The sequence below is a fragment of the Arachis ipaensis genome, chromosome B10, assembly GCF_059453495.1.
Source record: "Arachis ipaensis isolate K30076 ecotype BB chromosome B10, ASM5945349v1, whole genome shotgun sequence".
Taxonomy (NCBI): Eukaryota; Viridiplantae; Streptophyta; class Magnoliopsida; order Fabales; family Fabaceae; genus Arachis; species Arachis ipaensis.
In genome coordinates this window covers 148,165,012-148,305,944 of record NC_142435.1, presented here as the reverse complement: position 1 = coordinate 148,305,944, position 140,933 = coordinate 148,165,012, and the positions used below count along the sequence as shown (strand labels likewise).

The 140,933-nt window shown below is 33.1% G+C and overlaps 14 protein-coding genes, 2 long non-coding RNA genes, 1 other non-coding gene and 1 pseudogene across 35 annotated transcripts in view; 8 read left to right on the top strand and 10 right to left on the bottom strand.

Moving 5' to 3' along the window:
• LOC110268310 (DNA-directed RNA polymerase III subunit) overlaps nt 1-2,064 on the top strand; it is a 3,523-nt gene extending 1,459 nt beyond the window's left edge. For all 3 annotated transcript variants that reach the window (XM_088486362.1, XM_088486372.1, XM_088486367.1), the window contains 6 exons: nt 1-58; nt 188-244; nt 564-610; nt 1,124-1,252; nt 1,601-1,655; nt 1,762-2,064. The exon at nt 1-58 is cut by the window's left edge and continues 56 nt beyond it. In XM_088486362.1, the coding sequence (XP_088342488.1) occupies nt 1-58; nt 188-244; nt 564-610; nt 1,124-1,252; nt 1,601-1,655; nt 1,762-1,778 (363 nt within the window). In that variant the 3' untranslated portion in view covers nt 1,779-2,064. The remainder of the gene's footprint in view (nt 59-187; nt 245-563; nt 611-1,123; nt 1,253-1,600; nt 1,656-1,761) is intronic.
• Nucleotides 2,065-3,297: 1,233 nt separating this feature from the next.
• On the top strand, nt 3,298-7,573 carry PRMT3 (protein arginine methyltransferase 3). Its single transcript, XM_088486346.1, has 7 exons — nt 3,298-3,696; nt 4,145-4,684; nt 4,816-4,913; nt 5,331-5,409; nt 5,526-5,786; nt 5,883-6,050; nt 6,747-7,573. The coding sequence occupies exons 1-7, from the start codon at nt 3,391-3,393 to the stop codon at nt 7,206-7,208; spliced, it is 1,914 nt and encodes a 637-aa protein (XP_088342472.1). The 5' UTR covers nt 3,298-3,390; the 3' UTR covers nt 7,209-7,573.
• Nucleotides 7,574-8,077: 504 nt separating this feature from the next.
• LOC107624366 (putative disease resistance RPP13-like protein 1 pseudogene) lies at nt 8,078-12,610 on the bottom strand (annotated as a pseudogene). Its single transcript, XR_015883231.1, has 2 exons — nt 8,901-12,610; nt 8,078-8,454 (listed from the first exon to the last, which is right to left on the bottom strand). The product of XR_015883231.1 is annotated as a putative disease resistance RPP13-like protein 1 pseudogene (transcript).
• Nucleotides 12,611-14,671: 2,061 nt separating this feature from the next.
• Nucleotides 14,672-23,365, bottom strand: CTC1 (conserved telomere maintenance component 1). Its single transcript, XM_016323261.3, has 16 exons — nt 22,242-23,365; nt 22,014-22,132; nt 21,604-21,678; nt 21,425-21,503; nt 21,264-21,326; nt 21,102-21,179; nt 20,699-20,896; nt 20,378-20,482; nt 19,932-20,216; nt 18,741-19,220; nt 17,691-18,290; nt 17,509-17,600; nt 17,153-17,354; nt 16,999-17,074; nt 15,651-15,916; nt 14,672-15,114 (listed from the first exon to the last, which is right to left on the bottom strand). Exons 1-16 carry the CDS (start codon nt 23,292-23,294, stop codon nt 14,935-14,937), a joined length of 3,951 nt encoding a protein of 1,316 aa, XP_016178747.2. The 5' UTR covers nt 23,295-23,365; the 3' UTR covers nt 14,672-14,934.
• A 294-nt stretch (nt 23,366-23,659) lies between these two features.
• Nucleotides 23,660-32,887, bottom strand: LOC107624492 (uncharacterized). 3 transcript variants are annotated; one of them, XM_088486330.1, is made up of 3 exons: nt 32,566-32,887; nt 26,097-28,385; nt 23,660-24,134 (listed from the first exon to the last, which is right to left on the bottom strand). In XM_088486330.1, exons 1-3 carry the CDS (start codon nt 32,822-32,824, stop codon nt 23,824-23,826), a joined length of 2,859 nt encoding a protein of 952 aa, XP_088342456.1. In that variant the 5' UTR covers nt 32,825-32,887; the 3' UTR covers nt 23,660-23,823. The 3 variants fall into 3 exon arrangements, with proteins under 3 accessions (XP_088342456.1, XP_088342464.1, XP_088342459.1); XM_088486338.1 differs by having other exon boundaries at nt 23,929-24,088; XM_088486333.1 differs by lacking the exon at nt 23,660-24,134 and adding an exon at nt 25,002-25,177.
• Nucleotides 32,888-48,132: 15,245 nt separating this feature from the next.
• On the top strand, nt 48,133-50,362 carry LOC148582052 (uncharacterized). The gene is made up of 4 exons (XR_015900079.1): nt 48,133-48,290; nt 48,382-48,436; nt 48,525-48,653; nt 50,076-50,362. It is a non-coding gene; the product is annotated as an uncharacterized LOC148582052 (long non-coding RNA).
• Nucleotides 50,363-73,444: 23,082 nt separating this feature from the next.
• Nucleotides 73,445-75,263, top strand: LOC107622078 (uncharacterized). Its single transcript, XR_001616061.3, has 3 exons — nt 73,445-73,631; nt 74,796-74,872; nt 75,055-75,263. It is a non-coding gene; the product is annotated as an uncharacterized LOC107622078 (long non-coding RNA).
• A 1,011-nt stretch (nt 75,264-76,274) lies between these two features.
• LOC107622033 (cytochrome P450 714A1-like) lies at nt 76,275-82,722 on the bottom strand. Of its 2 annotated transcripts, none has more exons than XM_016323968.3 (5): nt 82,351-82,722; nt 79,957-80,183; nt 79,207-79,481; nt 77,942-78,335; nt 76,275-76,902 (listed from the first exon to the last, which is right to left on the bottom strand). In XM_016323968.3, exons 1-5 carry the CDS (start codon nt 82,628-82,630, stop codon nt 76,477-76,479), a joined length of 1,602 nt encoding a protein of 533 aa, XP_016179454.1. In that variant the 5' UTR covers nt 82,631-82,722; the 3' UTR covers nt 76,275-76,476. The 2 variants fall into 2 exon arrangements, with proteins under 2 accessions (XP_016179454.1, XP_088356432.1); XM_088500306.1 differs by having other exon boundaries at nt 79,963-80,183; nt 82,351-82,688.
• Nucleotides 82,723-87,255: 4,533 nt separating this feature from the next.
• LOC107623997 (putative pre-mRNA-splicing factor ATP-dependent RNA helicase DEAH4) lies at nt 87,256-90,543 on the bottom strand. 8 transcript variants are annotated; one of them, XR_015883209.1, is made up of 10 exons: nt 90,213-90,543; nt 90,073-90,101; nt 89,845-89,920; nt 89,421-89,593; nt 88,918-89,010; nt 88,606-88,729; nt 88,362-88,452; nt 87,902-87,963; nt 87,668-87,772; nt 87,256-87,508 (listed from the first exon to the last, which is right to left on the bottom strand). XR_015883209.1 is itself a non-coding variant. In XM_088486288.1 (8 exons), exons 4-7 carry the CDS (start codon nt 89,521-89,523, stop codon nt 88,371-88,373), a joined length of 402 nt encoding a protein of 133 aa, XP_088342414.1. In that variant the 5' UTR covers nt 89,524-89,593; nt 89,845-89,920; nt 90,073-90,101; nt 90,213-90,543; the 3' UTR covers nt 87,256-87,963; nt 88,362-88,370. The 8 variants fall into 8 exon arrangements, 4 of the variants coding, with proteins under 4 accessions (XP_088342414.1, XP_088342443.1, XP_088342423.1 ...); XR_015883202.1 differs by having other exon boundaries at nt 87,668-87,963; XR_015883201.1 differs by having other exon boundaries at nt 87,256-87,772.
• A 3,715-nt stretch (nt 90,544-94,258) lies between these two features.
• LOC148582051 (signal recognition particle RNA) lies at nt 94,259-94,562 on the bottom strand. Its single transcript, XR_015899415.1, has one exon.
• A 1,816-nt stretch (nt 94,563-96,378) lies between these two features.
• Nucleotides 96,379-99,892, top strand: LOC107623635 (THO complex subunit 7A). Its single transcript, XM_016325974.3, has 2 exons — nt 96,379-96,998; nt 99,510-99,892. Exons 1-2 carry the CDS (start codon nt 96,405-96,407, stop codon nt 99,642-99,644), a joined length of 729 nt encoding a protein of 242 aa, XP_016181460.1. The 5' UTR covers nt 96,379-96,404; the 3' UTR covers nt 99,645-99,892.
• A 1,239-nt stretch (nt 99,893-101,131) lies between these two features.
• Nucleotides 101,132-102,315, top strand: LOC107622513 (signaling peptide TAXIMIN 1). The gene is made up of 2 exons (XM_016324442.3): nt 101,132-101,370; nt 101,879-102,315. The coding sequence occupies exons 1-2, from the start codon at nt 101,249-101,251 to the stop codon at nt 102,000-102,002; spliced, it is 246 nt and encodes an 81-aa protein (XP_016179928.1). The 5' UTR covers nt 101,132-101,248; the 3' UTR covers nt 102,003-102,315.
• Nucleotides 102,316-104,016: 1,701 nt separating this feature from the next.
• Nucleotides 104,017-107,883, top strand: LOC107622510 (GPI mannosyltransferase 1). 3 transcript variants are annotated; one of them, XM_016324436.3, is made up of 5 exons: nt 104,017-104,284; nt 105,013-105,285; nt 105,839-106,021; nt 106,701-107,233; nt 107,513-107,883. In XM_016324436.3, the coding sequence occupies exons 2-5, from the start codon at nt 105,015-105,017 to the stop codon at nt 107,825-107,827; spliced, it is 1,302 nt and encodes a 433-aa protein (XP_016179922.1). In that variant the 5' UTR covers nt 104,017-104,284; nt 105,013-105,014; the 3' UTR covers nt 107,828-107,883. The 3 variants fall into 3 exon arrangements, with proteins under 3 accessions (XP_016179922.1, XP_016179920.1, XP_016179924.1); XM_016324434.2 differs by having other exon boundaries at nt 104,020-104,284; nt 104,996-105,285; XM_016324438.3 differs by having other exon boundaries at nt 104,038-104,284; nt 105,139-105,285.
• Nucleotides 107,884-108,139: 256 nt separating this feature from the next.
• On the bottom strand, nt 108,140-111,223 carry LOC107622509 (putative pentatricopeptide repeat-containing protein At1g56570). The gene is made up of 2 exons (XM_016324433.3): nt 110,397-111,223; nt 108,140-109,992 (listed from the first exon to the last, which is right to left on the bottom strand). Exons 1-2 carry the CDS (start codon nt 111,009-111,011, stop codon nt 108,781-108,783), a joined length of 1,827 nt encoding a protein of 608 aa, XP_016179919.1. The 5' UTR covers nt 111,012-111,223; the 3' UTR covers nt 108,140-108,780.
• A 1,410-nt stretch (nt 111,224-112,633) lies between these two features.
• Nucleotides 112,634-116,420, bottom strand: BUG22 (cilia/flagella-associated protein). Its single transcript, XM_016324439.2, has 6 exons — nt 116,294-116,420; nt 115,594-115,649; nt 115,464-115,495; nt 114,209-114,450; nt 112,985-113,221; nt 112,634-112,893 (listed from the first exon to the last, which is right to left on the bottom strand). Exons 2-6 carry the CDS (start codon nt 115,644-115,646, stop codon nt 112,885-112,887), a joined length of 573 nt encoding a protein of 190 aa, XP_016179925.1. The 5' UTR covers nt 115,647-115,649; nt 116,294-116,420; the 3' UTR covers nt 112,634-112,884.
• Nucleotides 116,421-119,236: 2,816 nt separating this feature from the next.
• Nucleotides 119,237-124,035, bottom strand: LOC107622512 (protein LNK4). Of its 4 annotated transcripts, none has more exons than XM_088486237.1 (7): nt 123,758-124,035; nt 122,493-122,900; nt 122,038-122,123; nt 121,896-121,948; nt 120,855-120,971; nt 120,624-120,769; nt 119,237-119,871 (listed from the first exon to the last, which is right to left on the bottom strand). In XM_088486237.1, the coding sequence occupies exons 2-7, from the start codon at nt 122,888-122,890 to the stop codon at nt 119,535-119,537; spliced, it is 1,137 nt and encodes a 378-aa protein (XP_088342363.1). In that variant the 5' UTR covers nt 122,891-122,900; nt 123,758-124,035; the 3' UTR covers nt 119,237-119,534. The 4 variants fall into 4 exon arrangements, with proteins under 4 accessions (XP_088342363.1, XP_088342367.1, XP_088342370.1 ...); XM_088486241.1 differs by having other exon boundaries at nt 123,936-124,034; XM_088486244.1 differs by having other exon boundaries at nt 123,927-123,971.
• An 8,726-nt stretch (nt 124,036-132,761) lies between these two features.
• LOC107623335 (AICARFT/IMPCHase bienzyme family protein) lies at nt 132,762-138,174 on the top strand. Its single transcript, XM_016325548.3, has 13 exons — nt 132,762-133,046; nt 133,393-133,512; nt 133,630-133,732; nt 133,949-134,024; nt 134,384-134,480; nt 135,285-135,387; nt 135,521-135,651; nt 135,836-136,013; nt 136,103-136,257; nt 136,436-136,645; nt 136,901-137,248; nt 137,335-137,461; nt 137,737-138,174. Exons 2-13 carry the CDS (start codon nt 133,408-133,410, stop codon nt 137,886-137,888), a joined length of 1,785 nt encoding a protein of 594 aa, XP_016181034.1. The 5' UTR covers nt 132,762-133,046; nt 133,393-133,407; the 3' UTR covers nt 137,889-138,174.
• A 483-nt stretch (nt 138,175-138,657) lies between these two features.
• Nucleotides 138,658-140,580, bottom strand: LOC107624474 (uncharacterized). Its single transcript, XM_016326964.3, has one exon. It carries the CDS (start codon nt 140,474-140,476, stop codon nt 139,118-139,120), a length of 1,359 nt encoding a protein of 452 aa, XP_016182450.1. The 5' UTR covers nt 140,477-140,580; the 3' UTR covers nt 138,658-139,117.
• Between the last annotated feature and the right edge of the window lie 353 nt (nt 140,581-140,933).

Here is a 140,933-nt window from a genome sequence, read left to right as displayed (position 1 = left end):
CGTGATTCTTTATCGCAGATTTTAGTGTTCAAGGAATTCCCTAAGGAGTTGGTTCGAGGTATGAAATCATTGGAATTTTCTTTCACTGCAGCGGTTGCATCCTGTATCAGAAAATGTTTTGATGTTTATTATGCATTTTAGGTTCTTGTTAATTAATCTTTTTTAACCATAATATGGTGTTTTTCAGGTACAGCTACAGCTAGGCGTCCAAGCCGTAAAAGATTTCGGTGGAACCCAGAGTCAGGTTTGATGATTTTAAATGACCTGTCTCTTTTGTTTATTAGTAAATTGATTTGTGAGTAAGCTACTCACATTTAATTTTACCCCCCCCCCCCCCCCTCTTTTTCTTCTTCCCGCCACCCAATGAAGAAAAAGGATTTTGGATTTTAACAGTTAGGTCAGGAATAAGGTTCATCTTCCTAAATAAATCCTGCAATCTTTGAAGAACTTATTGAACTTTTTACTACTTTAAGTTGCTATATGCTGCACTGTTGAGCAGTATGTATACTTATGTTTTTTCTTGGAGATTTTTCTTCTTACTGATGACTATGGTTGTGTGGCAGGTATTAAGCGAATTGATTTCTTCGAACAGCTAGAGAAAAAGAACCAGGTAGAGCACCTATGCTTACAGTTAGTGCCTATATGTTTTCGATATTTACAATTGATTTATGGATTCATCTTAATATCGATAGGGATTCCTATGCATCTTTAGTCTTCACCTATGCTTACAGTTGCAAGTTTCCGAATTCAATATATATTATATTGTTAGGACTGGTGGGGGGATGGCTGTTGTGGAATTGGTACCTTGGGGGTTCCATTATTGTTGTTATCACTGTTGCCACCAGCGTTGTTTCCTCCACTTTCATCATAGCTTCCGCTCCATTATCATTGCCTCTTCTACCTCCAACATAGCCGTTGCTGCAAATCTCCTCCAGCTCCAAGCCATCATCACTTGATCATCTGTAAAACTCATGGAGCTTTGAGCCTTGTATATTAGTTTTGGGAAGAAAATTGCCTTTTGCTGAACAGAATACTAAATTTTCCTTTTTTATTCATTCTGTTGGGGGATTTTAACCCACTTGTCCAATGGAAAATTTTATTGACCTTTTCTTTTCACTTGCAGGTCAAAGAGGGTAAAGATGAAAAGGAAAATAAAGGAGGAGAAAATGAAGAAGAAAAAGAGGAAGAAGAAAATGTAGATGATGAAGAGGTTGAGGAGGAAGAAGAATTTGGTGATGATGATTATCATCAGGTACGATTGTCACCTCTACTTTTATGTTCAATTTTGGCATTCTTGAACTCAGTTGGTTCTCTCCATGATGTTTTTCTTGTTTTGCTTTTTGTGAGGTTTCTTTAAAATATTCTTTGGTGTAGCTCTATTTGAAAAATTTTATAAGAGGCAGATTCTATATGACAATTGACGTGTTCAAATTGACATCTCTTTGAGAAGTTATTTTTTCTATGATTACTCTGCCGAATGGTATGATTTTTTCTTCTAATGAGGCACAATAGCATAGAGCTGTAAAGCATTGGGATTTGATTTTCATGTTAAACAGAGAAAGTACAACGATAAGTTTCTAACACAGTTAAAATGTTGCAGAATGAATATTTTGATGATGATGAAGATGATTATAATGATGCAGATGAAGGGGACGGTAATGCCACTTTAGAGTTCCAATGCATTTCTTACTTTAATTTCATTTTAATGATCTTACATTGTCTGCAGATGAAGTTACTAATAAGACATGTCTTCAATTGCAGATGAGGGTACCTATTAAGATATCTCTTTGTATAATAATGATTGTCTTTTCATCCGGTGAACGCTTCTGCAATGCTTTGGAATCTCGCTTCCACATTGTTACAACTTCTACATACCTTAATCCTTCACTTGCTTTTCATCTATTTCTTCTTAGCCGCTATTATTTTTGTTTAGTCAGTTGCATATGAATGTGTAGTTTCTTAAAGTTGTTTAAGATAGATTGCTGCTCGAACAGAAAAGAATATCGTTTACAGTTCAGATTTCCACCTTGAAGTGAGAGAATGATTAGTTGTTCATTTTACAAATCTTGCTTTAGAGGATTCAAATTCCCTTCTTGGATATCATGGGATTTTTTTTATAGGATAACAGTCAAATAAACAATTTGGTGTGTTAAATGGCGCTTTTTAATTTGATTATGGAGGCAAAGCTGGTGCTGGACTTGAATATGGGGAGGAGTGGTGCTTAACATTGGTGTGGTGTCAGGCACAACTCGGACCCAACGATTTCTTGAACTTAATTCAAAAAGCAAATTAACAGAGAAAACGGACCATCCGATTTCATGTAAATCGTCAAAAAAAATTTTGATTAGAGAAATCGCAGGGTCTGATTTATTTTATGTGAATTTCAGATCCTCTCTCCATGCAAAATGGACCCTCCGATTTGCTTTCAAAAACTTAAAAACAAAGAACTCGGAGGGTCCGATTTCTTAACACCAAATCTGAGCAAAAAACTGTCCCACAAATTGGTGTAGCACCTCCATCATCCATAACCCAGCACAACATCTTCACCTCTTCCATAACCAAAAAAATCAACCGTTAAATGGTAACAATTTTTATTAGTCTTTGTATTGTTTTGGATTTATTTATTTATTTTTAAGGTCTACCCAAAATCAACTATACAACCAGAAATGAACAAATTATAGACAAAGCAAAACGGTGGTGGTAGTGGTGTTGATGCTGGAGGTAATAGTGTGGTGGAGTTGGGAATGTAGTACACATATTTTCTCAAGGATATAATTATAAAATTTGGAGATCAAATTGAGTATGTTAAATTTAAGATACTAAAATTAATTATGGTTCAAATTGAGCAAAGTAATTAAAGATTATGTTTGAGTTAATAATGTATTTAAGTAACTAATAAAAAGAGCTTTCCAAATTAAAAAAAAATATATATTGAGGAATTTTAATTTTTAAAGTAAGAAATTCCAATTTCCTTCAATATAGAGGAAATTCTTACAAAATATTTTAAAAGTATAACTAAGGTAACTATCTTGTCCAACTAAAATATTTTATAAAAAAAAATAATTTTTATACAGTATAAAAATATTTTATACAAACGTATATTGTCAAAAGTAATTAATTTTTGAACCTACTTTTTTAAAAGTCATTTAAATATATAAATTTAGTTAAAAAATTGTGTAAATTTTTACACTATTAATTCATTAAAATTAATAATTTTATTTTTTGTTAAAAATATTTTATTCCAAAATATTCCAAACAATTTTATTTCTAGTCTAGTGTATAGAGTAGAGTATTACTGTTACAGTTCAGTTTATACCCCATAATGTGTAGTCGCCGCTTTTTCATAATCGATTTTTAGGGTTTTAAGGGTTTAAGCTTTTTACAACACTCATGGCTTCCAACGGTAAGCATCACGAACAAGAAGAAGAGCTTTTCAAACGAATCGAAGACGAAGAAGAAGAAGAAGATTATGAAGAAGAAGAAGACGGCGAAGAAGGATGGGACGACTGGGAAGGAGACGACGGTGATCCACAATCGGAATTGCTCTGCCTCTTCTGTGATTCTCGCTACGCTTCTTGCGATTCCCTTTTTGCACATTGCGCTTCCATTCACCACTTCGATTTCCATGCCACTCGAAAAGCTCTTACCTTGGATTTCTATTCCTCCTTCAAGCTTATTAACTATATCCGCTCTCAGGTTACTTTCCTTTTTCTCTTTTTAGATGTTAATCTAAGGTTCTGTGTAAAAATGGCGTCAAAGTAAGAAAATATTAACTGAACTCAATTTATGAATTCCATCTATCCAATCATTGAATAACATTATATTATCTTGATAATAAAAAATTTAGAAGATTCGAACAGCAATAGATATGTAATTTATGTAATTTAATTGATCTATGAAGTGAAATGTTTCATCAGTGGTTGCATAGCATTTGTGAAATTGGTAATTTATATAAATTTATTTGTCATAAGTATGACAAGACTTACACTTGGTGTAAGTGGATCCCCACCGAAATATTTTGTGTATCTGTTTGAATGTTCCTTTAAGTTTGGATTTTGAGGTTCAGAGCATGGAGTTTCAATAAATTTACTTCTACATTTTGCTAAATTTTGGTTTCTTTTGTTTTTTTTTTTTTTTTAACCAGGTGGCAGATAACAAATGTTGGAGCTGTGGATCGACATGTCAGTCCAACCAAGACTTGCTGAATCATCTGCATGATGCAATTGACTTAAGTGATATAAAGATTAAGTGGGATGACGATAGATATTTAAAACCTTTTATGCAAGATGATTCACTGTTGTACAGTTTTGTTGATTATGAAGATGGGGAAGATGAGCAAATTCCACCAATGGATGAAGATCTTATGATGGATTTGAAGAACTCTATAGACTCTCTTGATTTGAAAAATGTGGTAGTTACTGATGGTGTACATGATACGAGTAGCAGCCAGAAGGTTGCTTCTGTTCCTAATGATCATTTGAACCAGGCTAGTTCTTCAGACAAGGAACTTGTTAATGGCAAGAACTCTAGAGCATATGTGCCTTCAATTGATGAGGCTAGAGAAGAAGGGCTCTTGTTGGCCAAATCTCAAAATCACTTTGAAAAGCAGATTAAGATGGTTAATGAAAGTTATTTTGGGTCTTATAGCTCATACGGCATCCACCGTGAGATGTTAAGTGATAAGGTATGAATTGTATTTGCATTTATTTGCTTCAGGTTTAAGAAAATCCTTGTGTTTCTTTAGAAAATCCATCGTGAGATGTTTCACTCTACTGTTATCATCATTTTATAGATGTCCTAGCTTTCTTTATGTAGGTGAGAATGGATGCTTATGGCCAAGCAATTTTGAAAAATCCCTCTCTCCTAAATGGTGCTGTGGTTATGGATGTAGGTTGTGGAACTGGCATCCTGAGGTGAGAAATATCGATTATAGGCAAACAATATCTACTCTTTAGTCATTGAACGCGGCATAATTTTTATCCAAAAGAAAAATAAAAAATGGAATGCTGAATTATTTTATTCAATTTTCAAACTAACAATACAAACTGCTGGGGTAATTAATCTTTCATATTATTTATGTCTGTAATGATATTACATATTTCTTTCTATTGTACAAGATTTCATACTTAATGTGTCCTGCTAGGTTACTGGGTGGACTGCTTTTGTTTGCACATATTTGGTGGCATTACAATGCCCAGGGTGATTATCTGGTTGATATTCCTAATGCTAGTGTGATAATATAAATTATGCTTTGGGGTCTATGTGTTTGTATACCTTATTTGATAACTCAATCATTTTTTTGTGACATATTCTACTTGTATATTCTTCAGCCTATTTGCAGCTCAAGCAGGGGCATCACGGGTCATAGCAGTTGAGGCTAGTACCAAGATGGCAGCAGTAGCATCTCAGGTATGCATTTTCTGTACATTACTTCTCACATATCTCCATAACTATGCATTTAGTGCTATAATCAATATCTTGTTGGTTTTTTCACCTTCAATATATTTTTTTAAAAAAAAATTAAGGTTGCAAAAGACAACGGTCTCTTGCTGGATAAAAGCCAGTGTGGTGTGAATGGCCATCAAAAGGGAGTGGTAGAAGTGATTCATGGTATGGTTGAAGAAATTGACAAAAATGTTGGAATTAAACCTCACAGTGTTGATATATTGTTAAGTGAATGGATGGGATATTGCCTGCTATACGAATCCATGCTTGATTCTGTGCTCTATGCACGCGACCGGTGGTTGAAGACTGGAGGTGCCATTCTTCCTGACACAGCAACTATTGTGAGTTTCACCCGTCACTCATCACTATATTTTATTTAGGGGTTATCTATTATCAGTCAATGTATTAACAATTAGTTATTCCAATTTCCCTTTCAGTTTGTCGCAGGATTCGGAAAAGGTGGCACAAGTCTTCCATTTTGGGAAAACGTGTGTGAATTTGACATGTCTTTCATTGGGAAGGAACTTGTCAAAGATGCTGCCCAAATTCCTATAGTCGATGTTGTGGACTCTCAAGATTTAGTTACCACTTCTGCGGTTCTTCAGGTTGGTGCTTTGCTTTGCTGCTTTTGCGTATGTGGTTGTTTAATGAGACATAACATTGTTGAATTCTTTACTTCTTTCGTTTTATTTAGGTGTATTTATATAATTTTTCAATCACCTTATGGATCTTGCTAGTTTATCATCTATGATTTGTTTCAACTAATTTTCTTTAGCGTAATACCAAGTTCAACTTTTATGAATTGCATGTATTTGTAACAACATAAAAGAATCACTGTTTGGTATCCTTATGGTGATTTCTTCTCGATGGTAATGGTCAAAAGCCTTCTATTATTTTATTTAATAGGAAATATTACTTGGGTCTTTTGGAAAGCAAAATCCTCTACACAAGTTTTCCTCTTTAAGCCCATTTCTGACCGTGCCAGCTTCTGTAAAGAATGCCAAATTTACTTTAGGTAACTATATACATGCATATTTTCAAGTTAAAAACAGGATTCTAAAGCTATTAGTTGCATTTCCAGATATGTTGCATATCTTTTAATCATCCTCTGTAAATGTATAATCATTGCGTGTGCTATTTAACCACATTACATCCTAGCATTTCAGTCTTGTTATTTCTGTCTAGATTTAGATAAATCATAATGTCTCTAGGAGGAAAGGTATAGTTTTACAGGGCATATTCTTTAGTAAGTTCCCGGTCTATAATTGATTATTGAAGTACACTCTTGTTTCTTTGTCCAGACCTTTGATTTGGCAACCATGAAGCCTAATGATGTTAATTTCACTGCAACTGCTACTTTGGAACCAAAATCAAGAGTTTTGGAATATGGAGAAATGCGTGTAGATTCTGAAACATGCTGCCGGTGTTATGGAGTTGTATTGTGGTTTGAAACCAGATTTACAAGCAGATTCTGCCGTGAAGCGCCAACTGTGTTATCAACATCTCCTTACACACCAAAAACACATTGGTCACAAACAATCTTAACCTTTAAGGAACCCATTGAGATTGGATTTCAGAAAGGAAACAATGGTGATCTGGCAGCAATCGGCACTGAGGACTTTCCTGCTGCAAAGGTTGATGTGCGTGTCAGCATTGTACGTTCCACAGAGCATCGCAGTATTGATATTTCATTAGAAGTTGTCGGTGTTAGTCCTGATGGCCGGAGACGCAGTTGGCCGGCTCAATTTTTTTCTTTGCAGTAGAGTTCATACGCCACAATAGCAAAGATCTTCATACTGGCATCTTGTTGGCAGCCAGTTACAAAAATGTTTTAGAATGTTGTAACCCTTTTCATAGGTTTCCATTTTTGTCGAGGAAATAGGTCCTTTTCTTAATTATTTTTCTTTGAAAGGAAGACCGGCGCCAGGTCCTGCTACGTTAATTGGTAAAATTTTGAATCGTGATAAAATATAAAAAAGACTAGAATATAGACTGGGTACTAGTTTCTTAGCTGCTGTATGATAGTTGAGAGAACAAAAATATGAATAGAGCCAAAAATGTGTTTTGAGATAGACATAAAGGCAAGATAGTCTATTTTAAAATACTATTGTTGCACATATTTGTGTCAGAATTATCCTTGTATGTTCTCAATTTTGTTTTTAATTTAAACGTTAGGAGTATTTTTAAAGAAAATCACAAACATTAGAAATAAGAAGCATACTTTACTCCTTATGTTATGTGTGAGTACTACTTTGATTTAAGGGTGATTATTAATTAGACTCTTGGCTTTTCACTTGACCAACTTTATCATTGGAACAATCATATTCATGCAAGGTTAACGAGCATTTATACCAATGACCTCGAAAAGTTGCAAACATGATTCAAGATTTATAGATGTGTTATTTACAAATTTGGTTCCTGTTAAGTGAGAAAGTGAGGAATTAATTATCCGTGGATTGGTAACTCTTATTGTGAATTTGGTTTCGCTAAATAGAAGTTACTAATCCAAGGCCGATTAATTCCCATTTTCTCACTTCACAAACTAACTCAATTCAAGAGGATCTTTTCCGGCTTTTCTGTTCATTCTCTTGAATACACACATGCATACACGAAGTTTGGCAATAATAGAATTGAATGAAAGAATTCATAGCAGAATCTTGGTTTTCATTAGCACTGTCTATTTGGAAAGCTTTAAAAGTAACTTTTTTGACCTTTTGACTTATGAAAAGTAGTAATATTAATGTCTGGTACAATTTTCAAAATCAAATTGCAACTTTCTAAGAAGCTATTTAGGAGCTTATAGAGAAGTTAAAAAAAAATGACTTCTCTCATAATACTATTATTTTTTATCACATTTCTATAAAATAAGTACTTTTAGAACTAAAAATCCAAACACAAAATAACTTATTTACAAGCCTTATGAATTAACTTGCTGTTGCCAATTACTAAGTTGTGCAGATCATGAAGTATTTATGTTGAATTGCAGTGTATAAATTCTGTGAACACCACCTGAATAAAAGCAAAATGAACATTTTAGTAGGGGTCCAGGCAAATACTGTTGACTGAAAAGAGCAAAGTATCAAAATTATCCATGAAAGACAAAAAATCATACTTGGAAAGGAAAAATATCACAAAAGATCATACCACTAACAAAATTAACCACTTTTTTAGGTAGATTTATCAAACAAAGAAGTCTTTACTCTTTAGGTACACTAGGTGAATTTTAGTTCTATGATTAATTTGGTTGAATTGAGTCTTGGAGAAATAGTTGAATTATCTCCATGTGACTTCAAGATCATGGAGTCAAGTTGTGGAATCAGCCATTGATGCTTACATTACACTCTTTAGGTGCGGCCAGTTATTCCCATGGCTAGTTTGGTTAATGACATGATCTTTCGTCGGTAATTGTTATACTTCAGTTTGAGTAAAAAGTATGAAGAAAGCAAGATACTCACATGGGAATTGGGATCAGTATCTACAAATCATGCTGCTCATCCACTTCAATGTATTGGTCACAGATCCAAATGCCATGGTTGCCAGAAATGTTGGGCTTGTTCTCTCTCTGCCACTGCTCTTTCAGTAAAGGACACTTCCAAATATCAAGATCAACTGCAGATAAAGGCAATGTTCCTCCTTCTCCTAGTGACTCAAGCTTACAACAATCAAGGATCTGAATTTTCTTGAGAGAAGTGAGGTTTTGAAGCCCTTTCATATCCAAAGTTTTAAGGTTTGATAAACCTTGAATCTCCAGTTGTGTTAGTGTGGAAGGAAGCAAACCTTCCTCTGGAAAGGACTCAACATCTTCACATTTTCCCTCAACTGAAAAGTGCTCGAGCGAGGCCAAGCACGACATATTCCAGTCCAGCCGGCGAGCAAAGAGGTTGTCACAATCTCTAATCTTGAATGACTTCAAATTAATTGGCAAACCTCCATTTGGAAGTGACTTGATTTCTGGACAACTCCAAACTTGGAGTTCCTTTAAACTTGGGAGAAGAGTATGCATTTGTTTAGGAAGTGAACTTAACTTGCTGCAGTAGCGAACTTTCAAAGAAGCAAGGTTGGGTGTAGGCAATCCTGCATGAGGAAAGTTCACAAAGTTGTGACATCTCCATATGCACAATGAATTTAGAGATGCTAGAAGCTCGAGTGTTCCCTCCGTCTGTGGCGCTGAAGTAGTTAGAGATTCTAGATTTTCACACCCCCAGATTACCAAGGACTTAAGATAGGGGAAGAAATCTAGTGGGAAAGACTTCAGAGAGTGGCAGCTATTGTATATCTCTAATGATTCAAGTGATTCCCGGCACCCCATTAGTTCTTCTAGGATTTCTACTTTCCAACAGTTATCAACATGTAATGATCGCATAGCCGGAGCTCTTGGGAGTGAAGTTGAAATCTGATTACAGTATCTCATGGTAAGATTTGTAAGAGAAGGAAGAAAAGTAGGCAAATCACCAGATAGTTGTGGACATTCCTCCAAATGAAGCTCTCTGAGACAAGGGAAAACTTTGCAGCCTTCACTTTCACCTGCATGAATCCATTTCTCCCACGCCGGCATGCCATAAAATGTTAGAATTTCAAGAGAAGGAAAATGTTGATTCCCTGTGCAACCACTGACTCCATAAAATTCAGGTCCAATGCTAACTAGCTCCTTAAACTTTGAAATATGTAGTTCTTTAAGATATGGAAGCTGTCCAAGTGATGGCAATATGTGGCAATATTTACAATGATTAAGTGACAGAGAAACTAGGTGGAAGAATGAAGGATCTCCCAACCAAGTTGGAAACTGAGTACCTGTGTAGTGCACAATTTCAAGGGCTTCCAAATTTGTATTCGGCTGCAGCTTTTCGAGTATGTTCTTTTCATGCTGGGAATTTTCTGTATCAGCAGACCTTCCCCAATCAAAAGTCAACTTATCAAGATTCCTCTTGTCCTTCAAACTTGCTTTCATTGCATCTTTAGGATCAACCACATTCTTTATGTTTTGAATCATCAAAGAACCTCTTAGATGTGATAGTTCGCCTAATTCACCAATCGAGGAAGCAGATTCCTTGCTCACGAAGAAATTGCTCAACTTTTGCAGGCTTTTTAGTTTACTCATGTGCAATGGCATCCGTTCTAGCCGAGAAAACGAGATGTCAAGGTATCTTAAATTGACTAGACAATGCATATTCCTTGGCAATTCTGTGAGATGAGGACATCTTGCAGCCTTGAGTGTTTGTAAGTTGTATAAAGTACAGATGGAACCAGGCAACTTCTTTATTTGAGTTTGTGACACATCCAAGTATCTCAGATGTCTGAGTTTGGCAATGAAATGGAGCAATTCGTTAAGACTACCACGCGCACCAACCAAAGATAACACTCGCAAGCGCCTTAGCTTCATAAACAGATCCTTTGGCACCTTGTTGAAAAGGCATATTGGTGGATCCACCAAGCTTAATTGCAAAAAAGTGTGTAGACCACTTGCCTTTTGGAAAGCATCAAAGTTTATAGATGGATACCTATTTGCAATAATTTGTGACAAGTGACGAGTCCTTTCCCCGGCATCTTCATCCAAGTTGTTTTCCAATCTGATGCAGAATTTTCCAGATACGTATTTAGCAAGGTCATTGATAAGATCATGCATCACAAAGAGTGATCCATTATGTCTTGATTGTTGGAAAAATGACCTTGCTACCAATTCATGAAAGTACTCATCTCCAACTTCTTCAAGTCTTCTGTTTCTTTTTGGTTCTTTCAGTAGATTCTCTGCCATCCATAACAATATCAACTCCTCTCTGTCGAATTCGTACCCTTTAGGAAAGATTGAGCAGTAAGCAAAACATCGCTTTAAATGTGAAGGGAGATAATAATAACTCAATCTCAAAGCTGGAAGAATATTGCTCTTTCTATCTGACAACTCCCATATCTCATTCTTCAATATGTTGTCCCATTCTTTCACATCTGTTTTAGAGCGCAATAGACCTCCTAATGTTTTCGCAGCCAGAGGCAACCCCTTACACTTCTTAGCAATGCTTTTACCAATTCCTTCCAAGATTTTATAGGTATCAGAGCTTCTATAATCAAACGCATGCTTTGCGAACAACATCCAACAATCTTCATCTGATAAATATCCCAAGTGATATGATGGAATGGTTTGCATGATTGATGCTACTCGCTCGCTTCTTGTAGTCACAATGATCTTACTCCCATGAGCACCATATTGAAGAAGACTTCTCAACATGTCCCAATCATCATAGTTTTCATTCCACATATCATCCAAAACGAACAAATACTTCTTCCCTTTCAACCTCCTCTTCAGTTCAACTTGAAGCGAATCTAGATCTCTAATAGCATGATTGCACATGGTGAGAATCTCCAAAAGTGTTTCAGTAATCTTGAATATGTCAAAATCCTCAGAAACACAGACCCAAGCTCTGAGATCAAAGTGTTCCTTCACTCTAACATCATTGTAAACAAGTTGAGCCAAGGTTGTTTTTCCAATTCCGGCCATGCCAACAATAGGAACCACTCCTATCTTGTTATCACCATTTTCAACATCAAATAGTAGCTTGATCATGAACTCCTTATCATCATCTCTTCCATATACATTAGACCCTTCAACTATAGATGTTGTGGGAGTCTTCTGTGGGATCTTGACTCCTATATCCCCAGTTAGACCGAGGAAATCTTTCTGCTTCGCGATAAATTCTAACTTCTCAATGATCTCCTCCATTTTTTCTTCAACTTCATTCTCAAATGAGCTCCAAGAATTAAAGTCAAAGTTGCATACCTCAGCAGCACCATATTTAGATCTTGTGTATATCTCATCCAACAAATCATCAGCTTCATATGCAGCATCTTTAAGCTCATCTAGCCATTCTTTCACTGCTGGATTTGTAATCTGCTTTCCCTCTGCATCATCAAGAACTCCATGAACTGACAGCAAAATCAGCTTCAACTTCTTCAGCAACCTGTTGTTCATTTTCTTCCCCTTCAAGAAGCTGAGTACTTCAGGGGAAGCTATTCTTTCAAGCAGTACATTAAACACAGCTCCTAGAAAAGCTCCACCAACGAGTTCCAAAACCATGGTGTCTCAAGTATGCTCAAAAGTCAAATAAGATTGGAGGAAAAGTTTTGCTGCCTGTAATGGTGAATTGTGAACAAAATGGACCAATATTCGTTTACTCTAACCTGTTTACTATTACAAGATTTAATAATACAATAATTGATGGGAAGCAATGAAGCACGGATATTTCGTTGAGTTGTCGTGTTTACATGTCAATACATTATGGACATCACCAATCGTTGACACTCCCTTGATATATATTCTTAAAATGAGTTTAGTACTAATATGAAATTATGTTTTCTTGATTATTAACACAAAAATTATCTAAAGTGCTTTATGTAATTAAAAAGAGACAATTACAGTATTAAAAGTTCTTTGTTGTCATGTAATATCAACATATTATATGACGCCTAACAAAAATTTAAAATTAGTATGTTCGTATTGTATCGTATTCTGTATCCGTATCCATGTCCATATTGAGAAAAGAAGCATTTACGATGCTTTAACACATGTTGGGGGCATGTTAGGTGGTATAGACATGTTTTGGAGAAGGGCAATATTCACATACAGAATGAATATATACGTAGAATACAGAGAGTGTTGGTATATTCGATAATGAAATTACATTTTATTTAATAAAAATAATGGAACCAATACAACTGATTTTATTCTGACTCTCCTGTATTTCATGCAAATTTTATTATGTATGAGAATAAGCACCTTTAGAAAAAGCACTTTAGTGGAACGGATCAGATAGAGCACAATTCTATTGCTAGAGAACTTTTTATTTGTTCTAAGACTATTGGTAGAGAACTTCTAAATAATTGAAACTGCTTTGACATAAACCCGACCGGTTGAGGATTATCCACCACAGATCTTAGTTTTATTTAAGAGTCTGCCGCTGGCCAATGGGTTGCTGCATGTACAAAGTGAGATTTGAATTCTTAACACTTGTTTAAACGGACGAGTGAACTGACTACTTAGCCAACCCAAGTTGGTTGGTTTATTTATGTATTTAATCCATCCAACTTAATGGGATAATTGCTTGTCTTGTGCGGGTATCAAATACTCCAACAATGCTTGGGAGCATTATAGTGAGGCCCAAGATGAGGAAAAATGATGTGATTTTATTTATGAATTATGAAGACTTGACCAAGGATAAGCATTCAAAGAAAAAGAAAGATTATATTTTTTAGGACAGACAGAAAGTTCAAAGAAAGAACAAGTATCTTTCTTTACCATTCTTCATTTGATGGTGCCATCAAAGCAAACGCGTTGCAGCAATAATGCAAAATAGTTTAACCTTGGTGACTTTTCTGAAGAGTTAGCAGCCGATTCAAGTATAAATGAAACTTCTAAAATATTGGTGGAGAAACTGAGAGAAAAATAGTTGAACTATAGTTTAGTAGTTTTCTATCGAATCCTGTGTTTCAGTTTGAGATCCACCGCTTGAAGTGGGGCGGTAAGAAACACCAAGACATATTCCTTCTGCCCTCTGAACTCAAATATTTATTTATTTTAAAAATTTTACTGTCGAAAAATAAGTATTATTAAACCACTTTTCCATTAATAATCCTATTAAATAATAAAAGAGTATTTATAATAATTAAGTTGTTGATCATATTGACTCTCGTCCATTTTCTTCGCCACTAAACCTTGTCTTGATACAATTTACTGCTGGATTTGAAAGATATCTAACTGATACCAAGTTTTCATGTGCAAAAGATACTTTTAGTAATGCATGCTATTTTATGTGGAAAAAATATCCACTAATATATTATATAAAGTTGACATAGACAGGAAATTCAATTATATTGATAAAGAAAGTTAAAATTTTCTTATTACAATTATATTCTATCTCAATTAGGTTCATTTTGAGTATGAAATTATTATTGCACATTTTAAATCAATTTCAATCAGTTTATTAATTATTTGGTGAGCCAAATTTAAGTCTTAAAAATAGACTCAATTATCAAGCAAATTAAGCTTGAGCTATGCCAAACTTAAACTCTGACTTAGCTCCTCTCCTTTTAGAGGAGCTAAATTCAGTTTATTATATGTAGTTATCTCTTTGTTTTCTTTACATATATAAAATAAGACTAGATATCAGCAAGAGAAATAATAAATAAAACCAAGGGTGTTTTTAGAGAAATAAACAAAGCAATAATTGAGCCGGCTCAATATAAAAATAACTCAATAATTGACAGGGTAATTGATGGCGTACATCATACATTAATAGAACTAACCACATGACAATTACTGCCTCTGTGTCTCAACAGTGCGTTAGTTATCAAAGTCTTGAAACTCTGCATTTTCTATAACTATATATTATAGCTACATAGATTTGTTAGGAACAACCACATACAACCTACCAGTTTCCAATTTGTGTGAAATTTGTAAGGGTAATATTCACGAATGCATGCAAAATCTTGTATTCACCTTAATTATGAGCACGAACTTCTCCGAAGTTCCTGAAGCATGTTCTTTGCCTCAGCCAGCATGCGGGGGCAAGAAACTTCGTTGGCCCATATATTCCGTAAGCTTCGCAGATTCGTTGTTTCGGTGAGGTATTCATTGTCCAACTGTCTAACTTCCTCTGCATCCATCAGACTAGCAACTACATTCTGACAACATCAGGTCAAAATCCATATTCAGCCAAATATTTAAGAGGAACAAAAGCAAATCAAAAGTTCAAAACAATAGGAAGCAAGATGGAAAGTACTATGAATTGGATAATCCAATACTGTCAGGACAGACAGACACAAAGAAAAAGGGGGATGCAATGTATCAGTGTCAGTATATCAGTTTCTCATCCCAAATAAGATACAAAGACAGTTTGTGTTTTGATCCCTATATTTCCGTCTCGTCTCTCAAACCAAACATTGCCCATAATGGACCACTAACAAGGGATAGCAGTAGCTATGAATAGGATGCTATAACAAATTGCAATAGCAAGTGTAATCAATATTTCCTTATTAAAATATGATGGATTTTCTTTTAGTTTTCCCCGTGAAGAATGAATTTGGCTTAATCAGAATGTTAGTGTTATACGAATTTATCAGTGTCAAGTTCCAATTCAAGTTATCTACACTCAATAAAATTTATGATAAACTAATATCACTGCAGCTGCTCCAGATCTGTATGATATATGAAAACTCACCCATACTCTACCAGCACACGCGTTGAAGATCATGAATTTGAGGGTGTTTTCGTCATATTGGTAAACGGCGTTGCCAGAAGTAACAGATACAGCAAGATCTTGAAAAGGTGACTCAATAAATAACCCTTGGTTTTTCACAGTAATTTTCTGATAATTCTTCAAAATTCTCCCTAGATTACAAGATGTGGTGGGTTCTTCATGTAGTCTCAACAAGGCTGCCGCCCTTTCAGCATTGGCCCAGCAACAACATGACGATGATCCATCATCTGTATGACACATGAAATGCCGGGTAAAAAACATTAAACAAAATTCTTCACAGATCAGCTGGCAAAAAATGTAGACCCAGAAAATATCATATATAAAAGGGAATCTTGACTCAGATGCTAACAAGCCGTCCTAGAGGTTTTGCAATTCTATGGGGCAATACATGCTTGAATTTGTCAGTGTATCAGTCGATTGTCTATAATCAGGTTCTTGACTCACCTTATTGTGCATTTGTTACTCCAATCTTGTTTTACTAGTTTTGGAAATTTCTTTTCTACTTGTTTTCTGAAAGAGGACATCCTAACCAAGAGTCTTTATAATTCTCTTCTTTTTTGAACTTCTTTTTCTATCAAACATTATTTTCAACCAAGTAATTGAATTAGGCATAAATTGCCAGCCCTGAAAAAGATCACTCATTTGATTCTTAGCAAGATATTTAAAATATTATCCAAGTCTCTGATTGAAAAAGCATTGTCAATGCAGAAATCAAGTTATAAGAAAAAATTATTGGCTCCTGGAAGAAATTCATGAAATGAACAATCAGCGGCAAACCCCATGTTTATCTGAGAGATAATCACACAATTTTATGCTAAGTGAATAAATATGGGCATAAGCATTATTACCAAAGAAAAAAAACCTCATAAGTGTGCACAGAAACTAGGACAGTATCAACTAAAGTGAACATTTCGTTTGTACAATTGAAAGTTGTCTATATCAAACAACTTTTAGTTGATAACTCTTACAGATAGTTTGTATCTTTAGATTAAAAAAATTATAACTTCTGAAAAAGAGGTAATAAAAGCAAAATATGAGAAAGAGAATGTGTGAGACCAACACACCTTTGTTGTTCTCAATCAAAGCTGTTAGAAAACGTTGATTTGTACAAATAGCACAGCCGAAAATAAAATTAGATGGCAGAAAACAGATACTCAACTAAGCAAAAGAGAGAATCAGGAATAGTTTCGAAAATGCACCAAGTTTCACCAGCACGCTTGATAAAATAAACTGCCAGATCGAAAATGATTCATTTGCTCTTAGCTGACTTTTCCAAAGGAAACCTTAACTGATTTTGATCTTAACTTACCCAACAGAAAACCAGCAAGTGGAATGTCAAAAGCAGTAGTGTTCCTCTCAAGAACTAAAATAAAGACTGCGACAACCTGTTACAAGAAGCAGTAATGAATATAATCTCATCTTTGAGTGCACAGATATTAATAGATAAATGCAAAGGAATTTACCCTGCACCGAAGCATTATTTGCTTGTTACTGGAGCACTGATGCAACTGAGAGATCAAACAAGAGACAGAATCTGGAGATGGATTGTATGCATCTTTAAGAAGGCTTAAATTGAAGGACCAGTCAGTGCACTGTTTATCATGTACTTTAATTGACTTTATCACAATAAATGATACAGGCAGTAACATGAATTTATTCTCGGACCTGCAGAACCAACAATCAGAAATCAAATTTGTTAACAAGATTGGCATGCAAGTATACGTTGTCCTTGTCACTGAGATTTCATTTTTAAAATGGTTTGCAACTGCCACATTTTATTGGAGCCCAGTTATTTCAGGCTATGACCTCAATTCCATACCTCGCATCAAGGATTCGATGAAATGTTGCGGTTACACCAGGTCCAAAACCAATTGGATAAGCATGCTTGCTTATAGAACCAAATATCTTCACCTAATAAGAAATGAAATACCATGACTAAGTTGTAAAAACAAGCACAGCATATATAAATATATAAATTGGGTAAGATGGAATTGCACTTACCATATGTTTATGCACTAATACATGAATGCAGAGACTTTTTCTATTTTGAATAAGGCCTTTCAACTGAAGAGAGTCAAGGCTTGCAGCACTTGAACATGCATTGCTTAAACTAGAGCCAATATCATGAATGTCAACCACATCACCCTCAAGAGAAATCAAATTTCCCTCGGGAAACATGAAGTTTGAATTTTGAGAACCACAACAAAGATTAGTCCTTCCTGCTACAATCCCAGGGCCCACAGAAACATTAGCACTCTCTTCTGATACTGCATATTTATGCATTTCACTGTACTCTGATTCGATAATGTTAACATCCAGGAGATCTGTGAGGTTGACAGGGAGATACAGACAAACATCTGAAGAGACATCTGGTGAATCAACATTGGATCTTAGCAAAAATCCTTCAATTTGCTCTTTAGTCAAAATCCCATCAGCGCTAGGAGAAACAGAATCTTTTCCAGATATGAATGAAATGCTGAAGATTAGTGTCCCAGAACCAACACGAAATTTAGCACGGCTACCAAAGCCAGCATCTTTCATATTGCAAAAGCAGTCTTTTGTACAATGCTCTATGATGTAACAATCACCAATCTTCAATGACTGAAATGCAGTATAAAAAGGGAATCAATACACCGGTTCACATAGCAAAGGGAAGTGCTATACAGAATTAGTTAATGCCTTCTTTCCTTGTCGCATTCACAGATAATCTTATACATGATAATAAACTAATACAATACATTGCAAATTTAATGTAAGCGGTCTCTTTTGCACTTTGATTTTGTTATGTTATATTAAAAGAAAAATAAGTGTTAAGAAATAAAAAAGTTATATAAATATATATTCTAATAAATATATTTAGCATCAAATAATATTTAATGTAAATTGTAGGAATATCATATACAATAAAAGATAAACTATAGAACATGTTAAAAAATACATATTTATTAATAGCATTGCAAACAGTATATCCGGTCTTATATTATCATATCAAATTATCAATAGATAAAAAGAGGGGCTATATAAACACATTCAAAAGAGTACATAAAATACCTGATACGTGAAAAATCTATCTAATGAGAACTCTAGCAAAACTTTCCTTGCATTTGATTTCGAGTCAAAACTCTTTGTAGATGATTTAGAGCGCACAACAGCAGTACAAATCACATTCTCATGTTGTAGCCTTCTAAAATTGGCTAGACACGATATGTCATCAGAACTCAAATCAAAACTTCTTTTGTTCTCTTTTGATATATTCAACAAATTGGAACAAGCTCTCAGCTCATTAATGGAAGTGAAAAAGTCATCCTTCGATGCACATGCTGATTCCTTATCAAGTTTCTGCCTCTTATTGGACCATACTTGCTCCTCATTATTACCATTAATTAAATAATCGGAGACTTCCTTGGTCTTATCCCTTGAAACATTATATGAATGCAAAATTTCTCTCTTCTCAGAAAGCAACAAATCAAATGGCAAAACTTTCGCTTCAACAAAAGTATTTGACTTGTCTGATTTCATGATATTAGAATACTGCAACAACAAGTAGTGCAAAATTGTTCAATTATATGTATTATATAATAAAAAAAAACATAACATTCGCAAACTATACTACAACAACAACAACAACAAAGTCTTGTCTCACTAGGTGAAATAAACACAACTATATAACAATAAAACAATTTCAAATGGGTAAAGCTACATGGAAGAAGAAAGAAAAAAACACAACTCTTTTTTAATACAAAACAGTAACAAAGTTTACGGAACATTGAAGTGAGGAGAGGAGCGTGGCTCAAGTGGTTCAGCATCTGTTTTCCTTAAGAAAATTATGGTTTTTGAGTCTCCTGTGGATGGGAAAAAACAGTGCCGGAAATACTTTATCACCAGAGTAAGCAACCCAACTCAAACAAAATTAGTTTAAGTCGAAGGGCTCCAAATTTGATAGTTCAGACCAATAAATAATATTCAGAGGCACCTAATAGACTCTTACAAGACCTATTAGGTGTAGCTTATAATCATAGATTCATTTATAGAGAACAGCTATGAGAAAACAGTAGTCAAAGGATTTAAAATCCGAAAAACAAAGGAACTGACAATTTAAACTTACAAAAGCAAGTAAAGTCAACTTGCACATTCTATGATAAAACAACTAATAATCCTATGCTACTTCACAATGAATATTTAATCATAGCTTGCAAAGCAATTAATGACTGCAAGTTCCTATTAAATATATGGTTAACATACCTTCCCTTGCAGGGGAAATTTGTGAGATACCCTAAGCAAATGGTAGCATCCAGGCTTGGGCACCAGACTTTCATTTTTCTTATCTCTACAAGGGTAATGGGGAAATTTTCGGCATTTTGCATTGCTCCAATGAAAGTAAACAAAAATTGAGCTGCTTAACTCCCTCTCTCTGGCTGGTTGAACGTAATTAAAGATCGTTCTGCATGATAATGACTCAATCTCAAGCAATTCCAAGCTATCCCCAAGTTCACCTATGCCGTCCACAAAAATATCATACTCTGACACCTATGAACCCAAAATAGAAAAATCACATAATACTTCAACAATAGGGGGGGGGGGATTAGACAGAATATATATATATATATATATATATATCTTAATTCTTAAGAATTCACAGGGAAAAATTAGGGAAGAGGAGAACTTGAATTGTTACGAGCATTGATGACCTCGTATATTTCTTCAGCATTCCAAATTAAGGGAAGGTCTGGAATAAGAACATCAATGCCACCAGTCGCATCAACCAGCTGCAGTCTGGTAGTCAACGGATTAATCTAAATATTCAAACCAAAATCATGAAAAACCTAATATCAGCAGAATGCCAATAAAATCAAAAGATCTGTGTCAAAACAAAGGTGCGGTTTTCATCATTAATCGACTAAAGAAAATTAAACTGCAATATAAATTTGAATAAGAGAGAATTAACACAGCTACTGCAAAAATGCAGCTTGATTTCAAATATTGAAGTTGAAGTTAAATTGAATAATAACCTTTAGATGTCCAAGCAAAGTAACGCCTACATCTTTGCCAGGAATAATCTTCCTCCCTGGTCTGCTACTATATCTTGCTAGATGAGGTAAAACTCTGGAATGGTTGCCAGCAGGCAATAATTTACAGCGGTTTTCTGATTTTAGAGTTCTCTCTATGGTATCTATACAGTGATGGATGAACACAGATGCTGGTATTACCTGCAACAAAGTATTAACAAAAAAGATACAGTAATATCAAATTTCTAATTGTCAATAACAAATACCTTCCGCTAATAAGAAAAATTAAGTATTCCTTTTCCTTTGGGGTCAAATAGTGGCCACATTTTGTGGAGCACATCTTGTCCAAAATTGATAAACTACCATAAGAAAATTTAACAAAAACAGAAAAGATAAAATAAAATACCAGTTTCAGGATATTGCAATGCAGATCTCCACTACAGCAGTTCAAATCATGTTTACGGATCCCAATGAAAGAACCATGCTGCCAAAGGAAAAAATTACAACCAGATTAATGCAGGAAATTTGGTTTCAGTTAAGTTTTCTAACCATCAGTTTGTTAGTATACCTCTGATTGAAACACTGATGGAGGAAGCAGTGAACTGGCATACATCTGAGCAAGCCCTTCTTCCTGAGAAAACATTGCACTAATAGTTCATCAGAATTGGAACATATATAAATCTCCAGGAAAAAAAAATCAAGAATTCCTTGAACCAAAAGGAAGATTACATGTTTGGATCCCAAAATCTCCTTGTCGCTTAAGCTACCAGCAAACATTTTACGTAAGCTTGAGATAAGAAGTAATAGCCTGCCAACCAACAACAGCAATAATGATAAAGGAATAATATACAGCACTCTTTATGACTATTGCTTATAACCATGCTAAAGGACATCAAAATATTTTATACCAGAGTCTTGCGGAAAATGGTAATGACTGAATGAACTGTCCAAGCATACTCTGAGATTTCAAAACTACATTACACCTGCAACACTGAACTGAATTATCACTTTATCTGCAAAAAATATGTACGGCCAACTATCAAAAAGAAATAAGACAGAAACACTCAAGGAAAAATTAATATTAACATTCATGCAAAACATACAAAAATCAGATAATGGTCGTGTATGACTTTTCAGTTCGAGCAAGTTGTTGACATTGGTCCAGTCTCCCTAATGATAAAGGGAAGGTTGACAATATGCACAAAACAAAAACAAAAGATTTCTCATTGGCGATACATGAGGTCTCAAAACCACCACACTACACACTCTTATCAATCCTATAAACATAAGCAAGATCAATTATGATAGCAGTACATACGCAGTTTCCAATGGGGAGAATGATTCCACAATGATGCTCGTATTGACGCAGGCTCCAAGAATTACAATTTTTGTCCATGAAAACTGTGGATCCACAAAATGCACATTTCTCACAGATACCTACAGAATGAAAAAGAATTAGGGATGCAATTTAAAGCACATAAAAAAACAAAGGCATCATTTAACATCAAGATAAGTGTTCACTAAACAGGAAATTTTCTTCACTCACAACAGCTCCAACTCTCAAACCATGCATCAGAGTATGCAGTTCATCCGTTAAAAGAAGCCAAACATCGTGGTCCAACTCCAAAGCCATTCCTTGCATGTAGACACCTTTGATTACGCCAGTGTACGTGCCACATTCACCCTTCATCTTCATATCACTCTTCAAGCAGGGTAGCCATTTCTTGGAAACTCGACACACATGAAGAACCGAGACATCCACGGTCACATACATAACCCAAGAGTCCTCCTTCGTTATGAAAGCCAACTTCTTCTTTAGCCGCGACACCATAACTCGGTTACCAATTAGCTTAGTCATTGCAGGGTGCCAAGGGGAAGCACCTCCACAAAAATACACTGTCTCCTTTTTAGTAAAAGAATGACCACTCCCACTCTCTAGATCGCTTATTAACTCTTTGGAACCGCATAACCTGCACTCACAACGCATCAATTGAACCACAAACCCTAACATTTTCACTTTAGAACTCGAATTCAAATCCGAATCGGATACACTAGCAACCATTGCACAAGGGACAACGGAAACAGGGCCAACCGACTCCACCACTCCGTAGAGTCGATAACGAGCCTTGGAGTTGTTCCCGTAGCTGCCGCAACTTCGATTCGGCACAAGCGGAATAGAATCCATTTGGTTTGCTTCTTCGTTGGGATCAAGAAAACACCATTTGATGATCTCCAAGAAGCCCGCACGGCTCTTTCCATGGCACTTAAAGGGAACAAAGTTCCAAGCTGTGACGCGGATTTGCTTGCCTAAAGCATAAGGTTGGAATTGGAGGAGGTCGCAGCAGACGGAGGCGGAGTCATCGGAGAATTGGAAGCAGGAGCAAGGGAAAGAGGACGGAGCAGTGTGGTTTGGGAGGGATAGGATTCCAATGATGACGGTTGGGAAGCGCCGGAGAGGGAGAACGCGGTGGGGGTTAGAACCGGGAGGTGGCGGAGGGGGAGAGGAGGAGGTGGAAGGGAAGTGGGAAAAGGCGGTGGCTGTGAAAGGGCGGAGGGAGTGGTGTAGGTCTGCTAGCTTGGCGACTTGTAGGGGTTCCATTTCCCGCGTCTTCGTCTGTTGCTTCAACCATGAGCTTGAGCGGGAACCAGGGTTTTCAACTGCATTTTTTATTTTATTTTTTTATTGTGTTACTTATATATCCCTGGGAATTGTTTGGGTGTCAATTTTTTTTTTTTAAAAAATTAATGATATTTTTTTAAAATTTTTTTATAAAAATAAAAATAATTTTATGTTTGTATCTTATATAAAAAAAATTTTTATTTATTAATTATATTTAGATAAAATAAAATAAAAATATTTTTTATTTTTCTGGTATTCTTATTTTTACTGTTAGAAATTTGTCAAAAACACTAAAAAAATTTTTAATCGATTTAATTGCGCTGAAAGTCTGAAACAAATTTGAATAAACAAAATAAAAAACTATTATTTATTGAATTTATTGTAAACAATGTATCTTAATTAGACTTTCTTCCAAGTGATATCCAAGTCAATACATGCATGATTCTATTTAAACAACTTAATATTGCAAACCCAGATCAAGAGAAAAAGCAAAGAAATAGTTCAATAATCAATAGTTGTCTGCAGCTTCTATTTCAAGCAGTCGAGCAATGCTTCGCATGGATGGCCGAGATTGAGGGCTTGTCTGCAAACACGAAAGACTTACATTTGCAATCGAGGTCAACTCTTTCAGAATATGTTCATTGGTTGGATGTGAGAGGCGTGGGTCTAAAACTTCAATCATGTTTATACTTGATTGACTAGAAGCTTTTATGTGAAGAACAACATCACCGGGGTGCTTTCCTGAAATAACTTCTAAGGCCAAAACGCCAAAGCTGAACACATCCAATTTCTCAGTCACCAACATCGTGTAAGCGAGTTCTGTCACACCCAGTAAAAATGTAAAGAAACTATGGGCTTGTTTGGGTGAGCTTCTAAGAAAAGATCTTTTTTCGAGTTATCTTTTTTTAAAAGATCTTATAGAGAAGTAAAAGTAATTTTATGTTTGGATATCTCATGTAAAAAGGTCTTTTTATCATGTTTGGGCGCCATTATTTTGTTAAAAAAAGATCTTTTTTCAATGAAAAAAGATCTTTTTTTATTTTTTAACGTGTTTGACAAATTTCTAGTAGTAAAAGTAAAAGCACTAGTAAAATCAAAAAAAGATCTTTTTTGAAAAGCTGTAATTTACATCTTTTTTTAAAAGATCTTTTTTCCTTAAAAAAAAGATGTTTTTCATGTAATAAATGAACAAAAAAGTACTTTTATACTGTTATACCCAAACATAATTGATAAATAAAAAGACCTTTTTACATGAGATATCCAAACATAAAATTACTTTTACTTCTCTATAAGATCTTTTAAAAAAAGATAACTCAAAAAAAGATCTTTTTTTAAAAGCTCACCCAAACAAGCCCATAATGTTTGGGTATAACAATATAAAAGTACTTTTTTGTTTATTTATTACATGAAAAACATCTTTTTTTTTTAAGGAAAAAAGATCTTTTAAAAAAAGATGTAAATTACAGCTTCTCAAAAAAGATCTTTTTTTGATTTTACTAGTGCTTTTACTTTTACTACTAGAAATTTGCCAAACACGTTAAAAAATAAAAAAAGATCTTTTTTCATTGAAAAAAGATCTTTTTTTAACAAAATAATGACGCCCAAACATGCACTATATTTTTCAATATTTAAAACTTGTCTTATTTAACATTTATTACAACAATGAATGAATGTTAAATAAAGTAAGTTATGACTATTTTTTGCTAATTTTTTTTTTCTACCAAACATTTCAGTTTTCAAGAATTTGATTCTGAACCAAAAAAGAGGAGTGCTACACATACAAGTCATTTTTGTTTACAAGTCTTATAAGTTGGGCCTAACGTGCGTTATTGAACCATCTTCGCGTGCTTCATCTTCGTTTCCTTTTTTAAGAAGAAAAAGAAGAAGAGACATAGAGAAAGAAGAAAAAGAAGAAAAAGAGGCAAAAAAAAAAAAACGTGAAAACGGCGTGAATATAAATGACTTGTATGATTTGTATAGAAAAGCGTTCTCTATTTGCCTTCGATCTCCTTCTGTTTTTTTTTTATTTTTATGGTTTCTGAAATCAAGTTTTGAAATTGTTTTGAAGATAATGAAACTTCAGAAATACACCCGGACGATTACAAAATTACACCAAATGATTACAGAAATACATCCAAAGGATTATAGAAATACACCCAAACAGTTACAGAAATAAACCAAACGATTACAGAAATACACCCAAATGATTTAAGAAATACACCCAATATAGAGTATATTTCTTTTTGAAATCTTTTAATGTTTTGCTGGTTAAGGATTAGGCACATGACAGAGACAAACTTAAAAAAAATTTAGAAGAACAGTAAAACAGTACCTTAAATAATGTTTCTTCATTTTTTCTGGTGATTTTGATGAAGGAGAAAGAGAAAACGAAAAGAGAAGAAGAAATTTCAATAAAAAAAAGGAGGAAGAGGTGGTCTTGATAACGATGATAACGAGAGAGAAAAATTATGAAAAAAGAAGAAAAAGAAACACGGAAGAAGAGGAAGAGGAAGCACGGAGAAAGAAGAAGAAGAAAAAGAGGCAAAAAAAAACGTGAAACAGCGTGAATATAAATGACTTGTATAACTTGTATTAAAAATCACTTGTATGTAGAGAATTACTCACCAAAAAATATTTGATAACCAAAGAAAATTAGTTAAAAACAGTTATAATTTGTCTTATTTAATATTCATTAATTATGGCGATAATTAATAAATACTAAATAATACAAGTTTCGGCCTTTTTTTTTTTTTTTTTCTATAAAAAAGTGCCAATACGCACCTGGAGCAGCATAGCCATATGTGCCTGCAAACGACGTCCAAATCGATGAATCTGGCTTCAAGAACCTAGCAGTGCCGAAATCGGAGACACGAGCTTCAAGATTGGAGGACAGCAAAATGTTCTTGCTCGATATGTCTCTATGAATCAATGGAGGAGTGTGATCATGATGCATATAGGACAAAGCATGCGCAACGCCTTTGATAATGTTCACCCTCTTAGGCCAATCTAGTTCCAATGCTTTGATATCATTTCCAAGCATCTCAGCTAAGTTCCCTCGATCCAAATACTCATAGATCAAGAATGTGTGTGTCTTGTTAGAGCAGAATCCATAGAGTTTCACAATGTTTCTATGGCGCGTTTCTCTCATGGCTTCCACTTCGCTCTGGAAGGATTTTATACTCTCAACATCTAAGCTTTCTGATTCACATTTCAACTTTTTCACAGCAAATACTTCTTCTTGTTGGCCTCCTTTGATAACTGCCTTGTAAACTCTCCCGATCGCTCCCTCGCCGACGCAGCAACGGCTGTCAAAGTTGTTGGTAGCTTCAATTATATCTCTGTAGACAATTTTGCCATCGAATGACCAAATTGAAAACAGATTTTGATTTTCTCTCATGCTTGCTGAAAAGTTTTGTTTTGAAACTGTTGATTTTGGCTTTTTCTTGAAGCACAAAATCCCAACTAACACCAATGAAAGAAACAAAATACCTCCCAATGTAACAGCAGAAAGTATTACTATTTCATTTCTTTTACTACTTCCATCAACAGGTTCAGTGACTGAGTCTTCACAATGTTGCAAACCTTGGATATTGCCACATAAACCTTTGTTGTTTCTCAAATCCATTGGAAGAAGTGAAGAGTTGAATATGCCATTTCTAGGCACAGGGCCTTCCAGATGATTGTAAGAGAGGTTGATGGTTAACAAGCTCAACATTTCACCAAGGGACTTGGGGATTCGACCGGAGAGATTGTTGTGAGAGAGATTCAAGCTTACCAAATTCACAAGCTTACCAAGATCAGCAGGAATTTCCCCTGAAAATGAATTGTAACTCAGGTCCAAAAATTCTTGCAAGGATGCAAGATTTCCTATTTGGTAAGGGATTGTGCCATTCAAGTGATTGTTGCTCAAATTTAAACTCAGCAACTTGGTGCAATCCCCTATCTGATTTGGGATTGGTCCAAACAACATGTTCTTGGACAAGTCTAAGTTCACCAAATTAGAAAGCTTTCCAATTTCTTCTGGTGTCATACCAGTAAGTTTGTTGCCACCCAACTTCAATTCATACAAGCGACTTGCATTTTCAATTTGTGAAGGAATCTTCCCTGAGATTTGATTATAGGACAGGTCAAGACTTTCTAACTGCTTCAGTTGAAAAATCTCTTCTGGAATAAAGCCTCTTATGGAATTGCCAGCCATTTTAAGTAGTTGCAAGTTCTTGCAGGCACCCCATTTCGCAGATAACCGGCCTCGAATCCTGTTGTAACTGAAATCAATGTAAGTGAGGTTCGGATACACTCCAAAATCTTGATCTGCATAGCCTGTCAACTGATTGTACTCGATTCGAACTCGATGCAATGTTGGGCAGTTTCTAAGGCTTCTTGGGATTGGACCGGTGAAACTATTGTGTGCTGCACTGAAGTTGACAAGCTTTCCACCTTTGCACACTTGAGGTGGCAATTCTCCAACAAAGTTGTTTTCAGCCAGATGAAGTACAACTAATGAAGACAAGTTTCCGAATTCTCGTGGCACCGTGCCGGTTAAGTTGTTGATTTGAAACCGCAAGTCTGTTAGATTTGTTAACTTGCCAATACTAGAAGGTATTGTACCTGAGAAATGGTTTTGATTCACTCTAAGAACACTTAAATGTGTGCAATTTCCTAGAGATGGAGGTATAGGCCCATAAAAGTTGTTATCATCTAAAGCTAGCAATGTCAAGTTTTTTATGTTGCCTATTTCATTTGGAATTTTTCCACCTAAAAGGGTTGTTTCACACAAGAAATTCCTGATGCTAATGAGGCCAGTTCTTGGCTCATTGGTTCCATCAGGAAATAAGCGAGGGTCTAGTGTTCCTGTTATGTTATTTCTTGACACATCAAGCTCATAGACTTTGGTGAGATTTGCAATAGAAAGAGGTAAAGTGCCATTGAGAGAATTGGTGGAAAGGTCAAGGAATTGAAGTTTTGAGAGTATCCCAATGTTTTGGGGTATGGTGCCTCTAAGATTATTTGTTTTGAGATCAAGTCGTAGGAGGTTGGGAAAAGCAGTGAAGTCTAAGTTTTCAAGGGTACCTGCAAGGACAAGAAAGTAGAGATTTTACTTGGGGATTGGAATAGTGAACATAATAAATAAACCAAAATGTTTGGTAACTAAAATAAAGAGTAAATGACAAATAGTTCATTGACCTTTTAATTCGTAAATATTTAAGTTTTTGAAGATTTAAAAATATATTTAAGTTTTTGACTTTTTTAAAATTTAGACATATTAATCCTTCATATTCACTTGGGTCTGTTAGACTTAACAGAAAAATCAAACGTGGCTCCCGTTGTACTGAACTGGTTGATATGAATGCACACTTGAGAGTTTTTTAAAATGGGACAAATTAGACCTAGAGATTGATGTGTCCATGTTTTGGATAGGTCATGGACTTAAATGTATTTTGAAATCTCCATATAAAATTAGCCAAAATAAATTCACGATCGATTTGTCCTTTTCTCCAAAATAAATTAGCCAAAAACAGTCAGAATTTACCTTATAAAATGTAATCAATTATGCTAGGTACATATAGGGCTGGCAATGGGTAGGGTAGGGTAGGGTTTGGACTCTACCCTAACCCTACCTGCGGGTTGAAAACTTTCTTAAAACTCTACCCTATCCTATCCGCGAGTTGAGAATCTCTCAACTCTAACTCTACCCGCACGGCCGCACCCTAAAGTTCTAAACCCTACCCTACCCGTAGAAAAAAAAATTTTCAAGCAAATATAAAATTCAACTATTCCAAATTTTATACATATTAATAAAATAGAAAATAAAAAAATAAATTCAGATTAAAATTAAAAACAATAAAATCTTTAAAAAATCCAACATAAAATTACAAATAATATGATCATCAACTAGTTTAGTAGTTATTTCAAGTTTTTATAAGAGGAAGATTGTGAGTTCAACACTCACTATCTTCACTACATACATAACTTTTATACATATTATATAATATATTAAGGATGCAGGTAGGGTAGGATAGGATATACCCTAAACCCACCCCCTACCCTACCCGCAGGTAAATTCGTACCCTACCCTACCCTACCCGCAGTGGGTAGGATAGACAACCCTATTGGTCCGGATTGGGTACCCGCGGGTAGGGTATATATTGACAGCCCTAGGTATAGGGGTGGCAAACGGGCCTAAACCCGCCGGGCCCGCCCGAATAACTCGCCAAAAAAAGCGGGCCGGGTTGGAAAATTAGGACCGCCAAATAGTAAAAGCCCTCTTAAACCGCAGACTTTGGCGGGACGGGACGGGCTTCCCAGCTGGGCTTAGTGTTTTTTTTTATAAGGGATATTTTTGTAATTTTTTTGACAAAATCCAACTTCCCCCAACCCAATTTACAAGAGAATGAAGATGAAAATTGAGTGTTTTTTATTATGTTTATTTTGTTTTGGAGACAATATTTATAATTATGTTTGGATTATATTTATTTTACTTTGAAAACAATATTTATAATTATTTTTTTGATGAAAACTTGGTTTATAATTATATTTATTAGTTATTTATAATTACAAAGACTTTAATATTTGTGAATATAAAAATTATAATTTTTTTATGCTTTTAGAAATTATAATAGTTAAAAGTAATTAAAAAAAAAGGATATTTGGCGGGCTTAAGCCCGCCAGCCCGCCGTTAGGCGGGACAGGGTGGAATTTTGGAACCGCCTCACTAGGCGGGGCGGGGCGGTCTTCCCCGCTTGCCACCCCTACCTAGGTACATACTAAAATTCAGCTATCCATATAAAATACATGTTAAAATATAAATAGATATTAAAAATAAGTTAAACAATATATATATTTATACATAAATATGTAGTGACTAATTTTTGGCATACAAATAACATTTTTTAAAATAGTGTTAATTATACATTAAAATTAACTATCAAATTTAACTAATAATATAAAATACACATTAAAAATAAGTTAAACAATATATATATTTATACACAAATACATACTATTTAATTTTGGTGTGGACATATTATTTTTTGCTTTGTCAATGGAGATATCATATATGTCACATAGCATCTTTTTTTTTTTTTTTTTTTGAGAGAAAGAAATTGGACAACTCTCTAGACATTTATTATAATATATTAAAAGAAATAGACATTTAAGCTTTTATGTTTCATATCAAATTGCCATGTCATCTATAACAACAATAACATAGAAAAAAACATCTATTGTAAATCTACATTTAAATTATTATAGAGAATAACATCTATATGATCAATTTAATATTAATTTCATAATTTTATATATTAAATTATCTAATTTTATAAAAAAGGTCAATTCATATCAATAGTTTAAATTTGAATATTGCATATCTTATTTGAAGAATAAATTATATTTTATGAAATTCTATTTATTATTTATCTATCTATCTATATATATTTATTCATAATGTATAAAAAAAAAATTAAATAATGACACAATGAACGCTTGACATATTAAATAACTTCTAATATTGTCACATAAATATTTTAATAAAATTATTATTTTATAATTTTTTTTATCATCATATTATTTTTTAATTTTCTTAGGTAGTGTTTAGTCTTACTATTTAATTTCTTTTTACTCATGCGTATATGTAGGTTACTCCGTATTTTTAATAGTCATGTTATTTTTTTAATATATATAAATTAATTAATAAATTCTTTCTTTTTATTCTCACCTATATATTTATATTACTATATATAAATCAGTATTCATTTCAGATTTTTTTATCTCCTATTATATAATTTTATGCCTTTTACTCGTTTTCTCTATCATTGTTAATGTTTTGCATAATTATTTGAAAAATTTAGTTGATAATCACGATTTTTTATTTTAGTTCGCTAAATAATTTGCTCACTACATGGTGGGTGATTAACTCCTAAAATATTATAATATATGAAATTCTTATAATATTTTTAAGTTTTCTTTTACTATTTTTAATCTAATTATATTTATTAATTATATATTATCTTATATCACTTTTATGTTTTTTAATTATTTATATTTTTTAATATTATTTAGTTATAATAATAATGTTAAAAAAATATAATGTCATAACTCGTTGATGTTATTCTTAATTACTGAAACATTATATCTATATTTGCATTATATCTTATAATTTTATTTTTCTACTATAATATTATTTAAGTTTACTAAACATATATATGTATCAGGTGACAAACTCCTTGAAACACTAAAATGTATAATATTTTGTAAGTAGATAATAACATAGAGAAAATAATTTACTTATATAATCACTTTTAAAATATCATAATAAATAATATTTATATAATATTAATTTCATAATTTTTCACATGAAAATTTTTAATTATATAAAACAAATCATATTATAAAAAATATTCATTTATATCAATAATCTAAATTTTAATATCCTATATATTTTTTATTTGTTGAATAAATTTTATTTTATAAAATTATAAAAATTATATAAAAAAGAAATTAAAACAGAATTATCTAAAAGAAATTATATAATAGTTTATATAAAAACATTAATACTGCATATCCTATTTGTTGAAAAATTTATTTTATAAAATTATAAAAATTAAAAGTAGTTAGCTAAGGACACCTTAGAAGATTTTAGTAAAATGATAAAGAGTAAAATAATAATTAGGTTCATAAATTAGTCTTTAAATATATATATATATATATATATATATATATATATATATTATCAATTTAGTATTTTAAGATAACAAACGGTAAACATACATGATATCCTTCTATCAATTTATCAACTAAAATCTAACAGTGATGTTTATATATACTGTTAATTATTTTGATATGTCTATCTATAAAAGATAGTAATGTAAATAATAACTTTTGAAGCGAAATTTCATTTATTTTGATATAATTTGTGATAAATAGAAAATAGTTGATAAATGATATATAAAGATTCAAAAAATAATAAATGCTTTAATATCCAAAACAATATTTTTTTTTACTCATGTGATAGTAACGAGACATACACCATTGTAAATAGTGAAATATATAGACAATTTAATTTCGTTTTACACTATTTATTAACAAAAGAATATATATGTCCACCATTTACTATTTTAAAGGACTTAATTGATATTTCTTTTTCTTCAAGAATAAATTAGTCCAAGTTCAACGTATTCGAAAATCTAATTGCCATCTTATTCAATGATAAAAGTATATGTGCATTCTTTATCATTTTAACCACATTGAGTACCTGTAAGTCCGGTGTATGCTAAGTTTATGACAACCACACTGCCTTGAGAATCACAAGTGATCCCTCTCCATGAACACGGGCTTTGAGTTTGAGCTTGAAAAGCCCATGAATCAAGAATTGGTTGGGCTGGGAGGGTTTCTTTCCACCTAAGTAAGGCCTTGGCTTCTCGTTCTGAGCCTCCACATAACAAAGCCAGCAAAAGCACCACCACAGCTTGAATTACAAGCTGAACAACACAACAACATGTAGGGTTCCTCATTATTAAACAAAGTACCTTGTTCAGTTTTCTATTTTTCCTTTTTTTTTTTTTTTTTTTGATACAGAAGAGTTGTATGCTTAATGTCACCTAATTATTAAGGTGTTCATTTAAATTGGCAAAAACTTGAGCAAATTTCCTTTTGCCGTTTGAAGACTCAGTTGACTTAAGTGATGCCACGATCTTATTATCCGATTTAGTTTCTACATAGTTATTTTTATTTTATTTTAAATTTGTGGCTAAAATTTTGAAATATAGGATAAAAATACTATTTAAATACCAAAAATTATATTTTTTATTTTAATATTTGGTTGATACTGGTATTTCTTCGAATTGTGGATTGTTAGAGTGTTAATCTCAAATGTAAAATCGTTTAATTTAGGATGTAGAAATTAGATTTTTCGATTTTTAGGAGGTATAGAAATTGGATCATTTTTTTTGCCATGTAAAAATCAGACCTTTTGATTTATAGGAGATACAAAGATCAGACCATCTGATTTTTAGGATGTAATAATCAAATCCTTTGATTTCTATTTTAAAAAGATTAAAAAATTTGAGGTGGGAAAATTGAACCCTCTGATTTTAGTTTTTTCCACGATTTTAAAAAATACTAAAAAATTATAATATTTGAGGTATATCATTCATTAAAAAAAATTAGCCCAAAAATCAATCACTAATTATTATATATTTGTAAAAATATATATGCTATTTTACTCATTTTTAATATATATATATTTGTTATTTCAACGTATATTTTATATAAATAATTATTTTAATAGTTTTTTTTCTTTCTACATGTATAATGTTTGAATTATATAATAGATATTCTTTTCATTTTACAGTTTCAGAACAAAAAAGAAGAATAGGTCAACATAAAAAAAAATTATTTTAATAGTTGCAAAAAATTATATCAAAAAGTAGAATTATCTTTACACATAAAAGACATAAATTTTATAAATATAATTGATGACTCGATACTACTCTCTTTTTTTTTTTTCTCTTAAACTACTTTGAATTATTAGTTATTATATAATTAAATAAAGTTAGGGTTATAAAAGAAAATTTTAAAACATCATTACCTAAAATATTTTTAAAACTTTAGAAAATGAAAATAATACAATACTACACACACTCTAGTTACAAATACGTACCATAGAAGTTTTGTGTGTCTTTTAAACGTGAAAACAAAAATAAATATATACAATTTAGGGAGAAGAATTTTTTTTTTTTCCACATCTAACCAGAGCACAAAAATAAAGCAAAGTAAAACACAAAAGTTAATCTTTACGCACGTCATCTTATAAAAAATATTGTTTTTTTGTTAAGGAAAAGTATATGAACCAATTCTAAATCAGTCAAAAATGGAACAACTTAATTAATTATAAATATAGTAATTAGTTTTAGTTATTTATGATTTAAAATTTTGGTTATTAAATGTTTTACCATATTTAAATTAGGAGGAGATACATTCAATATCATTACAACATGAATCACGAAAACTGATTTAATTAGCTTCCGTCTTTTTACCATCTTTTCCTCTCTAAATACCTAAAACATGATAAATCAGAAAATATATTCAAAATCATCCAATTTATAAAGAAAAAAAACATCTTAATACTTAACATAAGTACCATCCACATAAAAATTTTGGATTCACTGACTGATTTTTTGCTGAAACCTTCTTTGACTCCTTATCATTATTGTTTTTCTAAATGGTTGTAGTAACATTCTTCTCCATTATTATTATTATTATTTTTTTCTTTCAAGGTATTCTATACCTAGAGGCCTATGGCTACATTCTTCTCGTTTAATTTTCCTATGTTTTTTCTAGTGTATCCATTCTTAAATAAATGAATACTTTAAATATGCAATTACTTAGTATATATTTTTATAGTTTCTAATTGTTACATTTTTATTTCTGTGAAGACAATAAATACAAATTAAATTTATATTTATTTTTTAAAAATTATACGTTATCAAATAATATTTCAAATCTTAGTTAATGTTAAATTACAATAAAAATACTATAAAATTATTATAACATGCAATATATATTTAATATTATGCAATTTAGTGTTTATAAAATTCAAATTTATATGAGATTGAAGATTTTTCACATATTTAAATTAATAAAATTTAGTTTATTTCTTTCTATACTATTTTTAAAATATTTGTCTTTGTATAATATTTTTAATAATTAATCATATTATTAAATCATTCTTCCACCTTAGTCCATAATAACAATAAAGAAGTTTCACGACCTATAAATTCAACCCAATAGAATACATAAATTTAATTACAATTTTAACCTTTATTATCTTATCTTATTTTATCTTTACTCTTATCTTTCTTAAATAATGCTCTATATATATTTAGTTTTACTTTCATAATTCAGTCAATCAATAATCAATAAAAATTTTTATTTTTTTTTATTCTTTCACAATTTTATTATATATTATGAATATATTAGAAAACAGTCATCAATAATCAACTATTTAATACATATCTTCATCTCATAATTTTTTATTATATTACTGTGAATAAATTTGATAGTTCGTATATTATTTTATTATTTTACTATGATATATTTTATTATTTTAGTCTGCTAAAATATTTAATTTGATGTTTGATTTTTAATATACATAAAATATTCTTCTTTAAAAAAAAAGATAAGTCACTTTATTTTGATAAATATCATTATTTTTTTTATAAATTTATAAGAATATATAATGTAAAAAATCATGTAAGAAGTGATATTATAAAAAATCTTCTGTTATAAGGTTGCGTTTGAAAGAGAGATTGAGATATAGAGACAGAGAGATAAAGACTAGGTAGCGTTTGTTTTGAGGTATTGGGATGAAGACTATGTTAGGTACCAGACAAATGACACAGCAAAATATAGAGATGAAAAATTAGAAATTTGTATAAAATATGGAAACAATTGAATAACTTTCTTTGAGAATTACAACTTCTCTCTATCACAAGGAGACTACAATAACACTCTCTCTTGACAAAAGGAGAACACACTTCTCTCTACAAATATAGGAGAAAACTACTCAAAGAAATATTATGTTATTCTATTTGGATGACTTGATTGAAATGAATTAAAGAAAAACTCAATTTATAGGTGAGTCTCTTCAATATGAACCATCCGTCAATTAGAGGTATATAATTCTTCTCTTTTTCAACCACTAAAATTCTAAGGTTATAAACTAAGATTGTTTATTACCTCTCATTTTATTTAGTTATTATTTATTTATATATTTTCTAAAATTAGCTTTACTAATTTTACAATCTCCCACTTAAAGCTAATTTTTGATAAATTTTCAAAATTTATGTTGCTCATGTATTCCATAGGCCGTATGAGGATCTACACCATTCAAACTTTTCTGTGTTGATTGGTTTTGTCATGGCATCTGCTAGGTTATCTTTACTGTGAATCTTCTGCATATCAACACTTCCTTCTTCTACTACTTCCCGAACAAAGTGATATTGTACTCCAATGTGTTTTGTTCTTGAATAAAAGGCAGGATTCCTTGCAATGTGCAAGGCACTCTGACTGTCACAATACACAGAAATCTTCTGTTGTTTGTGCCCGAGTTCTTCTATCAACCTTTGGATCCAAATAGCTTCCTTGCATGCTTGTGTAGCTGCCATATATTCAGCTTCTGTAGTAGATAAAGCTACAACAGTCTGTAATTTAGATAGCCAGCTCACAGCTCCTCCTGCAAGTGTAAATACATATCCTGTAGTAGATTTTCGTTTATCAAGATCACCTGCAAAATCTGAGTCGACATATCCATTGACAATGAATTCCGATCCTCCAAAACATAATGCAACATTCGAGGTCCCTTTGATGTATCTCAAGATCCTCTTAACAACATTCCAATGCTCTTTACCCGGATCTGCCATAAATCGACTTACCACCGCAACTGCTTGAGCAATATCTGGCCTTTACAGATCATGGCATACATAAGGCTTCCCACCGCTGATGCATACGGTACTCGAGACATTTCCATCCTCTCTGCTTCACTACTAGGGCACATACTTGAGGATAATTTGAAATTCATAGGAAGTGGGGTTGAAATTGGCTTACATTCTTGCATATTGAAGCGTTGCAAGATTTTCTTCAAATAATTCTTTTGCGATAGCCAAATCTTCCTATCTTTTTTGTCTCGATGAATTTGCATCCCTAAAATCTTGTTTGCTGGTCCCAAGTCTTTCATATCAAACTCCCTAGCCAACTGTGCCTTCAATTCTTGGATTTGATCTTTGTTGGGACCTACCACCAACATGTCATCCACATACAACAGTAGAATGATGAAATCATTATCACCAGACCTCTTGTAATAAGTACAATGATATGAACTAAGTCTGTTGTATCCAAGGCTAATAATGAAAGAATCAAATCTCTTGTACCAACACCTTGGCGCCTGCTTTAGACCGTACAGAGATTTAGTTAACCTGCAAACCAAGTTTTCTTTTCTTTGTTCTTCAAAACCTTCTGGTTGGAGCATATATATCTCTTCTTCAAGTTCTCCATGAAGAAAAGCAGTCTTTACATCTAATTGCTCTAGATGTAAATCAAATGCAGCACACATAGCCAAAACTACTCTAATAGTAGTTAGTCTCACCACTGGAGAAAATATTTCATTGAAGTCAATACCTTCTTTCTGAACATATCCCTTGACAACCAATCTTGCACGGTATCATTCCACCTGATCATTACTATCTCGTTTGATCTTGTAAACCCATTTGTTACCAATGGCTTTCCAACCTGCTGGAAGTTCAACAAGTTTCCAGGTATGGTTCCTATGTAATGCCTCAATTTCTTCTTGCATTGCTGTCATCCACATAGAAGCGTCTGGATTGCGCATAGCCTCCATAAAAGTTGTTGGCTCTCCATCTTCTGTCAAAAGACAATATGCATCATGGTTTATCAAAACATAATTTGAGTGCCATGATGGTGTTCTTCTTTGTCGAGTGGATCGACGAACTTCTATGTCATTAGCCTATGCTTCTTGTTCTTCGTGCTGTGGTTCTGCTTCACAAAGATCACTTTCTCTGCATTTTTCATCTATTTGAACAGTGGTTATCTCTTTAATAGTGCTGTCATTTTCTTGTTCTTTTTGCAATTCATCTTCTGCAAATATCACATCTCTACTGACAACTACCTTGCGGGCAGTGGGATCCCACAGGCGATACCCCTTAACTCCGTCAGTATAACCCAAGAATATACATTTTCTAGACTTTGGATCTAGCTTTGTTCTTTTCTGGGAATTGTACATCACGTACACAGGACAACCAAATATATGTAAAGAAGAATAATTAGGTGGCTTACCTTGCCACATCTCCATTGGTGTCTTTAACCCAATTGCAGTTGATGGTGACCGATTTATCACATAACAGGCGGTTTTAACAGCTTCTGCCCAAAAAGACTTAGCTAAACCTGCAGTTTGCAACATAGCTCGTGCTCTTTCTAGGAGAGTCCTATTCATTCGCTTTGCTACACCATTTTGCTGAGGCGTATATGCAACTGTGAATTGTCGTTGAATACCTGCTTGCTTGCAAAATGTTAGAAAATCACCATCAACATATTCTCCTCCATTATCTGTCCTTAAACACCTGATCTTCTTTCCAGATTCAAGTTCTAACTTTGCTTTGAACTCTTTGAACATCGCAAACACGTCTGACTTTTTCTTGATCGGGTACACCCATAGCCTCCTAGAGTAATCATCAATAAATGATACAAGATATTTTGCTCCTCCTAGGGACATCTCTGGCGATTTCTACACATCAGAATGAATCAACTCCAATATGTGCTTGCTCCGAGCAGTTGATCTACCAAACGTCAATCTATGTTGTTTGCTTGTAATGCAGTGCTTACAAAACGGTAAGTTTACCGATTTGAGCCCGGGAATGAGATTACGTTCTACAAGAATCTTCAAGCCTCGTTCTGACATGTGGCCTAGTTTGCAATGCCATATCATCGTCATTTCTTCTTGGCTTGTTGAAGCAACTGATGCCTCTGCCTTTTGCAAAGTATCTCCCATAAGCATGTATAGATTTGCTGCAATCTTTTCTGCTTTTATTACCACAAGAGCTCCTTTAACAACTTTTAAGATCCCACCTTCAATATGGGTCTTACAACCAAGTTCATCCAATTGCCCAATCGACAACAAATTCTTCTTCAAGCCTTTCACGTGTCTTACCCCTTGAAGTGAACGAATAGAACCATCAAACATTTTTATTTTGACAATACTCATTCCAACAATTTCTAAGGCATGATCGTTTCCCATAAACACAGATCCTTCCAAGACAGGTTCATATGTACAAAACCAATCACGATGAGGAGTCATGTACCATGTTGCTCCTGAATCAACAATCCAAACATCAGTGAGCTGTTTACTGCCTTTAGAACCAATTGTTGCTTCGCCATACAGGATTTCTCCATCATCAGAGGTACTTGCAACACATCCTTGAGAACTTGATCCTTCTGGAACCTTCTCTATACTCTTCTTATTCCAACAATCTTTCTTGAAGTGCCCTCTCTTACCACAATTGTAGCATTTGACCTGCTTCTTACTTTGTGACTTTGGTCTACTTTGACTCCCACTGAAACCACGCTCCATTGATCTCCCTCTTGTCATCAACAAAGCCTCTGCTTGTTTTGAGCTTTCTAATCTATCTTCCTTATTCTTGTGCCTAGATTCTTCTTCAAGAACCGCAGCAGCCATGTCATCAAAAGAAAGATAATCAGTCAAAACATTACTAGTTAAGTTAATGATAAGCTGATCATATGAATCTGGTAGACTTTGAAGTAAGAGCTCTGCACGTTCGTTTTCCGCTATGGTATATTCCAACGATGAGAGTTGGGAAAATAGCGTATTTAGATTGTTGATGTGATCCGTTGCCGATGTGGATTCACTCATTCGAAGAGTATAAAGTCTTCTCTTCAAGAATATCTTGTTGTGAAGTGACTTGACTTCATATAATTTGGTGAGAGCATTCAAATTTCCTTTGTTGTCTTTTTCTCTGCTACACTTGATAAAACTGAATCAACTAGTGCCAAGTGTAAGTTTGCAACAGCATTGTTGTCCATCTCCTTCCATTTTTCATCTGTAATTCCAGTGGGTCTACCTTCAATTGCTGTCACGCAATTGTCTTTTCTCATAATGGATTTTATCTTCAATTTCCATATGGAAAAATTACTCCCACTGAATTTCGGAATTTCATACTTTGCTGCCATTTTTTTTAGACGGTAACTCGCAGCGGAAAAAAAATATATTAATCAGCAACCTTTGGCTCTGATACCACTGTTAGGTACCAGACAAATGACACAGCAAAATATAGAGATGAAAAATTATAAATTTGTATAAAATATGGAAACAATTGAATAACTTTCTTTGAGAATTACAACTTCTCTTTATCACAAGGAGACTACAATAACACTCTCTCTTGACAAAAGGAGAACATACTTCTCTCTACAAATATAGGAGAAAACTACTCAAAGAAATATTATGTTATTCTATTTGGATGACTTGATTGAAATGAATTAAAGAAAAACTCAATTTATAGGTGAGTCTCTTCAATATGAACCATCCGTCAATTAGAGGTATATAATTCTTCTCTTTTTCAACCACTAAAATTCTAAGGTTATAAACTAAGATTGTTTATTACCTCTCATTTTATTTAGTTATTATTTATTTATATATTTTCTAAAATTAGCTTTACTAATTTTACAGACTAGGGTACTGAAATTTAAATCATTTTGTTGGTATAGAGACTGGTACTAAAATTTCAGTTTCTGTCTCCAAAATTTCAGTATTTCAATATTTTCAAAAAATAGGGACACAGGGGACTGAACTTTTTAGAGGTAAAGATTGAAACTTTAATAACATTTTATACCTAAAATACCTACATTTTAATTAATTAATTCCAACTTTATCCTTTATACAAATTAAATTAAAGTTTCATTCTTATTTCAATTTCTGTCTCATACTTTACACCAAGCACAGTACTGAGATTTATTTCAATCTCTGTTCCTCAGTTTCTCTCTCTTAATCTCAATCTTTCAGTTGTTGTCTCTCTTTCAAACACTACTTAAGAGACCAAGACTGAATTAAGTATCTGTATTATGTTTAGTGTAAAGTGTAATGTACTGAGTTATGTCTTATTATCCTGTTTAGTTCAAGATAAATATAGAGATAAAATAAAAATATTTATTAAAAATACTCTTAGTTATTAAAAAAATATTGTTAAAATTTCAGTCTCCGTCTCCAGGAATTTCAGTTATTTGTGTGTTCTCATTTTCTGAAAGTATTAAAGGAAATAAAATTTTGTATCCTAAAATTAAAATTTTAATTTTAATTTCTGACTACCAAACACAATATTGAATTGTAATATCTTAGTCTCACTTCTAGCCTCGGCAAACAAATACTAAGAGCACATTTTAAGGACAATGGATCCTCTCAATTTTTTTTAACAATTTAGGGGGTAAAGTGTGATATTTTATCATTAATTTTATAAGTGGACCAAGAATAAATATGAGAGAGAGTAATGAAAGATTAGAAATCACACTTTACACTCTCAATTTTTTTTAGCAATTGAGAGGATTCATTCCCCGTTTTAAGAAGACAATAATAATTTTTTTAAAAATTTTTTATACATTTAATACATTGAAAATATCAAAATATTTATCTTTTCAATAATTTTCAATAAAACATTTTTTGATAATCTTAAATGTGTTTTTAAGATGCATATTAATAAAATTCTAAAAAATATAATAATATTATTATTTTTTAAATTTATTTAATATGTACTTTTAAGACATATTATAAAATTATTATTAACAAAAGATTTTAATTTTTTTTAAACAAATATAAAATAAACATATTAAAATTTAAACTTTTTATATTTTTAATAAAAAAATTTAATTTATAATATTAATATGTATTTTTAGGATATGTGTAAATAAATTCTTATTTTTCTTTTAATAGCATTACTTGATTTACTCAAACATAAAATCCTATGAGTTACTATTATTTATGAATTTATGATTTAAAAGGACTTTACAAATACTTTTGAACTTATTAATGCAGCTAGGAAGATTTGTGCCGGTCATAGACCGTCATCCACATGTCCGCAGAGTTTTAATTACTTTTGACTTGGAACCCAAAAAAAGACAGTGGCTTAATTACTGGCATTAATATTTTAAAGAATTTCAAGCCAACATGAAAACGCCACTCAGGGTTCTAATTAATTTCCACATCTTATTTGAGGACCAATGCTTCAAAAGCGAGCTGAGGCAGATGGAAAAAAAAAAAAAGGTCAATGCGGATTAAATCAGAAATTAGATATGGCTAAAATTTTAATTCGATTTGTATTAAAATTATTAAATTAAATTTAATATTCATAATTTTTAAGTTATACAAATGATTGAGTTTTATATATATCTGTAAAATATATAAATAGTTTAAAAAATTTATTATTAAAAATATTAATAAATTTTATTTTTTTATTTATTTAAATATATTTATTTTTAAAATATTATTAAATATATTTTTTTAAATAATAAAACATAAAAAATATCTATTTATTTATTTATTTATTTGTGCGAATTTACAAATATGTAAATACCTATATAAAATCTACAATTTAATTCTATTAGTGTGTAAATAATATCCAATACATAAACATCCCTAATATATATATAAAACTAACGTTGCGTGAATAATGCTTTTCAATAAAGATTAAAGATTTTTTTGAATATGAAAAAGCTTAACAAAAATAAAATTATTACGTACACAATTTACCAATGTTTCAAAAGCCACGTGAGCACTAAAAAAAATTTAGTGATAATAATTTAATGGTAATGTATATATAGTCAAATCCAAAATGAATAAAATTTAATTAAGTGATTTGATTCCATTCATACCTATTCGATTTTATAGAGGTTGGATACAGCGATAAAAGTGTGATTTTACTTATTTAAATAAGTAACTGATTTTTAAGATATCTCTTATTCATCTAGAAGAGAGATCTCAATAATTGCTTTAACAAAAGAAAATGGTCATCCACCATCAAAGGTGGAACTACTCTAAAAAGTGGTTATCTATTCTACTATAAATACACTGATACTCTCACGTATATTCAGAATCCAATCTACTAAAAACCTGCAAAAAATTTTTGCTAACTTAAATATCGGAGTCCCTTGCATGTACAACCCCCCACCTATTCACAAACAACTCGAACGGATTCATTCTCATTGGAAAAGACATCGGACAAACCACTCAAAGGTGTTTGGACCTCAGGTTCAATCCCAAAAGCAACCAGTTTCAGGTAACTCTCGAAACATTAGCATCATTGCCGAGGGCCTAGAAGTCTACACCCAACCATAGCAGACAATCATCCCGAAGATGGACATATGACATCCGAATCTAAACCGGAATATCATAATGCCGACCGTGCACTCATGATACTTCCACGACAAGATAGAACAAGTGGCCCTAATGGGGAAGGAATGTCAGGAAACCCTCAACCCAGGAGAATCAATTCAGAGATACATCCACCAGAAAACGAGAAGCACCCGCACCCAACAGAAATCATGGGACTCGTACATGGGCATCATGTCCGATTAGAACAACTCGAGCAGGAGATAGAGCGACAAAAAGAAGTTAAAAAAGACTTACAAAGAGAAGTGCGATGACAAATAGAACTAGAAGAAAAGCTTCTGAAATTAGAAGCTGGCCTTTTAAATCGGAGTAACCATGTAGGTCAGGAGGAAAGCCCATTTGGAGGAGAATATCCATTCATAGAAGATATCATGTGGGTTAGGGTTCCCAGAAACTTTAAAAGCCCTGACATGAATCTCCACGATGGAACGACTAACTCAAAACACCACCTAGGTAATTTCAAAAGTCAGATGTACTTGGCCGATGCGTTCGATGCAACTCGTTGCAAAGCCTTTCTGACAACATTAACCAAAGCGGTGATGAAGTAGTTTGATAGTTTACCACCTATGTCAGCGACCTGCTTTGATGATCTTGCAAGAAAATTTCTCACTCGATTTTCAATGCAGAAGGACAAAGTCAAGCACGCTCTAAGTTTCCTAGGGGTCAAACAGGAGGTCGAAAAAACTCTCTAAACTTATATAGAAAGATTCAACAAAACTTGATTGAAAATTCAAAATTTGCCTACAGCAGTAATAATGGGACTAGTCAATGATCTCAAATAAGGGTTATTTTCTCAATTCATATCAAAGCGACATTCGACATCCCTATACTAAGTACAAGAACGAGTGAAAAAGTACATTAACATGGAAGAGAATGCTCGATTAAGAGAATCTGCTCCCAGACAAAACCCTTCTAATTAGGCTCGAGATAGATAGAAAGAAGCAAAGAAAAAGGATAAGTATAGCTCAGACAAGCTTCGAAGGTACTATAGTTACACCCCCTCTACAAGTTTCTCTTGTCGACATATATAGGGAGATCTGCCATACCAAAAAACTTCTTCCCTCTCGTCCTATCAAAGACAAGAAAGGAAAAAGTCAAGCAGAATACTGTGAATATCACAAGCTATATGGACATTCTACCAATGATTGCTACGACTTGAAAAATGTGATAAAAAACTGACCAGAAAAGATCGATTAAAAAGATATCTTGCAAAAAGATCGAATGATCCAGAAAAAAGAAAGAGAGACAAGGAAGACAGGAATCGACGAGATCGGCCACCACGAACCCTAATAAACACATTTACATGATAGCTAGAGGATTTGAAGGAGGCAGAGTAACTAAATCTTCTTGTAAAAGACATTTGAAAGATAACTATCAAGTTGGAGAAGAATTTGAAGTTCTCTACTTGCCCACAATTTCCTTCGCAAAAGAAGATGCTCAAGGGATAACCCCAGGCCATTACGATCCCGTTGTGATCACAATGATACTCGTCAATGTAAATCTTCACAAAATTCTGGTAGTCCAAGAAAGTTCAGCCGACATATTGTTCAAGCCTGTCTTCGACAAACTCGAGTTGAAAGAAAAGGAGCTGAGAGCATACCCCGACACTGTTTTCGGGTTAGGAGACACGTCCATCCGACCTCTCGACTTCATCCAATTACATACTACTTTTGGTATATGTATGAAGTCCAGAACTTTAAGTATAAACTACATTATGGTTGACGTAGCATCAGCCTATAATGCACTGATAAGTTAGACAACTTTAGACTAACTCGCTGCGGTCATTTTCACTCCTCATCTCTGCATGAAATTTATAACTTCAGAGAAAATTGCCACCATAAGAGGAGATCAAAAGTTGGCACGAAAATGCTACAATGAAATCCTGAACTTACGTAGAGCCATTAAGAAAAAAGAAGTCAACACTATTAAGCTTGGTGGTATCCGAGTACAAGAAGAACTAAGGCCACAACCTGGTGAAAAGGCTGAAGAGGTTTAAATTGAAGATCAAGCCAGAAAGACAACAAGCATAAGAACAAACCTGGACAAAGAACTAAAAGCAGATCTCATTAAATTCTTACAAAAAAATTTCGACCTGTTTGTGTGGAAAGCCTCAGACATGCATAGAATACACTCCCGACCTCATGAGTTATAAGCTTGCTGTATATCTGGGCTCAAGACCTGTTCAGCAAAAACGGCGAAAGCTCAGTCCAGAAAGAGCGCTAGTCGTTGAAGAGCAGGTCCAAGCATAATTAGAAGTTGGATTTATAAGAGAAGTGAAGTACCCTTTGTGGCTGACCAATGTCGTGTTTGTGAAAAAAAATAGAACGGTGAATAGAGAATATGTGTTGACTATATCGACCTTATTAAAGCATGTCTTAAAGATCCCTACCCTCTTCCCAGTATTGATGCTTTAGTGGATTCGGCTTCAAGATATAGATATTTGTCTTTCACGGACGCATATTTAGGATATAACCAAATTCCGATGTACATATGCCGGACTAAGAGAAGATCTTTTTCATCACGCTAAAAGCCAATTATTGTTATGTGGTGATTCCTTTTGGGTTGAAAAATACTTGAGCCATATATCAATGACTAATTAACAAGGTATTTTCATCTCACCTTGGAAAACTGATGGAAGTATACGTGGACGACATGTTTGTCAAGGTATTCAACATAATAAAGAAGTATGAGATGAGACTAAATCCCTTAAAGTGTACATTCGCAGTGGACGCCAGAAAGTTCTTAGGCTTCATGCTCATCTAAAGGGATATCGAAACCAATTTGGACAAGTGGAAAGCAATACTTGATATAAAAAGTCTGACTTCCTTCAAAGAAGTCCAGCAATTAAATAGAAGTTTGACAGTCTAATTCAAATTCTTGGAAGGGTCGATCCTAAAATTTCTACCCTTGTTTTTCATACTTAAGACAAGATACCAATGCGAGTGGACTACCGAATATAAGCAAACTTTTTAAAACTTCAAAAACTTCCTGAATCAGCTCTCGATCCTTACCCAACATATTCATATCGTATTCTTCATGTCTTATTTATCTTTATTTTATATTTATTTAATTTGATATTAATTAAGTTAATTTTATTATCCTAATTAGATTATATTTTTGACTCATAAATAGACATTTTTTATTGTATATTCAGAAAATATATAGCACAAAAATACCAAATTTATTCTTGAATTATCAACCTGAATTCAAACATTAACCAAGTTTTCCATAACAAAATTACCCATTTGGCAACCATTATATATATATATATTGAGACATTGAAGGACTATTCTTCAATGATAATTTGGTTCTCCCTTCGCAATTCATGGTAGCCTCCAATAGGTTATGCCTCTATTTCAACGTAGTTTATGGCTCCCTCTCACGTATTCTATTTGCACATAATTCGCTACATTATGTTAATTACTCATCAAAACTCCGTCCCTCCTATGGATTATGTTCAAATGCTTAACTATCATAGTTTATTTTGGAATTTTGCGTATTATGTTTAAATGCGTAATTCATGGAAGCTTCCGATGAATTACATAAAAATGAAAAAAGACTAAAATATAACTTATTCTAAAAGTTACTTAAAATGGTAATTTGGACTTGAATGTGAAGTCTAAACTTTTTTTGTAACAACATTTGACTTGTGCTACGTCAAGGTGTCAAAATCCAAATTTTTCGTGAGGAAGTGAAGGTGGTACCTGCAAGAGACTTCGATATTTAAGTTAGCAAGAACTTTAAACACATTTTTCTTCAATGGTTGTAGTAACATTCTTCTCCTTTAATTTTTTTTTTCTTTCAAGGTATTCTATACCTAAAGGCCTATGGCTATATTCGATCTTCTCGTTTACTTTTCCTATGTTTTTTTGTAGTGTATCCCTTCTTAAATAAATGAATACTTTAAATATGCAATTACTTAGTATATATTTTTATAGTTTCTGATTGTTACATTTTTATTTCTGTGAAGACAATAGATACAAATTAAATTTATATTTATTTTTTAAAAATTATACGATATCAAATAATATTTCAAATCTTAGTTAATGTTAAATTACAATAAAAAAATAATATAAAATTATTATAATATGCAATATATATCTAATATTATGCAATTTAGTGTTTATAAAATTCAAATTTATATCAGACAGAAAAATTTTCACGTATTTAAATTAATAAAATTATGTTTATTTCTTTCTATTCTATTTTTAAAATATTTGTCTTTGTATAATATTTTTAATAATAATCATATTATGGATATAAAAAAAAAGGGAAAATTATTGTAAAGGACCGTTAGGAAGATTTAATTATTAAAAAGGACCTTTAATATTAAAATTATTAAGAAAGACCAAATCTTTTTATAATATTTAAGAAGAAGAACCAAATCTTTTTATAAAGAGACAAATATATCTTTAATAATTTTTTATTTATTTTTTATAATTTTTATATTAACAATTTTTTTTCTAAAATTTTAGTAATTTTTATTATTTATTTATTTATTTATTTATTTACTTTTCTGATCTTTTAGCTTTATTTTTCTCTTTGGGTAAAGATCACAAAAATAAAAAAATAAATAAAAATTATTAATAAATGTAAACCCCGGTTAAATTAGTAGATAATTAGTTAATAAATTATTTTTTAATAAGGAGGATTAGAAATGCGAATATTATATCAAAATAGGGTAGAGCTCATCGAAACGAGAATTTTGACACTAATTTTGAAGAAAACGGTCCAAGAATGGACCGAAAGGACCGAACCGGTTGAACCGGACCCGAACCGGGCTGTCGGTTCAACCGGACCAGCCCTATTAAATGAACCCAGCTTTGTCTTCTCCCTCATTACTGCAGCAACGAAGCTTTCAGCTTCCAGGGAGAAGAGAAACGAGAAATATCCCGTAACCCTAACGTAAATTTCCGATCCCCGTAACTTCTCCATCCGAGCTCCAATCGCCGTACCGTTTGCGGCCACGCGTTCACCGCGTCGAGCTCTACATTTCTATCGGAACAATTTCATAGGTAACTTTTTTAATCACTCTCAGCTTCATCTTGCCCCAATTTTCGAATTTTAAGTGGGAATATTGAATTTCTTTGATTTCTGATGTTTTAGGATCCAATTAGCTTGAGAGAAACGTTCACTCTTGCTTATGTGAAGCTTGGGTAAGGTGAGGATACGATAATTCTATTTTAATTTCATTAAATTTGAGCTTTGAGTATTAAATTGGGTATATATGTATTATGAATGTGTATTAGGTTGAAAATAAATAATTGGAGCTTGAAATTGTGAATACTGGAACTTGGAGGAAGCGGATTAGTTGAGTTTTGAGGGGCTGTCTTGGTTTTGAATAAATAGCTTTGGTCATTACCTGGAAATCGGCTAAGGTATGGTTTAGGTTTCTTGCATTTAATATATAATGTTCTGTGAAAACTTAGGCTAGACGGCCATAGAATAAGTTGGAATGCAGATGTATGTTTAATGTTTAGTAATTTGTTGATGAATATATTTGGTTGAAGTTTATTGGATAATTAGTTATTAATCTTGGATGGTGAATGTTATTGTTGATGAACATGGTTGGTTTAGTGCTAATGACTTGGTGAATTATTGATTTGAGATATTATGTGTTAGAAGCCTAGGGTTAGTGAACTATGATCCTTAGTTGAATTTTGGTTGTTGGATTTAAATATTGTATGAACATAATTGTTAATCTGAAGTAGATTTATTGTGGTGACTGTTATGATGATGAGGAAGGGTATGTTGAATTGAAAAGAAAGCAGGTTTGGACCCGAAAAGGGTGGCAAAGTCCGAGTTTTAGAGGAGATGCTGCCGAAATTTTATAAAAATTAGAGATTTTGTTTAGATGATTATTTAAAAGAGATTTAGATTTAAATGTTATATGGTTTGATTTTGAGTTATTAAGAAAGTGAGTATGTTTTAAGTTTGAAGTTTGATTCTTAGAAAAGAATGAATTATGTTTTGAATTGAAACTATTGATGGACGGAATGGGAGGTGTGATAATGAAGGATAAGGATTGAATATGTTTAATGTATGATGATGAATGAGATGCAATTGAGAATGATGTGGATGTTGAGGAATTATAATTGAATTATTTATATGGCTTATGAATTTGAATAATCTGAGATACGAGATTCCCTGGATTAAGTGCCGTGGCTTGCCACCACGTGTACCAGGTTAAAAACTCGATACTCTGTTGACCCTACGACGTAAGTGTGACCGGGCACTATATAAATTCCCGGGAATGTTACCCCCATTGAGCAATATTGATTATTTGAGAAAAATCTATGCATAGACTCTTGGGGATGCACGTCGGGGGACAGTCTAAGGACAATTCAGACTTGTCGGGTTGGCTGGATAACCGACAGATGAGCCTCATCAGCCATAGGACAGGCATGCATCATATGCATATTACTTGAATTACTTGCTTGTGCTCTAATTGGGTGTGCCTATCTGTATTTGCCATGCTAAATGTGTATTTGTTACCTGCAGTAGTTGTAACTTTCTTGTGTTTGCCTTTATCTGTTTATTTGTCTGTGAAAATGCATGATGGAATTGGAGGTATGGAGGAATGGCAGTATAGGAATTAGATTTAAGGTTAAGTTAGAATTAAATATTTTTAGGAAACCACCTTTTATAGCTTCTGTTTAATACTTTAAGCTCTACAATCTGAGTGTCGGCGTTCTAGGATTGCCTCTGGCATTCCCAGGACCTTATATATTATGTGTGTGGCACCTTTACCATACTGAGAACCTCCGGTTCTCATTCCATACTATGTTGTTGTTTTTCAGATGCAGGTCGGGAGCCATCTCGTTAGGCGTCTGGACTCTTAAAGCGGAGGGGTTACTGGATAGTGTTGTTGTATAGTTTTGTTGTACAGTGATGTATATATATGTACTTAGCTTTCTCTCCGCATAACTTGTCCTTTTTGATCCTCTTAGAGGTTTATGGAGAGGCAGGATTGTGTGTATGTACTTTTGGGTTTTGGATATGTATGTATATATGTGTAAATATTCTCCGGCCAGTCTTGACTTCGCAGGCTGAGTTAGGAGCTTGTTATTTTGTATCTTTGGCACTCTATTCCTACTTCTGTTATCTTATGTTTGACAGTTACGGTTTTCTTAGCATGCAAGTTAACTCGTTCCTTGAGCGTTGCGCTTTTATCTCGCGATTTTTATTTCCCCTATCCTTCAAGGCTCCTAGTATATTATAACTCTTCTGCTATTATATGTACTTATTTTATTTTAGAGGTCGTAATACCACATCACCTCTGTTTTACGACTTAAGAGTAATGCTTTGTGTGGTAGGGTGTTACATTAATGGTATCAGAGCAGTTCGTTCCTATAGAGCCTGAAAGACGGACTGATTGTGCTTCTGTGCATTCTCTGTATATGTGTTTATGTGCTATTAGGATATCTGATTGATATATATGGCATAAACGTTTGTGAGCATGCATTTGGAACTTAAAGCATTAGACCTGCGATATTGAGACTGATCAACTTAATATCACCTGTTTGGTGTGTATAGGGACCAGATGTCGACTCGCAGACGCGGTCACGGGCGAGGTAGAGGTAGGACAGGCACCGTTACTCCTGTACCCACAGGGACTGATCCAGTAGACTTTATGGCTGCCTTGGGAAATATGGCTGCAGCTATGCAGGCAACAGCTGAGGCATTGGGTAATCAGATAAATCAGGGTAATCATGGGAACAATAATGATGAGGACGGTCCCATGACACTTGCTACATTTCTGAAAGTTCGACCTCCGACTTTTAGGGGAACCTCAAATCCCACTGATGCAGATAATTGGATTCAGGCTATGGAAAGGGCATTACAGGAACAACAGGTTCCTGAAGAGCAATGGGTTGAATTTGGAACTTATCAGTTGCAAGGTGAAGCTCAGTATTGGTGGCAGGGAACACGACGTATCCTGCAGCCTGATGGTGCTGCGATTCCTTGGGAGGTTTTCTGGACAGAGTTCTATAAGAAATACTTTCCTAATTCAGCTAGAAATGCCAAGGAACTTGAATTAATGCAGTTAAAGCAGGGACAAATGACTGTTGCTGAGTATACCAGTAAATTTGAGGAGTTATGTCGCTTTTCTCGTATCTGTCAAGGTGCGCCTGAAGATTTTGCTGAATGGAAGTGTATTAAATATGAGGGAGGTCTTCGGAGCGATATTCTGAGCTTCGTTGCCCCAATGGAGATCAGGGTGTTTTCTGAATTGGTGAATAAGAGTACGGTGGCTGAGGATTGTGTGAGGAAGGCGGCAGCAGAGAAAGGAAGTTTGAGGGTGCCTTTTTAGAGGCCTTCAGGGAGGAACTTTGCTCCGAGAGGTAGGAATTTCAAGCGTGGAGGCTTTGTTCCGCAGCAGACTCAGGGTCAGGGTAATTATAGAAGGCCGAATATTACTGCTAATCAAGGAAAAAGGTTTGGGAAGCAGCCACAGCAGGATCTGAATTGTCAGAAGTGTGGAAAATATCATCCTGGAGTTCCGTGTAGATTAGGACTTGGAGTGTGCTATTCCTGTGGACAGCCCGGGCATATAGCCAGTAATTGCCCTGAGAAGAAGAAGTATGAGACTGGTAGGGTGCAGCAGTCGGGGAGAGTATACACCACTTCTACCATTGGTGCTGAGGGATCTGAGACACTGATTAGAGGTAATTGTGAAATGGCTGGTAAAATCTTAAATGCTTTATTTGATTCAGGAGCGTCTCATTCATTTATTGCATTTGAAAAGGCCAATGAATTAGGATTGAGAATGGTGGTTTTAGGTTATGATTTGAAAGTATATAATGCTACTCATGAAGCTATGGTGACTAGGATAGAATGTCCACAAGTTCCTTTTCGAGTGCAACAACGTGAATTTGTGCATGATTTGATTTGTTTGCCTATGACTGGTCTTGATCTCATTTTGGGATTGGATTGGTTATCCAAGAATCATGTTTTACTTGATTGTTCTGAAAAGTCAGTACAGTTTATTCCGGAAGGGTCAGAAGCACCAGTTGTGGTGAATAGTTACTATTTGAATTCTATGATAGTAAACTGTTCTGGAACTGAATGTCAGGGTATTATGTTATTAACTGCGGGAGTATCAGGTGATGATCAGAGTTTAGAGCAAATTCCGGTTGTATGTGAATTTCCAGATGTGTTTCCGGATGATATTAATGAATTCCCACCTAACCGAGAGGTTGAATTTGCAATTGAGTTGGTACCTGGATCCGGTCCAATTTCAATTACTCCTTATAGGATGTCGCCTTTAGAAATGGCTGAACTGAAAGCTCAGCTGGAAGATCTGTTGGGTTAGCATTTTATCCGACCAAGTGTTTCTCCGTGGGGAGCGCCAGTGTTACTGGTAAAGAAGAAGGATGGGAGTATGCGGCTGTGTGTCGATTATCGGCAATTGAATAAGATCACTGTGAAGAATAAATATCCGTTGCCTAGAATCGATGATCTAATGGATCAGCTACAGGGTGCCAGTGTGTTTTCTAAGATTGACCTGCGATCCGGATATCATCAGATAAGGGTTAGAGACGAGGATATTCCGAAAACTGCTTTCAGGACCCGTTATGGTCATTATGAGTATACAGTGATGTCTTTTGGGTTAACTAATGCCCCGGCAGTATTTATGGATTATATGAACAGGATTTTTCGACCGTATCTGGACAAGTTTGTTATTGTCTTCATTGATGACATTCTTGTTTATTCTAAGACTGAAGAGGAACATGCTGATCACTTGCGGATTGTGCTTCAAATTCTGAGAGATAGGAAGTTATATGCTAAGTTATCTAAATGTGAGTTCTGGAAGAGTGGAGTGAAGTTTCTCGGCCACGTGGTGAGTAAGCAGGGGATAGCTGTGGATCCTGCTAAGGTGGAAGCAGTGATGAATTGGGAGCGACCAACTTCAGTGACAGAGATCAGGAGTTTCTTAGGTTTGGCAGGGTATTATCGCAGATTCATTAAGGGATTTTCACAGGTCGCCTTACCTTTAACTAAGTTGACTAGGAAGGATACACCTTTTATCTGGACTCCGGAATGTGAAGAGAGTTTCCAGGCATTGAAGCACAGGTTGACTACTGCACCTGTATTGGTATTACCTGAACCAAGTGAACCGTTTGAAGTGTATTATGATGCATCTCTGAAAGGGTTAGGGTGTGTTCTGATGCAGCACCAGAATGTTGTAGCATACGCCTCACGGCAGTTAAGGCCGCATGAGATGAACTACCCGACACATGATTTAGAACTTGCTGCTGTTGTGTTTGCTTTAAAGATTTGGAGGCACTATCTCTATGGTGTTAAGTTTCATGTTTTCTCAGACCATAAGAGTTTGAAGTATCTTTTTGAGCAGAAAGAATTGAATATGCGTCAGAGGAGATGGATGGAACTTCTGAAAGATTATGATTTTGAATTGAATTATCATCCAGGAAAAGCGAATGTTGTAGCGGACGCTTTGAGTCGGAAGTCTTTATATGCAGCTTGGATGATGCTACGGGAGGAAGAGTTACTGAAGGCATTCCAAGGTTTGAATTTGGGAGTTAGAGAAGAATCTGGAATCCTGTGTTTGAGTCAGTTGCAAATTTCTAGTGATTTTAAATCAGAACTTCTGAAGGCTCATCAAGATAGTGAAGCGTTACGTAAGGTATTACCAGCAGTTGAACAGGGAAAACAGTGGAGAATATCAGAAGGTCATGATGGTTTATGGAGGTTCAAGAACCGGATTATTGTGCCTGATGTTGGAGACCTACGACAAAGTATCTTGAAGGAAGCTCACAAGAGCGGGTTTTCAATTCACCCAGGGAGCACTAAAATGTATCAGGATCTGAAAGCGATGTTCTGGTGGCCAGGTATGAAGAATGATGTGGCATTGCATGTATCTAAATGTTTAACGTGTCAGAAGGTTAAGATTGAGCATCAGAGACCATCAGGGACCCTTCAGCCTTTAGAGATTCCACAATGGAAATGGGAGAGTATCGCAATGGATTTTGTGATAGGGTTGCCTAGAACCCGATCAGGTTATGACGCTATTTGGGTGGTTGTAGATCGACTAACAAAATCAGCTCACTTTCTTCCTATCCGAATAAGTTGCACAATGGAGGAATTGGCTCGAATGTATATCAAAGAGATTGTCAGGTTACATGGTGTGCCCTCTACTATTATATCTGATAGAGATCCCCATTTTACATCAAGGTTCTGGGGAGCTTTTCAGCGTGCATTTGGGACTCAGTTAAGCTTGAGTACTGCGTATCACCCTCAGACAGATGGTCAGTCAGAAAGAACTATTCAGACCTTGGAGGATATGCTAAGGGCTTGTGTTTTGGACCAGCCGGTAAGCTGGGACCGGTATATGCCATTAGTAGAGTTTGCTTATAATAATAGCTATCATGCGAGCATCGGAATGGCTCCATATGAGGCTCTGTATGGCAGGAAATGTCAGTCTCCGTTGTGTTGGCATGAAACTGGAGAAAAGAGTTTATTAGGGCCTGAGATGATAGCTGAAACGACTGAGCAGATAAAGAAGATTCGTAATCGAATGCTTATAGCCCAGAGCCGCCAGAAAAGTTATGCTGATCAGAGAAGAAAGCCTTTGGAATTTGAGGAAGGAGAACATGTTTTTCTGAAAGTAACACCAACCACTGGAGTGGGAAGAGCTATTAAGACCAAGAAACTGAATCCCCGTTATATTGGACCGTTTGAGATTCTGAAGAGAATTGGACCAGTGGCTTATAGAATTGCCTTACCGCCATACCTTTCAAATTTGCACGATGTATTGCATGTATCACAGCTTCAGAAGTATACTCCTGATGCAAGTCATGTTCTAGAACCAGAACCAATCCAAGTGAGAGAAGATCTAACACTCCCAGTAATTCCGGTGAGGATTGATGACACCAGTGTTAAACGATTACGAGGAAGGGAAGTATCATTGGTAAAAGTAGCTTGGAGATGAGCTGGTATCGAGGAACATACCTGGGAACTCGAATCAGATATGCGAAAGGACTATCCACATCTCTTTTGAGGTAACTATATTTGAATTTTGAGGGCAAAATTCTTTATTAGGTGGGTAGGATGTAAACCCCGGTTAAATTAGTAGATAATTAGTTAATAAATTATTTTTTAATAAGGAGGATTAGAAATGCGAATATTATATCAAAATAGGGTAGAGCTCATCGAAACGAGAATTTTGACACTAATTTTGAAGAAAACGGTCCAAGAATGGACCGAAAGGACCGAACCGGTTGAACCGGACCCGAACCGGGCTGTCGGTTCAACCGGACCAGCCCTATTAAATGAACCCAGCTTTGTCTTCTCCCTCATTACTGCAGCAACGAAGCTTTCAGCTTCCAGGGAGAAGAGAAACGAGAAATATCCCGTAACCCTAACGTAAATTTCCGATCCCCGTAACTTCTCCGTCCGAGCTCCAATCGCCGTACCGTTTGCGGCCACGCGTTCACCGCGTCGAGCTCTACATTTCTATCGGAGCAATTTCATAGGTAACTTGTTTAATCACTCTCAGCTTCATGTTCCCCCAATTTTTGAATTTTAAGTGGGAATATTGAATTTCTTTGATTTCTGATGTTTTAGGATCCAATTAGCTTGAGAGAAACGTTCACTCTTGCTTATGTGAAGCTTGGGTAAGGTGAGGATACGATAATTCTATTTTAATTTCATTAAATTTGAGCTTTGAGTATTAAATTGGGTATATATGTATTATGAATGTGTATTAGGTTGAAAATAAATAATTGGAGCTTGAAATTGTGAATACTGGAACTTGGAGGAAGCGGATTAGTTGAGTTTTGAGGGGCTGTCTTGGTTTTGAATAAATAGCTTTGGTCGTTACCTGGAAATCGGCTAAGGTATGGTTTAGGTTTCTTGCATTTAATATATAATGTTCTGTGAAAACTTAGGCTAGACGGCCATAGGATAAGTTGGAATGCAGGTGTATGTTTAATGTTTAGTAATTTGTTGATGAATATATTTGGTTGAAGTTTATTGGATAATTAGTTATTAATCTTGGATGGTGAATGTTATTGTTGATGAACATGGTTGGTTTAGTGCTAATGACTTGGTGAATTATTGATTTGAGATATTATGTGTTAGAAGCCTAGGGTTAGTGAACTATGATCCTTAGTTGAATTTTGGTTGTTGGATTTGAATATTGTATGAACATAATTGTTAATCTGAAGTAGATTTATTGTGGTGACTGTTATGATGATGAGGAAGGGTATGTTGAATTGAAAAGAAAGCAGGTTTGGACCCGAAAAGGGTGGCAAAGTCCGAGTTTTAGAGGAGATGCTGCCGAAATTTTATAAAAATTAGAGATTTTGTTTAGATGATTATTTAAAAGAGATTTAGATTTAAATGTTATATGGTTTGATTTTGAGTTATTAAGAAAGTGAGTATGTTTTAAGTTTGAAGTTTTATTCTTAGAAAAGAATGAATTATGTTTTGAATTGAAACTATTGATGGACGGAATGGGAGGTGTGATAATGAAGGATAAGGATTGAATATGTTTAATGTATGATGATGAATGAGATGCAATTGAGAATGATGTGGATGTTGAGGAATTATAATTGAATTATTTATATGGCTTATGAATTTGAATAATCTGAGATACGAGATTCCCTGGATTAAGTGCCGTGGCTTGCCACCACGTGTACCAGGTTGAAAACTCGATACTCTGTTGACCCTACGACGTAAGTGTGACCGGGCACTATATAAATTCCCGGGAATGTTACCCCCATTGAGCAATATTGATTATTTGAGAAAAATCTATGCATAGACTCTTGGGGATGCACGTCGGGGGACAGTCTAAGGACAATTCAGACTTGTCGGGTTGGCTGGATAACCGACAGATGAGCCTCATCAGCCATAGGACAGGCATGCATCATATGCGTATTACTTGAATTACTTGCTTGTGCTCTAATTGGGTGTGCCTATCTGTATTTGCCATGCTAAATGTGTATTTGTTACCTGCAGTAGTTGTAACTTTCTTGTGTTTGCCTTTATCTGTTTATTTGTCTGTGAAAATGCATGATGGAATTGGAGGTATGGAGGAATGGCAGTATAGGAATTAGATTTAAGGTTAAGTTAAGTTAGGATCAAATATTTTTAGGAAACCACCTTTTATGGCTTCTGTTTAATACTTTAAGCTCTACAATCTGAGTGTCGGCGTTCTAGGATTGCCTCTGGCATTCCCAGGACCTTATATATTATGTGTGTGGCACCTTTACCATACTGAGAACCTCCGGTTCTCATTCCATACTATGTTGTTGTTTTTCAGATGCAGGTCGGGAGCCATCTCGTTAGGCGTCTGGACTCTTAAAGCGGAGGGGTTACTGGATAGTGTTGTTGTATAGTTTTGTTGTACAGTGATGTATATATATGTACTTAGCTTTCTCTCCGCATAACTTGTCCTTTTTGATCCTCTTAGAGGTTTATGGAGAGGCAGGATTGTGTGTAAGTACTTTTGGGTTTTGGATATGTATGTATATATGTGTAAATATTCTCCGGCCAGTCTTGACTTCGCAGGCTGAGTTAGGAGCTTGTTATTTTGTATCTTTGGCACTCTATTCCTACTTCTGTTATCTTATGTTTGACAGTTACGGTTTTCTTAGCATGCAAGTTAACTCGTTCCTTGAGCGTTGCGCTTTTATCTCGCGATTTTTATTTCCCCTATCCTTCAAGGCTCCTAGTATATTATAACTCTTCTGCTATTATATGTACTTATTTTATTTTAGAGGTCGTAATACCACATCACCTCTGTTTTACGACTTAAGCGTAAAGCTTTGTGTGGTAGGGTGTTACAATAAAAATTATTAAAATTTTAAGGAAAATAAAATTTATCAACATAAAGATTATAACTTTTAGAGACCCTGCATTTTATATTTTCTTTGGGGTATAGCATTCATGTTAATTTTTTTAAAGAGGTCTCCCCATACTCAATTAAGAGGTCGGGCGGGTTCGAGTTTCCTATCTTTGATAAAAAAAAAAGCATTCATGTTAATTTAGCCATTGAATTATAATAATAAAACATGATATAAATTCAAAGGTAATTTACGTTAATAAATAGAGATTAAAATTATACAGATGTCCTACATAAAATTATTTGATTACACATCTGTTTTAAATATATCTATATAAATTAAATTAGATAAATTTAATTTATTAATAAGATAAAATATCTAAATAAATCGAATTAGGCCATTTCAATTTATTAAAACAAGTGAAAAATTATATCTGTACTAAATTCTTTAATAAATCCAATTCAATTTATTATTATAGAAAATACATGATAAATTGAATCCGTTCATAAACTCGATTTACTATAATACATAACACGAAATAAGTATTATTGTATAAATATCTGAAGAATAATTATTAATTTAAAATTTTAGATGACCAATTTTAGAAAATAATATTTAGTAAAACTGTTATTAAAATTTTATTTTTTATTATTATTTTAGTAATTTTTATTATTTAAGAAAAATTATAAAAAAATAAATAAAAAATAATTAAAGATATATTTGTCTCTTTATAGAAAGATTTGATTCTTCTTTTTAAATATTATAAAAGGATTTGGTCCTTCTTAATAATTTTAATATTAAAGATCCTTTTTAATAATTAAATCTTCCTAACGGTCCTTTACAATAATTTTCCCTAAAAAAAGTCATCAATCAACTATTTCATACATATCTTCGTCTCATAATTTTTTTTTATTATATTGCTGTGAATAAATTTGATAGTTTATATATTATAAATTTTATTATTTTAGTCTGCTAAAATATTTAATTTGATGTTTGATTTTTAATATACATAAAATATTTTTCTTTAAAAAAAGATAAGTCACTTTTATTTTGATAAATATCATTATTTTTTTATAAATTTATAATATATAATGTACAAAAATCATGTGAGAAGTGATACTATAAAAAATTTAGTGCATTGTATTTGGAAGAGAGATTGAAATACAGAGATTAAGAGATAAAGATTAAGAGACTAAGATTGAACTAAGTCTCTTTATTATATTTAAGGTAAAGTGTAATGTATTGAATTATGTCTTAGTATCTTGTTTGATTTAAAATAAATATAGAGATACAATAAGAATATTTACCAAAAATACTCTTAATTATTAAAAAAATAGTGTTAAAATTTCAGTATCTGTCTCTAAAAATTTCAATTATTTGTGTGTTCTCATTTTTTAAAAGTATTAAAGAAATTGAAATTTTGTATCCTAAAATTGAAATTTTAATTTTAATTTCTAGCCACAAAACACAATATTAAGTTGTAATCTCTTAATTTCATTTCTAGCCTCTACAAACAAATACTAACTATAAGCACATTTTAAGAGGACAATAATAAAAGGGTAAAGTACTAAATTGGTCCCCTAGGTTTGGGCATAATTCTGTTTTGGTCCTTAAGGTTTAAAGTGTTCTATTTGAATCCAAAAAAGTTTCATTTAGCATCAATTTAGTCCCACATTGAGGTCAAACTTAAATAATTAACAAAATGTCCTATATATTAACAGTACAAGAACAAAATCGATAATCTGGAGAACAAATACAAGCTCCAGGGGCATAAAATCAACCATTGATACATCAATACATTTATTTATTATTTTTTTTATAATATAAATAAAATATTTTCTATAAAACTAAAGAAAATGATAAATAAATATATTGATGCATCAATGGTTGATTTTGTGCCTCTGGAGCTTGTACTTGTTCTCCAGATTATCGATTTTGTTTTTGAACTGTTGTTATGTAGGACATTTTGTTAATTATTTAATTTTGACCTCACTGTGGGACTAAATTGATGCTAAATGAAACTTTTTTGGATTCAAATAGAACACTTTAAACCTTAAGGACCAAAACAGAATTACGCCCAAACCTAGGAGACCAATTTAGTACTTTACCCATAATAAAAACTTTTTAAATGTTTGATACATTTAATACATTAAAAATATCAAAATATTTTTTCTTTTTAATAATTTTTAATAAAATATTTTGTTGGTAATCTTAAAATGTGTTCTTGCTACGGCCCAGCCCATAAAAAATTCGGATTCAACTACGGATCACCGATTAACTGGGTTGACCTACCCAAAATACGGTCCGTGCGTCACCTCGCATTACGAAGAAGGAATTTGGACAGCTGGGAGATATTTTCAGGAAAATGAGCTTGATCACAAGTGGTCCATCCGAGTACAAAATATAAATGAGAGGACCTACTTCTCTCCAAAAGTACGTCACCTTTTTAACCCTAATTAGCTGTCTCTTAGTATGGACTCTGACTTTGGCATTGGAATGTCCTTGCAGGTGACTCCACCCGCCGACACGTCGACGCACATGCCGAACGCGCCGCTCCAGCAGCCCACGCTCAATTTCAGGTCCTCTCATCCTCCTCCTCTGTCATCCATCTTAGCTATTCTCTTAATAGTTCTTAAGACACATGTTAATAAAATTCTAAAAAATATAAATAGTATTATTATTTTTTAGATTTAGTTAATATGTGTTTTTAAGATATATTAAAAAATTATTATTAATACAATAATTTTAACTTTTTTTAAATAAATATAAATAAATATATTAAAAATTTATATTTTTTATGTTTTTAATAAAAAATTTTAATTTGTAATACTAATATGTGTTTTTAGGATATGCATAGATAAATCCTTATTTTTCTTTTAATAGCGGTACTTGATTTAAAGCTATTTTGGTGTTTAAGGAGAAGTTAAAAAAATGACTTCTCTCATAATAAAAAATTTTTTATCATTTTTTTTTAAAAATAAGTACTTTTAAAACTAAAAAATCAAATACAAAATAACTTATTTATAAACTACTTTTAATATAAGTATTTATTATTTAAGATATTTTTTTAAAAATAATTTAATTAAATTATTTATCTAAATTGGACCTTACTCAAACATAAATCCTATGAGTTACTATTATTTATGAATTTATATTTAAAAAGACTTTACAAATACTTTTGAACTTATTAATGCAGCGAGGAAGACTTGTGCCGGTCATAGACCGTCATCCACATGTCCGCAGATGTTTAATTACTTTTGACTTGTAACCAACAAAAAAGACAGTGGCTTAATTACTGGCATTACCGCATTAATATTTTAAGGAATTTTAAGCCAACATGAAAACGCCACTCAGGGTTCTAATTAATTTCCGCATCTTATTTGAGGACCAATGCTTCAAAAGCGACCTAAGGCAGATGAAAAAAAAAAAAAAAAGAGATAAGGACGAATGTAGGTCGGATTAAATATTGATAAAATTTTTATTTGATTCTTACTAAAATTATTGGATTGAATTTAATATTTATAATTTTAAAGTTTGGATTTGATCTGCATATTTATAGATCAGATCACATTAAATTTTAGATATATCTGTAGATATATAAATATTTAAAAGTTTATTATTAAAAAATATCAATAATTTTTTTTATTTTTTTAAATATATTTGTTCATACCTGACCCAACACTAAGGCCCAGGATCCAAAGAAAGAGGCCCAACCCAAAAAGGGTTGAGCCTCATCCTGCACCGACTTCTCCTAAGGAAGTCGGCTATCATCACGACTATCTCTGAGGAAGTCGGGAACGATGATTAGCTGGCAGATAAACACTCATTCAAATGAGTAACTGCTCCTAAGATCTCTCAACCCACTTCCAGAAGCCATATCCCAACTTCCCTAAGATAAAAGGGACGGTTATCCCCCTTAAAAGGTAGAACTACTTCAGCGGTGGTTATTGGCTCACCACTATAAATACCCTGACACCCTTCAGGTATCTCTAAGTTCCAATACATTCTAAACCTGCTTAACCCCATGCTGACTTAGGCATCGGAGTGTCTTTGCAGGTACCACCCCCATTCACTTGCATTCACAAGTCGGACAGAGACCCCAAAAGACGCGGATCCGCTCGAAGGCTTCCTCCCATAGACGATTGGGCCAACCCAGCGAGTCCAACCCAATAATATCCGGTTACCCATCGTAACATTGACGCCGTTGCCGGGGACCCGAGAGATCAACCAGTTATGGCGGACAAATCACCAGAAGACGACCACACGGCATCTGATTCCGAGCAGAAAAATCTGGACACTGGAAACAACGACGCGAACCCAACCCCCCACCAGGAAGCCAGCGACCAGCATCGGGAAGGCACCTCTGGGTTCCAAAATCCAAAGGTAAACTCTTCAGATGGGCGAGGGTCAGGAAAAGAAGGACCACCCCACGCGACCGAGCTGATGGGGTTAGTCCATGGCCACCAAGGTCGTTTGGAACAGCTGGAACAGGAACTAGAACGACAAAGGGAGGCGGATCGACTTCTCAGAGAAGAGATAGAGCGACGAAAGGAGTTAGAAGAAAAACTCCTAAAACTAGAATCCTCCCTTAGAAGTCGGAACTCCCGCGGTGAACGAGAAGAGTCGCCCCTGGGAGGAGAGGACCCGTTCAGCGAGGATATCATGAGGGCCAAAGTTCCAAAGAACTTCAAAAGTCCTGACATGAACCTCTACAATGGAACCACAGATCCGAAGCATCACTTAAGTAACTTCAAAAGTCGGACGTATCTGGCTGATGCTTCAGATGCAACTCGCTGCAAAGCTTTTCCGACTACCCTATCAAAAGCAGCGATGAAGTGGTTTGACGGCCTCCCACCAAGGTCGGTCACCAGCTTTGAGGACCTCTCGAGGAAATTCCTGATGAGGTTCTCTATCCAGAAGGATAAAGTTAAACATGCGCCAAGCAAGGTTCAACAAAGCATGTTTAGAAATCCAAGACCTGCCCACCGAGGCAGTCATTATGGGGTTGGTCAATGGGCTCAGAGAAGGTCCCTTCTCACAGTCCATATCAAAAAGGCACCCCACCTCCTTAAGTGATGTACAGGAAAGAGCTGAAAAGTACATCAACATGGAGGAAAACGCCAGACTGAGGGATTCAAGCTCGCGACCTGGGCATCTTCCCCCAACAAAAGAAAGGGAGAGGGAGCCCAAGAAAAAGGAAGAACTCGGTCTCGATAGATCAAGGAAATATCACTCTTATACTCCTCTGAAGGTTTCCATAGTGGACGTATACAGAGAAATTTGCAACACTAAAAGGCTGCCGCCCCCAGGCCCATCAAAAACAAAAGAGGGGGGAGTCGCGGCGACTACTGTGAGTACCATAAGATATATGGTCACTCAACTAACGATTTTTACGACCTTAAGAATGTGATAGAAAAGTTGGCCAGAGAGGGCCGGCTTGACAGATATCTCATAAAAAGGTCGGATAATCCTGGGAAGAGAAAGCGAGATGACCCGGACAGAAGAGACCCACCCCCGCAAACCCCAGAAAGACATGTACATATGATCTCACGCGGGTTTGCCGGAGGGGGACTCACCAAGTCCTCTCGCAAGAGACATCTCAAGAGAGCCTACCAGGTCGGAGGTGAATCATCCGACCTCCCTACCATTTCATTCACAAAAGAGGATGGGCAAGGAATAATCCCTGGATACGATGATCCGGTGGTGATTACCATGATCCTAGGAAATGTCCATCTCCACAGAATCCTAGTAGATCAAGGGAGTTCAGCAGACATCCTCTTCAAACCCGTGTTTGACAAACTAGGGTTAGATGAAAAAGAGCTAAGAGCCTACCTCGACGCCTTGTACGGGCTAGGCGACACGCCAATAAGGCCACTAGGATTTCTACCTCTTCACACCACCTTTGGAAAGGGGGAAAAATCCAAAACTCTGAGTATAGACTTCATAATCATCGACGTAGGGTCAGCATACAATGCCCTAATCGGCAGAGCTACCCTTAATCGACTTGGAGCGGTGGTATCCACTCCCCACCTTTGCATGAAATTCCCGACCCCAGCGGGAATAGCAACAGTGAGGGGAGATCAAAAATTGGCAAGGAAATGCTATAATGAAAGCCTAAGCCTGAGGGAAAAAGGCAAAGAAATCCACACTATAGAACTCGGCGGTGCAAGGGCCCGAGAAGAACTGCGACCACAGCCAGGAGGAAAAACAAAGGAGATACAGGTCGGCCGAGAGGAAGGAAAAAATACCAATATAGGAGCCAATCTAGGGGAAACCCTAAAATAAAGGGTGACTAAGCTCCTAAGAGACAATTCCGACCTCTTTGCCTGGAAAGTTTCCGACATGCCTGGGATAGACCCCGAGCTTATGTCCCACAAGCTCTCGGTATATCCGGGGTCCCGACCTGTGCAACAGAGAAGGCGCAAACTCGGCCCTGAAAGAGCCCTAGCGGTGGAAGAGCAAGTAAAGGCACTCCTAGAAGTCGGCTTCATCAGAGAAGTCAAATATCCTACATGGCTAGCAAATGTAGTACTAGTCAAGAAACAAAATGGCAAATGGAGAATGTGCGTCGACTACACTGACTTAAATAAGGCATGTCCCAAGGACCCTTATCCACTCCCAAGTATCGATACCCTAGTAGACTTCAGCTCAGGATATCAATACTTGTCGTTTATGGATGCTTACTCGGGGTATAACCAAATCCCGATGTACAAGCCGGACCAAGAAAAGACATCGTTCATCACGTCCAGAGCAAATTATTGCTACGTGGTCATGCCATTTGGATTAAAAAATGCAGGGGCCACATATCAAAGGCTGATGAACAAGGTGCTTGCTTCCCACCTTGGGAACTTAATGGAAGTCTATGTAGACGACATGCTAGTCAAGACCAAGGAAGAAGTCGACCTCTTATCAGACCTCTCGCAAGTCTTTGACACCATAAGGTTACATGGGATGAGGCTAAATCCCGCAAAGTGTACCTTCGCGGTGGAGGCTGGAAAATTTCTAAGGTTTATGCTGACACAAAGAGGGATCGAAGCAAATCCCGACAAATGCAAGGCTATCCTAGAAATGAGAAGTCCGACTTGCTTGAGAGAGGTCCAGCAACTAAATGGGCGACTTGCGGCCCTTTCCAGATTCCTGGCAGGGTCAGCACTAAGGTCCCTTCCCTTGTTCTCTCTATTAAGAAAGGGATGCAAGTTCGAATGGACTCCCGAATGCGAAGAAGCGTTCCAAGAGTTCAAAAAGTTCTTGAGCCAACCTCCAATCCTCACCCGACCTTTGGTGGGGGAAGAACTCGTCTTATATCTGTCCGTAGCAGACAAAGCTATCGCGTCGGCACTAATACGAGAGGATGAGGTTGAGCAGCATCCAGTATACTTCACCAGCAAAGTCCTGCAAGGCCCCGAGTTAAGGTACCACAAACTAGAGAAGTTTTCCTACTCCTTAGTAGTAGCCTCGCGAAGGCTACGACCTTACTTTCAAGCTCATACAATAAGGGTCCGCACGAACCAACCCATGAAGCAAATCCTCCAAAAGACGGATGTTGCAGGAAGAATGGTCCAGTGGGCAATAGAGCTCTCCGAGTTCGACTTGCGATACGAAACTCGGACGGCAATAAAATCTCAATGTCTCACCGACTTTATAGCAGAATATGCAGGAGATCAAGAGGAAAAACCAACTACGTGGGAGCTATACGTAGACGGATCCTCAAACAAGACAGGAAGCGGTGCAGGCATAATACTAGCTGATGAAGGGGGAACACAGATAGAAGTTTCCCTAAAATTTGAATTTCCAGCCTCCAACAATCAAGCGGAGTACAAAGCCCTGATTGCAGGATTAAAACTAGCAGAAGAGGTCGGTGCAACCAAGGTGCTGGTGTTCAGCGATTCCCAAGTGGTGACCTCCCAGATAAATGGAGAGTATCAAGCTAAAGACCCGAACATGAAAAGATACCTGGAAAAAACTCTGGAGCATCTCGGGAACTTTGCGGAAACCGAGATCAGACACATAACTCGGGACCTAAACAGCAGAGCAGACGCCCTCACCAAGTTGGCCAGTACCAAACCAGGAGGGAATAACAGGAGCTTGATCCAGGAAACTCTCCAAGAACCCTCTGTGATGAAAATGGAGGACAAGCAGGAAGTACTTGAAGTGACGGGACTAAACCTCGAATGGATGAACCCCTTGGTCGAATACCTAAAGTTCGACATCCTCCCTAAAGAGGAAAAAGAGGCCAAAAAAATCCGGAGGGAAGCACAACACTACACTTTGGTGAAAAATATCCTCTACAAAAGAGGCATATCAACACCATTGTTAAAGTGCGTACCGACCTCAAGGACGACTGAAGTACTAAGAGAAGTTCATGAGGGAATCTACGGAAACCACCTCGGAGCTAGGTCACTAGCAAGAAAGGTAATCCGGGCCGGGTTCTATTGGCCGACCTTACAGAAAGATGCCACTGAATTTGTGAAGAAGTGCCAACCATGCCAGATGCACGCAAACTTCCACGTGGCTCCGCCCGAGGAACTAATTAGTATAACTTCTCCTTGGCCCTTTTCAAAATGGGGGATGGATCTGTTAGGTCCTTTTTCCCAGGCCCCAGGACAAGTAAAATACTTAATTGTGGGAATAGACTACTTCACAAAGTGGATAGAAGCGGAACCATTGGCCACTATCACTGCACAGAAAAGTCGGAGGTTCCTCTACAAGAATATCATCACAAGGTATGGGATACCTCATTCCATCACCACAGATAATGGAACCCAGTTCACCGACTCTACTTTCAGAAGCCTGGTGGACAGTATGAAGATTAAACACCAGTTTACCTCGGTAGAACACCCACAAGCAAATGGACAAGCCGAGGCAGCCAACAAAGTCATACTGGCAGGGTTGAAGAAGAGGCTACAAGAGGCAAAAGGAGCATGGGCTGAGGAGCTCCCACAAGTACTATGGACTTATCGGACAACGTCCCAGTCTGCCACTGGAGAAACGCCCTTCCGACTAGTCTACGGCATAGAAGCCATGATACCAGTAGAAATCAGCGAACAAAGTCCAAGGGTGATTCTCCATGATGAGGTCGGAAGCATACAGGGGCACAAAGAGGAGCTCGATTTGCTCCCCGAAGTCCGAGAACAAGCCCAGATAAGAGAAGCAGCGCTGAAACAAAGGATGACTACAAGGTACAACCAAAAAGTCATTCGAAGAACCTTCACCCCAAATGACTTGGTCTTAATCAGGAACAACATAGGAGTCAACAAATCGGGGGAAGGAAAGCTCGCTGCAAATTGGAAAGGACTCTACAAAATTAGTGAAGTCTTAGGAAAAGGGTATTATAAGGTGGCCGACCTAAACGGCACCGAGTTACCGAGGTCGTGGCATGCTTATAACATGAAAAGGTACTATAGCTAAAAGCGAACTCTACTCCCTGATGTACTTTTTTCCCAACTTCATGATTTTTTCCCAAAAATTAAAAGGTTTTTCTGAAGAAGGGTTTTTAACGAGGCATCATAGTAGAGGCTAAGGGGGGAATAGATCATTAAACCCTTAGTAGCCGTAAAAGTACCTTCCTCAAATAAATAAAGATCTTTTTTTCATTATCTCTTATAAATTCCTTCTCGTTTACTTTTCTACGAAACGCGCCGACTTAAGCTCGACAAAACGTGAAAATCCCATGAACCGACCTAGATGGTCGTCAGGATGAAGAGAACGAGGTACAAGTCGGTGTAAAGAGGTTATAAAAGTTGATCGTACAGAAACCCGGAAAAAATCCGACTCATAAGTCGGAAAGAAAGCCGGGTAAAAACTCGGAAATACTCCGATTCACAAGTCGGAAGGAAAAACCGAGTAGAAGCGAATACGCGTCGTAAAAATAACCTAAGTCATAAGAACTCAATAAAAAAAGTTGAGTATAAGGAATAACAAAAAGAGATCGAAAAACCTAAGGAAAAGTCTGTCCTAAAGTCTTTAAAGAAAAAAGGCTCAGGAAGACAGATAAACCAAAGAAAAGGTCTTCAGAAAGGATCAAGGGGATCAAAAAAGGCATGCACACCAAAAGATAGCTGAAATCCTTTATACCGAAAAAGGGTATTTTTTGTTAAATAAAACCCTTATCCAACAAAGGGCAATTATAAATATTCTTGTTTACGGCCATAAAAGGCCAAAAGAAATTGTTCAACAAACACCACCACCAACAAACAAATATAAAGAGTTAAAAAAAGGGGGGACCCACAGGCCGGGCCCCCATATAGCCAATAAAGTTATTTTTTCAGAGGAGTAGATGGATCACCACCAGAACCAGGAAGGGTAGTCGGAGCAGCTTCAAGGCCAGGGAGAGAAGTATCCATAGGAGTCGGAGAGGAGGACCCTTAAGGCATTGAGGAACTCAGAGCATCCTTTGAACGAGGAGGGGACTCAATGATTCTTTGCCCCCGAGTCTTCAAATCTGACTCGGAGATAACCTGGGGAGCTGGGGGATAAACAATGGCCCCATCAATCACCACCTTGTCAGGATCTAAAGGAGAAAGATCCAAGTCAGGGGCAATGACCCCGACTTGCTCCTTAAAAACCCTCCAGGCCTCCTCAGACCCCTCGGCAATAGAATCCTCAAACTCGGTGTAGGCGGTCCAAGCATTCAGCAAATCTTTTTTAACCCCTACAAGGTCCTCGAACAAGCTCTGGTAACTCTCCTGTGCAGTCTTCCTCAGGCCTACCTCCATGTTGCACTGGGCCTGCAGCTTGCTCTCCTTCTTCCGAAGGCTATCTCTCTCCTCCCTCAATTTGGTAACTTCCCTCTTCAACTCCCTCTCATGCTCCTGATACATGAGAAGTCTTCCCTCTAGCTCTTCAACCTTTGAGGTTGAACCCAAAGAGCTAAGAGGGGTCTTCTCGAAAATATCTAAGAGCTTGGCACAGACCCCCGCCGCCCTGATACTCCCCTCAGCCAGAGAGGTAAGGTGGTTCCGGACAGAAACATCATCCATACCTATGCGAGTATGGGGGTAGATGTATTTCCGGATGAATGCAGGAGCATCAATTTTAACCTCACTCTTCAAGGAGGAGCCAGGCTCCAAAGCCTTGCGCTTCTTCCTCTCTAGCTCAGGAGAAGGTCGGGGAGAAGGGAGCGGCTGAGAAGAAGCTGAAGAAGAAATCACAACGGGTTCTGAAGGAGTCCCCAAATTTCGGGAAGGAGGGAGAGAAGGAGAGATAACCGCCCTGGCACCACCAGTCCTGGCCCGGGACCTCGCTTTAGCTTCCTGCACCCTCTGGTAAGACTCACTCGAATTCTTCTTCTCCATCTCTGCAAAAACAAGTAATAGCCAATAGATTAGACAAGTCGGAAAAACAAACCAGACAAGTCAGAAATCTAATAAACAAATAAAAGCTACCTAGTTGAGTCTGGACAAAGGTCGAAGACCCCTGGAGAAATTTTTTAGTATCCAAATATGGGGCCCTCCCCCACACTTCTCGGAGGAACCCCACAATGGCTGCCTCCACTTCATCCAGGTCTTCCAAGCCATATTTCTCACAGGGGGAGGCCTCCAGCCAGTATAGAGGAAAGCGGGGAGAGGAATTGTCATCTAGGAAAAAGGGGTAGTGACCGTCTACAGCTTGCACTTTGAAAAAGTAATTTTTGAAGTCATGAAAAGATTCATCAAAAAGAGTGAAAACCCTCCGGCCTTGTATAGCTCGGAAGGACCCCCATTGTTGTTTATTATTTTGCCCACTGAAGGGCTTGGTCATATGGAAGAAATAGAAGAAAATTCTCAAGGAAGCCGAAAATTCCAGGGCATGGCTGATAAACTGGTAAATTTTCAAGAAACCCCAATAGTTGGGGTGAAGCTGAGTAGGAGCAACTCGGCAGTGACGTAACACAGACATCTCAAAATCAGAAAACGGAAGAAAAACACCCAAACGGGTAATCATGCTCTCGTACATGAAGAAGAAATGAGGGGCCGCCTCAGTGGCCCTCCCAAAGCACACCCGGTCCTCTGGACCCGGGGCCACTAACTCGTATTTCGGTTCATCCTCCTCAGAAGTACAAAGCCTGTGATGAGTGCGAAGGTGGGTGATAAATTCGGCATCAACCAAAGGTTCCTCCCCTAACACAGTGATATCAACCCATTGAGCAAGAATGTCTATAGAGGCCATTGTTTTTCCTAAAAAGGTGAGAAAAACCTACAAAGAAAAAAGGAAAAGAAAAATAAAAAACACGGTATCTAAAGGGGGAGTACGGAATCAAACAGAAACCTACGAATCAACTTCTCTATCTAAAAGCATGCAAACAGAAAGCACGTGGCAAAAGAGAAGAAGAAAAGACTAACCTTTAAATGAGGAGGGTAGAAACGAAAGCCTTCAAACGCAAGAATGCTTCGCGAACGGATGAGGAGAAAATTTGAAAAATCGCAGAAGCGAAACAACGAAAGAGATGCAAAGCATTTATAAACACGTCAGGGGCATAATGGTAAAAATGGAGCAATCATTAACGAGTGCACCGTTACCAAGGTAATTAATGCCTGCGCAAACCTCTAACGGACGCGATGTTCGATTAAGACGTAACCGTGAAAATCAAAAGTCACGGAAAGTCACATCGGTTCCGCAAAATCACGTCGGCTCATTCACACGTCGGCTACGACCCCGAGTAGAATACTCGAACCCAACTCTAAAAAAGAAATTGGGCTCGAGTAAGGGCACTGTTCATACCCTGGCCCAACACTAAGGCCCAGGATCCAAAGAAAGAGGCCCAACCCAAAAAGGGTTGAGCCTCATCCTGTACCGACCTCTCCTAAGGAAGTCGGCTATCATCACGACTAGCTCTGAGGAAGTCGGGAACGATGATTAGCTGGCAGATAAACACTCATTCAAATGAGTAACTGCCCCTAAGATCTCTCAACCCACTTCCAGAAGCCATATCCCAACTTCCCTAAGATAAAGGGACGGTTATCCCCCTTAAAAGGTGGAACTACTTCAGCGGTGGTTATTGGCTCACCACTATAAATACCCTGACACCCTGCAGGTATCTCTAAGTTCCAATACATTCTAAACCTGCTTAACCCCATGCTGACTTAGGCATCGGAGTGTCTTTGCAGGTACCACCCCCATTCACTTGCATTCACAAGTCGGACAGCGACCCCAAAAGACGTGGATCCGCTCGAAGGCTTCCTCCCATAGACGATTGGGCCAACCTAGCGAGTCCAGCCCAATAATCTCCGGTTACCTATCGTAACAATATTTATCTTAAAATGTTATTAAACATATTTTTTAAATAATAAAAATAAAATAATACAATATACATGATAATTATTAATTAAAATAAAACATAAAAAAATATTTATTTATTTATTTTTATATATTCGAGATATACGAATACCTACATAAAATTTACAATTCAATCCTATATTAGTATGTGAATTAGATCTAAGTTATGAGCACTCCTAAAAATATATATATACTAGCAGAAATAATGTTGCGTGCATAATGCTTTTCAATAAAGATTATTAAAGATTTTTTTTAAATATAAAAAATCTTATAAAAAATAAAATTATTACGTACACAACTTACCAATACTTCAAAAGCTAGGCGAGCACTAAAAAAAAATTAGTGGTAATAATTTAAATACAATCAAACCGAAATTGAATAAGGTTCAATTAAGAGATTTGATTCAGGTTCACTTTGAGTAAACAACATAATTAAATTGTTTTTAAAAGAATAGTTTAAATAATAAATATTTATATTAAAAATAATTTATAAATAAGTTATTTTGTATTTGATTTTTTAATTCTAAAAGTACTTATTTTAAAAAAGTTTTGATAAAAAAAATTTTATTATGAGAAAAGTCTTTTTTTTTTTAACTTTTTTATAAGCATTTAAATAGTTTCTTAAAAAGTTATAATTTGGTTTTAAAAATTTACACCATACATTAATACTACTTTTCGTAAGTTAAAAGCTCAAAAAAATAACTCTTGAAGTTTCCTAAACAGACCCTCAGTCCATACCTATCCAATCTTATAGAGGTCGGACATAAGAGTCTGACTCTACTTATCTAAATAAATAACTGACTCCTAAAATATCTTATATTCATTTAGAAGAGAGATCTCTACAACTTCTCCAACAAAAGGGAACGGTCATCCATCATCAAAGATGGAACTACTCTAAAAGGTGGTTATCTATTCTACTATAAATACATTGATACCCTCACGTATATTCAAAACCCAATCAATTAAAAACCTGCCAAAAATTTTTGCTAACTTAAGCATCGAAATTCCTTGCAAGTACAACCCCCACCTGTTCACAAACAACTTGGACAGATTCATCCTCGTTGGAAAAGACATTGGACAGACTATTTAAAGGCGTTTGGACCTCATGTTCAAGTCTAAAAGCAACTAGTTTCAGGTAACTCTCGAAACATTGGCGTCGTTGTTGGGAACCTAGAAGCTAAGTCTACACCCAACCATGACGTCAGAGATGGACATATAGCATCCGAATCTAAATCGGAATATCATACCATGCACTCATGATACCTCCACGACAAGATAGAACAAGTGGCTCTAACGGAGAGGGAACGTTAGGAAACCCTCAACCCAAGAGAATCAATTCAGATATAAATCCACAAAAAAATCAAAAGCGCCTGCACCCAATAGAAATCATGGGATGACTCGTATACGGGCATTATGCTCGATTAGAACAACTCGAGTAGGAGATAGAGCAAAAAAAAAAGTTGAAAGAGACTTACGAAGAGAAATGCGATGACGAAGAGAACTAGAAGAAAAGCTTTTGAAATTAGAAGTAGACCTTCGAAATCGGAACAATCATGTAGATCAGGAGAAATAAAAGTCCATTTGGAGAAAAATATCCATTTATAGAAGATATCATGCGAGTTAGAGTTCCTAAAAATTTTAAAAGTTTTGACATGAATTTTTACTATAAAACAACCGACCCAAGACACCACCTAAATAATTTTAAAAATCGAATGTACAAAGTCGATGCATTCGATGCAACTCGTTGCAAAGTCTTTCCAACAACATTAACCAAAACGATGATAAAATAATTTGATAGTTTACCACATAAATCAGGATAATACAACAAGGAGGACTTGTGGCGGTCATACGCCACTACTGACTCCATATGAACCATTGCTTATGCAAGTTGACTAGGGAAAAAAGACTTGCTGAAAGCTTCAATTCTACCATACAATACATACTGAAGTCTCATTAGTGAGTAGTTACTCGTTAGTAAACATCTTATCAGAAGAACCAACCAAAATGTAGAAATTTAGCAAATAAAAAAAAAATTTATTAACGTAGAAAAGTGTAGTTTCTATGTCCATTCAAAATATGGACACTATAAATATCGACTGTCCCTTGTTAGTTATTAATTCGATTATACATTTCTACATCTTTATGATGATGGCTCAATTGATTAAGAAGCTCTGTCCTATCATAATCTTCAAACTTGCGTTTCTTTTTGTGGTTCTCTTCTTAATAGAAGTGGCAGCAGCAAGGGTACCTAATTGGTCATTTGAGCATCATCATCAACACGGGAGAGTACTATGTAAGTAATCTCGCACACTACTACTACTCGAAGAAATTACATCGAATTTAATTACTTTTGTAATGCAATATATAATACGATGAAGATTATTTTCCTAGTTTTGGTTGATAAACGATAATATAGAAGCTTGTATCGGTTATTAACAAAATTTTGTACATAATTAATATATTGATTAAGTTTAATTTACTTACAGCTATTCAATCAGATTTATACGTTTTAAAATAAATTATTTTTATTAATTTAACAATATAAAATAATTATATGTTTGCGTAAAAATCGTTTACACTGTGGACACATACAAATTAAATTTATATTAATTTTAAAGAGTTTAATTTTAATACACTAACCATATAAAACGTTTTATACAGTTGTACAATTATATTCGTTCTTTTAAATGATCATTTATTTTTATTATATTCACTTTTTTATAATCATTTATTTGTACTAATATGATATTACATAGTTTTTTTTTTTTGTGACTAAATAAGGAAAGAAACAAAGCAAAAACTATTCTAAATCCGAGCGGATGATTTGTTGGAGATCAACACCAGACTCAGACCAAATAACATGATTAGAGTTACTCTTGGCACCATATTTAGCCATCCAATCCGCAGCTCTATTTGCTTCTCGGGACACCCATTCAACGTGAACAAGCCAAGGACGAGATAAAAGCTCCTGAATCTTGTGAACCAAATCTGTTACTTCAGATGGATACCCACTTGTAAGCTCATGCATGATGGGCAGAATGTCAAAGGCAATCTGTTTCACATATAATATCCCTCAAACCGTAATTCCAAGCTAAAACCAGCCCCCTCCAAGCAGCAAATAATTCACATCTGATTATAGACCAAGGGGGAATGCTTCCAGAACAGCCCGAGATCCAATCTCCCTTAAAATCTCTAATAATACACCCAAATCCCGCTAAATTTAAATTCATATACAAGCTTGCATCACAATTAACTTTAAAACTATTGTCTACCGGTAGTTCCCAACACAGACAATTTCGGAGAGACCTAAAATTAAATTCTAATTTTTATATGTTAAAAGTGTTAAAAAAAAATTTAAAGAAAATGCAATAATTTTTCTCTTATATATATATGTGTGGAGCTAAATGATACTAATCTAATCGATTTTGTGTCTCTACATGTCTGTAACATTGTATAGTAGGTGGTGATTGTGGTGACGTCCCAGAAGGAGGCAATTATCATTGTCATCCTGGACGCGGTCGTTAATTTCAGTTGGTACGTATCACTTTAGTGGTTACGGGATCCTCTTTTTTGAGATTTCGGTAAAATATATATAATGTATTTTTATTATGGTTTGTTTAATTATTAGTGTGCCTGATGCAATATAATACGATGACTACATTAGAATCTGGAGTCATATATATTTGACAATTGGAACTTGGATGATTATATTACAGATATCAAATGGATAAAGCTCAAAAGCTGGAAGGATCATAAGGAATCTTAAGATGCTATAAGTGTGATATATATTAAGATTTTAATTAAGTCGTTTTTGTTTTTTTTTTTTTTTGTACTTTTGTTAGTTATTATTTTTTTTTCCTCCGCACACTTCGAATGTCTTGAAATTTATATTAAAAAAAAAATAAGGAGTAGTTTATTTTAAGTTAAATTATTCTGTTAATTTTTATAATTTTATTAAATTTATAAAAAAGTTTTTATATATAATTTAAATGTTTACAATTGAATCTTTATATTATTTTAAATTTGATAATTAGATTTTTATCATGTCAAAAACGTTAGAATCAATATAATATTTTTTTTCCAAATTAAAAAGATACCCACGCTTTAAGGGCTAAATTTCTAAACCTATATATCTTCTCACTTTTAGAAGTTTTTGTAAATTCTAATGTTTTTAGCTTAGAAATAATCTAATTTCAAAATTCATGAAAGTGTAAGGATCTAATTAAAACTTTTAAAATATAAAAAATTAATTATAAATTTGATAAAATTATAAAAACTAACAGAATAATTTAATCTTTATTTTTTGCTACTCATGGTTTAATAACTATGTACTATATAATCTCTTGTAAGCCTATGTTGGAATTGGAAGTTGATAATAATGCCTGCATATATATGTTCTTCACATTCTAATTAATTATTGTAGCTATCCATGTGATTCTTGTGATGGATCTTCAAGATAGTGAGAATTATGCAGCTCCATTGAGATCAATGGCATTTTTCATGTGTTTGTGCTAAGAAGTGAAAAGTTGTGTATGTGTGAGTGTCAATCTCATAATATTTGTTCTTGTGATTGAGCATGAACTCAATGATCTTACCCCAAATAAAAAAGGAAAAAAGAAAAGCTAAATTAACATTTAAATACAACTAAAGTTTATGTGTGTGATGAATTATAAGTCCTTAAAGTAATGTATATCATATTTGATTCCTACCACACTGACATAAACATGTGAGAATTCATGATTTTAACAACAACTATTACAACAAAACCAGCAAATATTAACGGTTTATTTGCGACGGTTTTCAAAACTATCGCAACTTATTGATTTTGTGACGGTTGCTATTGCGATTTAACTCATCATCTCATACCTTGTGAATAAGGAGATGCACATCATGCCCTGGTTCTATAATCATTCTATAACCACTTAATTATAAATTAAGTAAAACTATAAAAACCAATAAAATAATTAAACTTTCTTTTATTCCTACTTCGCTCACATCTATACACGAGAATACATATGTTTTTCACAACCATCAGTCCATTGCAACAAAATAACTAAATACCGTTGGTTTATTTGCGACGGTTTCCAAAATCATCGCAATTTATTGGCTTTGTGAATATTGCGATTTAACTCATCATATCATATCTTTTGAATAAGAAGATGCACACCATGCCCTGGTTCTATAATCATTCTATAAGCAGGAGCATGCTTGTAGCTAGGAGATAGAGAGAATCTAAACCTAGAGAGAATTAGGGCAAGAACAACCTTCAATTGAACCATTGCAAAGTTTTTCCCAACACACAAGCGAGGACCCACTCCAAAAGGCACATATGCTTGTGGATACTTGCAAGCCTTAGAGACACCATCTTTGAATCTTTCAGGTTGAAACTCATTTGCATTTGCTCCCCAAATTTCAGGATCCCTATGTATAGTTGGAATTAGGGTCCATAAAACAACACCTTTGGGAACAAGTAGTTTTCCAATTTGTGTATCTTTATAGACCTCTCTTGAAACAAATGCTCCTGGTGGGTATAAGCGTAGCACTTCATGTATCACCATAGTCAACTACAAAATAATTTGTTATTTTAGAAAAATATAAAGTTAACTTCTAATTCTAAGTATATAACACTACTAAAAACACAATTATTACCGTCAGATTTTTCATCAAAAAAAATATCATATTTTAAAAATATATTTATGAATAATTATTTTTATGGTATCTTAACTAACGTTGACTATATTTGATAACAAATTCAACAGTAATATATTTCCGTCAAAATTTGTATGATTTGTTGAAATTTGAGCGTAATAAACAAAATAAGGTTTTTGTTAAATGTTATTAATAAATACTCAATTACTACTTTATAGTTTCATTGAAGAAATACTACTTTAGTTTTTCTAAAAATATTTTTTATTTTAGTATTTTTAATAAATAAATTTTATTTGTATATATAATATTGAAATGTAATCAAATAATTGAATAAGCTAATATTATACATCATAGATCAAATTATATATAATGCTTAATATAAGCCAACAAATCACAAATCACAAATCACAAATCACAAATCACAAACCGCATAACTAACAAAATACTCATGATTTTTGGTTTGCTGTTACTTTGAAATTGAAAATGGTTTTCAGAGTATCTTTATATAAGAATGAAAGAAGCAAATTTCATTCGTTAAATTTTGTTTGAATAACAATGATTAAAATCAAAAGTCATGTAATAACTTTTCGTGTACTTTTAATCTTAATAATCTGATAAGATTATATGAATTAAATTTGCTTGTATGATTTTTAAAAAATAGAATTGAACTCGAGAATTCATCAATAGAATTAAGTAAAAAACAGTCACTTGACTAGTTCGATTTAGTACAAAAACTGGTAATTTAATTAAACCGATTTGTTTCTTACTAAAAAATTAATTTAAAAATTAATATTCTAAAAACAAATTCTTTACAATATTCATCAATTCCAGTAAAACTTTTAAATTTTTAGTTTCAACAATTAAATAATCGATTTGATTTTTAAAACCTTACTTCTGCACATGTATATATACATACATGCGCATACAGATACAGATATAGATACAGAAACATACCGTTTTCAAGAGAGGAAGAGAATCAACATTTGGAATGCCATTGGGGAAAACTTGAACAACCTCTTTTCTTACACGATCTTGCCACTCTGGATAAGTAGCAAGAAGCATCAAAGACCAAGAAGCAGTTATTGCAACGGTTTCATGGCCAGCAAAGTATATGTTCTTGCAATTATCCACAATGAATTGCTTGGCAAAATCTTTAGGTAGACTTGTTGAATCATCATCACTCATAGCTGCTTCCAATAATAATTGCATTAGATCTTTCTTTGAAGAAGGTTTCTCTGAGCATTCTTCCTTTCGTTCCTCCACTAACTCCCAAATTAGTGACTCTACCTCCCTCTCCATAATTTTAATCTCATTTTCCTTCCCTCTCCATACATTGTTTAGAGTATCCCTTCAAGACAAATTATATATTAATCAATTTTAGAATGTAACAAAACAAAAACGGTTCAATTATTTGGCCGATTTTTCGTGATTGGCAATTCTCCTAACCAACCCATCGAAGTAAAAAAAAATGTATTCGAGAATTGTGTATAATGGGTTGATTAGGAGAGTCGTCTATTAATAATTTATTTATGATAGCTAAATGACAAAATTTATGTTTGAACTTTTTTTGAATGTGAAACACTTGAAAAATGTTTAACATAATTATCTAAACTGGAAAATCTATGTTTGAGTTTTATAGATGGGTTTAGCCGTCGCTAATATTAATTAATATTATCGATGGTAGTGGACGTTGATAAAATTTAATAAAAAATTAATTGACGAAATTTTTTACTATTTAACTCCCTGTCTGTAATATTAATTACAGACAGTTAAACAATCTATAATAATAAATATGTTTGTAATGACATTCATATTGTAAACTCTTTAAAGCTTAAATCGAAAATGTGTTGACACTTATATACAATAATTCATATCAGAAAAAACTGTCACTCGACTCTGACAATTATCTCAGAAAGACTATGAGACTCCAAGAAAAAAAAACACCAAATCCGGCCTCTGATTTTTTTTGTTGGGACTGATTAGTCTCTCTGCGAAAAAAATAACATTAATTTTTTTTTGGCACAGAGGCTAATTAGTCCCATAAAAATAAAGCTCAGGGGCTAGGTTGTTTTTTTTTTTTTTTGTTAAGGGCCTCGTTGTCTTTCAAGGTAATTGTCAAAGATCGTTTAGGATTTAATGGCCAATTTTAAATGTAGAGATACATTAATTAAATAAAAAACCTAATATATTTGAAGAATGTTGAGTTTGCATTGACATACCTTAAACCTTTGACTCCAAAAAGGAAGGTACCATGTTTGGACATTTTCTTTTGCATTAGCCTAAGCTTAGAGAAAACTTCAATTCCTTTGGAATATGAATGTCCAAAACAAACTCTTGAAATAACATCAGCTGCTAAGCTCCTCAAATCTTCATTAACTTCAACTTCAACTTCGCCATTGCCATCATCAACATCATTACCTAATTTGGCCTTAATGGCTTTGTCCCATTTTGTTAATAATGGTTGCGTTGACTCTATCATTAGGTCCACCATACCCTACCATGATCATGAGTTACATGCATGCACACTTTAGATTCAGCATAAGAACATTTTCTTTTCATACAACTATGTATCATGTGCTTATATCATAGGAAAAATTTTAAATGTACCGGAAACACTCGTGTTTCAGTTGTTTTAACCGTTGATTTCAATTAATATATATTATATATATTTTTTATAATTCATATCAAAAGTTAAAACAACTATAATACCGATGTTCCCGGTACACTTGAAACTCTTCCTATATCATATCCTATTAGTTTTTACCCAAAAATAGTTATAGATGTGTATTTTCTTACCAACTTATACTTTTAGAATAAATAATTTCATAACAAAACATAAGAACTTCTATAAGTAAAAAAGTTTTAACATATAAAAAAATGAAAAAATTATATAAAATTCACACAAATAAAAAATAAAACGCAAAAGAAATTAATTTCATATTCCATATCAAAGAATTATATACAGATACCTTAACTTTTTCCATGAAGAACTCAGGAGCAATAAGTTTTCTCTGATGGGACCAATTAAGTCCATTAGCTCTGAGAATGCCATTTCCAAGAAGGGATGCAAGGTTGTTTGTTATATGAGAAGGTTTACCCAAATCCAGAGTCATTAACTTGTTCATTTCTGATATTAATTCTGGACTATTCACATATAAGTTTTGTTTTGTCCCTGTTGAGTAAGTGTACAATAGACCTACAAATTCAGAGTAAAATTAATGTTGCATGAGTCTTAATATTCATATTATAATTTAAGATATCATACAAATCAAATTATCGAATATTCTGTTCAAATCACTCAATTGATATTTTGATTACTATAACAAAGGAGCCATAAAGACATTTAAAATGTCTTTTTTTTTAAAGATATTTTTTAGTATTTAAAATTCAATACATATAACTGATTAAACCATTTTATTTTTATTAAAATTAGATCAGATAAATTAATTTGACTAAAAGATTTACGAACTAAATCTTGAACCAATTTTTATAAAAAATAACTACAATACCCTTATTATAGAAAATGACAAAATACTACTACTATTATTATTATTATTATTATTATTATTATTATTATTATTATTATTATTATTATTAATTTTGATAATCCTAAATCCTAACCTTTCTATTCTCTCTAAGCCGTGTATATATATATATATATATATGAGTATTTTAGTTATTTGCTATAATAGGTATATTGTAGTTATTTTTATAAAAAACTATAATTTAGATTAGTTTAAAATTTGGTTCTCGATTTTTTTGTCAAATCAATTTGTTCGATTTAATTATGACAACAATAATACGGCTTATTTAATTACATATGTTGAATTTTAATTATTAAAAAAATCTTTAAAAAAAGATATTTTAAACGTCTTTATCTGGATAATTCTCTTATGATAATAATCAATCGTGTGTCTTGTCTTATTCAATAATAAATGACAAAGACAGACTCTAAAATTGTTTGTTAAGATTTAATATATACATAACATTGTTTTTTAAATACTTTTTATATTACATTTATGATTTATTACACACACACACACATACATACATACATACATACATACATACATACATACATATATATATATATATATATGTTATATTTTTTGTTTTTTTAATATATTTTATATTGAACTCACTGACTCGGATGGATGATGAGTCAGAGTTTGATGTATATTTTTAATAGAGAAAACCAAAAAAATTTTCCAAATTACTAAATTGTTGACAAAAATATCTTTTAAAATTTGTTTACGATAAAACATATTTTAAAATACTATAAAAGTATCCAACGGTAAAATATATATTATTAAAAAATTATAAAGATGAATTTTGATATAATTCTTACCAAGAATATGTAATTAAAAAAGTCAGATGTTTTACTTGTAAAATTTAATATTTTTAAAATTTAATTTTAGTTCTATTTTGCATGGATTTTTTACATAAATATCTAAATATTCTCATAAAATTTTATATTAAATGTATGAATAATTTGTTAAATATAAAAATTATTTATCATTTATAAAAGAGTTTTTTTTGTTAATTTTTATTATATTTAAAAATATTTTTAACAGAAATAATTAAAAAAATAAAAAATATGTTTAACAGAAATAATTAAAAAAAAAATTACTTCGGCAAAAATTTAATAATTCAAAAATATTTTTGATAATTTAGTCATTCCTTTGACCGTTTGATTAGAGGTGTTAGCAGTGTAGTACCGAACACTAATTTTATTTGTAATGCAGTTTGAATTAGATTTGCGATTTTTTAAATTAAAAAATTTAAATATACATAAATCTTAACATTAAATTTTAAATAATAAAAAATAACATAACAAATCTCAACTAACATCTTGAAAAACCAACCATAACAAAAATTATTATTATTATACGACCATTGCTATACTTTTTTCACTATCTTTCCCATCAAATAAATAGTCAATTATATTTTATGATGTATAATATTATATAAAAAAATCCATTGTCTATATTTTAAATCCAGTATCGCAGATACTAGTAGGTTTAAATAATAATAATAATAATAATAATAATAATAATAATAATAATAATAATAATAATAAGTAGTTAAAATTTTCAAATTAAAATTAATTGATTAAATATATCAATTTTGTAATATAATTTAAAAAAAAAGGTTATATACAAAGTTTGAGGAGCCCCTATCCAAATTCTAGGAAAGATTTTTGCAGTTTACAAAGCCCAATTTGATTTGTACCGATTTTTAATAGTTTGACCATATTTAATCAAATTAATTCGTTGAAATGATAACACACTAATCCAGATCTATTTACCATGTATAGAAATAAGTATACTATAATTAATTATACTGGAAATAAAAAATGATACCGTATTGTTTTCGCCAGATTTCAAAATAGGGGAAGAGAGATTCAGTGAAGTCATGAGTATGATCACTACTATGAACAACTTTGGCTTGTGATGCAGAGTTGATTCTGTGCATTTCAAGCAGATTCCCATGAAGAAATGAAGGTGGTGGCCCACTTATACCTTGCATTCTTAGCTTCCTTCTAACCCTTTGAGACTTTACCCACTCAATCCCATGCACAAAACCAACCCACATCACCATTCCAACCATGCCAATGAAACAAACCAACATCACTACCTCCATTTTTTTTTCTCTTCAATCTCACTTTTCTCTCTTGGTGTGTGTGATTGTGTTTGCTCTTTAATTTGTTATTTGTTCAATGTATTATATTTATATAAGATTATACGCAAAGTGTATAGCATTAATTGTGGAGTAAATGGTCAATTTAATTATTGAAATATCATTTATTTTTTAAATTGGTCTATCGAAAATTTTTTTAATCAAATTTATTTTTTAAAGATTTTAAATTAGTCAGGTTAATTTTTTTGTTATTTTTATTATTAACAGTGTTAAAGTTTATTGATGTGATAAGTTAGGTAACATCACATTACATACTTAGTAATTTTAATTGACTATTAACACGATTAATTTAAAAAATTATATCAAATCAATATCTTAAGTTCTCCCACTTAATTAAATTTTGATTTGATCTAATTTTATAAATTTATTATGTTAGTTGAGACTCTAAAAATGTGTTGTAGTATTATTTAACGTGTTATATTAACAAATTTTGAAACCATCAATAAAAAAGTGACAAAAAAATTTACACAATTAATTTAAAATCTTTAAAAACAAATTTGATTAAAACAAAATTCGAGAACCAAGTTGAAAAACAATTACTCATTGATTATGTGCATGTTTGGGCGCCATTATTTTGTTAAAAAATATCTTTTTTTAATGAAAAAATATCTTTTTTTTATTTTTAACGTGTTTGGCAAATTTTTAATAGTAAAAGTAAAAGCACTAGTAAAATAAAAAAAAGATCTTTTTTGAAAAACTGTAATTTACATCTTTTTTTAAAAGATCTTTTTTCCTTAAAAAAAGATGGTTTTCATGTAATAAATGAACAAAAAAGTACTTTTATATTGTTATACCCAAACATAATTGATAGATAAAAAGACCTTTTTACATGAGATATCCAAACATAAAATTACTTTTACTTCTTTATAAGATCTTTTAAAAAAAGATAACTCGAAAAAAAATCTTTTCTTAGAAGCTCACCCAAACAAGCCCTTACATCTTTTTTTAAAAGATCTTTTTTCCTTAAAAAAAAAGATGGTTTTCATGTAATAAATGAATAAAAAAGTACTTTTATATTGTTATACCCAAATATAATTGATAGATAAAAAGACCTTTTTACATGAGATATACAAACATAAAATTACTTTTACTTCTCTATAAGATTTTTTAAAAAAAGATAACAAAAAAAAGATCTTTTCTTAAAAAATCACCCAAACAAGCCCTATAGGTTGAAAATTAAAAATAGATACGTTAGACTAACTTCAATGGAACACTTCTTGAGTATTAGTTTTGACTTTTGAAGTAACTGAACTGATTTAAAATCAAAACTTATATTCGATATCATTTTTAAAACGATATTGATATCAATGAGAAAATATCTATCATTTTAAAAAAAAAAATAAGTAAAATATTATTATATATATATATATATATAATTGTAATTTTGTTATATAAGATTGCTAAATTGAGATGAAACTAAGTATTGGAGTGACGGATTTTATATTGAGTTTTAAATTAATTTTTAATGATATATGATCTCACAAATACTTATGTAGTATTGTATGAGACCCAAAATAAAATGAAATTAAAAATATGTATTGAAAATATTTTTATGTTAGAATAAAATTTATTATTTTTAGTTAATATTTGATTAATTTTAAATATAAAAAATTAAATTTTAAATTTTTTAATAATCTAAAAATAAGACATTATTCAAAATATTAACTAAATCCTCCCTGACATTTCTTATCTGAAAAACATGCATGTGATAGGTATCCTTTTGTGATGAGTCAATGCAATTGAAAAAAACAAAATGCAATTAATAGCAAAGATACAAATAATTCACCGAAAATGCATTTATTTACCATCTGTAATAGTGTATGTCTCCAAAAGAAAAGGAAAATATATAGTCATCAACTTTGTTTTTTTTGTTGTATTTGTTAGCTTCCAGAATATAGTCAACATACGTCTTATGATTTATGAGTACATGTTAAAATTCAGATTTAGTTAGTTTATGTTATAAATACACATAATAAGATTATTATTAATAAAATTTTTTAAATATTTTTAATAATACAAAATAAATATATTAAAAAATTATTTTTTATATTTTTAATAAAAATTTAATTTATAATGTTAATATATATTCTTAAAATACAAGTTAATTAAATTTTTAAAATTATTATAAGTGGTCATTTAATTTTTAATTATTATTACTTAAATAAAAGTATAATAATTATATTAACAATTTAAATTTTATAATTTTTTATAAAACTTTTTCAATTGATAGATAACCACAAAAAACTTTGATCATACGTCTTTAGCTAAACCCTTATATATATTGCTATGCACATGATTACAAAAATATTAGAGAAAAAGATAAATAGGTCCTTGACCTTTTGTCCTACGAACATTTTTGTCTCTGACCATTGAAAAATACTTTCAAGTACCTGACCTTCACAAAACTTGGACGGATCAGTCCCTCCGTCCAAATGCCTCTGTCAAGGACTGATCCGTCCAAATATCTCCGTCAAGGACTGATCCGTCCAAGTTTTGTGAAGGTAAGAAATTTAAAAGTATTTTTCAATGGTTAGGGACAAAAATATCCGCAAGACAAAAGGTTTAAGACCTATTTGTCATTTTCTCAAAATATTAATAGCATTTTAATTTGACATATATAAAATTATTTTCATGTGTTACTTCTTGAATTTTATAATATCTGTCTCATTTGCATTTTCAAAAATTTGAAATATGTGTTCTATTTATAATATTTAGATAATATTATGTTGTTTAATTTGTCCAAATTTACTCCAATAATAATGTAATATAGAGGAAAAGAATGTTATTAATTTTTTAATTATTGATAATTTTTGTTTTGGGCGAAATATTTTGAAATGGAGAGAAAATTTTGGAGTATATACATGGAGTATGTACGTATTATATTTAATGCTTGGAAAAATGTTAGAAACTCTTCTTCTTTGGGTTGAAAATTTTCTTCTAGAAATGTATTAATGACACTTATATTTACAAGACCAATTTAAAATATGGTCATTCATCTTTGACCAAATACAATGCAATGCGCATTTTAGTGGTAGATAATTTAATACGAATTTAATATGTATTGTTTCAATAAAGAACAAAAAAATTTAATTGCATTTATTAACAATGGATAAGGATGGAATAATAACCTATGGTTATAATAATTATTCTTTCTAGAGGAATTTATTATACGAATTTAATATTTATATTTATAAAAATAATAAAACCAATAATAAAAAATTCAGAAAATAATTAAATTTGATGCAAATAGTAAAAAAAAAAAAATTATTGACTAACAATAATTTTTTTATCGAATTAAGAGATAGCGTGATATATATAGGAATTCGTATGTTTTGAATTTCTAAGCTAACCTCGTTCTTATCGTATGACTTTGGTAAGGTTAACTTTCTCGCAAGATATTAATTCTATCAACTGAAACTTCCTATGAAGAGATTTAGGTCCTGAATAAATAGTTTAATTAATTAAAAAAAAATAAATAATAAATATTTATATTAAAAAAATTTTAAATAAATTATTTTATGTTTCATTTTTAGTTTTAAATGTACGTATTTAAAAAAAATATGATAAAAAATTTTTTATTGTAAGAGAAGTTATTTTTTTTATTTTTACACAAACACTTAAATAATTTCTTAAAAAGTTACAATTTAATTTTAAAAATTGCATCAGATATTAATATTATACTTTTTTTTTTCATAAATTAAAAATTAAAAAAAAAAGTCACTGATTAACTTATTCAAACAGACCTTTAATATTTATTTTTTAGATTTAGTTAATATGTGTATTAACTATATATATTAAAGTTATTTTTAATAAAAATCTTATTTTTTTATTTGAATAAATACATAATAAATAAATATACTAAAATTTTAAATTTTATATATTTTATAATTTTTTAATTGATAAATTTAATATATGTGGTTAGAGACATGTCAACTATTTTTTTTTCAATTTCTAATAAAAGTTTAGCTAACATGTAGATTGTAACACCCTACCACCCAAAACTTTACGCTTAAGTCGTAAAATAGAGGTGGCGAGGTTTTACGACTTCTAAAAATTAAAATACATACTTATAATGGTACTACGAGAAAAATCACTTTTAGCGGCCATTTATTTTGCTTTTAGCGGCAATAAAAATAGCCGCTAATACATTTACCGGCAATTAGACATTAGCCGTCTTATGCTTTGCCGCTAAAAGGTTTTAGCGGCAATTATAAAATTTGCCGGTAAAGACTTTTTTAATGGCCGCAAAAAGTATATAATTTTTAGCGGCCATTTTCTTGGCAATTTATATTGCCACCAAAAGTTATTCTAAAATTGCAATGTTATTCATTTTTAGCGGCTATTAGTATTGCCGCCAAAACCCATTTTATCGGCAATTTATATAGCCACTAAAAATGTAATGTTATTCACTTTTATTGGCCATTACTATTGCCACTAAAATCTTAAAACTTTTTTAGTTATATTATACTTATTTTCTTAGAAGCAACGAACTATCTTTTTTTAAGAATCTCAATTATTTTTGCCAACAAATTTTATTGTTATACATAATATAAATCTACTGAAATTAATTACTACAAAATGAGATATTTCATTAATCTCAAAATATTGATACACAAAATTTCCTTGAAAAGTAATATATTATATTACAAATCTAAACAAGAAATACTACAAGGCTATAACTATATCAATCCTGCAAGAACCTAAGTCAGAATTGCTGCTGATTAGCGATGAATTGCCACTTGACGAGTCATCTTCTAAAACTTTCTTTAGGTGGGTGAAACTTTGAATAGAAAAGAGAGTGCTCATGTGTACCTGGTTTGACTTTGATACAAATTTTAATAAGAATTAAATAGTTAGACATTAGTATTGACAATAAAAAAGAGAGTAATGCTTATAAATGGTTAACATTTGTAACACAGTGGGAAGAACTTGTCAATAACAATTAAAAATATTTATTGAATTGAGGGACCATGAGATTACCAAGTTCATTCTGAAACCTTCCATTTACAATTTGAATGAATGAATCAATCATTAAAGGCTGCTGCAGTCTAATTAATGTGAATGTTCAAGCCTTCAATTGTAAACCTACTCAGAAGATCATTACTCATGAAACTTTCGCACAACACCATTACTCTTTTAAAAAAAATAAATTTATAAACATCAATTCATATATATTAAAAATTATTTTATGACCACAATTAATCTAGTAAGTACCTGTAAAACTAAGCCAAGAGATATGTCTTCAGGATATATGCAAACATAATCTTAATGAAGCTCTGCAAAAAGCATTTCAAACACTTAAACCAAAATCCAAAAATTCAAATATATCCATGAAAGACCATGCAAAGTATCCCTTTATGTTTGATCAATCTCTGAAAAGAAAAATTTAGGATCAAATGAGAAAAATATACACACATAAAGCAATTGTGTTTTCCTTTTACGAGGGTCTAATTCATTAGCACTATGAGCCTTCTAGAATCAAACTATTCTGGTTCCAACTGAATCGGCTACTTTAAGGTAACTTGTTAGCCAAAAATCAGTTTTCACATGTTATGTAACCAAAATTTCATAAGGTCTATCTTTACTTTTTAAATAAGCTAAATAGAGTAGTAACTCAAGAAAAATAAGCTCTCATTTTTTTTTTCAAACCACAAAAAACTAGCAACTGCATTACCTTATGGAATCAAGCACAGCACCAATATATACATGCAAGTATTCCACCCTTGTCACATCTTGAAGTGATGAATTCCTTTGTGTCTGTTGACCTAACAAAACAAGCCATTTGTCACACTACTTTACCAATGGCACAATGCATTATAATGATTCGCATTCACCCTTGTTGTTGAAATAATATATGAGAGAGAGAGAGAGAGAGAGAGAGAGAGAGAGAGAGAGAGAGAGAGAGAGAGAGAGAGAACCTCCACCCTGGTAGCAATGTAGTTTCAGCTGATAACATGGCAGCAACAGTCAAAGCCTTAGGTATGCAACCATAATCATTTGCCTCCATCAAGGTTCGTGATAAGGAAGGTTCTAATGGAAGCTCTGCATAGAATTTTAGAACAAAAAAATAAAATTAAAATTAATAAAGTTAGAAAGAAAATAGTGCACAAGGAACTTGTTGAAATACTCATTCAGAATGACATCTCATGATGAAGATAATGATAGTGAAATGCATGATTTCTCCAGACTAATTTAAAATTAAACCAAAAAAGAAAAGGAGAAATAACTACCAGCCATTTTCTGTCCAATACTTGTAATTGCACCATTTTCATCAATAGCATCAATCAGATATAATTGCTTCAAGGCATCTTGTAAGGACTCAACTGCAGAAAAGCCAGTCATTCATCGCCAAGTTATAGTCGAGTAAAATCCACTAAATCACTAATTGTCATGGAAGATGGAACAGGAAGATTAAAATAAAGAGAAACTAAACATATGCATTAAAATCAGTTGGGAACAGAACTCTGGGCCGATAAAAAGAACAAGGGTAACAGTAGAACACCATTGAAGAAGCCACAGAAAGAATTCAAAAACTTTTGAAATAACAAGTGAAAAAAGAAAAAGAAATGAAGCAACTTACCACAATCAAATGAGAATCAAGTTCAGTTATTTAACATTACTAAGAAAGAAAAAAAGAACAATTTAGTAAACTTTCTTCTATACAATCTCACTACTGAAGAATGTGATAGCAAAATATGATGAACTGCGAACTAAGGCTCAGTTGTGGAGTCACCCCTACTGCTATTATATTTCTGGCAAAATGGGGGCGAATATCGTATAGGTGGGGTTGTTTCTTGATCATAACCACCTATGGTGAACACGTTCGGCTCGTTCATAGTATTCCAATATAAGACTCTGTCACCGAACTCTCTGAAACACACTTCTGCATAATTTATGAAGTCTCTTCTGCATTCGCATTCAAGTGATTGTTAGATTCATATTTCTCAGTTCTTTCTACAGTTGTAAAATAAGCAATTGTGTCTCAAGCACAAGAGTTTCACTGATTAGTTCAAACAACAGTGTGTATAAGGGTTCATTAACATACATGATTTTAGGAGTATTATACAAGGCTTTACTATAGAAACTAATACAGAACATAAATTAAATTTCAACGTTTCTCATTACAAACACAAGTTTGAGTTAGGAGTATTATATACTTGGAATCAATCTTGACCAAGAAATGGATAACCTATAAGCATCAAGGCCTGTTCCCACCATGAGTTTCACATCTTCCTGCAACATAAAATCATCAAAAACGGTTGAAGCTCCAGCTGGCATTTTCTCAAACACATTACGTGCATATTCTCAATTTTCCACAAATTATAAAAGAAAAAATCACAATGTAAACAAATAATGGAAGGAATGCGTATTAGTGTATTATTGACCTTGTATTTGTGGCTGATATAAATTCAACCTAAATGAAAAACAAGCGTGAGTGTGTGACTTAAAACAAAAGGAATCAAAGGAACAATTAACAATAATTGAGAAGATAAGTAAACAAAGAAGACTAAAGCGTAAGGTTGACCTGTTCAACCATTCTATGCTTGAGAATGGTGGATTTAGCCATGACCTTAATGTCAATGCTGTCTCCGGTGTCGGTGTTCTTGGCGAATATACCTTCGGCGATTCCTCACCTTCTTCATTGTTTCGCAGAGAGAGAGAGAGAGAAGAGGAACGATGAGAGCTAAGAAGAGTTCGGCGATGAGAAGAGTGTGATGACACTCACGATCTGTCTCCATCGGTGGCGACAGCATCCTCTACTAGAGGAGAAGAGTTTGGCGATGAGGGATGGTGATGGTTGATTGCGTTTATGGTTAGGTTGCTAAGAGAAAGGGGGTGTCCGTGAATTTTGTTCTTCTCTCTCTAATTGTTATAAAAAAAGATTTTAATAAAACTAATACTAGCCATAATACAATGGCCATTAAAAACTTTTTACTAAAAGTAATTTTTTTATATGTTAATAAAAATAATACCAGCCATAGTATTATGGCTACTAAAATTTTTTTATTAAAGATAGTTTTATTATATTTTTAGTGGCAATAATAATAATTGTCATTATAGTATATAATATTAATGGCAAATATATAATAGCCACAAAAACATAACTTAAATACAAAAAATAGTGGCCATTGTATTATTGCCGCTAAAAGTTTGTCGCTAAAACTAATTATTCTTGTAGTGTAGAAAGAATATAATAGACTAGGAGCCTTGAAAAATGGGTAAAACAAAATCGCAAAATGAAAAGCGCCACGCTCCGAAAACGGAACAACTTGCGTGTGAGGAAAACTATAACTGAAAAATGTAAGATAATAAAAGTAGGAATAGAAAGCCACAGGTACCAAATATCAAGCTCCTAACTCAGTCTGCGAAGTCAAGGCTGGCCAGAGAAATATTTACATATATATACATATCCAAAACCCAGGATGTACATAAACAAAATCCTGCCTCTCCATAAACCTCTAAGAGGATCAAAAAGAATAAGTTATGTGGAGAGAAAGCTAAGTACGTGTATATACATCACTGCACAACAAAATGACACAGTAACCACTTCGCTTCAGGTGACCAGACGCCTAATGAGATACCTTTCAACCTGCATCTGAAAAACAACAACATAATATGGAATGAGAACCGGAGGTTCTCAGTATGGTAAAGGTGCCCGCATAGTTAATATAAAAGGTCTCGGGAAAGCCAGAGGCATTCCTAGAACTTCGACACTCAGATTTCAGCTTAAGAATTCAACTAAACCGGAAGTTAGGTAAGTTATCTAAGATATTCTAGTTCTGAATCTAATTTTAACTTAACATTCTACTTTCTGTCACTTCTAATCCTCTGAATCACTGGTGGAACAACCCTCGTCATTCCTTTGCCAGACAAGGGGCCTCTTAATTACATAGACAAACATTACAGACAAGGAAAACACAAGTAGAGAAGCATTTACAGCAAGTAGAACAAGTAGCAGATAAGCAGAATTTAACAGTTAAGCAAACTAAAACAATGCACACCCAAACAAAGCAAACAAATGCATATGATGTATGCATGTCCTATGGCTGATGAGTCTCATCTGTCGGTTATACAGCCAACCCGACAAGTCCTGGTAATTAACCAATGGACAGTCCCTCTGTGCGCGCATCCCCAAGCTCAATAATATTCCATGGAGTTAAACTCCAAGCTCAAATATAATATTCCATGGAGTCATACTCCAAGCTCAATAATATAGTATTCCATGGAGTTAAACTCCAAGCTCAATAATATAGTATTAATAATATAGTATTCCATGGAGACGAACTCCAAGCTCAAATATAATATTTAATATTTATATATATATATATGCATGCCCATGGGGGAATCCGAGAAGTTAAAGTGTCCGGTCACATCTTGCGACAGAGGGTCAATAAATAGTCTCAAATTTACAAACCACATAATAATCTCTTTCCTTTCAAAAATAGCACCTCAAATCAAGACTCCAATTCTTATAGAAATTTTGACAGTATCTCCTCTAAAACTCAAATTTCTGCCACCCTTCAGGGGTCCCAACTATCAAATCAAACACCTCTCAGTCCTTCAAATCATTTTCAGTAACAAATTATTTCAAAATCAAACAAATACCAATATTAAATCTTTTTCCAAACTGACCAACTTCAACAGCAAATTATTGACAACAGCTAAACCTCACATTTTATACCATATACACAATCCATCAATTATTCATTCATTTCATTCCTATCTTAAGGTCTTCTAGCCTAAGTTTTCACGTGACATTAAACATTAACTACGAGAAACCAAAATCATACCTTCGTACGGAATCAAAATATTCAAAGCTCCGGAGAAGCTTTCTGGGTGAGCTATCGAAGAAGAAAACGTCCAGAATCGTCTGTGTCTCCTAAAATTTTCGTTGGCCAAACTCAAAGAGTAGAGGAGTTACGTCATTGTCAACTTCTACCGGTCAAAAGTGGTGCCAACGTATAGAAGAGGAGGATACGAATACTTTTATCGGATTAGATTTTTTATTGGAGTTACAGATTATAAGAAATTAAAACCGAAAAGTTGGAGGAGGATTACGTTCCCACGCTTCTCTCTCTCTCGGTCACTCTTCTGTCTCGTCACTCATACCTTCATATACTATATATATCAGGCGACACAAATATAATAATAATAAAGTAAATATTACTTATTTCTTCAGATGATATTATTATATATAAAGCTAATGATAATCATAACTAGATATTTTATATATGTGTATACCTATACAATGGCTTTCCATTAAGTAAATGGTTGCCGCCTTATATATATATGCGTACATGCATAATAATAATAATAATAATAATAATAATAATAATAATAATAAGGATCTCGCTAGGGAGACAAAGGAGTATTTGTACAATATGTACAATGGGCTATTGAGTTATAAAATGAACATCTCTCATACTATCTAGAATAACCATCCGAGTACTAGCGATAATAAACATCTTCCCAAAAGTTTAAACTGATTTTGGGGTTCACCAAGACTCAAACTCTTGACCTTTCGGATCTAGCGCTCTAATACCATGCATGATACTACTCATCCCAAAAGATTCAGCTGATGGGAAAAAGTAACATTAATGATTATATCTCTAATACTCTCTAAACTTCCATTGTATATATTATATAAATATTCCATTGACTCCTCATACTTTCCCTAATAATAATAATAATAATAATAATAATAATATATGCAATCGTGATGTATAATCAAAACCGCCTTTTGTTTTCGTGCTTTATGATTAATAATAGTAATAATAATACTAGTAATAGTAATGATAATCATGTAATAATAATAATAATCAACGTAATAATAGTAATAATAATAGTAACGTAGTGAATATTATAACAATAATGAGTATATAATAATAGGAAGCAAAACTATATAAACTTATAATACATATAATACTCATGACAATTATATCTAATAATAATAATAATAATAATAATAATAATAATAATAATAATAATAATTTGATTAAATTCAAATTATTATAAAATTAGTTCAATTGCTGATAATAAAAATAATTTTCTAAAAATAAGCAACTCTAATTTTATAAAATAAATTATAACTTATTTATATTTATAATTTTAAAACTGAGAGTCGCTACATAGATTTATGTTAAAATGATTATTAATAAACTTTTTTATATTATTTTAGTAAATATATAATAAATTGATTGGAAAGGGAGTCACATGCTCTTTGTACAACTTTGCATGGATCCTATGGTAAAGTTGACTTAGTTGGGTGAAAAGGTTATTTGAATAGCAGAACTGCTAAGAATAATATTTTATATACTTTGCACAAAACCATCAGATTCAAATGTAAAATGGTAAAACTAATTAGATTAGAGGTATTGGAAACATTTCAACTGGAACACATTCACAAACTGAATTAAGCAATAAGCAACGAGAACCATGTCACAGAAGCGCATATGTTGAAGCAATTGAAACTAATCCATGTATTGAAGAAAGACTATCATGTCAAAATTGCCTCTACAATTCAGTTAACTGTGAACTGTCAGTGGTATCCAAATTTGTCAAAATAGGGCAAAAGATGACGGTTCAAGAGCTAGGCACACTTGGCGCTGCGGACTAATGGTGCAGCGGCTTGTGATCCCTCCACTGTTGGTAGCCCAGAGTTTTCGCTGCTCTGTGAAGCCAGCCTGGCGCAGTACCCCTGAGTCTTAAGAGCCAAGACACTTAAGCTTTCGCCCAGGTGCCATGACTCAACTCTCAACTTGGAGTGGGCGAGCCAGCATGGTGCAGCCACCAACCCAAACAAGCGTAGCCAGAACCGTGTTCCGTCACCTTGATGCCCCCACTCGGGTTACAAGTTAGCGCAACCCAACTCGGCAATTAAACACTCCTGTCAGAATTCCTATAAGCATTGAATTCTGTGCTGCATTAGTCGAGGTGGGACTTTAAAGGTTATTACTAATAAATAATGGTCAATTATAGCATACAGATGTAAATTCATACAAAGAATACGATATTCATTTTAAACCATACAAATTATTATTTAATAATGTTAGTGTCACTGTTGATATACATGTGTAATTATTTTTAACTACAAAAACTTAATCTGTACGAGATTCATTGGCCAAAAATTTGAAAAGATATGTGACTCAAACCCGCAATCTCTTAATTGAGTATGGAAAGTTTATACCATTTGAGTTATAATTTATTGGCGTTTTTTTTTTTACCAAAAATAAGAGACTCGAACCCGCAACCTCTTAATTGAGTATGGGGAGACTATGACATTTGAGCTATTACTAATTGGCATCGGACTTTGTCTCTAAAATTAAACTCGTTTAAATTTTGAGTTAAACTAATTCGAAAAAAAAGACAGGTTAAATAGACTAGTCCACAGGCTAAATGAGTGATCCGTTTATTTTTTTTAAAGTAGCATTTTTAGCCGATATCCGATTCATCAACTAAAAAAAAATTATTTTTTAAAGATTTTTTTTTTAAAATATTTATTATTCTTCTTAGACGTTGAATTTCAAATAATAAATGTAAAAATAATTATTTTTCTAATATTGATTAAATATTTGTATTAAGATTTTACTATTATAAAAAAAATACTGAATACAGAAAAATTAAATTAAGTTTATACACTTTAATCCAAATAAAAGTTTATTAAATTGACATGGGTTTAATCCATATACTATAAAGTATAAACTTGTTGCTGTTATGGATTGAAAATTTTGAATTTTTTATTTAATTTTTTATAATAATTTACTACTAAATACAAGGAGTAATTCTGTATTAATTCATAGCTCATATTTATTTATTTAAGGAATAATAGACCAAAGGCTAGTCACAGAATAATTAAATCAACAACTGTATTATGCAAACGAAAATAATGTTGTATTTCCTTTTTAGAAAAAAAATTATGATATAAAAGATAAATATTTTATTTTTTTCCACTTCTTATCGATCACTCTTAGTTATAAAAGTGAAACTTCTATAGAAGAGGTATACTCAAGAGTGAAGCATATAACATTTATTTAACAAGGATTAATACGTTTTGAAAAAAAAAAAATATAGTACTCTTTATGTTCTAAAATTTAAATATTAATTTTAAATATTAAATTCTAAAATGTTGAATTTTGAATCTTAAATTTTAAAATCTAAATACGCCATTAATATAAAATATAATAAATAAAAAATTAATATTTGTTTAATTGACAAAAGGTGTGAAACATTCTAAAATTTTATTTTTTGGAATTTAAGTTTTAGAATCTAAGTTATATTTAAGGATTTGTTATTGGTCAATAAGTTATTCCATACATTAAAATAAGAATTGAATTTCTGACACTTAAATTAAATAAAGTAATTGAGTAATGAACTAATTACTAGAACTCGAATTAGTTAGGATTGTTACATATATTTTTTTTAATTTTTCACTATATCTCTCTATCAGACAATTTTTTTTGTTTGGACGGGTCTATCAGAGAAATTAAAGAAGGTTGCATACATTTTACATAATTCAAAATTATTCAACCCAAATTGTTTATTTTTTGTTTTCTTAAATTAAAAAGGCCCAAAACCTATCAACTTAGTAGTATCTCAAGCCCAATTATTTTTTCTCAAAGAAAAACCGAAACCCAAATCCAATCGTAACTGTGTAGCCCAAATCCCAAGACACTGATACATGTTTGAGAATTGAGAGTGGGTTTGTGAAGAAATTGAGATGCTGAAAGGGAGAAAGGTTTCAGGGCGGGGAGAGGCAGTTGCAGCCACATACGCCTTCGGTCCCGCCGAAGATGACGTCATCATCAAACACAGGCTTCTCACTCGCACAACAACAACGAGGGGCGAGCCTCCATTGAAGAAGCTTCAGAAGAAGTTCACCGCTTTCGTCTCCGAGATTGAAAAGGACGACGCCGACAACTACAGCGACTGCGATAAGCTCGCGAGAGCGTTCTTGCAGGAGCTCACGACTTTCGAGATCCCGCTTCTGAAGAGCAAAGCCATTGTTGATGCAAATATCAGAGAGCAGGAGAATTTCAACGAGCTCAAGGACGAAACGAATCGACAGATCTTGATAGCGCAGAACGACATTGAAGATCTTAAGAAGCTTCTGGAAGAGAGTAAAGTTGAGAGACGGCATAAAGAAGAGTGTGAGGCTATCAGGAAATTGATTGCTCAGCAACCGCCAAGGTCAGAGACGCAGAAGCTCATTACGCAGTTGGAGAAAGAAATCATGGCGTTGGACATGGAGAATACTGCTGGTTCCAGATTGTTGGAGCTTCGGAAGAAGCAATTCGCTCTTTTGTTGCATGTGGTGAGTGGTTCTCGCTTATGCTATATGCATTGATGGCTTTATCTGATTGCTCTGTTGTTTTTCTTTTGTAGAATTTGAATCAATTTTGTGGTTTAGGGTTGCCTTTTTGTGTTTATCTGTTATGCTTCTGTGTGGTAAATGTAGATGCTATGAATTATGGCTTTCATGTAGTTTAATTGAATAGTTCCAAACTCAATTAAACGTTGGTGATTTATTCTAGAGCATGTTCAGTTTAGTATAATCAAGTGAAGTACCTTTGGAAATTGGAACATCTAGTATTTCAATCCAATTTGGGATTAAAATTTTGATTCTATTAGGGTGTGTGTGGTTTAAGTATTACATTGTTATAAAGATTCCATTCCCATGGGAATTAAAGATACCCAAGGGGAAGGTGGGAATTGAAATGATGGTATTTTGATTCCCTGGAATCAAACTTGCTTAGTAATAGTTTTTCAAACTTTGAACCAAACATGGGAATATGATATTTCCATCTTAAAATTCCTAAGAATTATTTATAATTCCTCCAACCACACACACCCTTAGATCCTATGCTAGGAGGTCAATTCCAGTATTCCACCCACATACCCTTCTTTCCCTTCCACTTACCCACCCACTTCCGTTATTTACCTTCTTTTCAAACCCTCTATATAATGTCCTCGGCTTTTGGAAGCTTTATGGGTATAACAAAGGGGAAGGAGGCCAAATTCTTGTGGCATTGCCTTATGTATGCCCCCAACTGGAGTATGTGGTTGAAGTGCAATTCTTGCACCTTCAATTTCATTTTATGACAAGCATGTTTTGTGATAGATAGAGTTCAAGTGCTTGGCCTCTTGTTCGTGTAGAGTACACAGTCTATTTAGAGGATATTCGCTCATATATTTTGAGAGATTGGAAAGCTATGCTTTGTTCATAGTTCTTTTTGTATGTTTTGGTTCTTGTATAGAGGATCTCTTTTTCATCTTCTTTCTTGTATATTCTTTCTTATGATCAACACAAATCTTTTTTATCGAAAAGGGAAAAAAATGCTCCTGGTCCTGGCTGCATCATAATGTCAAAGTAAAACTAAACTCTCTAAAATGCATAAATTGTATAGGTTCATAATATCTAGCTGCCATTGGTCACATACGGCATTCAATTAAATACTCTTATAGATTGAAATTGCATGATGATTTACAATTTGATAGGCTTGCCATGGAATGCATAGAGGCATTACTTATTGGTGCAGTCTGAATGATTTTAGAAATAGAACTCATTTTTGTAAAAGAGAATGCAAAAACAGAAATATAGAATGCTATTTTAAAAGAGGCAGATAAACAGAACAAGTCATTTGTGCTGAGGAATAGCTGTGGCATACTAGTATGAAAAGTTGGACTCAAGCATGTCTCACTTTTTCTTCTTTATTATTTCTTAGTAATGTTAAGGAGATTTTATTTAGTGGAGAACAAGTATTACAGATAGACAAAATAGGAACACTAGAGGTTCTCCGTACAAGAACAAGAACCAATAGAAAAAAACTATCAATTTAGTAATTCATGTTATGATAGAGATTTAAGCTTAAATGGGTTTAATTCAGATATGATTTATGACAAGGAACTATGGCCTCATGTAATACGTATAGGCAACCCTGTCTAAGGAGATAAGACTTGGGGGTTTAGTGAATTAGTGCTTAGTAGTAATTCATTCTCTCAGTATTTCTTCTATAATGATCCAGTTAACTTGTTATTAGTTTTAGTCATCCCCCTATAAAAGGGTGAATCCCACTTCACATTGTACATTTCTTTCTATCCATTCTCTCTTTGCACTGATGATAATGGAACTCAACACAAATGCTTATTCTTATCTTATAAAGCTAGTCTAAAATTTGGGATTAAATGTGCAAGAGTTATGCCATATTTGTCATTTCCTTACGTTCTTTATAGTAACATATTGTGACCATGTGCTATTTTGCAAATGTAAGCACCTCCCATCTAAGTCCAACATTATTAAAAGTTCCAACTTTATCCAAACTATATTGTCATACTTGTTAACACAACTATTATCTTTATCTTTTGATGGTTGCAGGAGATTTATATCTCTGTTATGCTCACCTTTGTCAGATGTAAAATTGAAACTGTTGAATTAGTATGTCGATGGTGATTGTGATTCAGACATTGAGACTCTTTGGTTCAAAAATTTCAAAACAAATTGTTTTATATTCTGCTTTTCTCTTCTTCTGTTTTGCTGAAGTTGTTCTTCCAGTCTGTACTTGATATTTTTGGTACATATCGATTAAAGGTTGCGAATTTTAATACAAGCCAATCCTTCTAAAAGGCCAAGATTTATGACTACAGTATTTGTTTTTTAAATTTATGAAGCAACACTGATTTTCATGTCTTAAAATCTTGTGCCATGTTTAAACCTTTATGCTTGCTGAATATGTTGTGTGACGCTTAGAATGATAGGAAAATGTTGTGCATGTAAAACCACTTACAGTAACATTTATTCTGTCGCTGTTCCTTAACCTTTCTTCAGGTGGATGAGTTGCAGAACACGATAGAGGAAGAGCAGAAGAATCTGGTCGAGGAGATGAGAATAGCAACCGAGGAACTTAAGAATGGGATGGAGAATGGAAGTGGAGGCTCAGAAGCAATGACAATTGACCAGTAACTAGGTTCGGTCTCAATCTTGCTGTTGTAACATCATCTACTCTTTAAGAAGCAAACATGGAGTTTCCCCCCCTAAGGTGATTAGGAACCACTTATAAATTCACTATTAATATATTTGTGCTAATGCTTAGGACCTTTGTAAAAGTACATTCTGATTTCAATGATTTCATCTGAAGGTAGGTCTTTATGTGTATGAGTGTGAGTGTTAGTTTATCACAAACCAAATGAAATGAAATCGGGATAGAAAAATTTTTCTCTCTACTCATTTTTCGTGTTCATATCAACAGCGAACCTAACAATTTCTACCACTTTTGTTTTTTCCCTTTCTTTTAATCTCTCTTTTGTTTAAGGAAATGCTAATTTGACAGATAAAAGAGAGTAAACAATCAACAACTACAAGGAAAAAGTCTCAAATTCTCAATTGCCATAATTAAGACTTTATCCTTGTAATAATTGATTGTTTATTCCCATTTAGTTGTCAATTTAAATTAGCATTTATTCTCTGTTTATTATTTATTATCCAACACTAAAGGTGGGTTTGTATTAGCTTGATCGGGATATGACAATCTACAATAAGTATAGAAAAGTCTACTTGTACCCTGATATAGAGTTTAATTTTGATACTGTGTGTACTATTATTCAATCGGATTTATAAGTCTAGATGGCTTTTGAATAGTGAGTTTGAAAATTAGTTATTTTTATTAATGCTGTATGTAATACACAATTAATTGTCTGCATAATTTTTTTTTTATGATGCATGAAAATTTTCCTGATATACCTATGCCATTTTTTTTCCAAATTACTTATAAGCCGAATATATTGTTGCACTATGTAATTTTAGGCTTTGAAGATTTTGGTCGTCAAAATGGTCATAGTGAGCATTACCTCCTTTGGTGTTCCTTATTTGACGTATATGATGATTAGCATCACCAAAGAGCAGGTTAACAAACATTGCATCATATTCAATAATTCAAACTCAGCATGGACAGCATAGATATTATATGGCCTTACTCAATTGGCTTTGCCTTTGCAACATCTAATTGACTATCCCCCAGAAAGGATAATTTTTTTATAAAATTATAATTAAATCTTTATCCATATCTACAAGCAAGTGTCGTGTGCAAAGAGGAAGGCCTGTTAATCACGTAGAAAGACGCAATAATCAACGTGAAATCATATTATTGGTAATCAACTTGATTTGGTAAACAGAGAAAATAGCTACGTGTTTGTGTGGCTTTTATAAGAATCTAATTCTGATAGATTTCTAGTATTAAAAATTCAAAACAAGTCATCTATTTATTTATTTAATTTAATATTTAATCATATATCAATATCAATATATTAGTAAAGTATCCCACTTGCATAATTTTTATGTTACAATATCATATAACATGACACGTGGACAATAAAAAGAAACTACTAAGAAAGTTGATTAATCTCTTCTAATAATATTTATAATTGTGCTCCCCCGTCAATGTTGTAGTTTATAATTTATATTGTATTTGCCTTCTCAAAAATTAACAAATAGGAGGTAGTAGCAAACTTCAACATAAGGCAATAAGCACTCTAAAAAAAGGGTATTATCATTTATCAAAGCCATATATAATGTGTTGTTGTTGCTCTGATGAGGACCGAAAATGCAGGCCTATTGGGTTTCTGTTAGGCCTACCTTTTGCTTTCGTTTCTCTCCTAATCTCCCTTGTGGGTGTCATTGTTTGGATCGTTGGGTAAGTGTTTTTAACTTTTTTTTTTCTTCTATACTCTCTCGTATCTATTTACAATAGATAAATATATATTATCGATTTTACCAAAAAAAAAGATCTATTATCGATTTTTATAGATGTAAAATTAATTAAGATGGTAAAGAACTTGGTCCCTTAATTGAGTCGAGTCATGCAACTTCAGTCAAATCGAGTCAAGTCAGTGGAGTCGTGCTAATTATTAACGTATGAATACTACTAGTACTTCCAGTTTAGTGGGTATTGTGTGATACTAGTAGGTGACAATTGCATAAAGAATATGAGGAGATAGCTAGTATAATGCTTTTAATATTATTCCATGAATAATCCCAAGTAACCAATTACTTACTAATATTCCAATTATTAGATTCGTTTAAAATATGAATTGTGTTGAATATGTAAATGATTGGTGTGTAGCTTTTAAACGTAAATGGATAATTTTTGGTAGAGGGTTATTGTTTCTTTTCAGAGGTTGATGAAATTGAATTGTTTTCAGGTTGATTTTGACATGCATATGCCCATGTTGCCTTTGTGTGACCCTCATAGTTGAGTTTGCTCTGGCTTTGATCAAGGCTCCATTTTCAGTCATGGAGTGGTTCACCTCTAAGATTCCATGTTAGAGATATTTGTATCATATGAAGTCTTTGAAGTAGTGGTGAATATGATAGCAATCCACCGTATATTCTTTTGTTAATTCGTGTATTCAATTTCTTTGATTATGGTTTGATAAATATATAGTGCTCATCATGAAACAACTCTTGGTTGTAAAATCCTGTATGCCAAAATCTGAATTTGAAAGTAGGGTTCTTGTTTTTTGTTGCCTTTTTTTGGCAAGAACTAAAGAAAATTATTTGTATTTAAAGATTACAATATTGTGTCTATTCACTTGTTCATTTAAGTAAGTATAAAATATTTTAATTGTTCCATAGGAAATCAATATCAATACTTTATATATCTTTTGTTTTCAGCATGCAACTATATCACGCAAATAATTATTAATTTTCTATTAACAACATCAACACATGACTACTATAGTAATATTCTAAAATATGCAAAGTTCAAGAGATATATTAGGGTTTTTAAAGTTAAATGAATGTTTTTTTAGTTGCCTACGATATTTTCTAACTAACCCGACATGTCAAGAATTAATTCATCGCAAAACTGATCACTCGACCAACCTAAGTTAGTTAAATTTAAATGAATCTTATAAAAGCTTATCTAGCACAAATGGTAGTAGAAAATAATGGTGACACACCATAAGGTAGTGTAATATCTCATCAGCCAAAACCCACTTAGAATAACAAATTTCTCCCATTCTGAAGAATCAAATTAATTTGACCTACCTCCCACCCACCCCCCCCCCCATCCCCCCCCCCCACCCCCCTCCCTCCCCCCCCCTCCTCCCCCCCCACCCCCTCCCCCCCCCTACCTCCCCCTCCCCCCCCCTCCCCCATCTAACCACCCCCTCCCTCCCCACCCCCCCCCCCCTCCTCCCCTCACCCCCCTCCCCCCCCCCCCCTCCTCCCCACCCCCCCCCCCTCCCCCCCCCCCCCCCCTCTCCCTCCCCCCTCCCCCCCCCCCCCCTCCCCCCCTACCTCTCCCCTCCCCCCCCTCACCTCCCCCCCTCCCCTCCTCCCCCTCCCCCTCCCCCCCCTCCCCTCCCCCCCCCTCCCCCCCCCTCCCCCCCCCCACCCCCCCTCCCCCCCCCCCTCCCCTCCCCCCCCCCCCCTCCCTCCTCCCCCCCCCCCCCCTCACTCCTCCCCCCCCCCCTCCCCCTCCCCCCCTCCTCCCCCTCCCCTACCCCCCCCCCCCTCCCCCCCCCTCCTCCCCCTCCCCCCCCCCCTACACAAAAACAAATTACTAACCACAATCCAAATAATCAATGTATAACCTAAAGTTCAAAGTTCAGCAACATCATTTACATCCTCAGTCAATCAATAGTAACAAACATTTCTAAGGAATCTTTTGCTAGCTTCACTTAGGCTGGAAGAAGCCATATTTATGAGTTTGGGAAGTTGATAGCTGAGAACTGTTAAATAATTTAATAAATTTGACTAAATTGTCATCTAACGATTCTTAACTATTAACTTCACATAAAGTTAACTGTACCTGAGTTTCTATATTTCAAGAATTCTTCAAAAGTTCCTATCATCAAAGTAGAACTTAGTTCATCATAATTATTTTAAAATATTTTAATATCTTTTTTAATTATATAAATTATATAAGATAATCTTTTATATTAATAAATAATAATATATATTATTTTTAAATTTATGTAAAAAATATAGATTAAAAATAATATTAAACACGTTGACATATTTGTATTTGAGTGTGTTAAGTCTCTTTAAAAAAATATTTTTATTTTTTATTAAAATACATTTAAATAAAAAAAAACACTTGGGTCGAACAAGTGCGGATAAATTATGTTGGGTTGGTTTATTTTGTAATGGTTTGGCGTGGTTTAAGTTTTTTTTAGTTTTATGGTTATCTTTGAGCAGTTCTAAATCATTAATCGTTATTTTCTTTTTTTTTTTAATTTTTTGTTTTGGGCTTGGCGTTGGGCCAGCATGGATACCCGGCTCGAACAACCGGAACCCGCCCAAAACCATATACCCTGAAACCCGACCCACCCTTACTGGTTCCCTGTGTACCCCCTAAGGCCCCTTCTGCTTCGTCCCACCCGTTCCTCTTCGCTGCCGTTGACTCGAAATGGCGTCGTTGCCGGAGTGAAAGCTCCGCCGTTGCTGGGTTGTCGTTGCCTTGTCCGAAGCCGCCAGGTTGCCGTCGCTAATGTCGCGCTTTGGTGCCTCCGTTCCTCTTCGTTGACGGTGAAGTAGCAGACCCAACCCAAAGGCTCCTCTGGATCCTCATATTTGCCATAGCAATCTATTGAAATTCTCAGGTAATCCCAGTTACATAACATTCTAAACTGAATTGTCTTTTTCATTTCTCTATTCTCAATTTCTCATCTTAAAGTTGTTTCTTAATTGCACCTTAACTGTTTGATAAAATGCCTGGGTGTGTTTGGATATATATGAACTTTAAGCTACATTGCCTTATTCCAATTGCCGATTAACTATGACAGAAGACTGCAAGTTTAAGAGCACTTTGATGCCAATAGAAAGCAATAGTGGTTAGCAAGGGTGCAACTTTGAACAAGCACTTTGGAATGAGTTATTACCACTAGTTCTAAAGTTATAGCTGTTAGCAAGGTGCAACTTTATTTCCGTATAGTTTCTCTGATTCACATCTAGTACAAGGGCTGCTCCCATAGGTCGCGATGTTAGGTCCATTGATCCTGAAGGTGATACTAGTTAAATTTAAACCAACAATCTTGATTAACAAAACTGAAACAGAATCAAATCATGACAAATTTGAACTGATTGAATTACTAGTTATACTAATTGGATTCCACAGTGCCACAAGAAATGATAAATCATCTGGAAGAGACAAAGGTAGCATCTTCTATTAAAATCCACTGTGGCCATAATGATAATGGCGAAGTCAATGTTTTCAGCTTGTTGCTAAGATATCTGAGGCAACCTTATGTGTACTTGAAGATGTATAGTTGATTAACTGTGTTACCATTGACCATCTTTTTTTAATTTGTCAGCATGATTAATCTTTCAGCTATGCGATCATTGGATTTTACGTCACTGCTTCTATTCTCTGCCATTTTTCGTGTTATTTTAATTATATATGGAGAGTGGCAAGATGCTCATATGGAGGTTAATTATACCGATGTTGATTACCTAGTATTTTCTGATGCTGCGTCTTTAATGGCTTCGGGTGATTCCCCTTATAAGAGGACCACATATCGCTATTCCCCCTTGCTTGCATTTCTTCTCATTCCTAATTCATTAATCCATCGATCTTGGGGAAAGTTTATCTTCTCAGCTTCAGGTATGGATTTAGTTTTGTGCAGATAATTATGTCTTATGTAGTGTATATTAGATGATGTTTAACATAGATTCTTTTTTTTGTTCAGCCAATTTTTCCTTTTATAGGAAGTAGAAAAATAAAAATTAATTCTTTCAAAATAGAGATGGAACTATATCTTATAGCTTATTGCATCAGAAATATGGTTATTACAATGTTGGAGTCACAATTATGAGAAATTTCCTTTTTAGGCCCCTCTTAGTTATAAATGCTTAGTTAGGATTTAGTATAAATAAACAGAAGGGATAAGGTTGAAAGAAGAGATGTTTTATCATTTGGTTATTCTTTTGTAGAGAATGTCAGATCCCTGAATTGAATAAACAATAACAATTTTACACCTTTTTTTTTCCTTTCTAGTTTCTTCCTATCTCTGAGCCAGTCCTGGTATTGCCCTTATTTTAACGTTTGTAATTAACTACTTTAAATTGAGTCTAGATTAACTTTCTTTATAGAAATCCTGTGTTGAATAATTTTCCAAACGTTAGACCTAACCATAAATATCATGTCTAAAATGCAGATTTGCTGGTGGGATATTTTATCCATTTTATTCTACAGCAGAGGAAGGTACCCAGAAAACTCTGCAACTATTGTGTCATGACATGGCTCTTCAATCCATTTACTTTCACCATAGGGACACGTGGGAACTGTGAACCTGTTGTTTGTGCCATGATATTGTGGATAATTATCTGTCTTATGAAAGGTACAGTTCTACTTCTCTATGATGTAAATAGTGTAATGGGTATAGATTGTCAATCTTTTAATCTGTAATCCTTTCTATGTTCTAACATGTGGCTATTATGTTTGATCCACTGGTAGCTATATTTTGGTCATTTATCTTGATATAAGAAAAATCAGTTTTCACAAATAGGTTTTACATTCTGCGTTTCGGTAACTCTTCACAAATATTTTGATCCCTAACTTTCAATAAAATGACAAGAATCAATAAAAAAAAATAAAGAAATGAATAAAGAAAATAGTAAGTCAAATTTTCAACATGTATATAGTAAAAAGCCTGATTTTTATTTTTTTAAATGGACAATGATAATAATAATCTTCACTTTTTGACCCTGTTCGATTTTAAATATCTCCTTCCAATCATTCTGAAAGCTAAATAAACTGCAGTATATAATTGATGTTGTATTTGGTGGAATAGGGGATCAGAAAACAGCCTTCTAGCTACGTTTTAATTCGACTTTTGCCTTTCCTCTGTTGATAATTTATGTTAGAGCCTTGCATTTTTTATTATTAAGTTCAAATTCTGTTGATGCTTCAAAGCAACATATTTTTGTAAAAGGTATACAATATTCGATATTTGCATGTCTTTTGAAGACTTCATTGTATGCTTTTGTGCCTTATCTTTTTCCTCCCACATTTTACAGGTAATCTGTTGCAGTCAGCATTTTGGTATGGACTTATTGTCCATTTCAGGATCTATCCCATAATTTATGCCATCCCTATTGTCCTGGTTCTTGATCCAAATTTCTTCCCATCCGATCGGAAACCTATCCTAAAGAACTGGACTGCTGCTCAAGCAGAAAGACTCAATGATGGGAATTGCTTGTGTTCGTTACATAATCTCTTAAAATGCATATTTACAAGGAAGAGGCTGATGTTTGGACTGGTTTCGGCAGCGGTTTTCTTCTTATTCACTGGTTTGTCCTATTATTTATATGGATGGGAATTCCTACATGAGGCACTACTATACCACCTTACTAGAACAGACCCAAGGCACAACTTCTCCATCTATTTCTATCACATCTATCTTCACTATGGTTATGATATTTCAGTGGTGGAGAAGCTTATCTCATTTTTGCCGCAGTTCATGGTGCAGCTGGTTCTTATTTTCTGTTTTGCAAAGGATTTGCCATTCTGTCTATTTGCTCAGACTGTAGCATTTGTAGCATTCAACAAGGTTTGCACTTAAATTTTCCACTAGTTCTTATTCCCATTTAATTGTTTGCAAGGACTTTGGTATATTAGATTCTTTATATGATGCACAACTTTGTCTATATTGGGAACTATGTTGTACACTTAAATCATAAAATTAATATACCTTTTGCAATTTGCAAGCGATAATATCTAAAAATATATAATATTTGAAAGAATATTGTGCTATTTTATTCTAGTTTAGAGTAATTAAGTTAATGCTCAAGACCATGAGTGCACTAATAAATGCTTTTTTATTTTGCAGGTGATAACTGCACAGTATTTTGTATGGTTCTTTTGCTTGTTGCCTCTGATATTACCATGGAGCAAAATGAAGCTTAAATGGGATGGCATGCTTTGCATTCTTTCATGGATGGGAGCTCAGGTCCATTGGCTAATGTGGGGTTATCTGCTTGAGTTCAAGGGTAAAAACGTATTCTTAGAGCTTTGGGTGGCAAGCTTAGTGTTTCATGCAGCTAATGTTTTCATCCTTACATTGGTTATTCGCCACCATAGATTTTCTTCATTTTTCCTAGGTTTGGAGGATGTCAAGTCCAAAAATGTTGCTAAACTTGAATGAGTTACTTTCTAAGTGTCATCTGTCATTAAAAATTCTTATTGTTATTGCTTTCGTTATCTCGGTTTTGCTTCAGTAATTGAACTTCATTAGATTTGGAGGGGAGATAACGTTAAAATTCCTCATGCTATGACTTTCTGCAGACGACAAATAGAAAATGATACAAGGCCTGAATCATTGATTGAGCTTAAAAATGATCGCTTGGTATTAAATAACTGCCTCTAGCAAGCTATTGAATCATTAAAACATCAAAAATCCAGTATAAAAAATTAATAACAATAGCTAAAAAAAATCACAATATGTGCAATATGCACGTAACAAGAAGGGTATTTTTTACCCATTGTATACATGTATGAATTGGCATAAAACAAGGAGTGTGATTCCTAATTTCATTTCCCCATCAAATCACAATCAGAATGAGACAGTCATCCCTATTCAGTAATAACTAATAACTACCTCTTTCATCTTTCTTGATCAGCATCAAATATCATTTGATTCTAAGTATGCAAACATCTTAGCTCACAAATCTCATGCAAAATTCGTTGCCATTATTTGCCTTCCTCTTTAGTCTGTAGCATTTGTAGAGCTTAGGACCCTGGCTTGTTAGCAACTTAGCAATGCAAGAAAGGAAACAATTTTCGTTTTGTTTGCTGTTGGAAAGATTCCACATCTTCCTACTTTTGTCTTCTCTCTTCCAATAAATGATTCTTGTGTCCCTGAGAGCAAGAAAGAACAGAACTTAATCAAAAGATAACCTGCTCTTCTTCCAATTAATTTTCTGTTGATTTCTATTTTCTAAACTAATCGAAGCAACTCTCTCTGCTAAAACATGTAAAATGCCGGACTCTTTCCGGTTTCTTATTAACAAGTTGATTGAGATAGCAAGAATTGAACCAAATGAGCTGCTATGAACAGCTGAGCATTTGGCAATGACATATTAACCATATGGCTTGTGTTCAAACCTCATTTTCTTGGTCATGTACAAAGCAATCTAAGTCAAGTGTATATCCAAAATCTTTCATATGCATAATCAATACTTCCAAAACTTCAACAATCTGCTCATTTGAAGAAACAAATTCACCTCCAACAACAAAACTGTAAACCTGGTTTTTCAATTCAATCCAGCTCATCCCTGCCTCTTTCTTATTTTTAATACCTCTCATAAGCTTCCTTAAGCAGGCAACACCAGTCCAGTTACCTTCAGCAGCAAAAAAATTTGATAAAAGCACATAAGTTCCTGCCCTATTTGGCTTCATTTCCAACACCCTTGAAGCTGCCAGTTTGCCTATACTTCGTTGTTTATGAGCTTTACAAGCCCCAAGAAGGGCAACCCATATAGATTCATCCGGCTTAAAAGGCATATTCTCTATTAGTTGATAAGCTTCCTTTACTCTACCAGCACGCCCAAGCAGATCGACTACACATCCATATATCTCTTGATCGGGTGCAACATTATAAAATCTTGTCAATAGTCTAAAATATCTCAGGCCCTCATCCACTAGTCCGGCATGGCTACAAGCACTCAGAACTGCCATGAACACTATCCTATCAGGTTTAATACCTGATCTGACCATCTCATTGAATAATTTAGTAGCTTCTTTTCCATGCCCATGAGCCCCGTATCCAATCATCATGGAAGTCCAGGAGACCAAATTTTTGCATGGCATTTGGCTAAATATTTTATGTGAATCTGTTATGTTTCCACACTTTCCATACATGTCAATAAGGGCATTGGATAATGCCAAGTTGTTATTGAAGCCTCTACGAAAAATTCCCCCATGAAGCTGCTGCCCACAATACAGAAACGCTAAGTTACCACATGCAGCTACCACACTGGTGAATGTGAAGCAATTTGGACTAAAACCTTCAGATACCATTTGAGAAAAGATGCAGAATGATTGTTTAGGATCCAATGTCTCAAAACCAGCTATCAAGGTATTCCATGTGATAGTATCTTTCTGACTCATTTCAAAGAATAATTGCTTTGCCTCGCATGCTGAACAAGACTTGAAATACATGTCCAGTATAGAATTCATGACAGGAAGATTGGACTCAAATCCATGATTAATCACTGCAGCATGTACCTGCTTGCCCAAATTACCCAAGCCAGTAGATGCACAAGCTCTAACAGCAATTGAAAAGCTGAAGGGGCTCAGCTCTCCTTCCTCCTGTTTATTGCCAAGGAAATATGAAAACCCCATTATACTGAGCTAGTCTCTACCAAAAATTTTAATGTTTTCCTTGAAGTTCCTCTAAGGTGAGTTTATCTCGAAAATGAGAAAATTAGAGGTTACCTACCCTTAATCAATAAATGGTTAATGATTGTGGTTACCTCCTTAGTTTATCACCTTAGAGGAGGCTTAATCTTAACAGAATACATGAGTTTTGTAGGATGGAACAAAGTGGTAGAAATCTCACAGCATCCGTTATATGAATACACAATTTAACATTTTGTTGAAAAGAAAAAAAATGTGTTCTCTATTGTTTTTCTTTGCTGCTATGAGACCCATCGTTTTGAGTAAAACAAACATGGATTTGGAACCAGAAAAGTTGAAGAAAAGTGGGAACCTACCAGAAGCATTTGGCGGAAAGCTCGAAGGCCACCATAAGCATCTCCTCTATGAGTATATCCAGCTATCAAAGTTGTCCATGAGACAGCATTCTTATTAAGGATACTCTCAAAAACCATTCTTGCACTGTCCATGCTACTACAGCAAGTGGCATACACATCCATTAGCGCATTATCAACATATATGAATGACCCTTGAGTACCATTCTTTATAGCCAACCCATGAACCAACTTCCCACACAAAAGCGCACTCAGCCCCTTACATGTCTTCAAAACTGCTGACAAGGTGAACTCGTTAGACCGCGTCCCGTATCTCAACATCTCACAGAACACGCTCCACGCACGACCATGGTGGTTGCAAGAATTGTAGCCAGTAATCATAGCAGTCCAAGTGACAACATCTCTATGTGACATTTCATCAAACAGCATGCCTGCTTCTTCAATGGACCCCTTATCAAAATATGATTTGATGAGATCAGTGGCTAAACCGGAGATGTCTTTGGGGCAAAACGGTGCAATAGAATTCAATTGGGTGTCATCGGCAAGAGAGTTATGGACAATGGTGGGGATGGGCCGGAAATGGGTTGGGGACAGTAACTTCCTAGTACCAGTCATCATCTTCGTCCTTGTTTATGAAGAGTGACCATAGAAAAAGTTGTTTATTTTTTCAGCATAAGATGATAGAAAAAGTTCTTCATTTCTTCATTCAGGTGGAATCGGATCAACTCTATATGGACAGGTGATGATCAATAGTTATTCTTAATATTTGGAAATTACTTTCTAGTGCCATGACTTCATATGAAAAGTTGTTATTTCAACCTGTAATGAATAATGATTCTGTCCTCTAAATTCTTTTTTTTTGTTCATCATCCGGTGTGATATTTTCAAGTTGGATTTAGATCTTCTAAATTTTGAATTTCACTTTAGAGAGTAAAGTTTGATCTTTCATCCTTAAATGGTTTTTCTCTCATATTTTCTCTTGGTCCCACCTATAAAATAAATGGTGAAAAATCAAATTTTACTCTTTAATGTAAAATTCAAAATTTAGAGGATCCAAATCCTTTCAAGTTAGGATCATAGGTGAAAAATATTTTGGTCAAGCACAATTTGGCCTTGTTTTGCAATTTGAAAGCTTATATATGTCTTGATCAAGAAGTTAAATGTATATTGTTGCGTAGCTTGTGCTCTGAGATTTGTGCAGGGTGGAAGGGTTATATGTACCTCAATGGCAAATTATGGAACTGGGGATAATGCAGGAAATGAGTCAGGTTACATTGTAGGAATGACCACTTGTTATCCTAAACTAGGTTCTGTAAAGATCATTGATGGCGAAAAATTAAAGAATAATGCTACACATCCAAGTCTTTGGATCCGGATCCTCTAAAGTTGTATTGTCACTTTAAAGATTATTAATCACCATTGAATTAAGATAGAAAAGTGATTAAAGCATTACTTTATCACTTTACTAACATTGTTACTTTAGAGAATCTTTTTCTCAAGTCTTTTTGTTAACCAAGTCCAACAAAGTTAGTTAACATAACAAAAATCAATTATGGCTAGTATTGCTCCAAGTCTTATTGTTTAACTTGATTGGACTTGGTTCATAAAATGACTTTGATGTGTAGCATTACTCAAAATTAACTCTGGAGTACTACAGCAGCACCACGCGAGGTCACACCGGAATCATGGGGCTTTTCTACCAACTGGTTGTAGAACAGCTTCCTCATCAACACTACTTCACTCATTCCTCTCCTTTCTTCAGGAATATAAACAATGTATTTAACTCATTTTGGCAATAATGTTAATGGGAGTGGTGTGTCATGTAATATAATATAAATATGTGGAAAGTAAAATAAAGTTATAGCATATGATACTTATAAATTAAATTAAGTTTATTTATTGAAAAACTTATGGGGTCAGCAATTGTTAGTATTTTTTGTTGTTATTTAATCAGTACAAATACTAAATTATTTATTAAGCAGGTTTAAAGCTGTTGCCCGGCCTAAACCACCGGAAAAATATCCCGCTGACAACCCACACTGCCTAACCTGCCGGAACAATCATACATATACAAGACGAGACAATGCATCGATTCAAGAACTCGAAATTTAACTTTATCTGCAAGCATTTTTGTCGAATTCCATAAGAGGCCAAAACTTTTTTTCGCCCTATACAAATGTCACTAACAACGTGTTTGATCGTCTATTTCATGAAACCCTAGAATCACACACAGCCCATTAGAAAAGCATACAGAGCCAGCTTTCATATAACCATGTAATGTACATTATTCATGCAATCGGATTGCATCTCATTCATCATTGTGTTCTTAGCAAGATACTATCACATATAAGCATAAATCACCATACATCAGAACCAAACTACAGCTTAATTTCTGACAAAGAGGGGAAAAATAGAGCAATTATAGTGTTCCAAAAAAAAAATCCATCGCTCGACCGCCTTCAGGCTCTGAATTCCTCATGCTATGACTTGTTCATGCTTTCTGCGGATGATAAATAGAAAATGATATAAGGCCTGAATCAAATGAGATGGAAAGAAGAGATGTAAGGTTGCACATGGGGGGCATCTCTAACCTGCATCGGAAGGTACAATTTGAATTCTGGTGGTAGTTCCTCTTCAGAATACAAGCGATCGGAGAAATATATCCTTCTCAGGCGACAGTTTGCATGCACTTGAACCCGCAGCGTCTCCATATAATTTGTGCCATATGCTCTCTTCGTGAAGTCCGCTAAGTTCAACTGGATTTGATTCCACCCATCATCCATTCTAAGCGGCATGGTGCAAATGTATGGCTTAACTCTAGTGACAGCCTGTAACATACAAAATAGTTCATCACTTGGGATGCATATCTGAACAGTAATTCATACAGAATAAGGCATCTATGCTTGAAGATGAAAGGTGTTTACTTCCGAAAACCGGTGACCTTGAGATTTGCTTTCAAAGAAAATGCAACAGTATAAATAAGCAAATATATCTTTTTAGTAGTAATTATCATCATCATTATCATTGAGCTAAAAAAGGATCGCTTGGTATTAAATAACTGCCTCTAGCAAGCTATTGAATCATTTAAAATCAACACAAGTCCTTACAAGATTTTCATAACTAGTATGTAGAGCTAACATAAACTCAAACCTTGTCGTTACATATATAACCCCCCCCCCCCCTCCTCTTCTCTTTTTCTTCTCCTCCACTTCCAAACAAAAGGGTGGAGAGTTTAATAAGTTTTTAGTTACAAAATTCATGATTTTTTTCTTTTGCTGCCTGTAAATATTTTTATTTTGATCATGAGAAATTTTAAAATGTCTGGTTTCATTCCCTGCCATCAATTTATCTCCATTGAATGTTAACATGACAAGTTAGCATTTAACAGCTATGTAAACATTTAACAGCAAAGAACATAAAGAGAAAAGGAAAACAATTTATAGGGACTAAACATATTTAAACCCAAAAATGCAATATTTTACCTCATAATAATATCAATAAATTAGAAAAGAGAAAAAAAAATGTCAAATTGCACATTCATCCAACTAGGCAGAGTTGCAACAAGTGTTGTGGGCCATAAACATGTTCTACATTAAATAATATTATAATTTTATCCTGCAGAATTATTCAAACTAGTCGAACTTTTTTTGTACAATGTACTTCCACAATTGGATTTAGACAAGGCAAACCAAGATTTTAGCTAGAATTTCTGTCAAATAATAGAGTACTCATGCGTAAAATGGACATTGAATAAATAAATGGCCAAGAGATTTTCAAGAAACCCATACAATGCAAACAGGGGCAGACTTACACACTTGGAAATTAGATGCTCGAAATCGTCTTCTGACATTCTTATCGTCCAAAATTTGAATCTCAAAAGTGAAATACTTCTTTAGATTCTTCACAATCATAACAAGGAATGGAAGTTTTATGCCAAGTGTTGCAGCTGGGTCAGCTGGGCATGTAATGTATGTCGACTGAATATTTGATCCAACTATTTCCAGCACATTTGATTGTATGTCTTCATCCTGTGGTCGCTTTATATGTCCATTCACAACTATAAAATGGTCCACGACAAAATTAGTCATACATCATATTCACCTTGAAAAGACAAGTTGATATAATAATTAGCAGGTTGAAACAGGTTTCATTTCCATACACAAAAACCTAAATTCATTGGCAAATATTTTATTGTTTGTTTTCAACAGACTTTTTACTCAACTTCTATAATTAAAAAACTAAGGACTTCTATAGTTACTAAAATACTGTGTTAGAAGAGGTATCAGCAATGGGAAAGAGATTAGGGATCCTATTCCTTGGCAATGCGCCAAGAGCACTAGAATGTACAATTGGGAAATTCTAACTCTGAGGAATGAGAGCCTTGCTCTCTATTACAAGTTGAAACAAATGATTAGACAACACAGAAACTTCCCACTCTCATTATATCACTCTTACTTCTAAGTGACATTTTAGCAATGTTTCCTGCCATTTCCTCCCTCTCTCTAACAAACACAGCTGCAGCCACTAAGTTTTCTTCCTCTGTCTGTTGTAAACTACTTAGAATCTGTTCCTACCGTACTATATTCAAGTATTCAACAGTCACAAGTGAAGTTAGAGATTACAAAATCCTACAAATCCACATCACAAGTTTGGATTGTAATCTTCAACAGTTACGACATATTGTGGGCATAATAATCTGAAAAAGCAGGGGAGTTTTCCTCAGAGGCACAAATTTAAACTAAAAGCAGATACATGAATTAGAATTAGAATGCATAGGTTTTCAGTTCAATGAGACACACAGTAAGTTGACAAACTAAACCAAGAACAGAATAATTCTCCTTCACCACATTGCACACAATGGAAATGCCAAAATCCATTCCTTCCATGTGCACTTAGTTCACATAAATTCTTTCACAACTCAAATAGTTAAATAATGATAGAAAGGTACGACCCTAGTTGACCAACATATTTCTTATAAAATGCAAGGTTATATAATTTTAATATAAACCAATCCAAATATGACCAACCACTTTATACAGTTACACAATAACAGTAACAGAAGGCACATACCTTCTTTGTCCCATATCTGCAAAGGTTTGCTCCTAAAAATAAAATAAGGAACCAATAGAGTTACAGTCTCACCCTTTTTATAGTAAATATTCAAAAGTCAAATCATGTAGACTCAAAAAACACAACATACCCAAGGCTGTATAAGATGGAGAGAAATCCAGATTGGAAAGTGTTCTTAAACATTCTCTGCACCAACAAAAGAAGCAATTATATCAGCTTCGTCAACAAATACAGGTGCGCATCGGTTCACACTAGCAAAAACAAACATGACTAAAGAAGGAAATTGTTGTTTCAGCTAAATAAACAAAGCAAGCATGTTTTCTAACATTCATTGCTGATTATGATTAAAGTAACTGAAGTTTATGTATCTAATATCTGTATATTTCTATCTTAGAAACACTATTCAAGAAAGTAAAGAATAGATATCAAATAAACAGAACGCAAATTGCTTCCATCTAGACAAAGAAAATACCAAGCATTAGTATTCATAGTCACATGTGCCACCCTATAAACACAGTAAGGAAGATTTCCAAATGAAACGAGATTTTTCTCAGTTTCAACTCTACCAGATAGAAGATTCTGGATAATAGTATTCACCCCTTCCGTTTACATATAATTTTATAAAATCAGCTCAAATTGTTCGAAATATTTAGGTATGAAAACATTCGCACACAACGCGGAATCAGCGACGCGATGAATTAATAATCATTCATACACCAAAACAATAAAACACAATAAATTAAATCAAATCAAGAGTAAAAAACATTCTAACAGCGAAAAATTTCTGAAGTTAAGAACAACAGAATACGCAATCAGAGAAAAACACTCACACAGGAACGGCGTCGTTACTCGACCTTGCTCTGCACTTCTTCGATACCCTTTGCTTCTTTTTTTTTAAACTATTTTTGGGAATGAATAAAAGGGGATTCAAAAGAAGGGTCGTTGACTCATTGGGTCAATAATGGGAGAAGTACTTTTTCCGGTTTTGTAAATCAGACCGGTTTAAGCAATTGGCTCAGAAATTTAAAAACCCAACATGGTAGAACTGGAACAGAATTAGAACCGAATCAAATATATAAATATAAAATATATTATTTAGAATATAGAGTTAATAGTTAAATTCGTCCCTAATCACCCATTATTCAAATTAGTCCTCAAAAGATTTTTTTCAGTCGTATTAGTCAGATAAAACGTAAGTCAAATTGATCCTTCCGTTAGTTAGATGATAACAGCATGATGACGTGGTAGATTAATATCACATGTCACAAGATGATTGGTTGACGTGTCAGGTTAGTGACACTTAGCATGCCACGTGTCACTTGACGTGTAAAAAAGTTATTTATAATCAAAATAGTCCCTGAAAGTTTAGACGTAAGCTATGATGCACGGACACTGACACGGACACGGGACACGACACGACACGGGACACGCCGACACGCAAATTTAAAAATCTTACATGACACGGGGACACACATACATATAAAATATAAAGTATTTTTTAGATAAATCGTAATGATATTTTAATATTTTATTGATATTAAAATATAAATTAATTTTTTAAATTATTTTAAATGCCTTATTTTAATTATATCAAGTATTTAAAATATTTTTTATTTTAATAAATAATAATATATACTATATCTAAATTTATTTTAAGAATATATATTAAAAATAAGACCAGACACGCTGACACGTGATGGTATTTAGGTGTGTCCAAGTGTGTCCGGAGAAGAATATTTTATTTTTTATTGAGACACGGTTTGGACACAGCAGACACGCGTGTCGGACGAGTGTCGGTGAGTGTCGTGTCCAAAATGTGTCCGACACGCAGACACGACAACTCATCAAAGTGTCCGTGCTTCATAGGACGTAAGTAATTTTATCCTTAAAATTAATCAAATTAGTCCTTATATAAATTTCTTTTATTTTTTTCATAATATTAAATTTGAAGTATTTTTTATATTACTAATTTTAATATTATTTTTTAGGCCTTAATAAATAATTTTTTTTTACATAAAATAATAAAAATAATTAAATTATTATAAACTTATTTTGTCATTTGTATTTTAAATTTTATATTTTCAAATTGTAATTTTTTATAGTGACATTTTTTATTTAAACGAGTTTATCAAATTATTGTTGATTATATATTTAAAAATTTAATATTTTAAGTTTATAATTTTTTTTAAAATAACTACTATATTTATTTAGTGAGATATAAAAGATTAAAACATTTAAAATAACTACTATATTTATTTAGTGAAATTTAAAATATTAAAACTCTAATTTTTTAATAGTTTAAAATAACTGCTATATTTATTTAGTGAGATATAGAAGATTAGAATATTTAAAATAAATACTATATTTATTTAGTGAAATCCAAAATATTTGTAGTTATTTTAAATATTTTAATCTTTTGTATCTCACTCTATAAATATAATAGTTATTTTAAAAACCATATTAAAATATTAAGATTCAACAAGCGATCCTATAAATCGGTTTTTTAATTATTGAGTTTTACCATATATATTAAATAATAATAAAAATTATAATTTTAAAAAATTTAAAAGATTTAAATTTTAAAATAAATATTATATTATATAGTAAGATATAAAATATTAAATTTTTAAATATATAATCAACAATAATTTAATAAATTCGTTTAAATAAAAAAATTTCGCTATAAAAAAATTATAATTTGAAAATATAAAATTAAAATACAAATGACAAAATAATTTTATAATAATTTAATTATTTTTATTATTTTATGTAAATAAAATTTTATTTATTAAGGACTAATATTAAAATTAGTACTATCAAAAATACTTCAAATTTAATATTATGAAGAAAAAATAAAAAAAAATATATAAGAACTAATTTGATTAATTTTTAAAATTTTAAGGATGAAAATGATTTACGTCTAAATTTTTAAAGACTATTTTGATTATAAATAAATTTTTTACACATTAAGTGACACGCGATATGTTAGGTGTCACTGACCTAACACATCAATCAATCATATTGTGACATGTAGCATTAACCTGCCACGTCATCAGTCGTTATCATCTAACTAATGGAATGACTAATTTGACTAACGTTTTATCATTTAAAGACTAATATGACTAAAAATCTTTTGAGAACTAATTTAAAGAATGAGTGATTTTTCATGGACGAATTTGACTATTAACTCTTAGAATATATTATTATTATAAAATTAATAAATGATCAAATTGGTACTTCCGAATTCATACACGAGTCAAATAAATTTCAAAATTTTCAATTTGATCAAATTACCCCCTTCAAATTAACTAATATGAATCAATATATTTTTTACCACAACTTTTTATTGAATTAGAGACTACCAATCTACCATGATACACATTAATTAATTTAAAATACTAATTTAATTTAATTAAAACTTAGGAATCCAATTTTTATACATAAAATTTATCAAACTAAATTTACCATTTCTCCAGCCCACTTTCGCTCTTTCTTTTAATTACAAATTTCTCTCCTTAAAAAAAACAATAATAAAAACAATATCCTTTTATAAAAATTAGGAATTTCTTTTATGACCTGACTTCATAAGTTCATATTGAAAAATCAGTATGTGATTAAACTGATTTACCGTCGATTTTTGCCGAGATCCGACCCGTACTTATTTGAGGGCCTTATTTTTTTCTCATCGTGAAATTAAATCTTAATTTGAGGATAATATTTAAGAATACAATCTTCTATTGAACGAAACTCTCATCATTCTTTCAGACCAAAAAAAAAAAAATCCAATATATATTGCATTCACATCAACTGTAAATCTGAAGCAACAAATTTGATCAATTTAAGCATTTACATTCCAAGAAAACAAAACTGAGCTGGTTGGGCACAGCAAGCATTGAATAAAACTAAATAATACAGATAATTATGGTGTAATGCAAAGGCATATATATACACATGCATATTGCATAAACTGTAATAGTAGGACCGAATAATTACATGAACTTGGTTTTTCTTTTCTTTTTTTCTCTCTTATTTTTGGTATAGCTACTTCCCTAAAACTACCAATCACATCATCTAACCAAACTCTAGCATGAAAGACTTCTTCATAGGATTTCCAAATTCAATATGTGAACTCATGTCTTTCTGTTGGTTACTTATTTCAAACCACGGAACCTCGCCGTCTCCTGGTAGTTTTTGTTGGTTGGGATAGTGAAACTTCTGCGCAGGATTTGAGGCTTTTGAGTTTTTAGTGTATATAGCATTGCTGTCAGTCACTTCTTGCTCGGAGCTTACGGTTGATGTCATCATAGGAAGACCATGCATGTTATACTCCATCTTGTTGAACATAAGATTCGCAATCACCCTGTCAACGCAGTTTGTCTCAGATTCCATCGGAATCTTTTCCTGAGACCTAAAAGCACAAGATGAATCAAGGGTGTCAATAGTACAGAAGTACAGAGTATAAACGGCACTATCTTTGAATCCTTGATACCATGAGAAATTCTTAGATGCTCTTGGACAAAATCAACTCTCTTGCACCACTATTACTGTAATGGAATTTGACCAAAAATCAATTAAAAAACTTGTTCTTATGTAATAACCAAAAACAAGATGGTGGTTATGTGAGGAAAGGTACAAAAGCCATATCAATAGAAGAGATACGAGGTGTTTACTATGGAAATAAAGATATGAAGGATTACAATGAAAATAAGGATCAAGCTTCAGAGAATGGTGGAAGCAAAACCTAGATTCCTAGGAGTTATCTTGGAGTTGTTTTTTTTTTAACCTGTTTTGATATGAAGATTTAGATTTTAGTATGGTTTGTTTGCTTGAATTTTAAACTTAAATGTAGGTTCGGGAGACGGGTACTGATAAAGAGAGCAGAGAGAAGGCGATCCAAAAGACTGATGCCGTCAGCGAAAATAGTATTGCACGAGAGAAGATGATTGCTTATTTTGGTTAATTCAACCATGGTTAGTTTATTGTAATAATTTTTTAAAATTAAAACATGAATGGCTTTGAGCAGGAGAGTTCGAAGAATTTCTCTTGATATAAAGATATATTAAGATGCATCATAGTACAATTCATCGTTAAACAAGTTATAATGCATCAGATAGGGGACAAAAAAACCAAATAGATATTAAGCAGACTTAAATCATGTACCTCATTGTTTGATTTTGATCCATATGTAGCATTACATTTTTCATGTCAACATCTTTTTCCTGGTCTTGCACTGAATGCTGATGTTCATTATTTCGGGCAAGACGGTATAGAGCATCTCGGAAGCAAATACGGGTCTTTTCAGTGAACTGGTCAACAACAACAACAAAAAAATGGCATAAGTTTCCATTAAATTAATCATATGTCAAGGATTTGTGCTCTCAGTCGCTTCACCTGCCCAATCACCATCTCGAGATCATGCAGTATAGACTCCTCAAGCGATGACTGCTCGTTCAAGACCTCGTCCCTGCTGGATTGCTCATAAGAGTCTAAGACGTTGGCTGGCAGTGCCTTGAAAAGAAATGAAATGGATTACATTACATTATAAGTTTGAAAAGCTGAAGCTACATACATTACAATTGTATGCTTTATTTTATTTTTTTTCCAAAATGATAAAAATAAATGCAATATATGATGGCCTCACACTAAAGATATACACACTTTTCTAATTATACCATACGTTTAAGACATGTAGAAAGAGAGAAGAACATATAAGGAAGCCTAAATCCACACACGCAAACAATGGACAATCCATTAAAACTTAGAGCAAGTAGAGATTTAGAACAAAACAAGATGTCCAATAAAAGGATCAAGGATTTCTATGTTGTAAAAGATTTAATGAAAGAAACTTTGATCCGTGCTCCAAAGGGCAAAATAGACATTTCAGAGCTTTCAAGACAAGCCAAATATGGTTAATTCTGGCTGCCACTGAAGGGTTTAGATAATTAGATTCGTGAAATGACGTGGACTGCTGAGAAATTTTTAGATGAATGAAAATTTTCCTAGTTTATACAAATGAAGTTGAATGACTCCCTTACCTAAAATACATGAAGTTCCTATTCGAAAAAATATCACTGGATAATGCATTTAAAAGCAAAAAATAACTCCATTGAGTGGCATACAAAGAACCAAATCAACTGAAAATCAAATCACTTAGATAATTTGCTGAGTGTTTTGGAATAAGGAAATTTGAACATTCCCCTCTTAATATTTTGACTGCCACATGCACACGTGGGCACATACAATTAGATGACAGAATACAAGTGTAAATATTGCATGCACCTTTCTATTGGTGTGTATGCATATGTGTATATATGTAAATTAAAAAATTATACAAACAGCTGATGGGCAAATCAGAAATTAATTAAATTGTACCTGCTAAGCCATGTGATAGATAAAGCAACTTTTAAACTAATCAACGAGAAGTATTATCACCTTATCAAGGAAATCATCAGAATTTGAAGCTGCAGTGTGTTTCTGCAGTTGACCTGACAAAAAGAAAATATGTATTTTAAGATATTTTGCATCCATATCCGACATGCTTGTTTGCACTGAATATCTAGAAAAGAACAGTCACCAGGTGTAATGCATTGATTTTCGGGTGAAAAGTTAAATGATTTCTCCAGGTTATCGACATAGGGAAGATCTTCAGGTACATAATCCCTGAATTATGTGAAGGAAAAAAAAAAAGTGAATGATGTAACATCAAATTCGATATTTATTTCAATTAGATTAACTATATGCCTATGGTAAGCCAGTGAACATTGAACAGCCCTGATGTGTTTCAAAACAGAAATGTTGGAAGAAAATTGAAGCTTTTATCATGATATCACATATATATGCTTATGGAGTTTATAAATAGTGTGTTAGTCTGTGTTCCATTAAAGAAATTCACAATTGAGTGGACAAACAAAATCGACAGAGCAATTCAAATAGCACTCGACTTCATAACATGCAGAGTATACTAGTGCCAAGCCAAAGCAATTCAAACAACAAAACCAGGTATCAAAACTGTGGAAGTTAAGCTTGTACAAGAAAATATCATCGGTCTGTTTGAATCTCGGTAGATCTTGAAGCTGGTGATTAGGCTGATCACATGAAAGTGCAGTTTGTTGAAAAGATTTCTCAGGCAATCCGCCACATACACTTGAACTGCTAGACCCATCTTTGTCTTGTAGAGATGATTCAAGCTCAATTTGATTATTCAAACTTTCATTGAACCGATCATGAATCGATGATTCAAGCCTGAACGGGTTATCGAAACTTTCGTCCATGAAATCCATGACAACAAACTTTTTCGGCAAATTAAAACCTTCATTTGCATTTACTCCCCAGTTTGACCAACAGCCTGGTGAAGGATGCCTATCCAATAAATCCTGATCTTTCGGAACAAGAAAATCATTAACATCACTCCCGTAGTACCAATCCATGACCTAGTATCTGTACATAATGTTAAAAAGAAATGATGATCAACATGCAAGAAACAACAACCTTTATCATAAGATATATGCAGAATTTTCTGACACACAGACTTGGAGTAAAACATTCATAGCAGAAATATTAGAGTCAAATTGAAATTTTCAAAATGATTAAAATTTGAAGAACCATAAACCCTACAAAAAATGCCATTTACACACTAAAATCAGTCGCCGTATATTTGTGTACAAATACATATGTAGTTTAACTCATTTTTAAGGTGTATTTTGTATTTCAATGTGTATTCTACAGCTGATTTTGGTCACACTTAGCATGGTTGTAAACCCTATAGTTCTAAATGAATTCCTTCACCCCTGTGCTGTGGCCACAGCCCACAGATAATGTGAAGAAACTAGCAAGTGAGTAACTATTCTTGAGGTGTGTTTGGTCGCAGAGTTAAAAATGAGGTGAAAATCTTAATAGACGGCATTAATGAGTAAAATTTTAACTGCGAACCAAACGTAACCTTATAATCACAGTATACGATCCAAGAAAGTAGAATCACAGTTTCTTCTATATCACTTTTCTTTCCAAGATCCACTTCAATTAAGTTCTAGAATCTAGAATCTAGAATACCTAAATACGCAAATAAAATAAGAACAAAGTATAATCAACGAAACTGAGATAGCATAACAAGTGAAACAGCTCAAGCATCCTTGCACACACACGAATCATAAAAATAACAAAAAAAAATGAAAATAAAATAAAAGAAGGTGAAAGGAGAATACTGCTAAGAGAAACAGAACAAAGCTTTCAGAGGCGTTAGAAACGAACACAAACTTGAAAATGAAATAACGAATTGTAACCAATTAGGTTGAAACCTGAGAGTGTATTTATCATAAGAGCAAGCAGCTAAAGGCAGAGGCGGCTATGGCTATGTTTTTCAATTGGGATTGGAAATTGAAATTGAAAATGAAAATAATAATAATATTATCAAATAAAATAAGAATAAATAAAAATGAGAGGGTCAAAATGAGGGGCAACTAGTACGTGGTGTACCAGAATGATGACTGAACGAAGCAACAGAAAGACAGTTGTAAAGAAAAGAAAGGGGAAGACATGGTATAGAGGATGGTAAGACTATGAAGCTTGTGGCTGTGAACCATTTTTGGTCCCCAAAAGAAAGATATGTGGCTCAAAATGCTCCATCAAAATCGGCACTCTCATTGGACCACGTGTCGAGGTTCTGTTCGTTTTGTGATTTAGTTTCTCTGGAGATTTCGACACCTGGCATCTGATACCGCAAACCATGTGCATTCATTGCGTTGGAAATTGCATGCCGGAAAGGCTTCCGGTCCTTGCTACCATTTTGGATAAGGAATTATTCCCCTGGCCTTTTGTTTTTGGTATATATTCGCGGCTATTTTTTTTCATATTGGTAAAAAATAATAAAATATGTGTTACACTAGATTATTTAGTTTCAGGTGAGTTTTCTTCTGTTATGATTTTTTTTTTTTTTTACTTTTTAGGAGAGACAGACGTTTTGTCTACAAAATTTATTTTAGTTAATTAAAAAAAAACATCATTTACGTTTTTATTAAAATTTTTGTTAATTTTAAAAAATATTAAAGTACAAAATGGCTGTGTCGTTTACTGCCGTTTTGTTTTTATATATTTTCTAAAATTATTAAAATAAAAAACGGCATTCCTTTTTTTTTTTTTTTCAAAATAAAAGATTGTGTCTCCGTTTCGTTATTTTAACGAATTTAAAAAAATTAAATTTATGGCATTCATACAATTTAGTATAACACACTATGATGCACAAACACAGACACAGATATAGGAAGCGGCACGACATGGACACAAAACATATGTATAAAATATAAATTAATTTTTTTAATTATTTTTAATATCTTATTTTAATTATATCAATTATTTAAAATATTTTTGTTTTAATAAATAATAATATATACTATATCTAAATTTATTTCAAGAATATATATTAAAAATAAGACTGGACAAGCTAACATGTGATGGTATTTAAGTGTGTTTAAATGTATCCGAAAAAAAATTTTATTTTTTATTAAGATACAGTTGAATACAGCAGACACGCGTGTGCGTATCGGACGAGTGTCGATGAATGTCGTATCCGAAATATATCTGACATACAGACACAATAGACGTATCCGTATTTCATAGATAACACATAATGAGTCATTTTGGGAGATAATCTATCAATTCAATATTAAAAATAATTCTATATTCGTATGTAATTGTTTTTGTGAAATGTTGATATTTAAAAATTATTAGATATTTAATATATATGATTAAATTATTATTTAATAATTATTAATTATTAATTTTATATTAAAATAATTGTATATAAGTTTTTATATTTATCTTTTTATGTATAAATTATTATTGTAACCGAACAAAAATAAATAAAAAGGCATAAATTTTATGTTTTGTTTTTAAGCATCTAAATTAATCTGTAAAAAATTTTATATTAAATATTTTAGTATTTAACAATTTATTATTTTAAAAACATTATAACCATAATCTCCTCCTCCGCTTCTTTTTCTTTTTCCAAATTGTCGCACGGAAGTTCTTTTTCTTTTATTCTTCTTCTCTTTTTTTTTCTTCTTTCAAATTCACGCATGCAGTTTTTTCTTGTTCGTCCTCCTTTTTTTTCTTCTTTTTCTTTTCCAATGTTGTGTCTTCTTCTTTCTCAATGTTGCGTCTTCTTCTTTTTCTTTTCTTTTTTTGTTATCGTCATCACCAATAACATCAACATTTTTCTAACATCTTTATTAGTTCTGGTTTTCTCTGATGTCATCATTAAATAATTTCAGTTCATTTGTGTGTTAATTGAGATTCACTATTTCACTTAATGCTGCTGATAAGTATTGACCAATTTTTTTGTTCTTTAAGTAATTTTAGTTCATTTTTAGTTTAATTGAAACTCATTTGGATCAAAAAATGAATTCGATGTATTTTTATTAATAATTGAGTCTTTTTAACTGTTTGTTCAAATCTAAACTAATTTCGATTCATTTGTGTGCTAATTGAGGTTCACTTGATGCTGCTGATAAGTATTGACCACATTTTTTAGCAAAGAAGAATGAAATTATTATCACCTTATTCAATTGCATTAGATTTTACTTCATTCCATTCAATTAGTTCAGTTTTGAGCAAGCAGTCAATAAGACTCGATAAAAACACATTGAATTCATTTATAAATCCAAATGAATATCAAATAAACTAAGAAATGAACCGAAAGTATTTAAGGAATAAAAAAATTGGTCAATACTTATCAGCAACATCAGGTAAACCTCAATTAATACACAAATAAATCGAAATTAGCTGGATCCAAATGAACATCAATTAAAAGGAGGAAAAGAAGAAACGCAACAACAACAACAGTAATAACAGAATGACGATTCTGAGTTAGCTGAACTGTTAGTTTATTTATGTGATTTACCCTCAATTTAGATCATTTATTTTTCTAAAGATAAGGATATTCGAATCTGTGACTTCTAAGTAAATATGAAGAAAATATGTCATTTGAGCTATATCTTATTGACCTCAATTTAGATACTTATTTTACATTTAGTTTATTAGATGAATTACTCACTTATTTAAAAGTTCTATAAGAATTTAACAAATTAACAAAATAGTATTCTAAGGATATTAGTTGAAAGAATTAAAATAGTAGATCTTATAATATATTTTTAATGTTTTAAAAACAAAAACATATATTTTTTTTAAATTTCTTATTAATGATATTTTAATTAATTTTCTTAAGGTACTTATTAGTAAATATTTTTATAAATTAGCAATAAATAATTACTTAGAAACAAAACTATTTTATCAATTAATAAAATTGAAGTAACCACAAAGAAATTAATAACTAACAATGAGGGTATGTGAAAAATGTCATACAGAATTATTTAACCAAATTTCCTTTAAATGACCATTTTAAAATTGCGGTTGAATTTTTTTCCAACATATTAAAACACATAATTAAAAGGGTTTAGATACATTCTAAAATTTTCTCATTGAGAAAGTTTCAATAAAAAACATATAAAATTTATGTTACTGATGCATTTGTTATGCATTGTTTTTTCATTAAATAAAAAAATTATAAAATATCAGTAATAATAATCTTGACATGTTTCGTTAAGCTAAATTAATTTTTTTTTATTTAAAATAGAAATTATTGTAAGCATGACATATTATTATCACTTTGTTATATACTATTATCTCATATACGTATAAAAATATCTTTATATTTTGTAATAACAAGAATATATGATACTTAATTATTTATCATAATTCTATAATTTTTTAGTAAAAGTATTATTACATTAAATAAGTTTTAATAAAAATAGTACAATTTAAAAATGTTATCAATATAATTTTCATTTACACAAATATATATATTGAACTATAAGTATTTTTTTCCTCAACCCTAATATTTCATTTTAATTTTATGATTGGCATGTGTTAATAATACATCAACACAAGAATATTATGTCAACATCTCCAAGTTATGTTTTACCATGATTCATATAAAAATGTAAGTTTTTTTTTTTTTTTAACTTTTGTTCTAATTAGTTCATTTGTAGTAGATTACTATATTATTAATTTCCTAATATTATTAGTGGAATAAACACCAACAGACATTCACCCATTTTTTTTTTACCAAAAATAGGAGACTCGACCCCGCAACCTCTTCATTGAGTATGGGGAGACTATACCATTTGGGGACACATTCACCCATTTTGAAATGCAAATGATGATGTTAAAAATTTTATTGTAAATCGAATTTCTTTTATTAAGAAATTAAATTGGGCTTTATAGAGCCTTGTACTCATCATACATTTTAGAACAAAAGCATGGCCCAAGACTGGCGGATTCATTTTTTCTTTTCTTCAATAATCAGATTCAAAAATCACGTTTGGTTTACATTTTTATTTTTTTGTTATTTTTTAGATTTTATAAAAAAAATGAAAATAGAAGATAAAAATAAAAAAACAAAATTATATTATTTTTACTGTTTTTATTTTTTTCATAAAATCTAAAAAATAAAAAAATACTAAAAATAAAAATAAAAAATAAAAACATAAACCAAATACACCCTTATATTTCAGTACTAATTGTTTGTTAATTCTCGGAATCAAAGTTTCAGTGAATAGTTATATTTCTGAAAATATTATATCAATTTCTCAAAAGACTTTAACTAAAAAATTAACAATTTCTCCTATAAAATTAACAATTATATTATGCATAGAAAAAAAAAACTATCAAATCATACATGGTATAAAATATATATTAAAATAAAAAAAATAACAAATTAAATAATATATATATATAAATATATAATGATTAATTTTTTGTATATGCATAATATATTCTTAAACTACTCAAATAATATTATTATTGACAAAAATAATTTCAAGATGCAACTGACAAATAAATTTTTAAAAAGCTTTAAAATCGTAAGAAAATTAATCAAATGTTAGATATATATTATTAAAAGACTTTAGAAATAAAATTTTGATGTTATTTTTTATAATTATTATTAAAAAATGGAATATTTATACTTTTAAAATTTGATAATTTCATGCTAAAAATAATAATTATATATAAAATCAATTTTAATACATTAATAATATAAAATAATTTTATATATATTTAATTATCTAATATTATATTAACAAAGATAACTATATTTTATATTATTAGTATAGATAATCATAAAATAAACAAATGTTACAAAAAACATGTTATCATGTGAATGCATTAAAATTTATCAATGAACAAAAAAAAAATTTAAATGTAATTAATTTAATGTAAAATTAATAATTTAAATTTAAAATTATTAAATAATAATATAATCAAATATATTACTAATGAGTTATAGTTCAAATGACATAGTTTTTCCATACTCAATTAAGAGGTTGCAGGGTTGAATCTCATATTTTTAATAAAAAAAAATAAAATCAAATATATTAAATTTTTATTTTTATAGTATACAAATGGGAAGCTCATTTGCTGACGTGGCGCTCATACGTTGAGTTTGTGAGTTTATTTGCTTACGTGTCGTCACTAGAAATTTTTAGATTTATATTTATAAATTATAAATTATTATTTACTTAGGTTGTTATTTTCAAATTTTAAGTTTGGGTTGTTTTATTTAGGTTGTTATTTTTTAAATTTTAAATTGTTTTATTTGTTTGGGTTGTTTTACTTAAGTTGTTATTTTTTAGATTTCAAATTATTTTATTTAAGTTGTTATTTTTTTAATTTTATTTAGATTTTACTTAGATTGTTCTTTTTTATATTTTAACACTATTTTTTAAAAATCTGTTAATTCTTTTTAGCATTATTTTTAAAAATTTTATTGATTTTTTTTAAATTGCAGCTACATAAATTCTTTTAAAGAAATTTAGAGTTTTAAAAAAAAATTACGTTAATTATTCTTCGGTTGTTACATACTAATATTATTATAAATAAAGATTTACGTTAGTTTAGAATTTTTAAATTATTATTTGTTTAGGTTGTTATTTTCAAATTTTAAGTTTGGGTTGTTTTACTTAGTTTGTTATTTTTTAAATTTTAAATTAAAGTCAACCAAATTTAAAAAATTTTAGTTATGATGCAACTATAAAAGGATAAGTTATGAGAGATGTAAAGCACCACAATTTAAAGTACATCAATCCTTTTCTTTACATATATCCAAAATCTCCCTACTTATTCCAATGGCTGGTATTCACAAAATTGCTGACATCAATCCTACCATCGACAATTTGTGTGTACGTATACGAGTGATACGGTTATGAACACTATCAAGTTACAAAAATTCTCCATTGCCATACTCAATTGAGATGGTTTGACTCGATGAAGACACAGGTTTTCTACTAATATCCTTTTATCCATGACTCCAAGGTTATTTATTTATTTTTTTAAATTAAAGTCTATGTATATTGGATTAGATATTGAATAAGTCTATATTTAACTTTTTTTTATGTTATTTTCTTTTTTAAGCAGGTATCGAATAAAGTTTGGTGTCACTGATGATTCTGACTGTGCATGTAATGTGCATGTAATGTAGTCTTTGACAAGGAGGCAAAACAAGTTTTGGGAAAGAGTTGTGTAGAGATACTTGATCCACTCCTATTGATAAGATCTAACCAATATTTATTTCTAAAAACATTAGTGAAGATATTTTTATTGGTACTTTTTATATTATTTATTATTAATATATTATGTAATACCCTACAGAAAGGAAATCTATTGGATACACCTATACTTTTGCTCAACCTAATTGATAAGATCTTTCTCTTCATCGTTGAAGTTCACATATATGATAATCCACATTTTTTCACCTTCTTATAAAGTTAAGAAGATGACTGATAATGTGGTTTTTTTGTACAGAATTTGTTGCTTGAATTCCAACGAAGTTGCGGCCAATGATGAATCCGAATTGTTGGAAAATGCTATTATACCAACTAAGCGACTATCCTCGGAGTCGGAAGATTCGAAGGTGGAAGGAAATACCTCAACTTGCAAGAAAATCAAGATTGAGAAAGAAACTTGAGAATTTGGATGCACATGTTTTGGAATCCCTTTTAGAGTCTATCTAATAGAATAATGCCAAGCATATGTTTGTTTTGGTGAAAACATTGTCTTTTCTTGAGTTATTTTTAATGCTATTATACCAACTAAGCGACTATCCTCGGAGTCGGAAGATTCGAAGGTGGAAGAAAATACCTCAACTTGCAAGAAAATCAAGATTGAGAAAGAAACTTGAGAATTTGGATGCACATGTTTTGGAATCCCTTTTAGAGTCTATCTAATAGAATAATGCCAAGCATATGTTTGTTTTGGTGAAAACATTGTCTTTTCTTGAGTTATTTTTCTTTTTGTTCTTTTCGATTTTTATGTTTGGAATTTAGAATTTTTTTAAATATAAATTGAAGTTATTTGGTTATTACTTGTGGTTTTATTTTTAATTTGATTCTCACCGTTGATATTATGATAATTTTTAATTTGGAAACTCTATTTAAAAATTTGAAATTTAAAATTCTAATACTAATTCCTAATTAAGTAGCTTCTTAACCGTTTTGATTTTTAAATTTAAAACTTTTTTATCTGTCACATTTATAATTTTTTTCTATTTACTTCGTTTACATTGTTATTTTTTAGATTATCTCAGCACAACAATAGAGGTACTTTCATCTTTTTCTCTCTTAGTTATTCATTTTCAATCTCTTTATTTAAGGAAATGAAAAAAAAAAATTAACTATAAGTTGAATTTATTGATAGTGAGATTAAACTTATATTTATTTGAAAAAAGATACTTTTGTAAAAAAATATATATTATTTTTCGTAAAATATATTTTACGTAACTAAATAAATGAGAATAAAAAAGAAATTAAAGCAGCCATTGAAAATAAAATCTGTGCGATTTTACATAGACATAAGAAGACACTAATTTCATATTCTATTTGGTAAGTTAGACATGAGAAAAATTGTAAAAAATTAGTGTCTCAAGTTTAAAATTAGTGTTTCAGCATTTTAGAGAGACACAAAATACATATTTTTAATGGGTGTTTGTGTATGACTATGTCTTTCATCATTTTTGTTTCAGTAAACAAACACCATACATGTACTCCTGTGTCTATATTTTGATAGAAATGTATACCAAAAATAAATGCAGTCATATGTGTACTACTTTATTTTTTTTTAATAATATAAAAAATTTGATAATAAAAATGTATTATGTATAATGTATATATATTTTTAATTGGTTAAAAAAATTATTTATTTAATATTTTTAGGTATATATTGAAAGATGCAAGAAGTCTAAAGAGAAGCAAGATTATATTGAAGAAAAAATTGATATTAAAAGACAAAGAAAATACAAAGTGAAGCACAATTTAAGGTAGACTTCATATAAAAAAATAAATTAATTATTTTATCATTTTTGTTTTTAGGTTAGAATAATATATTTTTTTATTTGGTATTTTTAAGTATGTCAGTTCTATATATTTAATTTTTATTGGGTATACAAAATAACTAACATGTCATGAGTATTTAAAAGAGACATGGTAAGATAAGCATGATAGATTGTAATTATCACAAAGCTAAAATTTTACTTCTTTTATCTTTAATACTATCTTCATAATATATATTCATAATTCATCTTATTCAAACATTTAACATATATTCATTTTTCTTTTTTATAATATAAAGTACTTGATGTATTATCTCTAATGATTACAGGAGCAAATACATCTAATTCAAATTTAGATACTAAAGAATTAGAAGTGTGCATAGCTGAAAAAGAAAGACACCTGATACAAAGAAAAACATTCTTGAAGAAATTGACTATAAATCTTTCAAAATTTTTTGAAGAAGTTGAGGATATTACTGAAAATACGACTATATTAGATGATTATGTGCAAATTGAATACCCAGCCATATTCAATGTTGCTGAGAATACAGGTAATTTAAGAAGTAGCAATATCAGCACTTTATTATTTATTATTGTTATGTTTTTTATAAACAAAAAATTATCGTTTAGTGTTCAAGTTTTAAAATTCAAACTAAGATATGGTTATATATTATAATTTTTGTATTTGAACATTGATTTATTGTAATTCTTATGTTTGATTAACGTGAATGTAAAACTTAAATATTGAGGTTGGCACAATATAAAACTTCTATTTATATTTTACATAAAATAACATATTTAACACGTTTATTATATAACGACGATGATAGTGTTATACTAAATTTAAAAAATATATGGTTATAAAATATTATTTTTAATTTAACTTATCAAATTTAAATATAAGGATGCACGGGTTTAACACTAGTTATTTAATAATTTTCAACTACAGAATATTAATAGAGTTTTCGCCATTAACAAAGATTCTGCTTTTCTTCCCTTTCACTTGTTCGTCGTTCGCCGCTCCCTCGTGCCTGATAGCCTCTGTTCCGTCTCTCTGCTTCGCCGTGTCTGTGTCTCTTCTTTCTCACTGCTTCGCCGTCTGCCGCTGCATGCCACTGCTTTGCGCCTCGACTGCCCGCCTCTGCCGCTGCTCTACTCCTTCGCGTCTCTGTGTCTCCCTCTTTCACTAGTCACTACAAGCCTATAAGGTATGATAATTGATAATTAGGAATTTAGGGTTTAGGGTAAATTATTACGAATTTAGAATCTACAATGCCGATGCTGTTACTAAGTTACTTGTTAGTTGTTGAAACTTAAAGCTGCTTAATATAATCTATGCCTATATATTTGATAGTGTTGGAGGATGTGAGTTTTAATTGTTGGTTAAATTGTTAAGTTGCAAATTAGAAAACTGTTTATGTATAGTTTGTGGATTTGAATGTTAATTTTGTATGCTTACTTTTCAAAATTTTAGTTGAACTTGAATATGTTTATTTAAGTGCGTGTACTGTAGCAAATAGTAAATCCTCAAAAAGCAAAACTTTTTGATTGCAGGCTCAAAGCTTTATCATGTTTGCGTCCACTGCTACTTCCCCCGCCGCTGCTGCTGCTCGTTCTTTGCGTGCTTCCCTCTTCTCTCCTTCTTCTCATTCCCATCTCCTTCCACCTACTTCGGTGCCTATTCTTCTTCTCCTGTTTTTTTAAATAGTAATAATAACGACAATGATGATTATAAGAACTAAAAAGTAACTCTTGCAAAGTTACATGGTCTTTGAAATGCATATGTTTCAGGTTCGATCCTCTTTGCGCTTCAGCTACCTTCCTATCAAAGCTATGGCTGACACTGCCTCAGTTTCACATCCAATAACTGCTTCTGCTTCTTCTTCTGATTCAGGTATTTTCTTTTCAACTCCCACCACCCTTTTATTTATTTTATTATTATTATTTATCTTTTTCTATTTTCTGGTTCAGTTATAATAGTGTTGTGTTTACTTAGAATATTTACATGTTGTATATGGCACCATTGTTTGCTCTATGCAAATATTTTCTTTTCATTAAAACATAAGAATAATAGGTTGTTGGCATGTTGTCTTCTTTTGCTATGAAACAGGTAGAAAGCAAGCATTGATATCACTTTCTGACAAGAAGAATCTTGCTTTTGTTGGGAATGGGCTTCAGGAATTGGGGTAAGTTATTTTGGTTCTGGTAACATCACTTTTATTTTCTTTTTAAAATGTTAGAAGTAGTTTGTTATATGAATAATGCTACACATCCAAGTCTTTTTATTAACCAAGTCCAATCAAGTTGGTCTAACATAACAAAAACCAGATATGGCTAGCATTATTCCAAGTCTTATTGTTTAACATGGTTGGACTTGGTTTATAAAAGGACTTGGCATTACTCTTGTTATATATAAGTTATAGAATGTAATGTGACTTTAGTCTGAACACTTGAAATATTGTTGAAGTTAGTAATTCGTTTTTGTCAAAAGTGACTTATATTTGTGGAGAGAGGGAGTATTGATGATCCCAATATTGAAGTGTAGGTACACTATTGTGTCGACTGGAGGAACAGCTTCTGCACTGGAGAGTGCTGGGGTGGCTGTTACTAAAGTCGAACAGCTGACCCAGTTTCCTGAGATGGTGAGTGTGCTTTCTTGTGCGACTCTAAGTTCTTCCAAGATCCTCGTTGTCAATCTATTATGGGTTTGATAATATTTCCTTTTATTGATTGATTGATTGACGTTTTGCTCTTTGATATTCTCTTGGATCCTAACACTGATATATATATATATATATATATATATATATATATATATATATATATATATATATATTGCAAAGTAGCCATAGAGATTCTTTTGTCTTAAATAATGTTAACTTGAATGTTAGAGCTACAATTTTTTAAGGTTATAGTCAATACTAGAAGCACAGTTTCTCATCTCATTGTTGCACATATAACTAATTTTAATTTTAAGTAAACATTTCCAGTGTGTAATATTAGAGGTGTGAGTGTATATGATTTGAAATCATGCTTGCAAATGAACATTTATATTTTATAAAACCCTTGTGTTGTGTGTAGTTATTTGGTCTTTTTTGTTTTATTCTACTCAGGATTAGGGTAATTATGAACAATACTGGGTAGCTTTCAATATGTATTTTCCATTATGCATTAATTCCGGATGGGTTTTCCGATGAGAACTGAATTTTTGTTGTTTACCCGAGCTTGTGTTTAAAAGATCAAACTTCAATGAATGTATATCTGCTATTTTACTGCAATATGGCCAGCTTATAGGATAGTTACTTTTTGTTCTTTCTTCCATATGCAATATTCCCCTTTTGCCACCTCTTAGCCATGTTCATGGTATTTTTGGTCTCTTGATTCCACTGAAGCTTGAGTTTCACAACTTTAATTATCAACAAGAATGATTTGGCTTTTCTTCACAGCTTGATGGTCGAGTCAAAACTTTGCACCCTAATATACATGGAGGTATCCTTGCTCGAAGAGATCAAAAACATCATATTGAAGCTCTCAACACTCATGGAATTGGTAAGTTTATGCTCTCAACTTTTTAATTAAAGGTACATAATGCTAGAATATGAAGTTTTGAATTTGGACTTTTGTATTAGTTCAAGTTGTGAGGTTGGGTACTTTTATTGATTTCAAGGTGTTCCTTTTCTAGGTACTTTTGATGTGGTGGTGGTGAACTTGTACCCATTTTTTGATAAAGTAACATCAACTGGAGTAGAGTTTGAGGATGGAATTGAAAACATTGACATTGGTGGTCCAGCAATGATAAGGGCTGCTGCAAAGGTTGTTTGTTTGGCTGAAAGTGCTAATAATTAAAAATCTGAAATGAAGGCAATCTTTTTTTTTACCCTATGTTTCTTTATCTTGTCATGAAAACTTCTAATGTTTTGTAACTCTTGTTTGGGCTGAATTCTGTCATTTGTCTGCTGAAACATCTTAAATATAAGCTCTCTACTTCTTGGAACAGAATCACAGGGATGTTTTGGTTGTGGTTGATTCACAAGACTACCCTGCATTATTGGAATTTTTGAAGGGAAATCAGGATGATCAAATGTTCAGGTTAAAGCTTGCGTGGAAAGCTTTTGCACATGTTTCTGCCTATGACTCTGCAGTTTCTGAGTGGCTGTGGAAGCAGAGTGGGGGAGGTAATGCATAAAACCAATGAAAGTTCGTTTGTTGCATGGTATTCGAATATTGTATTCTGATTTGACATGTGCTCTCTTTTTTATGACAGATAAATTTCCTCCTACCTTGACTGTGCCTTTGTCGCTCAAAAGTTCTCTCCGGTATGGTGAAAATCCTCATCAAAAAGCTGCATTCTATGTTGACAAAAGACTTTCTGAGGTTAATGGTGGTGGAATTGCTACTGCCATACAACATCATGGAAAGGTGGGAATTAACTGCAATTTCTTTTATCTTGTGTGATGTGTTTATGGTAATATACTATCCCAAAACCTATTATATCATGTTTGTGGATGAAGGGTTTCTGAATGAATGTAATCCTTTATTGATCTTCATATAAGTTAATGTTGTAGATGGTCTTACACCCTTAACATTTTTCTTGCAGGAGATGTCATATAATAACTATTTGGATGCCGATGCTGCTTGGAACTGTGTGTGTGAGTTTAGGGATCCCACATGTGTAGTAGTGAAGCATACTAATCCTTGTGGGGTAGCATCACGTAATGATATTCTTGAAGCTTACAGACTAGCTGTTAAAGCTGATCCAGTGAGTGCGTTTGGTGGAATTGTAGCTTTCAACGTGGAAGTCGATGAGGTAAATCAATTAGTAAAAAATATAGGTTATCAGGAATCTGAAATATCTATATTTATCCATGATAAATGTGCAACAAGGTTATCAAAATATGATTTTTTGGGGGGTACATGTGCAACTTTTCAAGAAAAATATGATTTGGGCATACAAATTGTTGAAATAGTTGATTGGTGCCACCTGCTAGTTGGCATATGAGTCCATTGTTTCACCTTTTTGTGACATGGGGGGATAAATACAATGCTTGTTTTCATATTTTAGGTTCTTGCCAAAGAAATTCGTGAATTTAGAAGCCCAACAGATGGAGAGACAAGAATGTTCTATGAAATTGTTGTTGCACCTGGCTACACAGAGAAGGGGCTTGATGTTCTTCGTGGAAAGTCAAAGACTCTACGGATTCTTGAAGCAAAAAAGAACGAAGCAGGAAAGCTGTCTCTCAGGCAGGTTGGAGGAGGGTGGTTAGTGCAGGATTCAGATGACTTGACCCCACATGACATCAAGTTCAGTGTAGAATCTGAGAGGACTCCAGTGGATGAAGAGCTTCGTGATGCAGAGTTTGCTTGGTTGTGCGTGAAGCATGTCAAAAGCAATGCTATTGTGATAGCTAAGGTTGTTATCTGCTATATGTCGAAGCTTTTATAGGCTTCAATCATATGTAAGGATCTAAACATGTTCTTCAATAATTGTTTTGGCAGAATAAGTGCATGTTAGGCATGGGAAGTGGCCAGCCAAATCGTTTGGAGAGCTTAAGAATAGCTATGAGGAAAGCCGGAGATGATGTTAAAGGAGCAGCTTTGGCTAGTGATGCCTTCTTCCCATTTGGTAAGTGTTAAAGCAAATATTTAATAAGACATGGGGATGCACGATTAGCATTTATTTTTTATGTAGATATTCTAAGAAGGCCATCACTTTTTCATATGAAGATGAAAGTAAATTGTTTAGTAATCTCCCATTGTCATTGATAAAATTAGATATAAAAAATACTAGTGTAAATTAAAGGCATACAATAAGCTCCCATGGGATTCAAGTTATGTGACATTATTGACACTTCTTTATTAAAATCCGACATGGATGTGTGTATCTTAATTTATATGCAGCTTGGAAGGATGCAGTGGAAGAAGCATGTGAAAGTGGGGTTGGTGTCATTGCAGAACCAGGTGGGAGTATTAGAGACAAGGATGCTATAGACTGTTGCAATAAGTACGGTGTTTCCCTAGTTTTCACCCAAGTGAGGCACTTCAGGCATTAATATTTGGTTTTTGTTTTGGGATAACTATCTGTTTCTGTTGTTTCAAAATGGGTTTTGGTGAAAGCATTTTAACTGAAGCCCGGTTTTTGGCATCAAATGGTTGTATGAGTAGAGTTTGTTGTACTATCCAAGTTGATGTAGAAAAGAAACACTTATTTAGTTATTTTACATAAGATGGAGCCTTCTACAATGGACCAAGCTGAATTATAGACCATGATGGTCCATGTGGCTCTTTGCTATATACTAAATTACTCATAAATACAGCCCAGGCTGAAAGCCTTTGAAATATTGTTAGATTTCTTTTTAACAGTGATTGGAAGAGATAGTCCTATGATTAACAAACAGATTAACTGGTTTAAACAAGTATTTTTCGAATTAGCTAATTGAGATGTGAATTGAACCTCTGGAACCACCGAAAACTTTTTTTAAGTTAATTTGATATATAAAGTTTTCGTGATTCAATAAAACGAGAGTTGAGAATTCAAAGGCTTGAACCGGATTCTAACCACTTTGTATCGTTGTAGTGTCGTTACATTCAAAGAAAAATATTTTTGGCTTCATCTGAATTAGCTTGATTAACATCTATTTTTATTTAATTACTAATTTATTTTTCTTCATTTTTTATAATGAGAAAATTAGTCTTTTGGTTCTGTTCAGTTGTCATTTGTGATTGCATTATTTAACATTAAGAACTTCACTTAGTATGTGCACCCATTTAATTATCTTTAGGCATATCTTCACTGGCACTACAAAACAGAAAAAGTGGAATATAGTATAAATTTCCAGATAGTAGTACTAGAAACTCTGATTTGATCAGAGAACATAATATAGTGTCCATGAACAATATTGTTTGACAACTAAACTTGAAACCCTAAAACATATCATATAATTGTGATCCCCCATGGCTACCGGAAAGGACAACAATACCAAAAAGACAATCTTCTAAGGAAGAAGTAACCATTTATAACTGGCAATCATCAGATAGACAATCTTGTATTACGCATGGATAGAGACAAATTGATGTACAATTATAGCATGAGAGACATGTTTTACTCACAACTTCAAACAACAATACCAATCGAGTCACAAAGTTCCAGCAACTGGGAGAAGAAAACGTTGCTTATTTATTTATTTATTTTTACTCAACAACAGATATCAATATCAGCTCCCCAAGAATTAAGCAGAACATAGCAAGTTCTACAAAACTCACATTCCATCTACATTCTTCATCAGCATCCATCATCATCATCATCAAAACTTAGGACCTGGCAAACAGACTCCTCCTCATCCTCCTCCATTTCATGATTATCTTCGTCGCCGTCATCATTGTCGCCGTCCGGGCAGAAATAAGACCTCTTCCCATTCAAATCAGCCACCCTTTTAGCAGCTCCAGAATCTCTAGGACTCTCATTAAGGTACCTGAGTGTTCTAATTTTCCGAAGCAACACACCACTCACACCTGCATTGTTCCTCTCTTCCTTTTCCTCCTGCACCTCCACCTCCTCATTCTCATTCTTCTTCTTGCACATCACAACCTGTGCAGGAATCTCCCACCTCTTCTTCACCCTAACCTCACTCCCCTGACCACTCCCTCGCAGTGACGAGGCGCGCCGCTTGTCCCACCTCTTACCACCATCATTATCCTTGTCATTCTCAGGCAATGACCTCTTCCTTGCATCAACACCAACAGAATTACCACCATTATTATTGTTATACCGGCTTGCTACCATTCTCCCCGGCTTCACCGCCTTCTTATTAGGCACAGATTTCTCCCCTTCCTTGAACAGCTTCCTCGGCTGAACCAATGCAGCAACAGCACCACTCTTCCTTGTTCCCAAAGTAACAGTTGCAGCTTGCTTTGAACCTTGAACCGAGTCAAATCTACCGCCGATTCTCTTCGATTTTGGGCTGAGGCTCAAGGTTTTCTTCCTTTCACTCACTGCCTTCACTTCATCCACACCGTCCAGTTTCCAAAAACACGATTTCCGACGATTCTGCGTAGCCGGAACAGCGGTTGTAGCATTAGCAATATTCGCCTTCCCCGGCCGGATCGAGGAGAACCTCCCTCCTCCAGCGAAGATCTCAGCTGGCCCTAAACTCATTCCTCTCCTTGTCGCCGGCGCCGCCATCGTAACCTTTGTTTTCGGAGTCTCTTCGATTATCTTGACAGCAGAGCTTTGAGAACTCTGCTTCAGTTCCATGAACTTAGCCGGCACAATTCTTCCGCGTCTCTCCACCGTCTTCGCCGCCGCCGCTTTCTGAAGCCGAAGCGATTCCAGTTTGGACGTTAAGCGCTTGATCTGATCCTCAATTTGTCGGATCTCGAGGTCAATCTTTCTCTCGTCTTCTGGTTCGTCAAAACCCTTATTGTTCTTGTTCTTGGCGGGAACGGGGGAGGAATTGAGTGCAGCGGGGCTCAGGTTTTCCTTGGTGGAATCGGATCGGAGAGAATCCGTTGAGTGAATGGAGGACCAAGAAGCCTTCACAGGGAACGAGAATCCTTCGAATTCTTTGCCGTCGAATGCTGCGTTGTTCCAAACCTGAAGCTCAGTGTTGGTGGCGGTTTCTGGATACTGAAGAATGCTCATTGTTGTTGGAAGGTTCTGGAATCTGGGATCTTCAATTCTTTTGGTTTCGTCTTCGTTTTCGTTATGATTCTTTGAAAAATAGAGAAAGAAAAAAGGAAGTGTGATTCGTGAGTTGAGTTTGGAAAATTATTTGTATTTTGATTTTTTTTTACGTTATGTCAATGTGACCGTTGGAGGGAAGATGAGGAGAAAGAAAATAATTAGACGTTGAAGCGCGCATCCTGGCCGTTGGATGGGAAACCGCTCCTCTTAGACGCTCCGATTTTATTTAAAGGCTTTATTATAGTCCTTAATAACTTGTGGCGCCATCTTAGTCTATTCCCATTTTTTTTAAATTGATAGTTTTTTAAGAGTCTCTCAAAAACATTTTACAATGAAAATGTTTATACAAAACTTATAAATGAAATATAATAATTTCTTAAATTTTATGCATTATATGTAAAATTTAATTGATAAC

What these genes read in the sequence shown, in the direction of transcription:
- PRMT3 (XM_088486346.1), top strand. Translation starts at nt 3,391, where the DNA reads ATGGCTTCCAACGGTAAGCATCACGAACAAGAAGAAGAGCTTTTCAAA. An exon ending in GTGAGATGTTAAGTGATAAG is followed by an intron (nt 4,685 to 4,815) that starts GTATGAATTGTA and finishes TTCTTTATGTAG; the next exon opens with GTGAGAATGGATGCTTATGG. An exon ending in TGTGGAACTGGCATCCTGAG is followed by an intron (nt 4,914 to 5,330) that starts GTGAGAAATATC and finishes TATATTCTTCAG; the next exon opens with CCTATTTGCAGCTCAAGCAG.
- CTC1 (XM_016323261.3), bottom strand. Translation starts at nt 23,294, where the DNA reads ATGGAACCCCTACAAGTCGCCAAGCTAGCAGACCTACACCACTCCCTC. An exon ending in AGATTTTGGGATCCAAACAT is followed by an intron (nt 21,327 to 21,424) that starts GTAATCTTCCTT and finishes ATGTTTTCTCAG; the next exon opens with GAAGAAGGGCTTGCTCAGAT. An exon ending in AAATAATGCTTCGGTGCAGG is followed by an intron (nt 17,075 to 17,152) that starts GTAAATTCCTTT and finishes TTCTTGTAACAG; the next exon opens with GTTGTCGCAGTCTTTATTTT.
- LOC107624492 (XM_088486330.1), bottom strand. Translation starts at nt 32,824, where the DNA reads ATGAGGAACCCTACATGTTGTTGTGTTGTTCAGCTTGTAATTCAAGCT. An exon ending in AGCATACACCGGACTTACAG is followed by an intron (nt 28,386 to 32,565) that starts GTACTCAATGTG and finishes TTGTCCTTGCAG; the next exon opens with GTACCCTTGAAAACTTAGAC. An exon ending in ATATGGCTATGCTGCTCCAG is followed by an intron (nt 24,135 to 26,096) that starts GTGCGTATTGGC and finishes TGGGTGTGACAG; the next exon opens with AACTCGCTTACACGATGTTG.
- LOC107622033 (XM_016323968.3), bottom strand. Translation starts at nt 82,630, where the DNA reads ATGGAGGTAGTGATGTTGGTTTGTTTCATTGGCATGGTTGGAATGGTG. An exon ending in TTTGGAGTCAAAGGTTTAAG is followed by an intron (nt 78,336 to 79,206) that starts GTATGTCAATGC and finishes TTTGTCTTGAAG; the next exon opens with GGATACTCTAAACAATGTAT. An exon ending in CTCTTCCTCTCTTGAAAACG is followed by an intron (nt 76,903 to 77,941) that starts GTATGTTTCTGT and finishes ATTATTTTGTAG; the next exon opens with TTGACTATGGTGATACATGA.
- LOC107623997 (XM_088486320.1), bottom strand. Translation starts at nt 90,254, where the DNA reads ATGGCTAAATCCACCATTCTCAAGCATAGAATGGTTGAACAG. An exon ending in TATTGGACAGAAAATGGCTG is followed by an intron (nt 88,730 to 88,917) that starts GTAGTTATTTCT and finishes AATTCTATGCAG; the next exon opens with AGCTTCCATTAGAACCTTCC. An exon ending in ACATTGCTACCAGGGTGGAG is followed by an intron (nt 88,453 to 88,605) that starts GTTCTCTCTCTC and finishes TTGTTTTGTTAG; the next exon opens with GTCAACAGACACAAAGGAAT.
- LOC107623635 (XM_016325974.3), top strand. Translation starts at nt 96,405, where the DNA reads ATGCTGAAAGGGAGAAAGGTTTCAGGGCGGGGAGAGGCAGTTGCAGCC. An exon ending in TCGCTCTTTTGTTGCATGTG is followed by an intron (nt 96,999 to 99,509) that starts GTGAGTGGTTCT and finishes ACCTTTCTTCAG; the next exon opens with GTGGATGAGTTGCAGAACAC.
- LOC107622513 (XM_016324442.3), top strand. Translation starts at nt 101,249, where the DNA reads ATGTGTTGTTGTTGCTCTGATGAGGACCGAAAATGCAGGCCTATTGGG. An exon ending in GTCATTGTTTGGATCGTTGG is followed by an intron (nt 101,371 to 101,878) that starts GTAAGTGTTTTT and finishes AATTGTTTTCAG; the next exon opens with GTTGATTTTGACATGCATAT.
- LOC107622510 (XM_016324434.2), top strand. Translation starts at nt 104,997, where the DNA reads ATGATTAATCTTTCAGCTATGCGATCATTGGATTTTACGTCACTGCTT. An exon ending in GTTTATCTTCTCAGCTTCAG is followed by an intron (nt 105,286 to 105,838) that starts GTATGGATTTAG and finishes TCTAAAATGCAG; the next exon opens with ATTTGCTGGTGGGATATTTT. An exon ending in CATTTGTAGCATTCAACAAG is followed by an intron (nt 107,234 to 107,512) that starts GTTTGCACTTAA and finishes TTTATTTTGCAG; the next exon opens with GTGATAACTGCACAGTATTT.
- LOC107622509 (XM_016324433.3), bottom strand. Translation starts at nt 111,011, where the DNA reads ATGATGACTGGTACTAGGAAGTTACTGTCCCCAACCCATTTCCGGCCC. An exon ending in CTTTCCGCCAAATGCTTCTG is followed by an intron (nt 109,993 to 110,396) that starts GTAGGTTCCCAC and finishes GGCAATAAACAG; the next exon opens with GAGGAAGGAGAGCTGAGCCC.
- BUG22 (XM_016324439.2), bottom strand. Translation starts at nt 115,646, where the DNA reads ATGTTTAAGAACACTTTCCAATCTGGATTTCTCTCCATCTTATACAGC. An exon ending in TCCATCTTATACAGCCTTGG is followed by an intron (nt 115,496 to 115,593) that starts GTATGTTGTGTT and finishes TTTTATTTTTAG; the next exon opens with GAGCAAACCTTTGCAGATAT. An exon ending in TTCGAGCATCTAATTTCCAA is followed by an intron (nt 113,222 to 114,208) that starts GTGTGTAAGTCT and finishes TGTATGTTACAG; the next exon opens with GCTGTCACTAGAGTTAAGCC.
- LOC107622512 (XM_088486237.1), bottom strand. Translation starts at nt 122,890, where the DNA reads ATGGATTGGTACTACGGGAGTGATGTTAATGATTTTCTTGTTCCGAAA. An exon ending in AAATCAATGCATTACACCTG is followed by an intron (nt 121,949 to 122,037) that starts GTGACTGTTCTT and finishes TCTTTTTGTCAG; the next exon opens with GTCAACTGCAGAAACACACT. An exon ending in TCGAGATGGTGATTGGGCAG is followed by an intron (nt 120,770 to 120,854) that starts GTGAAGCGACTG and finishes GTTGTTGACCAG; the next exon opens with TTCACTGAAAAGACCCGTAT.
- LOC107623335 (XM_016325548.3), top strand. Translation starts at nt 133,408, where the DNA reads ATGTTTGCGTCCACTGCTACTTCCCCCGCCGCTGCTGCTGCTCGTTCT. An exon ending in TCAACGTGGAAGTCGATGAG is followed by an intron (nt 136,646 to 136,900) that starts GTAAATCAATTA and finishes TTCATATTTTAG; the next exon opens with GTTCTTGCCAAAGAAATTCG. An exon ending in TGATGCCTTCTTCCCATTTG is followed by an intron (nt 137,462 to 137,736) that starts GTAAGTGTTAAA and finishes ATTTATATGCAG; the next exon opens with CTTGGAAGGATGCAGTGGAA.
- LOC107624474 (XM_016326964.3), bottom strand. Translation starts at nt 140,476, where the DNA reads ATGAGCATTCTTCAGTATCCAGAAACCGCCACCAACACTGAGCTTCAG.